Raw genomic sequence first — 116,910 nt, 5'->3', positions numbered from 1 at the left:
CCAGCCCGTGTCCCCCGCCGCGGCCTCAGGGCTTGTCCCCGGGTCGTCGTCCGCCCGCCCTGGAGGCCCTGCCCCGACGAGGCGGCCCCGGCACCAGGCGGACCCCCACCTCCGCTGACCGCCCCCGCCCTGAGCGCCCTCGGCCCGCGGCGCCGCCTCGCGCTGTCACTACACGCGTGTGCCCGAGCGCGCGCCGCGCCCAGACGCCCAGATGCCCAGACGCCCGCCTCCCCGGGGAGCCCCAGCGCGGCCGGGGGCGGGGCACAGACGGGAGACAGGCCAGGCCTTGTCTCCCAGCACCTCCCAGCACCCGCACCTGCGTGACCCTGTCACGTGACGAGGGTGGGCCCGGGCAGGAGGTCGGGCTCCCAGGGCAGACGGGCTCCCAGGGCAGACGGCGACGTGCCGCAGGTCGCGGAGCGGATGGCGACGGTGGGGCACGAGGGGCGCCGGGGCCCAGGGCGTGACCCCGGGTCCCGGGATCGAGTCCTGCGTGGGGCGCCTGCAGGGGCCTGCCTCTCGCCCGGCCTGGGCCTCTGGGTCTCTCTGTCTCTCACGAATGAGTAAGTCAAGCCTTAAACCCACCTAGAGCAGAGCCCGGCTCCCGGCCGAGCCCCAGGACGGGCGAACCCCGAGGCCCTCCCTGAGGCGACGGCGCGCCCGCTGCTTCCTGGTGAGCAGGTGGGCCAGAGGCGCTGGCCCCGCTGACCCCGCCGACCCCGCTGACCCCGCGGCCCGGCCGCCGCCCTGCGGCTCGGGCTTCTCCGGGGTCGTGACCTGGCCCGACGCCGCCCGGACCCGCGAGAACCCGCGAGGACGGAGGCGATGCCGCAGCCTCGACGCCGCCCACCGGCCAGGCCCTTGGGCTTCCCCTGCCGCCGGCGCCTGACTCGGCCTGAGCGCCGTTTCCTGCCCCGCGTGGGGCCGCGTGGGGGTCACAGGGCCCCGAGCCCCTCCCTCCCGGCTCCGCTGTCCCGTCTGCAGGCCGCTGCGCGGCGACCCCTCAGGCCTTCACAGTCAGGCGCGCGTCCCGGATGCCCCGCAGCTGACGTGGGCGCAGACCTTCTTCTCGCAGCGCCTTGTGCCCCGCCGCGGCTGAGCCTCCCGCGAGCCTCCCGGCCCGAGGTGCAGCCATGGCCCCCGCAGGCCTTGCGACACCTGCCCCCGACTCCCAGCTGGGGACGCTGACCTCGGCCGCCTCCTCCCGGGGGCCCTGGTGGGTGGGCGGTGCGGGGCGCTGAGGCGGGGGGCCCGGTTCCGAAGGAGCCGCCAAGACGCCCGGGGAAGACGTGCGGCCCGGCCGCAGCCCGGACGACCGAGTCCAGAGACCCGAGAGCGGCAGGCCCTGGAGCCCACGGAGCCGACGTCCCCGCTCTGCGCCCCTTTTTGTTCCAGGGAGCAGCACCCTCCGGCCGGAGTCGGGATCTGGTCTGCACCTGGCTGCCTCCTGCGGCCTTCGCAAAGCCGGTCCCAGGAGCCCACGGCCTCCGCACGGCCTCCCCACGGCCTCCCCACGCCGCGGGCCTGCGAGCTGCGACGCCTCGGGAGGCTGAGGGCGCCCCTGGGCCTTGGCGGAGGTGCGGGCAGGTGCCAGGTCCTGGAGAGTCCCCGCACCCCTCGCAGCGTCTGGGGGCCTGGGGGGCCTCAGGCTTGGGCCTGATGAATCCTGAGGCTGCTCCGCCCGCAGCAGCCCGGGCTCTGCGTCAGGTCGCGCCACGGGCCCTTGGCGGTGCAGTGACCAGGGCAAGGGCCCCGTGTGGATGACTGAACGTGCCCCCTCGCACCGCGCCGCCCCGCGCCCGAGTTAGTGGCAGGGGCTCGGGGCCTTCCCTGTCGCGGCCCCGCCCTGCCCTCGGCACCCCCACCGCCCTCCCCACGCGGCGGTGCCCCGCGGCCACACAACAGGAAGCGGGTAAATGAGGGTCAGCGTTATGACCCCTGGTGGCCCGCGGGGAAGTGGCTGGTCCCGAGCCCTCCTCCCCTGCGGGCACGAGCCAGGGAGAGCCAGTTCCCAGAGCTGCAGACTCCTCCAGCGCCCAGAGGCCGCCAGCCAGGACCCTGGGGGCAGTGACGGCCCAAACTGTCACTCTCTGCCTCCTGCACTTCAGGCCCTGAGGCTCCGGCCACGCCCGGCCCCAGGTGGCCAGGCGGCCCCCATCTGGGCAGCTCCTGACCCTGACTGTGGCTCTGCCCCTGAGGGCTGGCGACCTCCCCGCACGGTTGTCCCCGGCGTGAGTGGCCCACGGCACTGGGTGCTCGGCCATTCCCTCCACAGCGGGGACGACAGTCCCTAAGAAACCAGCCTTCAGAAGCGGAGCTCTGCTGGGGGCAGCATCTCCAGCTGGGAAACTGAGGCAGAGAGCAGGTGCAGCCACGCGGCATCTTCCCCCAGGGCTCTCCTCCCCAACCCGGGTCTCCCCCGGGGGAGTCCAGGGTGGTGCTGAGCATCTGCGGCTGGGTCTCCACGACCTGTGGGGAGCCGGGGTGCGGGGCTCAGCAAGGGGGCACCGCTGGGTCATCAGGCCGCCGGGCCTCCACCCACCCACCCAGCCGTGTCCCGTGTGCCCTACACGCCTGCTGGCCCCAGCCCTGGCGCCCCCCTGCTGCATCTGACCCCCGGCAAGTCCCCCGAACCCCACGTAGCCCCTGACCTTCCATCTGCGGGGAGGGGCTGGAACCCCCGCCCCCGGGATGGCTGTGGCCCAGAGCGGCTGGCCTCCTGGGGGTCGGGCCCTCTGCCCCCGGCTGCACGCTCAGCGCTGTCACCCTGAGCCCGGGACATCCTGCCCCATTGTGACCACACTGGGAGAGGCCGGGCACTGACGGCTCCAGCTGCGGCGACGGGAGCCACCGAGGTGGAAACTGGACATGGGGTCATGCACGGGACATGGGGCTCCGGCTCATCAGCCGGCGAGGACGGGCCGGGGGGCAGCGGCTGCCCCGGGCCCCCGCAAGGTCGAGGCGGACGGAGAGAGGACGGCCAGGATGCCCCCCTGCTCCCGGCCGCTGACGCCGGCCGGAAAGAAGGGCCTGCACCCCACGCCCACGCAGCCCCAAGTCCCACGGGCGGGCCCTGGCTCGCCGCCGAGGTGCAGCCGTGGGCAAGGAAGGCGCCTTCCGAGCCCGCTCAGTGGGAAGAGCCGGCGCTGTGGGGGCCTCCCCCTTGGGAGCCTCGGAGCCGCTGCAGCCGGGGACCGGGCCTACCTGGTGGCCTCTCACCGGGCCGGGCCGCCCCCCATGCAGAAGAGTGACTGTGGCCTCCTCACCCGGGCCCCCGATCACAAAGGAAAACCTCCGCCACCCAGAAGTTTCAGTGCAGTCGGTTTTATTATTAAAGCCAAGATTGCAAAATGGCTGTCTCCCCCCATGAGCCGCCCACCCCAGAGTCATCCCCTGTGTCCTGTGAACGTGAAAACCCCATTTGTCTGGGAAAGCCCCAGAAGTGCTCATGCCAAAGGAGAGAATGAGGGCAGGGGGAAGAGGCTCGGTGGTGTCTGTGCTCCGCGTGGCTCCACCCGGGGTCCGGGGTCCGGGAGGCCGACCTGGGGGTGGGGCTGGCCCACCCCGCTCACAGTGCTGTTCCCAGGGGCCGGGGGCCGGGAACAAAGGCAACGGAAGAGGCTGCGCTGGCCCCCGCTCCACCCTGCTGAGGCTGGGCCACAGGCTGGTTTTTGTAAAAATGGTTTAAAAAGACCCCAGCCGCGAGCACCACCCCCTGAGCAGGGCCAGGGGAGACGCCTGCTCTGGGCCTTGAGGTCTGAGGCATGTGGCCTCCCCCGGTGACACCGCCCTGGGGGCAGCAGCACCCCGAGGGGGGCTGGGCGGGCTCCGGGGCCCTGCGTGGGGGCCCCGCGCCATCTGGGACCCAGGAGAGCACCCACGCGGCTGCGCCCTCCTCCCACCCAGCCCACCTGGAGCTCTAGGCTTCGGGGACCCTGTGCAACTTCTGCTCTTTGGATTCCAAAGACCTGAACTTGTCCTCCAGCGCGGGGGCAGCGGGCTGGAAGTGGACGATGGGCTTGATCTGAAAGACGGCAAAGCCCTCCTGGTTCTTCTGGTTGAAGAGACTTAGCCTGCGCTCCAGCTCGGGGCTGCTCGGGGCTGAGCCTGCTGGGCCGGGCCGGGACACGGGGGCTAGGTCCAAGGCCCTCTGGGGCGGACAGGGGCCCTCCGACGGGGAGGACAGCAGGTCCTGCGCCGTGGCCTCTGCCCTCCGCTGCAGGGGCGGCCGGGGCCTGGGGCCGGGCTCTGAGGCCGGCTCCTCCTCCTCCTCCTCCTCCTCCTCCTCCTCCTCCTCCTCCCCCCGGGCGGTGCTGCAGTCTGTGCACGAGCCCAGCATCCGGCTGCTGTGGCTCTGGGCCTGGGGGATGGAGCTGTGCGTGGAGCGGGAGGCACCGTCGGAGGTGGCGCTGGCACAGGTGCCATTGCTGCTGAGCTGCAGGGGCGCGTCGCCTGAGAAGAGGTCGGAGGAGATGTTGGGCTGGTGGACGTCGATGGCAGCGGTGGTGACTACGCACGCGGCGGGCTCTGGGACACCGCTGTCTGCAAGAAAGGACAGGACGCCGGTCACTCCCCATCCTCTGCTACTCCTCTGGGGACCCTGACTAGGGCGGCCGTGGCCGGCTGCTCCGCCCGCTCGGCACTGCAGGACAGGGGGCTCCCCGAGGGCTGCATCCCGGGCGGGCCGGCTGTGGGCCTCGGCGGGCACGTGGGGTGACTTGCCACGGAGCATAGCGTAGCTCACCCTGGCCCAGGAAGCATGAGGTGCCAGGACAGGGGCTCCGAGCCTGAGGGCCCAGCAGTCATTCAAGGCCTTGACTGGGGCCAACAGGGGGTGACACGATCAGCGCTGTGCCCCCCAGAAGATGGTCCCTGTAGGGGGCATGCAGGGCGAGGCCCAGGACTGCTGAGGAGGTCCAAGGGCTGTTACAGGGGGTGCAGAGGGGGCAGGGGCTCCCCGAGAGCCCGAGGAGAGCGCAGGGGGAGCTGCTCTCGGAAGTCCGCACATCACATGAAGCTTTGAGAGAGGAACACAGACGACCGCTCAGGGGCAAAGCCGGAGAGGAGCCCGCCGCCCACCACGTGGCACGTCCCCTGGGTGACTCCGGCCTCACGGCGTGGCACGTCCTGAATGCAAGGACTCGGGAGAGCCGGCTGCAGACCGCGAGCCTCCACACACTGGCCGAGACCTGGGGATTCTGTTAAAATCTACTATTTCCCATAAATGAAAAGCACCGGGTTCCCCGAGGCTCCTTCCGAGAGCAAGAATGCAGCAAGTGGAGCAAGGGCACAGCCCACGCCTGGTGTTCTCGAGCCCCAGCTGCTGCCTCGCCCCCCGCGTGGTCTTGCCGAGAGGCGCTCGGGGTGCGGGGCCCGGCCACGCAGGGGCGTAGAGCGCAGCCCCTTCCCTACGCGGCCCTGGCTGCTGCCCACGGACACTACAGCGCAGGACGGTGCCGGCGGGGAGGCTGCGGTCATGCCGCCCAGGCCCTGGAGGAGGGGGGACGCCAGGCCCAGCTGCCCCTTTCACCCCATAGGGATGCGTGGGCCGACCCCGGACTCACCACTGCTGGGCCCGTTGTAGTACTGGTTCCCGTAGCTGTTCACGCTGTCCCCAGGCGCGGCACCTGCACAGCGGGACGGAGAAGGGGGTGTGGGCCACGGCCAGGTCGTGACCCCCCTTCGGTACCCCCTCCTGTCACTGCGGAGGAGGCCTTTGCGGCTTCCCAGTCCTAAGTGGGATCTGCCCTGGGGCTGGGCCACACCACGGTCCCCATGGAGCATCTGGCTGGACGTGGGACGTGGGCAGGAGCCTTGCCCTCTCTGTCCTCAGTTTCCCCATCTCTGAGAGGAGGCCTATGGGAGTGGCTCACCCCCAAGGCTGTGGGGAGAGGCACTCCCAACGGGCCAGCTTCCAGCAGGAATGTCCGGGTGAGGCTGATGCATCCCGAGGGGGTGGGGGCAACCCCGACGCACAGAGGGAGGCATCAGGGCCAACGGGTGGTGTGGGGGACCCTGGCAGGCTCCAGAGCATGCGATGGTGAGGACCCTTGCCTCCGTTTGGGGTTGCTGCCCGGCCCTTGGGTTCCAAAAGGGCCCCAGCCTCAGATCCGCCTTTGGACGCCAGCGCCACTGCATTAGAGCGAGGCGGCCATCCGACGTCTGTCCCCTTCCTCATTAAGGGGGGCCAGCGAGCTAGCGGAGGTCAGGAGGTCTCCAGGGTCCTCCGCACACGCAGGCCTGGTCCCGCGTCTCCCGTGGGCTCCTGGGGGCAGCATGTGGCCCGGCGCGGCCTGTGCTTCCCGGCGCCCCGACATCCGCAGCAGCCCGGGGCTGGGCGCACGCACGCCCAGCTGTACGAGCTGTCTTGGCCGCCTCAGATCTGTCCGTGCCTGCAGCGCCAGGTGTGTTTGCATTCCTGCCGGGTCGGGCAGGGGCCTCAGGCCTGCTCGGGGCCTGGTCCAGGACGCTGTGCGCGCCTCGTCATACACTGTGGCTGCTGTCCTGCCCTGCGGCCCGGCCCTGGGAGGCAGGTGGAGGCTGCAGTGGCTGCCCCGGCAAGCAGGGTGAGTGCCCCCTGCGGCCTGGCCCAGCCAGGAGGTTCTGGTCACTTCCCTCGTGTGATCCTTGGGCCTTGGCTGCAGGGGCCTCACGGCGCAGGCAGAGCTATGGGCCCAGCTGATGTGTCCACAGACTTGTGACAATTCATCCTAAGGGAGCTGCTCACAGAAGGTGGCCTGGGGTGAATAAGAAAAACCCAGGCCCTAGAAAACTGCATGAAAGACCTGAGACCAGAAACGCCTAGGAGGGCGCATGGGCTGCAATCCCCGGGCTTGGCGGTGGTAACGTTTTTCTAGAAATGTCTCCTAAGGCAAGGGAAACAGACAAAGGCATAAACTACTGGGACTAGACCAAACTAAAACGCATCTGCGCAGCAGAGGAGAGCATCCACAAGGTGACAAGGCCACCTACCGAATGGGGGGAGATACTGGCAAATCATATTTGAGAAGGGGCCAATATCCAAAATGCTTTTAAAAACTCATACGACTCAACAGCAAAAAAAACCTCAAACTGATTAAAACGTGAGCAGTGGACCAGCAAAGGCATCTCTCCAAAGAGGACACCCAGATGGCCAAGACCCGCGAGAAGATGCTCAACATCCCTCAGCATCAGGGGAACAGACGGAAACCACAAGGAGACGTCAGCTCACAGCCGGCAGAATGGCTAAAACCAACAGCACGGGAAGCAGCAGGTGCTGGCGAGGACGGGGAGTGAGGGAGCCCCCACGAGCTGCTGGTGGGAACACCAACTGCCATGGCCACTAGAAACCAGGCTCAAAAAATTAAAAAAAAAAAACGAAAAAATAAAATAAAATAAAACGGGGATCCCCGGGTGGCTCAACGGTTTAGCGCCTGCCTTTGGCCCAGGGCGTGATCCTAGGGTCCCGGGTTGAGTCCCTCATCGGGCTCCCTGCATGGAGCCTGCTTCTCACTCTGCCTATGTCTCTGCCTCCCTCTCTGTGTCTATCATAAATAAATAAATAAATAAATAAATAAATAAATAAATAAATAAATCTTTAAAAAAAATGGAAAAAAAAAAAGAGCCACCCACAATTCCATCACTGGGTATTTACCCAGAAAAAAATGAGAACACGAATTTGAAGATAGATGCACCCCTGTGTCGGCTGCCGCACTATTTACAACAGGCACAAGGTAGAAGCAGCGTGAGGGCCACGGACGGGAGCGGGTAAAGATGTGCGCGCCCACACGCACACATTTAAGAAGCAAAAACAAAAAAGTGCAGGCCCCAGTTGCGCCCTGTATCGGCTGCTGCGCCCTGTGGAGGCAGTGTGCCCGAGCCCGTGCGGGGGCGGAGGCCAGGACTCCCCGCCTCCACGGAGGACCCCGCCCCCGCGCGCACTCAGGCCTCAAAGCCCAGAGGGAAGCCCTAATGCTTGGCTCAGGGCTCCGGTTCCCCAACCTGTTCCAATTTGCTGCTGCGCGACCTGGGGGCGCTCGCAGAATGGGGTGCTGCTGGGTGCCCTGCGTGAGAGCTGCACCCGACACTGAAATCCCATTTTTCTCAGAGAAGACGTGTTTCGGCTATTAGTCTTATTTTGGAAAAACTGGGGCCCGGAGACAGGACCAGCAGCATAACTGTGGGGCCCCTTGTCCAAAAAGTATGAGGGTCCAGAAATAAAGCCACACATATGGCCAACGAATGACAAAGGAGCCAAGAACACAGAACTGGATAAGGACAGTCCCTTCGATAGTGGTGAGACTCAATAACGTGAGACCCGAAACTGTGAAACTCCTAGAAGGAAACCCAGGTGGTCAGCCCCGTGACATCAGTCCTGGCAGGGACTTGCTGGATTTGACACCAAACGCAAAGGGAATAAAAGTCAACATAAACCATCGAGATTGTGTCAAACTCACAAACTTCTGCAGAGCAAAGGAGACCGTCCCGGAAACCCAAAGGCAAGGCAGCGGATGGGAGGGCAGGTGCGGCTCCTCCCAGGGGAAGGGCCACCGCGCACATGCATCAAGGACGCGAACCGCTCAACAGCACAAAAAACCGAACCGATTAAAAAATGGGCCGAGGATCTGAATAGACTGTTCCGAGGGCGACATCCACGCGGCCAAGGGACACCGAGGAGACGCTGCACGTCACCCCCACCCACCCCACCCCCGTCGGGGAAACTGACCAAAGTCACCTCCCGTGGTCAGAAGGATGAAGTGAAAACACAAGAAGCCACAAGCGCCGGTGACGACGTGGAGGAAACGGTCACTCGGCTGCCGCAGCCGCCACAGAAAACGGAGGCGAGCGTCCTCAGACGGTTAAGGATAGAATTTCCACCCAATTCCACTTTGGGGCATTTATCCCAAGTAAATGAAAACACTAACTTGGAAGGTGCCCCCCGCGTTCCTCCCAGCACTGCCCGGCGTCCCACGAGGCGTCCCGCGGGGTGTCCCATGGGGTGTCCCGCGGTGTGTCCCACAGTGACGGCCCGAGAGGGGCCGAATGTCCGCCCCACATGCACCTCGCACTGGCAGCCTGGGGGTGGGGGCATCACGCTAAGACCTGGGCGCCCACAGGCGCAGGAGCACCCCAGTAGCAGCTAGGTGGGGGGGTGTCGTAGAATAAACAGGCTATGGGGATGCAACGGGGCGCCAGGCGACCGCCCTTAGCAGTGACGTACAGCGCATTTCAACAGTCGCCACCTGGGTAAATCTGAAGGGTTCTCCTCACCAGAAAAACCCTTAGGGAGTATGTCCGGCGACCGATGGTAACTGGGTGATCGCCCTGCGGGACGTGCAGTTATTGTATCGTGCACCCGAGGGGGACAGGCGGCATGTCCATCACACATCACTTAGGAATTTGGGGACAGGGCCGCCCGGGGGGCTCAGCAGTGGAGCATCTGCCTTGGGCTCAGGGCATGACCCCGGGGTCCTGGGATCGAGTCCCGCATCGGGCTTCCTGTGTGTGGAGCCTGCTTCTCCCTCCGCCTGTGTGTCTGCCTCTCTCTGTGTCTCTCATGGATAAATACAATCTTAAAAAAAGAATTCCAAGAGGGCGACAGTGGGGCCGAGAGCCGTGTGACCACAGGGTCACCCAGCCACGGAGGCGGTCCTGCTCGGCGGGGTAAGGCCAGCCCGTCAGGATTGCCCGGGCCCTGTGCCCCGACTGCCACAGGCTTCGGGGAGGATGTCCAGGCCTGGCAGTTCAGCCGGCAGCCACCCTGGCCCCTCCGAGCGCCCCCAGCAGCGCCGCCCCGAGGCCCGACCCCGCCCGCCACCGTCCTGGCCCCTGCAGGCCGTGGTGGGGCCGTTTCATGGGACGCTCTCCGGGGCCCGAGACTGTGCGTCGGGAGCAGGGCCCGTGGCCTGGACGCCGCCTCCCGGGAGCTGCAGGCCGAGCGGGGTGCCCGGTGCCCGGTGGCCGCGCTGCAGCCAAGCCGCACAGGCAACACATTTGGGGGGTGTTCAGGGCGACACGGGGCACCGGGAACTGGCCGCCCAGACTTTAGGGGTGATGGCGGCCCGGCTGGGTACCCAGAAGCCGGCCTGCGGGCAGCCGTGGAGCCGCAGCGACCCCTGGGCAGCTTGTCCCCCCCAGCCCTGTCCTCCCCGCCTGGGCGCTGGGTCAGCAGCCGACACCCCTGCCCCCCGTGCTGGCCCAGGACACTGGCTTGGCCACACCTGGTGTCTAAGGGCAGGATGGGCACCACGCAGTTGCCCCCCAGCTCCCGCCCTCTGCCCGGGCACTGGCTCCGCTGTCCCTGCTCCAGAGGCTGGCGTGGCGTCCAGAGAGGCAGGAGGCAGAGGATGTCACTGGGGGTATGGGGGACAGGACTGGACGGCCCGGGAGGCCCGAGCACCTCGGGCAGACACCCGTCGCCGCAGGAGGGCCAGCACCCCCCCGCCCCGCACGGCAGCCGGGCAGCTGGTCACATCCACCCTGCGTGGCCCTCCTTGCCCTCGGGGTTCCTCCTGCGGGGGCAGCGGGCGGAGGGAGCCAGGGAGGCAGGGACTCGGAGAACGTGCGGGGCTGTCTCACGAGCTGTGTCTGCAGACTCTCCAGTCCCATATCTCGACTCCCTGTGAGCTCAGCCGTGGCGCCAGGGAAGGAAGGCGCTGCATCACGGCCCACGGGGCTGGAGGTCAGGACGCTTCCGAGGGGCGCAGGACCCCCCAGCATGCTGAGCCTTCGAGCCTCACTTTGCTCGTGAGCAGCTATGGGCCCGCGGGGAGCCTGCCGAGCGCCAGGTGCGGGACCTGCAGACTGGAGGGTCTCGGCGGGTCAGCGGGGACACAGCCAGGATGGGCCCCGTCCCCCGGGAGTCCCCGGAGGGTCTCGAGGGGCGAGGGCGCGGGTCCTAGGCGGAGGGCGTCGGGCCGCCTGTGGGCAGCGAGTGGAGAAGCTCCAGGACGTCACCGCCGCACAGCCCACAGCTGGAAGTTTCACTGGCCTCAGCGAGGGCGCAGGGCTTGGGGGCCGGGGCAGCGAGGTCACGGGCCCATGCGGCACCTGCACGGGGCTCATCCCTCAAATGGATCCGTCGCCCTGACCCCAGGCCCTCAGGACGGAGTCCCGCTGGGAAAGAGGCTGTAGCCGAAGTCGCGGGGTAGGCGGAGGTCCCGGTGGAGCAGGGCGGCCGCGGGCTCAGCGTGAGAGGGGTCTTCGTGGAAACCAAAGGAAACGGGAACACGGACACGCATGGAGAATGCCCGCGAAGGGGAAGCCAGGCCAACGTCACCGGCCACCTCCACAGTGAGTACAGAGGCCCCGGCCCTGGGGAGGCCGACCCTGGCGGGACCTGGACCTCCAGCCTCCGGAGCCTGGAGCTGGAAGGTCAACTTAAGAAGCCCCCCCGCCCCAGGTCGGGGCAGCCTCCAGCCCAGGTGCGAGGCCAGGCACGTGGAGGTGCAGCTGCTGCCGAGGGGTGGATGGTGCGGCCCTGGGGACATGTGGGGCTGGGCCGGCCGTGGGCTCGGGCTGGCCGGACGCACCTAAGGGCTTGGAACAGCAAGGACAGCAAGGCAGGGGTGGCCTCTGGCGCCCGCGACGGCCCTGCGGCTGCCCCCAAACTGCGTTTTGTCCCGGATGCCGCTGCAAGAGGAACCCAACGCTGGAATTCAGGGAGGAACAATGTAGCAGGAGCCTGGGCGCCGCAGGTTGGGGACGGGCAGGAACGCAGGGACATTCCCGGGAGGAGGGAACCCCTCGAGGCCGCCCCTGAGGCCCCGGCCCTAAGGTGACACTGCAGCCAAGGCGGAGGGAGGGGGCCGGAGAATTTCCTTTTCAAGAGATTTCACTTATTTGAGGGACAGAGAGTGTGAGTGGGTGGGTGCATGGGTGTGGGGGGAGGGGACAGGGGCCCCTGGGGGGTCCTCCATCCCAGGGCTCCCCCAATACAGGTGGCAGGGCTGGGTAGCTCTCCATCCAGGCCGCGTGGGGCCAGCACAGTCACGGTTGCCCCTCCCAGCCCCAAACTATCGTCTGGGATCTGAGGGTCTCTCAAAACAGGACAGTGGTGGCCCTGCTCCATGACACCCTCCGGGGCTCTCGCACACCCATGGGCTCCTCCCGCCTCCTGCCTCCTGCCAGGCACCTGCAGGGCACCTGGCTCCGCGGGTGAAGGGGGCCCTGGGTCCCACCGCGCTGGCTCTAGGCCCGGCTCCAGGCCCCGCGCCGCAGGCCTCAGCGTGTGACCCTGTGTGACCCTGTGAAGGTCCCCTGACCCGGGTGGAGCTCCGGCTCCATCAGGAGGAGGGGCCAGGGGCGACCAGCTCTCTACCGGCCCACGGCCTCAGTCCCCCCTGCGGCGGAGCACCTGGACTCGCAGGGTCGGGGCGCCGGGGCGCCGGCCCCCGGGACCTCCGGGTGTGAAGAAACCCGCCCCCCCGGGTGAGTAAAACCAGGCCTGACCCGGAGACAGCCCATCCAGGCACCTTCTTGGAATCTAACATTGTTTTTCCGAGATAAGAAACCCCCACACACACATCCTGACTAGAAAGTCCCTGAACATGTTTGCGCTGACCTTCAAAGGGATCAATCATGTCATAAAACCCAAATGCTATGCGACTCCCGCGTTTTTCTTTACCTTTAAAAGATGCCTGTAATTGCTAATCGGGGCTCTTTTCCTCCTCAGAGGCGGAGAGCCCGTTTGCGCAAACGTCCAATAAACCCTCTTGCTAGTTGCATCTGCCTGTCTGGGGTCTGAGTCTCTGGGGCGTCCACCGGGACACGTTGGCACCCGTGAGCCAGGGTCCAACAGCGTGAGGGAGGTGACCCCTTGCCCCGCAACTCAACTCGGGATGGCGCGCTCGGGGCAGGAGGACACGAAGGCAACTGCGCAGGAGCAGGTGCCTGGCGGGGTCCCTGGGCCCGGCGAGGGTGCGGGTCTGACCCCTGGGAACCTGCCTCCCCAAGCCCGCACGGCCCGCCTGGCCCCGGGTCAGCGGGAGGGCGCCTCCCCCATCGGAACCGCGGCCGGAGGGCGCCCGAGGCACCTGCGCCCAGCGCCCCCCGCCCCCCACACCCCTCCGCTCCCTCCCCGCCTCGCCCCGCCCTTGCAGTCCCTCCCCGCCCCGCCCCTGCAGTCCCCCCTGCCCGCCGCCCGCCCCTGCGCTCCTGCCCCGCCCCTGCGTTCCCTCCCCGCCCCGCCCCTGCGCTCCCTCCTCTCCCCGCCCCGCCCCTGCGTTCCCTCCCCTGCGTTCCCTCCCCGCCCCGCCCCTGCGCCCCCTCCCCGCCCCGCCCCTGCGCCCCTCCCCACCCCTGCGTTCCCTCCCCGTCCCGCCCCTGCGCCCCCTCCCCGCCCCGCCCCTGCGCTCCCTCCTCGCCCCGCCCCGCCCCGCCCCGCCCCAGCGCTCCCTCCCCTGCTGGCCCCTAGCCGGAGCCGGAGCCCGGGGGCGGGAGCGCGGTCCGCGGGCGGCTCACCTGGCGACGGGGGCAGCTCCTCCTCGACGCCTGCCGGCCTCTTCCGCCCACCTGCCGGCCTCCAGCACCTCGTAGCGGCCCCGCGGGCGGCTGAGCACGTGGGGGGCCCGCAGCGCCGCCTCCCGCTCGGCCGCCAGGTCCAGGTCCTGCTGCGCCAGGTGCGCGCGCAGCTGCCGGATCTCGAACTGCGGGGGGAGGAGGGGAGGGTGGTGGGTGCGGGCGACGCCCCGGGACCTGCAGCAGTGCCCGTGCCCGAGGCACCGCCGGTGCCCGCGCGCCCCGCCCTGGGGGAGGGTTGAGGAGGGGGCGGGGAGGCGGGAGGCCCGGGGGGAGGGGCACGACGGCCCTCCGCTCCCTTGGGCCAATCTGCCCCAAGTGCAGCCGCACGTCCAGCTACTGCCCTGACCCCCCCTGCACCCCTGCACCCCTGCCTCCCGCAGCTGCAGCCGCCGCAGCCTCGCACCCGAGGGCTTCTCACGCACCTGCGGGGCCGGGGCCGCCCGGGAAGGCCAGTCCACAGGTGCACGGCCACACAGCAGGTGCACGGCCTGGCCCCGCCTGGCTCACACCTGCGCCCCACGGACGCGCCCCCCGGACTCGGCCGCACCTGCCCGTTTGAATTCTCTGCACCGTCCTTACCACCTTGATGTCTTAAAATCCTTTTTTAATGTTTTATTACTTTTCTTTTGGCGTCGGTGAAACGCACAGTTAAAGGCTTCAGTGACATCAGGACCGACCCTGGGGCACCTCCCAGGGTCAGAGTCACAGATTTTTCTCTGGGACCACTCGGTTTCCCGAGAGCTCACAGCTGGGGGCAGGGCCGGGGTGGGCAGAGGGTCCCACCACTACTGGGGAGGATTTTCACGGAGTCCTTGGTTCCAGGCTGCACCTCTCCCCAGGCCCCGGCCCCCCAGGGCCCACCTGCCACACCCTTGGATCAGTTCCCAGAGGACAAACCTCTGATTCTTGTAGGGGGTATGTGTGTGTGGGGTCTCTTGGGGCCTAGGCACCCACACACTGGGTGTGCAACCCCTCCCCTGGCTCAGCTCCTCATTCGCCCCTTTCCTCCCCGGCTCTTGGGGGCCTGGGGGGATAATCAGCCCACTTCCCTCGCCATCCTCTACAGGCACTTCAATTCTAGATTCTCCACTCGGGGGGATGGGTTACCCCTTTCTTGTCCACTGTCCAATTCCTCAAATCCACTGAAATCTCCATCCTCTTTGTCCTTATGGACAGGCCCTACCTAAAGAGACACTTTCTTAATTCTTATGTGTTTGTGGCTTTTTAATTATCATTTTAGTGGACTTTGGGAAAGGAGATCGGATAAATATGTGTGGTCACTTCATTTTCTTTAAGGTCTGCCTATTGGTTTTGCTTCTCTCACCACAGAGAGTTTTTGCTGGTTAAGAAAAAAAAAAAAAAGGCCCAATGTGTAGTTCACGCCAATGTCTGTGGTCTAAGTACTCCAGCGTGGCCAATCTCAAACTACCCACACAACGTCACGGAGAATTGGGAAGGAGCGTGCCCACCTGGCTGCCCCACACACACTGCGGCCCTTCACCTCGTAACGGAATATCGTCTCCGTGGAGCAGGGAGCCGGTCTGTGTGGTTGCTGGGCACAGTGAAGGCACCCAGTAAATGTCGTTGATAAATGAATGAATGAAGCCAATCAGCTTTGCTCAATTCTGTAGTTTCAGACTGAGCCCCAGCCCTAGCCCGAGGCTGAGACAAAGTCTGAGCCTTGATGCTGAGCCCTGACCTTGCTCATGCACTACGCTCTGACCACGGTCACGAGCTGAGCCCCACCATAGTTACACGGTAAGCCCTACACCCGCTCGCACGCCGAGTCCCGAGCCCGATCACACACTGGGCCCTAACTCTGCTCTTGGTGTAGGCGCTGGCTCTGGACCTCAACAAGCCAGAGGCTGAGGAGTGAGGCTGGTGTTATGGGGTGGCCTTCGGTGCAGGGAGAGCGGGCTCAAGCCTCCCTTCTGGCAGCAAGTCCTCAGAGTCACGCAGGGCCCCTGAGGCAACCCTCCTGCAGCCCGTGGGGCTGGAGCGCCGCCTGTGCAGGCTGAGGGGCACCTCCCACGGGCATCCTAGCCCGCCTTCTGCAAGGCTGCTCCCCAGGCCCATAGGGCAGCAAACGGCCTCCTGGGCCACTCTGGATGGTGCATTACTGATAACTTGTCATCGATACAGAACTGCCCATGAGCGTCCCGCTGGAATTCAGGCCAGGCAGCCGGAGGCCCGGGCTTGCCCAGCCCAAGGCCACATGTGCAGAGATCGGCACAAACATTAAAACAAGTCTTAGGCTCGAGACACGAACCCCCAGAGTATGGGAGTTGTCCCAGGCAAGCCTGCGTTCATTCACTCACTCGGGCGAAAACTCTGGTATGTGCTTTGGAATGAAAACGCCTCTCCCGGCTTGGACGTGAGTACTCGGTGGCCCCAAGTGGGCGGAGGGGAGGAAGTGTCTGGGGCACAGCCGAGAACCTCCCAGGACAGCCTCAAAGGCGGACACGGGGTGGCCCTCGTGGCAGGCCAGGCCTGATGTGTCCAAGAGACATAGGGCCCGGGGGAGACGGGCTGGGTGTCCGCGGGGCCACGGCAGGTGGAGCCCGTCAGCCACAGCTAGATGTTGCAAGGACATCAGCCTTCCATCCTCTGAGCAGCAGACAGGGCACAGGAGCGGATAGGATCATTGAGCCTGAGGACGGATCTTCAGAAAAATATCGAAACTTATGCCCCTTACCCCCCCCCCCAAAAAAAAAAACAGGAGAGCGAGTGAAGAGAAGCGGGTCTACGAGATGTGAGACACGACCCAGGGGCCTGGCATGTGCAAGCAGGACTCCAGGAGGATGGAAGGACGAAACAGAAGCAGTCAATGAAGAAATCGTGGTCAAGGACTTTCCGGGTCCGATGAAAACCAGCGATACACAGACTCAAGATGCCTGGCAGGTCACCAGAGCAGGGCCGATCCTGGGAGGCCCTCAGCCCCTTTATGGTGCGGGCTTTTAGCGCCGGCCTCGGGGGGGGGGGGGGGCTGACCCCCGGAGCCCACTTGGGAGGCCTGGGCCTTGACCGGCGCGCGCTCTGGCCGTTCGCAACCGTCTCTAACGCCCTGGCAGCGACTCCACCCGATCCGTGCTGCCCGCGGCTGGCCCTGGCCCACTGTCGGGGTGGCGGCCGGTGTTTACTGCCGTCGGTTTCGCCGTTTTTCGTAACAATAAAAATCAGGAGACGGTCGCAAAGTAATGATTTAGGAGCCAGGGAAGCTGAATCCGACCTTGACCCCCTTCCATCCGTCGTGAGGATGATTGGTCGTCGGCCATAAATTTAAATTATGGCAAAAGGATCACATAAGTCATTTGTCTGATGGCTAATTGTGTCAGCTGAATCGGCCTGTCACTAGAGCTCTCGGCGGCTTTTCAGATCGTGTCCCCAGCTGAGGAACACGTGCACGAGCTTCCCTCCCGAATAATCCAGGTGACAAAGGCCATTGTGCGGAGCTGCGGCCTCGGGGCCTCTGCAGGAAAAGCAGGGCCTCTCTGGGATGGGCAGCTTGGAGCAGCACCCCAGAACCAGGGTGGGCCCCATTCCCCGCGGCTTGCAGGCTCCTGACAGCCAGGGGAGGGGGCGGCCCAGCCTCAAAGGTGAGGATGCCCCAGGGGCCTGGGGCAGCGCCCACCCCCCACCCCCGACGGGGGCTACGGCCCCGCAGGCCCCCGGTGCGAGGCCCCCCACCCCGCACATGTCACGTCTGCCAGGTGCCTGTTGCTTGGTGCCAAGGCTGTAGTCCTGCATCTCCCGGGAAAGGGCCGGGGAGACTTGCCTCAGCCACCGGGACCACTCGGGGGCGGGGGAGCCCCTGGGTGAGAAAAGGGCAGAGAACGTGGGAGCCCGAGGGCTCATTCCAGCGGCCTGTGTCCTCCTCGGGCCCCTCTGGTGCCCTGAGCGTGACTGTGTATCTGGGTCCCACCTGCAATACGGGGCCAGCAGCGCGGTCCCGGCCCCCCACCTCTGCTCCTGCTGCTGATGGAGGGAGGCCAGAGGGGCCGTGGGCGCGGTGGGAGCGACAGACCCCGGGGGCCAGGCCGCTGCGGTTTCTGCATTTGTTTGATGTGGTGGCTTGTGTTACTCCCCACTACGGTGACCGCCCAGGCCCCCCATGTCTGGGCAGGCTAATGGCCAGTGGCCCCGCGTTCCAGCCCCGGAACCACAGGCTTTGTATCCTGGGAAACAGGCCCGTCTCAGCCCTTGTCTGTCCGGCTTTAAAGGGGTTAATGCCCAGCCCAGCGCTCGAGCTTCCAGGTCCTTCCAGGTCCTTCCAGATCCGTCTAGATCCCTCCAGGTCCCTCCAGGTCCCTCCAGGCCCTTCCAGGTCCCTCCAGGTCCTTCCAGGTCCTTCCAGGTCCCTCCAGATCCGTCTAGATCCCTCCAGGTCCCTCCAGTTCCCTCCAGTTCCCTCCAGGTCCTTCCAGGTCCCTCCAAGTCCTTCCAGGTCCCTCCAGTTCCCTCCAGGTCCTTCCAGCTTCCTCCAGGTCCCTCCAGGTTCCTCCAGGTCCATCCAGGCCCTTCGAGGTCCCTCCAGGTCCCTCCAGTTCCCTCCAGGTCCTTCCAGGTTCTTCCAGGTCTCTCCAGTTCCCTCCAGGTCCTTCCATGTTCCTCCAGGTCCCTCCAGGTCCTTCCAGGCTCCTCCAGGTCCTTCCAGGTCCCTCCAGATCCGTCTAGATCCCGCCAGGTCCCTCCAGTTCCCTCCAGGGTCCCTCCAGTTCCCTCCAGGCCCTTCCAGGTCCCTCCAGGTCCCTCCAGGTCCCTCCAGGTCCCTCCAGGCCCTTCCACGTCCCTCCAGGTCCCTCCAGGTCCCTCCAGTTCCCTCCAGGTCCTTCCAGGTTCCTCCAGGTCCATCTAGGCCTTTCCAGGTCCCTCCAGGTCCTTCCATGTTCCTCCAGGTCCCTCCAGGTCCTTCCAGGTCCCTCCAGGTCCTTCCAGGCTCCTCCAGGTCCTTCCAGGTCCCTCCAGGTTCCTCCAGGTCCCTCCAGGTTCCTCCAGGTCCCTCCAGGTCCGGGAGCTGCAGGCAGCCTATTCGCTAGTGGGCCCTTGCGCAAATGACGTGCTCTAGCTTTTCTCTCCGTCTCCGTCTCCGCCTTCACTGAAAGACTCCGGAGGACCAGGCTTTCGGGTGTCGCTTGAGTTAGCGCGATCCCTACCACAGCCTGCGACATAAACCTTGTTGCCTCCATTTTCCCAAGGAGCCCGAGGCCCAGGGCTTACGGGGGAGACTGGGCAGCGGGTGGGCATCTGGCTGGCCGTGCGCCTGCAGGCCGCGCCTCAGGGGCCGCCTCGGTCAGGGTCCTGAGGGGCTCGGGAGCTGCCCAGGCCTCCATGCGGGCAGGGTTTCTCGTCATCTGAGCCCCCGCGTGTTGCTGACGGTCTCGGGGTGAAGGTACTGAGGGAACAGAAGGGACCTTCCATCCGCGGTCCCACCCGTGCTCCCATAGCGGAGGAAAGAGGTCGGTTTTGGGGGCGAGCCGGGAGGGACCCTAGTAACTCGGCCAGAGGCCAAGCTCGCAGGGCAAGGGGCAGGTGCCTTGGGGACTGCGGGACGGGTCTCGGGCCGAGAGCAGGATCCTGACGCAGCCACACGTGAAGCCTGGGCAGCAGTTCCTTGGACCAGCGGAGGACGTCGTTGCACGGGCCTCCCCCGGCGTCGGACGAGGCTGGGGCTTGTGAGGCCGAAGCGCGGAGACAAGGGACACACGGCAGTGTGTCACCTCGGAGGCTGCCTGTGCAGCAGCGACGTCGATGCCCACCAAGCCCCCGGCCGGGATCCGGACCAAGAGCCACGTACGGGTGAGCATGGGGAGGGGGGCGGGGACCCACGAGCAGAGGCTCTGCTCTGCCCCCGCCACGGGTGGGCTGCGTGGAAGCAGGTGCCAGAGGCCGGGCAGGGGAGGGACAGGGGAGACTGCCCAACGCAGCGCCCCCTCCTCCGCGGGCCCCAGGTTTCCAGCAGGAATCGGTTAAGGGTGGGTGAGCCCCGCAGCCAGAAGAGGTGACGGGGAGGAGGGAAGCACCGCATCCCGTGGGCCTGCCCCGAGCCGCCCAGGGCAAGCCCCGAGACACCAGCGCTCCCGTCCCAGTGTCCCCACCACCGCCGTGTGATGGGGGCGCATTCGCCCCTCCTCTGTGCCTCGCACCGCCTCCCCCTGCAAGTCTGGGTTGGGCCCGATGCCCTCGAAGGACCCTTCCCTTTACCACAGGGTGGTTCCGGGCCGCGGTAGGAACCGGGCCGCCTCCTGGCGCCGAAGGGGCGACCTACAGGGTGGTCCCCGAGGAAGCCAGCAAACCACGTCGCCAGGGAGGTTCTGCAGGGCCACGCAGACACGCAAGTCAGGCTCCCGGAGGAAGGGGGGACGGATAGAGCAGTAGCCTCTCCGGCAAGTGGCAGCCGGCGGCAGGGCCTCCGACCTCCGGCCTCCGACCTCGGGCTAGGCCGTGCCAACAGCAGGCGGCGGGATGTGAGCTGACCGTCGTCCCCCAGCCCCAGCCCCAGGCTGGGCGTGAGTAGAGCCTCAGAGGAGCCCCGGCCACGGGAAGCTCGTGAATTCCCGGCTAGTAGCCCAGGCCCAGCATCAGCCAATGCAGCGGAGGCCTGAGGAATGTCTATGGGCAGGAGGAGCCGAGGGACACACGATGGCCACGTGCGTGGGCCCCAGACCCCGACGCGGCCTCGGGTCGGAGCCTGTGCACGACCTGGGGGGCAGGGAGCTGGGGCGCTCGGGACTCGTGGTGCTGGCGGGCAGCGCGTGGTCGCCGAGCTCGGAGGAGGGATGTGGGCGGGAGGATGACATGGATGCGACCCTCGGGGACGGCTGGGAACGTGCCTGGCCCCCGCACCCTTAGCTGGGCAGCCACAGCTGCTCGCCTGCCTGACCTGCGGGGTGAGGGGCGGGTGCGGGCAGGGGGGACACAGGCCGGGTCGGGGGACCAAGGGCCACACGGGTCCCGGCGCTGCCCCAAGTCGGCCGAACTGTCCCCGGGCCTGGGCCCTCACGCCGAGCATCCCCGGCCCGTTGTGAGGCAGCACTGCTCCCCCGAGGCCCTGTGCCCTGGCCCCCCGACGGCTGAGAGGTGCCGTCCACCCAGCTTGGGGGAGCAGCACTCCGGCTGCCCCGCGCCCACATCCCCCCGTGGCCCCAGGCTTCCAGGCCAGCCCAGATGACAGCCCTCGGGCGTTTTTTAGATTAGGGAGGCGCCTCTTGTCTCCTTTCCAGATGTCACACCTACAGATCAGCTCCTCCCTGCGCAGACCCCCAGGGCGTCTCCCCGGGGCTGGATCAGAGGCCCCCCGCGGCCTGGCTGGGGGCTGGGGGGTCACCCTGAGCGCTCCCGGCCCCGTGGCCCAAGTCACCGTGGGCCAGCTCCTTCTCCATGGGCTGGAGGCTTGTGAGACGTGGCAGCAGCGGCCGTGCACCCGGTGGACGCAGCCGCCCTGCCCAGGCTCCAGCAGGGCCGGTGCACGGCGCATCCCCCTGGCCTCTGTCTGCCCCCCGCCCAGGCCTCTGTCCCCAGTGGCCCCGCTCCAGCCCGTCCTTGCACCTGCACCTGCGCCCACCCCCCTCCTCCGACGGCAGCCGGACTGGCCCCTCAGAAGCTCCAACCTGACTGTCCCAACAGCCTGGCCCGCACCCCGGGTCAGCCACCACCCAGGCCTGCCTCCGGGTCCTCCTACGGCCTGAGCTCGCCTGGCGCCAGGTGCCCTAGCGCCTCACCTGCCCCCTCCACCCTGCCGCCCCCTCCAGGTGGCCTGCCGCCCGTCACTCCGGCCCCCATGACCCTGCCAGGCGCACGTGCACCAGGCTGCACTGGGTCTTGGGGGCTCCCATCCTCAAGTCACTCGGGGCTCCATGGGGGTGGGGACCTCCCCACGGTCGTGGCAGTGCTGGCGGCCGGATGCCTGGTGACCAGGGGGCCGAGGCCTGTGGTCGCCTCAGTCCACACCCGGGACCCATGGATGCTGTGCCGCTTGGGGCTGCTCCCCTGAGGTCTCCTGTCACACATCTTGTGCGGAGACCAAGGCCGTGGTGTCCCCAGAGTAGACACAGGCTCGGCTCCCTGACAGTCGGAGGAGATGACCTTAAAGGCCGTGTGTGAGTTCCTGTGGGACGTCCCTAGGGATCGCGTGTGCTGACGTCGCACACGTGTCCCAGCCGCCCCAGAGCCAGGGCTGGGCTGCGGGTGAGGCCGCCAGGAAGCATCCTGCTCAGTGGGGGGAGCAGGCTGGGGGCACCGAGCGGGCCCGGGGCTGCAGGATGGGATGGCTTACGGCCTGTCAGGACGGCCAGCAACCCCATCCGACCTCATGGTCCCTGGCGGGGACCCACGCCCGGGCCTCAGCTTCCCCGTGTGTCCCCGGGGACCCCACAGCCCCGGCCCCCAGCCCGGGACAGAATGGGAAGAGGCTGAGCGTTACCCCTTGCTCCTGACAGATCTGCGTCAGCCTCTCCAGCTGCTCATCTTGGATGACCTTGGCCTTCTCGTACTGCTGGATGACCATCTCCATCTCCACCTTCACAGGCAGGACGTAAGCTGGAAGACACGGACGGTGCTGTCAGGAGCGGGCAGGCTGGGCCGGGAGCTGTTCCCGGGGGTGCAGGGGTGCGGGGATACAGGGGTGCAGGGGTGCAAGGGCGCGGGCAGGGCTGGGCCGGGAGCTGTTCCCGGGGGTGCAGGGGTGCAGGGGTGCAAGGGTGTGGGCAGGGCTGGGCCGGGAGCTGTTCCCGGGGGTGCGGGGTGCAGGGGTGTAGGCTGGGCACCCCACACCCGAGGCTACGAGAGGGCTGGCCCCGAGCCGCGGTGGCAGGGCGGCCTGCTGTCCTCGCCCCTTGCAGGGGCAGCCTGGGTTCTGGCCCGGAGCCCGGGCGGTGCCTCCGAGGGGCCCGGGCCCTGTGGAAGGCAGCGGGCGCGCCCAGAGGTGGCGGAGCACAGGGCAGCCACAGGGCCGGACAGTCCCTGCCTGGGCTCCCAAGAGCATTGGCAACACCCCCCACGCAGCAGCTCGCCCGTGGGTGTTCACGGCGGCCCAGAGTGGACGTGAACGAACGTCCAGCCTCTGACGGGCGGGTGAAGGGAACATGGCCCCTGCGCTAAGGGGCCCAGCGCTGCGAGAGAACGGAGTGAGGTCAGACACGAGCTGCCCGGGGAGCCCAGCGGACACGGCTGCTCAGGGAAAGGCCGCAGACCCCGCGGGACACGGGCGCGTGGTCCCCCGTGAGGGGCGCCCAGAGGCGGAGGCAGGAGGTGCCGGGCTGCGGGGGTAGCGAGCAGCATGGCTGAGCCCCCACGGCCCCCACCCTGCAGGGCTCTCCGGCCGCACGGATCCCGCAGGGAGGACAGCGCAGACTTGCTGTTTCCTCTGACCTTGAGGGCGGCCCATGCGGCTGCACACCTGCCTCGGGGCTCCCCGGTCTCTGCCGACGCCCTCACACCCGGGCCAGGGAAGCAAAGGGCCGCCTGCCTGCCCGCCCGCCCGCATGGCGGGCCCTGTCCCGAGGCTCCCAGCGGCCCTGCAGCGCCCGTTGGGGACGTGGGAGCCGCTGCTCAGCCTTCCCATGGCGCTGGCGGGCGTGATGTGAGGGGCCGGCGGAGGGAAGCGGGGCCTCGCCTCTGCAGGGGGCGGTTCTCGTGGACGGGCCTGGAGCAGGGCCTGGGCAGCTGGGCCGGGTGGACGGGTCAGGAGCCTGCTGGGTGCTTGCGGCTGCTCTGCTGCGTGACCCCATCCGTCCTGGCCTCAGTGACCCCACCTGTCAAATGTTGGGAGGGGACTGGACGGCTTCTCAGAGCCTTCCCAGCCTGGGCCTCCCGGGCTTGGGCCAGTCACACTGCAGCCTGATGAGGATTCCGGGTCAGCAGCTGCCCCCCGACAAGGCCCCACAGCCCACGGGGCCTTGGGTGGGCGCGGGGGAGGGACGGGGGCCGGCGCTCCGCCAGGGTTGAGCGGGCACGGGGCTGGTCTTCCGGCCTCGTACCCCCACAGCCACAGCTCTGACATTCGTGACCAAGGTCCAGGGCCAGAGTGACCGTCGAGTCTATACCAGGCAGTCTGCTCTTCGCGGCCCAACCCCGGCGCCTGCACCTGCTCCGGGAAGGTCCCCAGCCACGCCGCTGGGAGGGAGACGGGGAGGGCTGCTAGCTGCAGCGGGTTCTGCACCACAAGGGCTTCGCTGCGTGAAACCAGGTCAGCAGTCGTCATCCGCACAACCTCAGTGGCACCTCGTCCCTTCACGCGGCCACCGGCCTTGGCGGGCAGCACAGGCCCACGTCCCAGAGGCTCCCGCAGCGGCTGTGCTGCTCTGGCTGAGGGCGGCGGCAGGTCCGAGGACGCCCCTGGAGCCCAGACTCGGCCCCTGGCTTCCCCGTCCCCAGGCCCTCCATCCCTGTCCCCAGGCTCCTCCCTTCCCCGTCCCCGGGACCCCCTTCCCTGTCCCCAGACCCCCCCATCTTCCCCGTCGCCAGGCCCCTCTTCCCCATCCCGAGGACCCCTGTCTTCCCCGTCCCACAGGGACCAGGTGCCAGTCTTCTCTCACCCAGGCCCCTCCTCCGGGGGACACACCCTGGTCTGCCAGCACTTCCTGGAAGTAGAGGCAGCACCCAGGTGGGGACAGGGCTCTCCAGGTGAGGCTCAGCGGGGAGGGCGGCCCCTGTGTCTGAGGGCGCGGACCCGGAGGTGGAGACCCTAAAGCTGACTGCAGCGCCCGCCAAGCCCCGATCCAAGCCAGCGCCTCCCACAGAAACAGGCTCGGATGGCGTCCCCGCCGCTGGACACGGGGAGGTGGGCCTGCAAGGGGTGGCGCCTCCACGAGCAAGCAACCGGGGCAGAGCAGGTGTCAGCCCATGGCGGGGGGGCGGGCAGTGGCAGGCATGCGTCCCAACGGGGTTCCCAGCATGGGCGGCCCTGCTTCGTTCTAGCGTGACGTGCGGGCCATCCAGACACGAATGTTTGCACGTGACACGTGGGCCTGGTCCCTGAGCTCCCGCACAGAGTGAGCAGGACACGCTTGGTCTGTCGTCCCGCAATCCCGGAGGCCGCCCCTGCCTCCTGTCCTGTATCACCCCATCTGTCTCCTCTCTGGGCTGGCCGGTCCAGGGTCTGTAGCAGCCACCTGCTGCCTGCCACTTGCCACCTACCACCTGCCACCGGCTGCCTGCCGCCTGCCACCTGTCACCTACCACAAGCCACTTGCAGCCTGCTGCCTGCCACTTGCCACCTACCACCTGACGCCGGCTGCCTGCTGCCTGCCACCTGGCACCTGCCGCCTGCTGCCTGGCACCTGCCACCTGCCACTGGCCACCAGCTGCCTGCGGGGTCTGCTGAGCCCTGTGGACCACTCACCGTCGATGACCCTCTTCACCCGCCAGATCCGGAGCATGATAATGAGGCTGATGGCATCCCAGGGGCTCCTGGGCCCGTTGGCCACGGTGGACGCCACCATTGGGGCCAAGGACAGGATGATGACAGCCCCGTCGAACACCTGTGAGAGAAAGTGGACTTGAGTGGCTTGGGCCACCTCCCGGACGTCCCGGAAGCCTCAGGCGAAGCAGCCTCTCCAGGAGCTCTGTCCCCACGGCAGGCCTGGCCTCCCCGATCCCGGGCCACCTCTTCAGAGCCCCTCGCCCCCAGCCCGCGGGCACCAGACCCTTCACGGGAGGCTGAGCGACGCCTGGTGCCTTCCCGCCCGGCCCCTGACCACGAGGCCCTTTCGCATGGACTAAGTTGATTTAAAGCGTTTCTGAATGATTCAAGAATAACTTAGAATCGTGTAGAATTTCAAGCAGTATCTTGAGGTCCCTTTGCCAGGAACTTGGTCGGCCTGTGCCCCACGCCCTAGCCCCCGCCTGCCTCCCTGGCACCTGCTGCCGGGCGCCTGCACGGGGCGGGGGGAGGCCTTTGTGATGCCCCCCCCTGGGCATTTCCAGCTGCCCCGCCGGCCCCAGGCCCCCCGGCCTTTACCTCGATCTTATTTTCGATGTAGTCCCAGATGCCCAGCACCACGATCCGCAGCACGGTCTGAGGAAAGAGGAGAGATGCGCCGAGGTTACCACTCTCCAGCGCCTGCCGTCCCCCAGCAGGGAAGATTCTGGAGCTCAGGACGCCCGTCTTCCCCGGCCCGCTCCCGGCCCGCGTGGCCTCCCGTGTGACCTCGGCGCCTGGGTTGCGTGACGTCTGTGCCCCCAGCCCCCCGTCCCCGGCCGCCCCACGGTCATCCTCCCGCCACCCCAGCAGCGTGCGAGGGCCTTGCTGGGTGGCCTCTGCTCAGGTGTCACCCCCGGGAAGGTCCCCACGCCCCCCAGGCTCAGGGCCTCCTTCCTTGGCGTTCCTGTGGGACCTGGACCATCCATCACTCCCCGCCGCCCTGCACCACGTCGTGGCGACCACCCCCCAACCCCCACCAGGGCCCACGGGACACCCACCGCTCTCCGTCACCCCTAATCCCGACACACAGCAGACCGGGAACGGTGGTGCGGTGCGAGTGGGCAAGCGGACGGGTGCGTCACCGATTCCCTAAAACCCTCCGGGATCGACTGTGTGGTGGCTGCCCCCTTGGTGGGTTTCCCCGCTGACCATGCACCTTCCCCCAAAGCCGGCACCTGGAGGCTGCTCAGGGGACCAGGCGCCTTTGTCCGCGGGCCCTTCCCCAAACCCAGGTGACGGTTCGCAGGGGCTCACACCGGATGGTGTCCCTTCTCCCGCACGTGACACCTACGGCCGCCGAAGCCCCAGAGCTGCGGAGGCTGTGCAGGTTGCCGGGCCCCTGAACCCCACCTGGGCCCCCGGCCCCCTCGAGCCTGCGTCTGGTCAGCCGCGTGGGGGCCCCACACGGTCGCTGCCTTCTCGGCTGCTGCTCAATCCCGACGCGAGGTGTGGAGTCTGTGTCGGAGGCGGGGCCGCGTCCACTGTCCACTCCGAAGGCCCGGCGGGGGCTCCCGGGGCAGAAGCACAGGCCAGGAAGGAGGGACGGGCGTGGGAAGGGACGGGCGCCTCCTGCTGCTTCTCCCTCTTCCTCTTTTAAGATTGTGGTAATGATCCACAGAAACGCGAATTTTACCACTTCAGCCATTTCTCGAAGCGTCCTGGGGTGCAGGGTCCAGCCCCTGCCCTGCAAGCACCGCACCGCCAGGCTCCACAGGGTCCCCGTCTCGCTCGCCGAGCATCCCCCCGCCCCCCGCCGCCCGCCTTCCACCTCCCAGAACCTCCCGGGAAAGGGATCCTCTCACTTCACAAGCAGGACAGCTTGGGGGCGAGGACGGGCCAGCGGGGCAGGAGACGCAGCCAGCAGCGCCCACGCGGGGAGGGGGCCTCGGCGCCGGGAAGGCTCGGCCACCCGGAGCCTGGTGCCAGAGCGCGGGCCGCCTGCCCTGTCCTTGCCGGCCACCCTTGGGGTGCAGCCCCTGGGGCCCGCTGGGGTCGCTGCCCCCCCCACCCCCACTCAGCCTGGGCCTCCGAACACAGCCCGTGGAAGCGGAGCAGCCTGGGAGCGCGTCCTGGTCCTGCCTCCCACCCGGCAGGGACATGGGAGGCCCCTCTGACCCCAGTGCTTGAGTCCGAGCTGCGGGGGGAAGCCGGCTCCAGGACACCCCACCTGGTGGTGTCCTTCACCAAGCCCCCGGGTCTGCGGGGACAGGGGTCCTGGCCACACCGCCCTGCCCCAGGCCCATGGAGCCGGGCGGCCGTGCTTCTCAACGTGCAGGCGAGGCCCCGGCTGGGACATAGAGGATCTGCCTGAAGCATGGACTCCTGGGCCCCGGGGGGGCTCCGATGTCAGAACCTCGGGGCCCAGCCGCCTGCACGACTTCCCTAGGGTGCCCACTGGAGGCACAGGGACGTGTCCTGTGAGAATGTCCCCAGGGACCGCAGCAGGGGGGGAGGCCCGGGTAGCGGCCCGGCTCTGAGCCTCCCCTGGCTCTGTCCCTGCCGGGCACGTGCCGTAGGTGGGACCCCTGGGCCAGCGCCCACGCCGCCCGCCCGCCATGGGGAAGACGGGAGCAGGGCCAGGGCTGCCGTAGCCCTGCTCCCCCCTCCGCCCCTCGGCCCGCCCTGGGAGCTGCGAGGGCTTGCAAGGGGCCAAGGGAACTGAACTGCTGGTCCCTGCGGCCTCTTCCCCCCCGGGACTGCGGCTTTCAGCCCCTCAGGAGACGGGGTGCTCGGGCACCCAAGACGGCCGAGACCTCGGCGGAACCTCATGGCAGCGGCACCTGGTGTTTACCGTAAGCCCGGCTCTTGTGTTGTCTTGCAGGTGCGGAAACAGGCCCAGGGACAGACGGGAGCACCCTCTGGTCCTCAGGCCACGCATCCTTCCCGCCACAGGCACCCCCACCTTTTCCCCCAGGAAGCCCACCTCCTGGAAGGTCCCCTTCGCTTTCTCCCCAGAGAAGGGATTCAGGCTCCAGGAAGTCACGGGGGGGGGGGGGGGGGGGGGGGGGGTTGTGGGGGGGAGGCCCTTGCTCCAGGTGTGAGTCACCAGGTGCCCCGCCCCTAACTGGCTGAGGCCGAGCCCCACCTTCTCTCTGGGACGGGGTTGGATGAGCTCCTAGGGCTTGGGAACCTCGGGGGTCCCAGCAAAAGCACCTGCTAAGCTACAAGATGCCTTGATGCAAATTCTAGAGGGTTCCCCTTTTCCAGGCAGCGGAAGCCCCCCTGCTCCCTGCAGAGCCAACCGCAGACCCTCCAGGGGAAGGAGGGAGCAGCTGCCGCCTGGGCCGGAGCATGTCTGCAGCGCTGCAGCTGGGTGGGGGGCTGGAGGCTGGCCAAGCCGGGGCGCCTTCCTTCACCCCCCACCCGGCCCCAGGCAGGGGGAGGAGACGTGGAGTCCAGGACCCGGAAACAGGGCAGAAATGTGAGGCACCTTTGTGGGGCCGGAAGCCACCGGGCTGGTGCCGGAGGGAGGCTCTGGGGCATGAGGCACACGTCGGGGACAGCAGAGCGCACGGCGGTGCCTCCCGGGTGGTGCACCCACCAAACAGGAGGGGGGGACTCCCTCTCCATCCCTTACCCTCAGAGTCTGGGCCGCGGCACTGCCCCCAGGGCCTCCGTGTGACCCTTGTGACCACATGTGGCAGCCGGAGACGCCCGGGGCCTCCCCACTGCCTTTGGAGCAAGGCCCCCACTCCTGAGCAGGACGTGAGGCGCCCTTGAGACCTGGTCATGCCTGGTCCCCAGCTCGTGTTCCCCCCCGACAGCCGGCCCTGCAGGCAGCAGGTGCTCGTCCCTGCACCTGGTCCTCCCCGGCGCCCCCGACGCCCCGTCCGCAGGCAGCTCCCCCACAACCAGGTCTTCCACGAAGGCCTCACTTGAGTTCCAGCTCCCTTCCCGGGTCCCCGGCGCCGGGCCCGCTGAGCCCACCAGGTTCTTCACGGCCCAGAACCGCGGCCGGCGAGGCTGGAGCCCAGGGACTCCCGCGGTGCTGGGACGGGGTGGGGACGTGGGCCACGGGCTCGGGATGGAGCCTTCTGAACCCAGCGCGACCCCCAAGAAGCCCCGTGCTCTGGCTCTGGCCGCTCTGTCCTTTTGGATCTCGGGAAGGCATTTCCACGCGCGTCAGGCCCTCCCCTCGAGCGCTGGGGCAACCGCTGTTCACGTGATGGACACGAGGGCGGCCGTGGGAGGATGCGCAGGGGCTCCCACCTGGGGGGGGGCAAGGCCCGGCCCGACCCTTGGAGTGGGAGCCAGGCGGGACAGACGAGCCGCCCTGACCCCCTGGCCGGTGGGGAAACAACACGCGGCCCCTCGCCCAAGGACTCATGTTCAGACGGATCGAGGAATGATGCAGGCACCCGAGCCGCAGCCTGCAGAAGCTTGAAAACGACACTGATGCCCACGATCGCGTGGCCCGAGACTGCACTCGGGTGAGACGTCCCGGCTGGGCTGCCACCCCCGAACGGGTGAGCAGTCGGTGGGGCGGGTGGGGGGCGTCCCGGGCACGAGGAGTGTCAAGGACAGGGTGGGGCCTGCACAGCCGCCCGACCCCTGTGCCACCCGCCGACCCCGGGCGACCTGCCCGCGCCTCTCCAGGCCTCGGTGCCCGACTCCTACGGTGTCGCACTCCCGTCCCGCGTGGTCCTAACGCCTGGTTGGGGTACCGGGTAGGACATGGCTCAGGAATGACCCCCACCTCGGCCTCCCAAGGAAACGGGGTGACGTCACTTCCACACTGGCCAGGAGCCGTGTCCGTCACGCTGGGCCTGGGGTCACAGGCACTGTGGGGTGCACGTCCCCCACCCCCGGCTCTGGGCCCTGCCCCAGGTTCTCGGTGCCCCACCTGCTGGCACCGAGCGCAGAGGCCGCACTGCTGGGGGGCCCGAGGGAGGCGCAGAGGCCCAGACCTGGTTCTGCCTTTGGACGGCCGGGCTGCTGTCCCCGTGGCCTAGGAAGGCCGCTGCTGGCGTCGTCGGGGCCAACACGCACCCCGATGTGCTGCTTGGGGCCTCTGGCTTCCCTGGGCCCTCCCACCGCAGGCACCTGGGTCACCGTGAGAGCAGGCCCTCTGGGACGGGGCAGCAGCAGGTGGGTGCGGGGGTGGGGGTGGGCGCTCTGCTCCAGGGTTCCGGGCAGCAGGGGGCAGGGGTGGGGGGCAGGGGAGGCTCTGCTCCAGGGCTCGGGGGCAGCAGGGGGCGGGGGGGCGGGGGGGCTCTGCTCCGGGGCTCGGGGCTCCGAGGCACCTGGGCAGCGGGCTCCGTGAGCTGCTTGGGACACCCCGCAGCAGGGGCTCTGGGCCCAGGCCTGCCTGCGAACCCCAGGGGCTGCGGGACTTGAGGCCTGTGCCCCGACGCAGCGCCCCACACCCAGACTCAGGACGACGGCGATCCCTGGTGTTTGAAGGGTCCTGAGGGCCACCGCCAGACACCGCGGCCCGGGAGCGACCCTGGGGCTCTGGACTCCGGGTGCCCTGATGGTGCCTCCAAATACTCTGTGCCCTCGTACTCCGCGCGCGTTCTCGCCCAGCGTCCTTCTCGCACCCCAGGCAGTGCTGTGCCCTGGACCCAGCGTGAGCCATGTGCACGCTCGTGTGCAAGGCCCTCCGCCTCGCCCCCACGTCGTCCCCCGAAGGCGCCCAGGCTCTGTGCAGCTGACCCGGGCTGCGGCTGTCGGGAGGGCACGCGGCCGGAGGACAGTGGCCGCAGCGTCCCGCTGGTCCTGCACTCTGCTGGGGAGATCGGGGCCTCGGCACAGGGACTCGCCTCGGCCCACGGCGTGAAGCACGGCCCTCCAGGAGGCCCAGGCCCGGGGGCAGGCCTGGGAACCACTCGCCCGCGTAGGCAGGGCAGCATGCTGGGACCCGGCGTCCCCACGGTTCAGTCCCGTACTGGGCACCCGGCTCGCAGGGAACCCGGGCGGGGGTGGGGCGCCCAGGAGTCGCCAGGGGCTTGGTCCCCTTACTTCCCACACGGAGACTGTGACCTGGCGTCCCTGGCTGGCCCAGGAGCGGCACTGGGGTCCCGAGCCCCGGCCCCCCTCGCGCCCGGCCCCCTTCACTGCCTCTCCCTGTGTGCACCCTGGAGGGCCCGCGGGGACGCTGGCGATCGCCCAGGGCAGGCGTTGCCTCAAGGGGTCGCAGGGCCCAGGCTTTACCTACCTCTGAGAAGAACACAGAGAGAATGACCAGACTGATCCAGTGAATTATGCCGGCAAACTGGAATGCGCTGGAAACTGCAACAAACACAATAACGGGCCAACTTTAGGAGCGAGGAGTCAGGTGCCCTGGTGGAGGGCCTTCGCCGCGTGTGCAGCACACTGGGAGCCCAGGACCACCCGGCCAACACCTAGATCTGGGCACCATCAGGCCAGAGAACATGAGGGCAGCGCATAACGAACGGTGTCCGCGGCGGAGGGCGGAGGCAGCAGGGGGATGGAAGGCCCTGCTGCTCCCTCCTCTGCGTGAGAGGCCACCCCTCGTTATTCCCGCTCAGTGCCCCCAGCCTTGGTGGGCTACACCTACAGCCTCGCCCCGGAGAGGAGCCCACCACCGGGGGTTCAGAAAGACAGGCGCGGCCTTTGGAGCCGGGTGGGCAGCTTAGTCAAGTCTGGACGGGCATTCAGGACCCCTGCCCCAAGTCACATCCAAGGCTCCAGGCAGTTAGCGGGACTCCAGGCAAGCTTTGCAGTGTGAAAACTCTGAGCGTTGAGAGGGCCGTGTGGGCCGGGGTGCTTGGTAGGGGTGGGGGCGGGAGGTGAGGCTGGAGCAAAGCCTGGAGGAGGGAACCAGGGCTGGTAGGGGGCATGTCCCCTCCTGAACGGGGCAGTGCAAGCGGCTGGGGTTGCTCCAGTCGCCCTCCAGATGCCAGCATGCAGCGGGGAGAGCCACCAGCCCTCGAGAGCCTGCACCCCACCTGCACCAGACCGTCCTCGGAGTGACCGCCCTACCTCTGAAAGACCCTTTTCAAATACGGGTGCCGCGACCAGCTTCCGAGCCCAAGCAGGGCTGGGTTTATCAGGCAGGGAGGCCGCGAGTGGGGTGCTGGGGCCCGGGATAAGGGTTGGGTGGGCTCTGATGGGTGGCGGGGATGCTTCCCAGAAGGCAGACCTGGAGACGCACAGCAGGGCAGCTGGGGGGAGGGGGAGTGAAGCAGGGTGCAGGAATGGTGCTGGAACGCACATATGCTGCTTCTCTCTGGGGCCTGGGCGAGGCCCGCTTAGCATGCAGCTCAGAATCCCCCTGGGGGCTAAAGGAAACCCCCTGAGGCGTCAGTGGGGAGGGCTGGCCTGAAACAAAAGAGCTGAGATCAGCAGACCCTGGGGGTGGGCAGTGTCAGGCCCCGGAGCACGTCTGTGGGGAAAGGCTGCAGGGCCAGGTTCCAGGTGGGGGACCTCAGGGTCTGTCCGGCCAGTGTGACCCCTAGAGGACGAGGCCTGGGGGCGCTGGGGTTGTTTCCATCCTAGGCCACATGAGGCCGAGTGGGAAGTGAGCGTCTGAGGCCTGTGTGACTCTGAAAAGACCTCCAGATGATGCTGAAAACATAAAATCTCTCCCCATTATTTCTCAAATGAATTCCTCTGCCTTTTTTACGGTTTGCTTTAGAAGAGCAATAAATCTCTGTGCTTTTTATGGAATTTAAGATGCCTTTTACGAGCCGCTATTGGGTCTCCCAGCAAAATCAATCTCCTGGATACTTAATTTTAAGCAAAATTCCAGTATCGGCCGGGTTCTCAGTTCTACTCAATGCCTCGTCACAACCTGAGCCGCCGAGGGCCCCAAGCATAATCTACGACAGGGAAAGAAAGACTCTGTGGTGGCCAAGACCTCATAAAAAGCAGACCTAAGGATGAGCAGGAGGGAAAGGATGCAGCATGGTTTAATTCAAGACAGGTTGAGTGTAAAGCCAGCGCTGGTCACTTTATGCCGGAAGAGATTTTGATTGGAACCAATGGGCCACCAGCTGCACAAAATCCAACGAGGCCTATCAGACGAAAGCAATTCTGTGCTCCCTGTCGTCCTCCCCTGGAGTCGGGAAGGCCAATGGGGCGTGGAAAGACCCTGGATGCAGAGGCTCCAGGACAGGGCTGGGGGCGCAAGTCTACGACAACTCCATGGGCTCGGGGCTGTTGGGTCTGTAGTCCTTGCTCTTGCCAGTAATTGAATCTTGGGCACCAGTACTTTCGTCTCTTTTTTATTTGCACTTGAATAATCCACCTTCTGAATCGGAGAAATATGGGGATCCAGGAGCTCTACCAGAAAGGACTCACTCATCCGAAGCCCGGAGCAAAGACTCCTGGCTCTCCCCACCTGGGGCACTAAGTCGGGGCCTGCACAAGTGAGGGCAGGAAGTGCCCCGCGCGGCCACAGGACATCCAGCAGGACAGGAGAGAAGCAGACGACCATCGGCTGCCGTGCACATCAGGCTGCCAGCAACACAAGCCTAGAACCAAAGCCAAGAGACCTGTGGTGGGAGGAAAACTGGCCGGGCCATCAAGTGGCCTGGTGGCTTGAAGTCCTTTCCCCAGCAGAAGTCTCGAAGTTTCTCCAAATCCTAACTCCCTTGCCTATAAGACGAGATAAAATCCGTCACGTCCACCTTACAGGGTTGCCGCTAGGGCCAGACGTATGGAAGACGCTTTCAAAATCATCACGACCATAAGGGACCTGCCAGCTTCCAGCTGGGAATGAAATACAAGCAACCTTCTGGCCACTGTGGTCTGTGGTTGCTGTGATTATCAGGGACCACAAGGTGATCGCCTCCACACCCGACAACTTTCTTTAACCTACAGAAAAGGCCAACCTGGAAAATTCCAAATGGGAACAATTAAAAAAAAAAAAAAGTGCACACAGGGGTCCCCAACGTTTTTGATTTCATCAGTTTGTGATCGTGGAGTGCTGGGGAGGAGGACCGCGGAGGCCACAGGGATGGACGGGGCAACGGACAGTGGGCGTGACGGAGAGAGGAGCAGCCAGGGCTCCTCCCTGGGTGGGCATCCCCAGGAGCCGTGGGCTGTGCACCACAGTGGCCCCGGGCTGGGGGCAGAGGGCACTGCTGGTTGGGGACCCCTGGTGGATGCACATGGAATATTGACATCATAGGTATTTGCACATGTATCTCTCTTGCTACTCACACTGGAGAAGCTTTATATCTATTAGAAGTTCCAGAGTCAGGAGAATCACCACCAATATTACACAGGCTACCAGGAAACTGTTGAGACTCGCACTGAGCAAAAATACCTGCCACACGGCTGCTCTCTTCCCACAGCACGGCTTCAGCCAGGTGGACCTGTGGGGACAAAAGCAGGAAGGGGGCGGGGAGGGGGTCAGATCCCCGCACAGTTCTGGCCTCGGCTCCACCCTCCCTACTCCTTCCAGGCTCTACCTCCCAGCAAAGTGCAACCCCCTCCACTGGGTAGGATCTCAGAGAGCAAACCCAGCTCACAGGAGATGGAGCCCCATACAGTCCCCAGACGGGGTCACAGAGGTCAGCAGGGGCCCGGCGAGCTGTCGTTGCTGCACGTCCGTGTGGTCTCGGAGCCTAGCACGACGGGCTCTGCATTTAGGAGGCTCTCAGCTCACCTCTGGTAAAACCTCAGTAGTTGATGAGTGGGTTTCCAGTGCTTTCCGGCTACAGAGGAAGAATGAGCTAAATCCCTATTTCTCAAGTGGGTTGCACGGAATCCTACTTCCACCGAATGTCAAGGGTTGCCATCCGATACCCTCGATGGTTGGATAGGCTTTGGAAAATTGGGGTCCAAGTCAAACAGAGATTTTTCTGGGCAGACACGTTGGTGCCTCTACTAGGTTATTAGGCACCATCCAGCCCCAAGGGGTCCCAGGAGCAGTGCCTTCCACTCTCGCTCGACCCGGCAACCTCCTGTCACTGAGCCTCTGGTGGGACTCATGCTTCATGGACAATCTTTTGGGAAATCCCGACAGGAGAGATAAAGCCACCAAGGATGGGGTCTTCCCTGAGCAGGATGGGGAGTGTGGAGGGCGTGCGGAGCCTCAGGGCCGGGGGGGGGGGTGTCCCCGAGGGCATTTGGTGTATTCCCTTCAGGAACACAGGATCCCGGGGAAGAGGGGCGCCTCGCGGGGGTGCTGAGGCCAAAGCTCACCGCCTCGCCGAGGAAGGAGCGGGATCCCGAAGGGGCAGACAGTGCCAGGCAGCGAGCCCCCGCTCTGGCTCCGCCTTCGGACACCCGGGACTGCGGGATGGCATCTCTGCATTCTGGGCCTCAGTCTCCCGTTTGTCAAACCCCTTAATTCCCAGGGTCACGGACGCTAAATGAGGGAATGTCTCTGACTAGAAGCCCCGTGTGGCTGCAAAGGGTGAGGAAGGTGTTGATGTTGGTGGGTTATCCGGTGGCCCAGCCCTGGGCTGTTGCCCTCCTCTCCATCAGGGGAGTGTGCTGAGGGCGCCGGGGCCCACACCTCCCGAGGTCCCGAGGGTGACCCCCCCCCCCCCCGGTGTCGTTGGAAGAGGGAATCCTGAGGTGCTCCCCTCCCCGCAGAGGAACACCGAGTGCTCCAGGGGGCTTCTTCCTCAGAATCCATCTAGGGAAGCTGGAAGGGTCCCCAGCTGACGGGACGTGGTACGAGCTCGTAGCTCTCCAAGAAACCTGGCGGCAAACAGATTAGTCAAGTCTTTCTGGATAGTTTCCAAAACCTGCGGGAAAGGGAGGTGCCACCCTTGGCCCCCCGGGAAGACAAAGGCTGGGAGCTCCGTGTCCGGCCTCGGGGAGCTGGGCCACAAGGATGCTGGGGGGGACTTCAGCAGGTGACGGAGGAGAAGCAAAAACCAAACCAGTATTCATTGTTCATCTGAAATTCAACTTAAACTGGGAATCCTGTATTCAGAGCAGGGGGTGCGGAGGGGCCCGGTGAGGGGCTGGGGCCTGGTTGGAGGGGTGCGTGAGATCCGGAGTTATAGGTGAGAAGCCAGAGCCGGTGAAGCCGAGGCGGGAAAGGCCCCACAGGCAGGGCTGGTGTGTCTGTCGGGGCGGCAGAGGGGGACCTGGGGGCTGACGTCCCCCCTCCCCGGCTCAGGGCCCAGCAGATGGGGGCACTCAGGGGCTGACGTCTCAGGGCTGTGTGGCTTCTGCATACGAAGACCCTCTGGTTTATAAGATCTCTTGGGCCTCCCTTCCTCAGCCGACCGCTCCTGCCTGCGCAGCGCACCTGCGGCCCTTCTTCCCACGCGTGACCCTCCTGCGCCCACCCGCCCCGTCTCTGTCCTCCACTCCGGCTGCCTCTGCCCCCCGTGTCACCCTCTCCCGCCATCTCTCTCGCTCTCAAATCAATAAATAATTTTTTTTTTTTTTTAAAGAAAACCCAGTCCTTTATCTGTGGCCCTAAAAGTGATGTCGCTTCCCTAACGCCTGCCACCTGGGGCCGGGCCGAGCACTGGGGTTCGGGGTGCCTGAGTCCGTGCCCGCCACCCCGGGAGCGCGGGAAGCCGGGGGACCAAGCCGTCTGCTCCTCTCCAAGCAGGAGGCTCCACGGCGGGTGGATCTGCCTCCGTGGGAGGGAAGGGCCCGGGAGCTGCCGCCTTGGCCACCCACAGCCCCCCTTATCTCCTCGCTTAGGGAAGCTGCCCGGGGCCAGGGGCTGCCGCCTGGGGAGCGGGAGGTGCGGGGGGGCCCGAGGCCAGGCCCAGGGTCTGTCCAGGGCACAGGCGCGGGATCCGGAAGCGAGGCCGCCGGACGCCGACGGCCCCGGGGAAGGGCCCACGACAGATGGGAGCGTGGCGGGTCACAGGCTGCGGGAGGAGCCAGGGCTGTGGGGACGGTCAGGGTGGGTGGCCTGCGGGTGACGTGAGGAGCCGAGGGGGACCGGCCTGTGTGGCGGCGGCCACTCGAGGCAGGAGTCTGTTTGGGCACAAAGGGCCGCGACACAAGCAACCGGAGACCGGGCCGTGGCAGTTGGGCCGCAAGGACACGGGGCTTCCCATTCAGGGCGGAGCGCGGGTGACCAAGGCCCACCCTCCCCCCGGGCATCCCCACGGCCGGGGTTGGGGTCAGGGCCTGGGTTGGGGTTGGGGTCAGGTTGGGGTGGTTGGAGCTGGGGGTCAGGGTTGGGGTGGGGTTGGGGTTGGGGCTGGGGTCAGGGTCAGAGTCGGGTCAGAGTCAGCGCCAGGGTCAGGGCCGGGGTTGGTTCGGGGTCAGGCCGGGTTCGGGTCAGGGCTGGGGCTGGGTCGGGGCCGGGGTCGGGCCGGGGTCAGGGTCATGGTAGGGGTCAGTTCAGGGTCGGGGCCAGGGTCAGGTCGGGGTCAGGGTTGGGTCAGGGTCAGGGCCGGGCCCAGCTGGTGGGGGCAGCGCCTGCCACCCCCCAGCCAGATGGCTCGGCCTGGAGGCGGGCGGTCCTCGGACAGCGACCTCCACTAGCCCTGAGGCCTCGGGATGGCCTGCGGCGGGCAGGGTAGGCGGCTGGTGGCTTCACTGCTCCTGTGATGATTCTTAGGGTCTTGATAAAAGCTTGACAGAAGAGCTTCTAGAAAATGACGATGGGCTTTGGCCAGCGTCCGTCCGTGTTTCAGGGGCGGGGGGCGGGGAGGCCCGCGGCAACCCTCCGGGCTTTGGGCCCCTGTGCAGGCCGCAGCCGGGGCGAGCGCGGGGGGGCGGAGGAGGTCGCTGCTCCCGGGCAGGCGGGAGTCCCGGGGCCGTCGGGCGTCCTGGCTGCCAGGCTGGCGCGGCTGGGACACGCACGGCCGGGGAAGGGGCAGTGGCCGGTTTGTGGAAGGTGGAGACCTCGGAGCTGCCCCGAAAGGTGCCCCCGGCGGAGGGGAGCCCGGCGTCCTGGAGGCTGGACTCCAGAGCAGCCCCCGACGGCCTGTGGGGCCTGCACCGCGGTTCCCTCCCACCAAGCCCAGGAGAGGAGCTGAGGGCGGGGGCGGAGTGAGTGGGAAGCCTGCCTAGAGCGGGGCTGGAACTAAGGCCCGAGCGCTGCCCTTGGGGGCACCAGAGCCTGAGGCCTGCTGGCTGGGTGGCCTGTGTGGCCGGAGAAGGCACAAAGCCACACCACCACGCACAACACTCTGAGGGTGCACGGCCTTGGGAACGGCACGGAGGGGTCACTGAACGACACCTGGGCTCCAGGTGCAAACTCCAGGAGGCGGCAGCCTGAGGCCTTGTGGCCCCGGTGCTCCAATTCCGTGATGCTCAACACCGTGGCCTGGATCCTGCACACTTGGGGGGGGGGGTGTCAACAGCCAGCAGAACAGCCCATGGCCTCGCTTTGCTTTTCTTTACTGCGTTTGTCCCAGATGGTTAAAACGCCGCGAGCGAAAGCCACGAGGCTGACTTCAATCCAACTCCGGCATTGATCTAAGCTTTATTTTCATTGATTTAACAAACACTTATACGGCACTTATGATCAAACAGAGGAGTTTCCTGAGCAATTTACAAATGTTCACTCATCTAGTTGTTTTAAAAGGCAGTTCCTTCTTTCTTTTTTTTAATAATAAATTTATTTTTTATTGGTGTTCAATTTGGCAACATACAGAATAACACCCAGTGTTCATCCCGTCCAGTAAGGTAGTTCCTTCTATTATTTTTTTTTTTTCCTCTGTTTACGAAGGCTGGGGAAAGCCAGACTTTTCCATCCGGTTGGGCTCGGGCGGCAACTAGAGTCTGCAAATCACACTCCCATGGCTGACTGAGCTCTGAGTATAATCTTTGAGCCTAATTTCCTAATCTCCAAAATAGGGGTATTATCCACCTCTGCAGGGTCGTCTTTCTGAAATATGGAAAGTAACACAGGTAACATAGTGCGTACTGCAGGCCCCATACCGTCTACACGAAGACGAGTTAGGTATGTGGGTGCTAGAAAATGGAGTAATGATCTAAATACGAGAAGTCTCAACTTTCGTTCCATTCCAGCCACAGTTATTCTGTGGCTGCTAAATGCCAGGCACTGTATTAGGTGATGAGCAGACAGAGTGCCCAGGGCCTCCATCCTCACGGAGCCTGAGCTCTTGTAAATGAACTCTGAGCCAGCAGTGAGCTCCTAGTCCAGGCCACTCTGAAAGCAAAACAAATCAGAAAAAAAAAAAAAAAAAAAAAAAGCAGGAATGGGAAACGAGCTCACATGCACGGGAGTTCTCCAAAGAGGCAAATATCTCCTCGTGGGAACCACGGGCCGTCCTTTTGCTAAATACGTAAAAGGGTTGGCGGGGCTTCTTCCTCTGCCGGGGAGAACCAGAGGCACAGGGAAAGCGCGGTGGGGCGGCCTCCTGGTCCCTGCACCGAGCCCCAGGAGGCAGGCCAGGCAGTGCAGACCCAGAAATACCAGCACAGCAATCCACTTCGCAAAGCGGCAACCCTCAGTTCGGAGGGGCGGGACGACCCTGGCAGCCACTCGGGGGATCCGAAGAAGCTGGTTTCCACACTGGCAGCTTTGGGGCTGCAGTCAGAGCCACAGGTCGGCCCTACTGCCCGAGGGAGGGGGGAGCATCAGTGAGCCTCCCACCAGCTTGTCCCAGCACCTCCGGCCTCTTGCATCCTGGGGAATGTCAACTGTGGGGAACACGCGGGGTGTGCGGGCGGACCACCAGGCAAGTCCCCTTCCCCGGGGGGCACAAGGGCAGACACAGCGTGGACGGGCCGCTCCTGTGCTGGGCCGAGGCGGGGGTGGGCATCGGCATGGGCAACACAAGAGCCACCTGATATGGGGGACAGTGCCTTGGGCCATGGCTGCGAGGCCAAGGCCCACCTCATGGGTCCTCCACTGTCAGGATGGCTGCGGAACTGAAACCCCTGGCACCTGCTGTGCGAGCCCCCCACCCCCACACCTGCCAGGCGAGCTCCCCGCACCTGCCACGTGAACCCCTTGCACCTCCCGCACGAGCACACCTGCTGGGCGAGCCCCTGGCACCTGCTGCACCCCGGGTGCACGAGCCAACCTCTTGCACCTGCCCTGCAAGCCCCCTCGCAGCTGCCGCACGAACCCCTTGCACCTGCCTCGTGAACCCCGCACACTTGCTGCATGAGCCCCCCTGCACCTGCCGCGCCCCGGGATGCCTGGCGAAGGTGCGTCCCCTCACCTGTAACAGCCAGCGTCGCCCAGCTCCCGGGCTGTGGGCCTGCCAGTCCTGGGAGCCTGGGCACAGACCCCCCCCGCCCCCGATTCCACCCACTGCCTACACAGGGCTCACCCCTTGCGTTCGGGCTGCGCCCCAGGGAGGGGGGCGGCTATTGGGCTAAGAAAGAATGAATCCATGAACTTACTTTTTTACCCACAGGAAAGATCTTTGAGATTCTCGGGCTACAGGGAAGAAATCAACCTGTGCTTCCCAGGAAATTTCTTTTGTCTTAATGAAAGCCGTACTGCCTGGCTGGCGCACCCAGAGCCCGCCGGGAGGGTCCCCGGGACAGGGAGCTGTGGGTGCAGCCGGGGGCCAGGGGAGGGCCGTTCTAGGGCAGACGATCGTACTGACACCAGGAAAGCGGGTGAATGATGCCCCTTTTGAATGTTCCTCTCTTGGGGAAAAAACAACGCAAAAGACTGCCAGCCAAGCGAAGACCAGAACTGCTAGGCCGCACTCGCATGGGTGTGGCAGGGATGCACCTGCCTTTTAACCTGAACCCCAAAAGGCTTTTCTTTCTTCTCAAAGGACACTGAGATTGAAGCTGGCATGTTCTGAGGCAAATCTGATTTATTTTGGGGGGGATGGCTTCGTGGAGGAGGGAGACGTGGAATTAGCAGGGGTGCTTGGAGGTGAGCCAGCTACAAACCGCGGCCTCGTTCCCTGAGAGCAACCTGGTCCCTCCCTGTGGCTCATCCAGTTCTCCCCAAACAGAATGGGCCTCCCCTTCTCCTCACCCTTAACACAGTCCCGTCCGTCTGTCCGTCCGTCCGTCCACTCAGCTCCTTCCTCGCCTGCACCAGCGCCCTCTCTGTTCCAGGCTCAAGGGACCCTTCAGGCCTGAGGACGCGCTCCATCTGGAACCGCAAGCCGACTGGTGAGCAGAGGACTCGAACTCGGGGTCACGAGTGCTGAGATCAAGGCGGTGTGTGGAAGTGAGGCTTTACCCAGGCCAGGGGGGCGGCACACAACACTTTCTGGAGGAGGTGGCCCTTGAGCTACACGGTGGAGGGAGGGGCTTTGCTTTAAGGTGCCTCCCGTCCCCCTTCTCTGCCTCCAGCATTTGCTGGTGCATCTAAAATCAGCGTAGTCCTCTCCTCACGTAAAGATATTGCTATATTGGACCTGTCCCTGCGGCCTGACCTCTAAATACCCATTCTTGGGCTCCTATCACACCTTTTTCCTCTGACTGTGAAGTTCTGGCAGAAATGTGCTGCCGGCACCATCTTTAAGCAGCGACCTCCCGTCCTTCCTCCAAGCTTCTGTCGTCCCGCGGCCCGGCCCTGACCTCGCAGGTTCGACCTTTCAGAACCCAAAAAGCATAATTACAAAAGGCTGGATATCTTTCATTTCTTTATTTTTATATTTTTTGACAAAGACCATCCCACCGGGACCCTCTCTGTCCCCCTCTTTCTACCAAAAAGATGGGGAACACTTTCTTTGTGGCCACGGAGTCTCCTCTGTAAGAAGGGGGTGAATGACTCCCGCCTTGGGTTGCCTTCCTCAACACTGTCACCATGATCGCCCCAGGGTGGAGGCTCCCGACTTCTCGGAATTTCCTCTTGTGGCCCTTGGTCCAGCACAGACGCTGCAGCCCGACCAGGCCTTCAGTGCAATGGAGCTGGTTAGGAGAGGTGCAAGCTCCGGGCCGCGCCACGAGCCCCCCAACACTCGTTCCCTCCTCCAAGGATGGACGGTTGGCTCGCTGGGCAGCAGCTCTGGGCCTCACTTCCCCACCGCTGGACGGGATGACGTCCAATGCCCGACGACGAGAACCAGGCAGAAGGGGCTCTGGTCACGTGCAAACACACGGCACCGCCCCCCAGGACGGCCAGGGAAGTCGGACTGCATCGGAGTCAAAGAATCGAGCGGAACAGCCGGTGGGACCAGCCGTGGAGGGAGGCGGCGTGTTCCTAGATCATCCCCACGTGGTGACAAGGACAGCGGCAGAGAAGACCTAATTCTGGAGGAAAGGTCACGAAGGAGGGAGACCGGGCTCCCGTGAAGATGCGGGCCTGGGGGTGACTCCCCAGCCGCCCCCCCGGGGAAGAGCTGCGGGTCTGATCTGTCTCCAAATCCCTTGGGACCCGGTCCCAGCCAAGGTCCAAGCCAATGGAGAGAGCAGGTGAAGGCTTCCGGGAAGCTTCTCTGTTGCTTGTAAAAGGGACTAATGGGGAGTCATTCTCCATGACCGACATGGGTGAGGCGGGCGACCCCCTCTCAGCCGGAAGGAAACTTCATGTGCATCCAGCGCGAGGGTGAGGCCGACGCTGTCACGGGCGTGGGCAGGGGGGAGCGGTGTGCTCCTTGCTCGCGACGTTTACCCTCTCGGCCCCCCTGGAAACCGCTGGGTCTGTGCTCCACGTTGCACGGGCGAAGCGGGTCCTCGTTACGAGGTCTGGGCGGGGCATGTCGCACGGCAGTCCTCACCCTCTGTGACGAGGGTGGAAGAGAGAGATGTCAAGGCAGCGGGAGGTTCCGGGGCTTGGGAGACAGCGAGCCTGAGGGGGGAGAGCAGAGGAACGGCCCGTCCCTCGGGTCATCGCGGGGCCGCCCCGGCCGGGGCGCAGACACTCCGCTTCCCCTTCTTCCTGTCCCCGGACGGTCCACGGTCGTGCGAGCGTTCAGGGTCTGGGCGTTCGCGTTTGTGGACAGACGTGCAGGACTATGCGGTGTCCCTGCTTCAGGGCCAAGGGTGGTGACAGCAGTGGCGTGAGCTGCAGGGCAGATGCCGGGCGGCCGGGACCCCCGGGGGTGGAGGGAGGGCCAGACGCAGATGGGACCGGGGCCGTGGCCTGAAGCACAGCCACTTCGGGGCTCGCTGACGGGCAGTACGGCCTGCAGACGGGTGCGGAGGCGCGGAGCCTACCCTGCACGGGTGCCCGCGGCCTCGTGCTTCCTGAAGGCTGGGCTGGGTGCAAGCATTTCCATGACGGGCAGCGGGCATGGATGGGAAGGGGCCAGAGCGGGGGCAGGAGGGACGCCATCCCGGTGCAGACCCCGCCTGATGGGCGGCTCCATGGAGCTCGGGGCCCCAGAAGCCAGCGGCTCCTCTCGGGGCAGCGAGCAGGCTCAGGGTCCTTGTAAATGAGCCACAGCACGGCGCGTCTCATCCAGGGGTAACGGGTCGGGAAGGCCAGGCCGCTGCGTACAGGCCCACTGACGGGAGCTACAGAAATCCCTCTGGGGGAATAGACAGCTCAGCTTCAGGTTTGGTTTTGAGACAGAGCTTCTGGAGGCCTCGCGGCGGCTGCTCAGCTGGGCCTGAGCTGTCACCATTTGTAGCGACGACCCGCAGGGAGACGAGACAAATAAGCCGCCAGCGCAGGGGAGGATCAGGTTACTCCATCGGATTCTTGCCAGGGCTCTGAGTGTTTGGGGTCCCTGCGAGGGGTCAGGGTAGCTGGATAAGAGCTGGCGGCCCCGGAGAGTTGGGGGGGCGCAGTATGGGGGCCACAGTGTGTGCACTTGCTCCATGGCACTCGGAGGGGGACCCTCGGGGTCTGGCCACATGGAGGGGACGGGCGGGCAGTGACGGGGACGCACAGCCGGGGAAAGTCCCATGAGGATGGAACTGCAGAGCCACATTCATCCCGCAGAAGGTGGGAGGGCCGGGGTCGGGGCTCGGGCCGGGCGCCCCAGAAGGAGCGGGGTGGGCACAGCCCCACGGGGCAGCTTCTACTTTCTGAGGAAGGAGGGAGGAGGTCATTGTTGAAGGCAACGGGGACTTGAGGGCAACGGAAGCAATCGGAGACGGCCAGCCAGGGCCCCGAGGGATGCCGTCGGGCCGAGCCGAGAGGCGAGCGGAGAGCAGAGACCTTGGGTCTGGGGACGGGCTGCCAGGGGTCGAATGTGTCCCCTCCCCGCCAGTCTTACGAGGAAGCCCTAACCCCTCAACGTGTTGTATGACGGTGGGGCTTCTGGGGGTGATTAGGGTCTGGTGAGGTCAGGGTGCGGCCCCACAGGAGGAGGAAGAGTCCTGAGCGCACGTTCTCCTCTACCTACACGGAATGAGGAGAGGCCACCCATCACCCAGTCCTCGCCAGCCACCAAGCCCGCCGGCACCGTGAGGATGGACTCTGCGTCCCAGAGCCGTGGGGTGGCTAAGGCACCAGCCAGGGGGCTCCTGCTGCAGCGGTGAGCTGACAAGGCTGCCGGTCGGCACAGGGGCTGACTGTCCCACCTAAGCCTCCGCAGCCTGGGTGCAGCCTGGGTGCAGCCGGGCAGCGGAGAGCTCAGTCTGGGCTCTGCACACGGGCCGACGAAGGGCCCTCGGGAAGGTCAGGGAGCCTGATGGAGACGGGCCTCTTCCCCACGCCCGGGGGCTCACGCACATCCCCACGCCGGCCCCTTCTTCACAGGGCAAAAGGGAAGGCGGACTGAGGAGCACCCTGACACGTTGCAGGCACCCGACGGCGTAGCCCGCATGTGAGGCACGCAGCCGCGGTCACAGCCGTGCACGAGCAGCAAGCCCGTGTCCCAGTCGGCTCCGGGAGCTGGGAGGGCAGGCTCGGCTCCACGCTGCTGCCGTGTGACCCGGGCAGGCTGCTCGCGCCCTCTGGGCTCTGCAGTGCCGGAACACCCGGAACAGACGCTTTCTACGGCCCCTTCCGCTCTAGCATCTTCAGGTCCTGGGTGATGTGAACGCACTGGACTAGCACGGAGTTCGAGAGACATGAGCGGCCACGTGAGGGCCCAGCGGGGGGCCCTGAGGCCTCTTCACTTCCTACAGACCAGACCTCCCGTCTCTGCAGGACATCTCCTTGCGCCGTTTTGAGAAACCGGTACCAAGCCCCCGATGGAGTCACCTTTGCAGGCCCCATGGGCAATGAGGCCCAAGAGCCCGGGTGATGGCCCCTGGCCGGTCAGTGTGAGCCCCCGCCTGGCCAGCACCCGCCGGGTGACCCCACGGAGGGCAGGCGACCCTCCCTGAGCAGTCGGCACTTGCCCCATCAGCTTTCTCCACCCGCCTCCGCTTCCCTCGAACACCCTCCTCTTGCACAGCTCCCCAGAGCTCCTCGCCGCCTGCGGGGTGGGAGCCACTCGCCTCGTGAACCGGGAACCGCCGAGCAGTGCCGATTGGAGCTTCCCGGTTACTCAGCTGAGTTCTGTTAACAGTGCAACGCGGGGTTCCGGGAGGTTCCGGGAGGGGGGACACGCGTGTCATACCTGAGGCTGACCCGACCTGCACGTGGTGCTGTTTTGCGGCGTTTCAGCAAAGGCCAGTTCGGAAATTCTGGGAAAACCCCAGGAAATGCATGCAGCAAGAGCCGAGGAGCCTTGTGAAGAGAGGCCTGTTCCCCTCCTCAGCGTGCTTTCGTTTCGCTTCCTCTTCCTCCAGGAAGCCCTCTGGCCTCCACCCGAGCTCCTGAGCGAGAGCTCTGGCAGCCAGGCCGATCCCCTCCCTGGCTGCTCCCTATTTACGCAACAGGAGCAGCCATCCAGGGCACACCTGGAGACTCCAATCAAACCAAGAGCTTCTCTGCCTTGCAGGCGCCTCATCTGTATTCTCCTTAATCAGAAGAAAGCTTGCAGGGCTCTAATCAGGAGCAAGCCAAACGATGAAGCAGGCCTCCCTCTGCCCCTGCGGAGCCGGAGGGCGGCGGGGGGGCGGGGGTGAAGCCGGCCCTGGCCTGGGGCCTCCAGGATCCGGGGATCAGAGGCCGCCCTGCAGGTCCCCTTGGCGCCCAGGTCCGCGTCCTCCCCGCCCTGCAGCCCTTCGCTCCCTCCCAGCTGCTTACCCGTCCTTTCCCCACGGTGCCTTCCTGCTGACTCGACTACGAGCCCGATGCCTAGAGAATGTCTCATTTCCAGCGAAAGCCTCTTGGGTGCGGTTTTGGCAAAAGCTGTGGGGTGTCACAATTGCTGGGAAGTTTCCCCCCGGGAAGCGGGAGGGCCCCTTCGGGAAACAAGCACAGGAAATCCGAGCTCTGCAAAATCTAACTGTAGCTGAGCCTGCTCATCTGCTTCTAAGGTAACCCAACGAGCCTTCGTTTTTACACTCAAAGCAGCCAGCACGTTCCAAAATCCACGCATACAACCTGAGAAAGGAGAGTGGCCCAGACGGGGCTCCGAGGGTCCCGGCCGATGTTCATGATTCTCTAAGAGCAATGGGCGGGGGCGGGGGGTGCACCGACTCTCCGGTGCACAGAGAGGAGGCTGGAAGGGCCACTAAGGAGCAATGCGGTCCTAAAACCATTTCATGAATCCCTGAGTCCCAAGCAAATGTCACGTCAGAGGCTGTCTAGCGGCACCAGCAGTGCCCGGAGTGTTTTCCCGGGGAAGCGACGCCCGGGTGGCTGCTGTGAGCTCCTGGTCTGCAATCCCCATGCCGCCTCCCTGGAGGTGCCCACGGAAACCCCGGCGGTGACGCAAAGGCCTTCTCGGCTACTCAACTGTCCTGGCACCTACCCTTCTCTTTGGTAATCCTCGTCCAGATTTGACAGGAGCTGCGAGCCCGCCGTGGAGAGGTCGACGGCAGCCAAGGGCAGGTCACGAGAGGCAAAGTTCAGCAGCTGCACGGGAGCAATGCTCTTGGTGTCCTCGTCTACTTGTTGGGAGATGATCTCGACCTCGGAAATTCCTCCTTCTATGGCAGGCCTGAGTTGGGGACGAGGACCACAGGGCAGTCAATCCCCAGGGACAAAGCAGGTCTCTATGCCCCGAGGGAGGAAGGGGCATCAGGATCTGTGCTGCGCAGGCGGGGGACACGGGGAGCCCTAGGGGCTGGCCTACAGCAGATCTGCAAACAGGGTGGGATCCTTATGAGGCGGGTGGAAGACTCGGGTGGAAATACCCTGTAGGATTGGGGCCCCTAGACTTTATATTGGAGTAATATATTCTTTTTTTTTTTTTTTTTTTAAGGATTGGCTTATTTATTTTAGAGCAAGTGAGCATGGGAGAGGGCAGAGGGGAGGGGAAGCCAACTGCCGCTGAGCAGGAGCTCCAAGCAGGGCTCGACTCCAGGACCCTGACACCATGACCTGAGCTGAGCCCCAAGAGTCAGACGCTTAACTGACCGAGCCGGGTGCTACTTGCTTCCTACGTGAGCTGGTCCTACTACATCTCCCCGCCTTTAAGGGCTGCCAGTAGGGGATGGGGGCACTTGGTGAAACTTCTGCAGTTTTCGGTCTCCTCCTTTGTCACTGGGGCACAGGGACACAGAGAAGCCTCAGTTTCTCCAGTTGAAACATGAGGAGGTGAAACGAGGCTCCGTCGGGGCCACCCATTGTCACCCTATCATCTGATATGGGTGGGAGACACGGTGCTGGAGGAGCTCGGCCTGAGAAGAAGGTGGTTTCACGGGGCCGGGCGGAGTTTCTGAGACTAAGAGGATGCGGCTCTGGGCGCGGGGACACGTCCTTCTGCCTTCCTGCCTTCCGTGCTGTTTCCCCCCCAAGGTCACAGCAGCCCAGCACCACCTCCGGTTGTGTGGTCATCTTGGCAGGAGGACACGAGGGCCCCCTCCGGGGGCATGGAGGCCCCGTTCTCCGCCCCCCTCTGCCCCGTGACCCTGCAGAGCTCCTTCTGTCAGAGGGGAGAGTAGGACCCTCCAGCCTCGCTTCTGGGTTCAGTTCTGGGGTTTGTTGGGATCAAGGGGATCAGTTCCTTCTGTAGGTCCGCGGGCCTCACCTGGGGCAGGGCGAGGGTGCGGGGCAGAGGGCAGGTGCCTCGAGGGCAGCCGCTGGGGGCAGGGGGAGTGGGTCGGGCCGGAGGGCAGCAGCGGGACGTGGCCTGGCATGTGCGGCGGGAGGAAGCCGTCCACAGGACTGTGGGTTTGGGCACCCACAGGGCTCCTCCCTTGAGACCCCCGTCCCTGCTCTCAGAAACCCTCCCGTGATTCCTAAATCTCCTTGCGATTCCCACTTTGTGGAATCACCGGAGCGCATCCTAGCCGCGACTAGACATTTGCTCTGGAAGTTTCCTGGCCTCCCGCGGCCCCTCGCTGAAGGAGGAGGGTGGCGTGGCTGCCCGAGTGGGAAGACCCTCGTCTTGGGGAGGAGTCACAGCAACGGTTCTGGGCCGGAGAGCTCCCGCGCTGTCATGAACCGAAACATGAGATGAGCCCAGTGGTCAAGTCGGAGAGAGGGCAGGTGCGACAGGCCCAGGGACAAAGTGGCCTGGAGCCCCACGGGGCCGGGCGGGGGCCGCTGGTCGCACCCGAGACTCGGAGGGGCCGAGAGGAGCCCCGGTGATACTCACTGCGGCCCGGTCATGGTGGGAGGCGCAGCCAGAGCCATGGGTCCTTGGGCATCTACTGGGGCGCAGCGGTCTTGGGGCCCGCTGTTGGCATTTCTAAGCGCGAGTTCTTAACAACATGCACGACATGGTACCTTGAAAACAAATAATTGCATGGAAGCGATTTATTACCCTCGGATGTCAAGCCAAAGTCCTCCCAAACTCATCTGAGGACCCAAGTCCTTAGAATGTTCTTCGGTACAGCGCTTTGCCTTCCAAGTTAGGTCTGAACAAAGACAGTGTTGAACAGATGCCTACAACCACCCGCTGTGGGTAAGAGGCGGGACTTCTCTGCTTTTCAGGGATGAGTAAATCGGCCCAGGGTGACGAGACAACTTCGCTGGTCACACGAAATAACAGGAGAGCCAGACCGGCTGCGGGCTTTCGGACTGTTCGTCTACAACCGTTTTACTAAAGGGCCACGCGGCAGCGAGCCCAGCGATTTCCTGCCCCGGCGCCTGCATCCCAGGAACCGTGGGGGCCCCCGCAGCCCGGCTCCCCGTCAGCCTTGCCACCCCGGGCTCGTTACTTCGCTCCTTTGTCCCCGGTTTCTCCACCTGCGAGAGAAGATGGGACTCAACGTTGATGCACGGGAGACACTTAGGATAGTGCCTGTCACGTGGTATCAACTTTTAGTATCACGAGTATTTTATGGATTTAAATCGCACTGTCCGTGGCACCTGAGCACGTTCCAAGGCATTTGGATGTGGCTTTGCAAGATTTCCTCTTAAAATCTGGACTAGGTAAAAAAAAAAAAAAAAAAAAAAAATCTGGATTAGGTAAACGGAGCATCCTTTTCCATGAACCAGGGCTATGGCACCACCTGGAGGTCTCCTAAGACGCAGAAACAAGCTGGCAGAAAGGACACAGACGCGGAGCTGGGTTCCGAGATTTCCTACAAGTTCCGTGGGAGGTTCCCCCGAGGGGTGGTCCCTGCAGAGGCTGCGTTGTTCTGCTGCAAACTGCCTTTCCTGGGAAACCTCAATCCCAAGCTCGGCAAGCAGAAGCACTTGAAATGCAGAGACAAGGGCGTTGGCACGTCACGTGAAAGGAGCAAAGCACTCCCAGGGCAAGAGGTGTCTGATGGATGGCGGCCCTGCAAACCGGGGAAGCTCCTTAAAGGTCTGTGCAATTAAGAAGCGACAGCTGAAGCTAAAGGTCCTTGAGGAAATCTTGGAAAAGTCTTAGAGCAACTGGAAGAGAGATGGAGGACTTTGTAAAATTAGAAGGGCTCGGGACGCCCGGGGTGGGGGTGGGGGGGGCGGCTCAGAGGTCGGTGGAGCGTCTGCCTCCGGCCCAGGGCGTGACCCCGGGTCCCAGAATCTAGTCCTGCATCGGGCTCCCTGCGTGGAGCCTGCTTTGCCCTCCGCCTGTGTCTCTGCCTCTCTCTCTGTGTCTCTCATGAATAAATAAATAAAATCTTTAAAAAAACAAAACAAAACAAAAAACTGGTCAGTGTGTAAGTAATAAACACGAACCATTGCACTAATAATATAGGATCGCCAATATAAAACAAAAACAGAAACGAAAATTATTTTTTAAAAATTCTTTGACTTTTTGGGAAGGGAAATTTCAAATATATAGAATTACAGAGAATCATAAAATGAATTTCTAGTTATCCATCTCCCAACTGGAACAGTTGCCAACTCACGGATGGTCTTGTTTTCTCTATGTCCCTGCCCACCCCTCACCCCTCATGATGATGTCATTCATCTGCAAAGGTTCCAATATGTACCTGAAAGGATAAGGATACCCTTTAAGAGATCTAACCACAGTATTTTAACATCATTAAATACCCAGGCATTGTTCAAATTTTCCCAATTATCCTGTAATTTTTTTTTAAGGTTTGTTGAATCAGGCACCAAGTGAGGACGACATGTTATGATTAGCTATTATGATTCTTAGGTCTCAATGAATCTATAGGTTTCCCCCTCTATCTTATTTTCCCCAAGCAATTTATTGGAAAACCTGGGTCAGTGGTCCCAGAAAGTTTCCCAGCCTGGATTATGGTAACTGTGTCCCTTTCATGCCTGCCCAGTTCCTGTTCTCTACCTTTCCTGCAATTTTTAGTTATCTATAGACTTTAATCAGATTCGTTTTTTTTAAAGATTTTATTTATTTATTTATTTAGTTTGTTTGTTTATTTATTTATTTAATTTATGAGAGACACACAGAGAGAGGCAGAGACACAGGCAGAGGGAGAAGCAGGCTCTATGCAGGGAGCCCGACATGGGACTCGATCCCAGGACCCCGGGGTCATGCCCTGAGTTGAAGGCAGACACTCAACCGCTGAGCCACCCAGATGTCCCATGTTTTCTTTTTTTTTTCAAGACTATACAGGCAATGTTGTGACTTTCATCAGGAGATACATAACGTCTTATTCTTTTTGTAGCATTAACAGCCATTGACAACCACTTCCTGGACCCATAAATCCATTAGAATTTACAACAGGGGCATACGATTTTATCATTCTTTCTCCATTTATCAGCTTCTATGAAGACACACTCCTCTTCCTCAACTATTTGATTACCCCAAGGTACAGTTCGCATAGGAAAGGGAGGATAAGTGCTTACCCCTTCCTTTTATTCACTGATTTTCAAAATTTAATTAATCGGGATCCTGTTATCTTCTAAACTCGATCAATGGGGTATTTTCCACAGCATCATAGGTTTTAATTCACTCAGAGAGAGCTGAGCAACGGAGCGGAAGTGATTGCCACCTCCAGGACAAGGCAGAGACGAGGCAGGAGAGAGGGTAAATCGGCCGAGAACGGACCGTGAGAAGCTGCTTCCGTCAGTAGTTTTGATCCCTAACAAGCAAGCTCTCTGAAGATGTTATTTAAAAATAATATTCTCCAAGTAAAATAACCCCCAAAGCACAAGCCTGGCACAAAGCAGGTGTAGTCTAGCACTCTATAAATGAACATTTGACGTGCAAACCTGATGTCTCAAAAACCTGGTAACAGCAGAAGAGAAAACCTGTTTTGCATTTATGGGGACTGGCTGTGGGGGGTAGAGGCAACTTTTTTGACGTTAGTAAAATTCCAGGTTCTTCTACTTGTTGCTCATTAGTCTTTGTAATCACCAATTTCAGTTGCTCCAGCCGCATCAGAATTCAGGCTGGTATCCTAGGAATTTTAAGTCTGAAAAAGGCTTTTAAGATCAATCACTCGCCAGGTGAAAACATCCCTAATGCGGTTCCCCTGGGCCCAGAGGTGCCCACAGCAACTCCTCACCTCTTACTTGCATGACGGCCCCTTTGCACGGCGACCCGCTTTCACACGCATCCCCCGGCTTCAAGCCTGGCCTGCTCAGAATCACCTGGACCTTTCGGGACGTACACATTCGTAGGCTATACTGCAGGACTGCTAAATCAGATCTCCACACGGGGAGCTTGATAATCTTTTCTTATTTTTTTTTATTTTTATTCTTAATTTTTTAAAAGATTTATTTATTTATGATAGACACACAGAGAGAGAGAGGCAGAGACACAGGCAGAGGGAGAAGCAGGCTCCATGCAGGGACCCCGACGCAGGACTCGATCCCAGGACCCCGGGGTCACGCCCTGGGCCGAAGGCAGGCGCCAAACCGCTGAGCCACCCAGGGGTCCCTGAGAATCCTTTTTTAAATTCCCCAAGTATTTTTTTTTTCTGACCTGCAACCACTCCTTTTGACTCTATTATACCAACGGTCCTCAAACTTTCCATCGCACCAGAATCACCTGGAAAACTACGCGGCTCCCTCCGCAACCTGTGCAACTCAGTGTGTCTGAGGTGGGAGCCTGAGAATCCATAGTTTGAACAAATTCCCCGGGGATACTGGTTTGCTGATCCTCAAACCACATTCTGATCTTCTGAGCCAGAACCTACTTGAGGTAAAGACGGCATTTTATCCCTATTTCGAGGCGGACTGGCTGCAAAGCTGCTGTGGTGGGGCTGTCAGCCAAATGCACCCCAGCCAGGCTGGAGGAGTCGGCATATCCGTTGGGAATACTTTCCTTTGCACGTAACAGAATATCTGACTAGCAGCGACTTGGGCAGTGAAGACTTTTATTAACTGTCTTCTGCAGGGGCAGCCCGGTGGCTCAGCAGTTTAGTGCCGCCTTTAGCCCGGGGCATGATCCTGGAGACCCAGGATTGAGGCCCACGTTGGGCTCCCTGCTTGGAGCCTGCTCCTCCCTCTGCCTGTGTCTCTGTATCTCTCATGAATAAATAAATAAAATCTTAAAAAAAAAAATCTTCTGCAGCAAGAAGCCTGGGGGCAGGGGCTCTAGGATATTACCAAGGACTCCAGCTGGTTTCATACTTTCCCAGTCGTCCACGTGATGCACTCACACTCACTGCTCTGGTTGCAGAATGGCTGCTGCAGCCCCGGCTTGCACACCAGCTCCCAAACAAGAAGAAAGAACCAACGTCCTTCTCCTCACAACGCTCTGATCTTTGATTCTGCAGGAATTATCTTTTCTTTCCAAGTCCTCTAGCCAACCTCTCCTTGGGCGGAGCTGTTCCCGTGGGCACGTGGTGGCAGAGAAGCCTGGGACGGTGGGCACCAGGCCCAAAGAGTAAGGAGGGATGTGAGAGCCTCGTCCGTCATGACTCGTCCCTCGGGGCTGCGCATATTGTTTCCAGAAGCAAGTCTCCGTGCTCTCGGCAAGTAAGAAGCGGGAAGGAGCTGCTGCAGGTGTGACCAGCTGTACGCCGAGCCCGGCTCGGGCGCCTCTAAGGGGTTCTGAGGCTCGGCTCACTATGTTCCCTGGATCTCCAGGGCTCCTTTACTTAGAAAGCACTGCATGCGGGAGGTTCCGTCTTGACGTCATCAAGCTCGCTGTAGGGCCTGTTGCTGGCGAGGAGCCACTGACACCGGCCTCCCTGTGGACATGGTACTCCACGCCCGCAGCACAAGAAGGTCGGTCCTTGTGCTGCAGGAGCAAGGTTCTGGGGAGCAACCCAGGATCATCCTTGTTGCCTTGACCTGCTAACGCCCTGCTCCCCTAACGAGCAACTAAAATGCAGACAATCAGTCACATACCCAGGCCTTCTCCCGCTCCAACCTCTGGCCTACGACTAAATTCTAAGCTACAAAATGACGGGCAGGGCCCCGGCTCTCCCTCTCGGTGTCCACGGCGTCCTCTGGATGCCTCTGAGCCTCTGACGGTCTACTGTTTGCTCCTCTCCGCTGAGTCACGCAGCCCAGCAATTACCATCAGTGCCCTCGAGAATGGAGAACGGCAAGTAAGATGACACAAAACTAGACCTAATCATCCCAAATCACTTGGGTAGTCCGAGAGGGGAATCAAGAGGACCATCATCACAGTCTTATCATTCACCCTCAGTATTTTTTTTTTTTTTTGAACAAGCTTTCCTTTGAATTGAACGAGCCATGTCGCTGCTGGGACAAAGGATCCACCCACGGCCTCCTCACTCCTGGCTGGCCTGGATGGGAAGCGGAATACCTAGCAGGCACTCCGCACCCCGGCATGATGCCGTTTCCCCCTGGAATTCTGCAGAGCTTCTGGGAAACTCTATTATCTAAGATTTTGGGAGGTGCCGACAGAGCTGGGGCTGTAATGCCTGTCCCCTCACCCCCTACCTTCCCTGCCTCTGGGATCCAGCTAATTTTTTTTTAAAAGATTTTATTTATTTATTCATGAGAGAGAGGCAGAGACACAGGCAGACGGAGAAGCAGGCTCCACGCAGGGAGCCTGACGTGGGACTCCATCCCGGGAGTCCCATCTCCAGGATCATGCCCTGGGCTGCAGGCAGGCGCCGGGATCGAGCTAATCTTAAGCACACGCACCACGCTTTGCACATCTCCAAAACGATATTTTGATTTATGTGATGTTGACTAAAATATGTTAAGAACTCAGATGTAAATTAATTTTGCCGCCGAACTCAACAGGACACCAGGCCAGTGACCCTTCTTAGGTAAATGGAGAGGAGAAGTCCCCTCTCTTCAATACTTTTATTTATACCATAAATGGTGTGACGTAGAAGTGACCCCCCATTCCTTACCCTCCCCATGCCAGTGCCCCCTCTGTTACAGGCTGAATGTTCTTGTTCCACCTCAAGAGTCCCTGTTTCTGGGTATGTCTCTGAAGGTGTTTTGTTTTTTAAAGATTTTATTTATTTTAGAGAGAGAGAGTGGGGGGAAGGGGCAGAGGGAGAGGAAAAGAACCTGTGCCCAGCAGGGAGCCCAACACAGGGCTCAGTCCTATGACCCCAAGACCACTACCTGAGCGGAAACCAAGGTCCCCAGGTGCCCCTGTGAAGGGGTTTTTGGATGAGATTAACATTTGTAAAGTAGGTAGCCCTCCCGATGTGGGTGGGCCGCGTCCAATCCGTTGATGATTCGAAGGCCTGAATAAAATACAAGGTTGAGTAAGAAAGGATTCTTTCTCTCTGCCTCGCTGTCTTTGAGCTGGGACATCAGTCTGCAGCCCTCAGGGTTAGACTCAGCCCTACACCACCGGCTCTCCGGCTAGACTTTGCAGCTTCCGTAATCACGAGTCAATTCCTTAAGAGAAATCACTTTATTGAGCTTTTTTTTTTTTTAAAGATTTTATTTATTTATTCATGAGAGACACAGAGAGAGAGGCAGAGACACAGGCAGAGGGAGAAGCAGGCTCCACGCAGGGAGCCCAACGTGGGACCCGATGCTGAGACCCCAGGATCATGCCATGAGCCAAAAGGCAGGCGCTCAACCTGTCGAGCCACCCAGGCATCCCATATTGAGCTTCATATATATATATATATATATCCTATTGGTTCTGTTTCTCTGCTGTACCCTAATATATCAGCAAGCATGAGGTGTGCTCACGGGGAGCAGCAGCTCATGGCCCCCTTTCTCGCACATCACTATGACGACAGACACCCGGGCTGGCCCGCCGCCGGGTGCCCAGTCGCCCCAGTCGGGGCCAGTCAACAGCCAGCCGCCCCCCAGTCTGTGAGTGAGCTCCGTCAAGACCAGAAGAACCACCCAGCGGTATCTAGCCTAAAGCACCAACCCAGAGTCATGAGCTAAATTAAAAAAAAAAATCATTATTCAGTTCTCTAATAACATCTTCCAAGTTCCAAGAACAATATTAAGCATTGACATTATCATGATGAATAAATGAGACGCAGTCATAGCACTCAAGACATTTGGGGGCTACTGATAGGACAGATGCAGAGGCCGAAATTAAAATTCAAAAAGGTGAGAATAGGGCAGCCCCGGTGGTGCAGCGGTTTAGCGCCGCCTGCAGCCTGGGGTGTGATCCTGGAGTCCCGGGATGGAGTCCCGCAACGGGCTCCCTGCATGGAGCCTGCTTCTCCCTCTGCCTGTCTGTCTGTCTGTCTCTCTCTGTCTCTATGAATAAATAAATAAATAAATAAATAAATAAATAAATAAATAAATATCTTTAAAAAATAAGGTGAGAATAATGAAACATTACAAGAGTGTTTTGAGAGCTGTAAACCTCTTTATAAATATTACTAATGATTCTTCGCACTGGCAGGCACCATCCCCTCTTCCTTCAGCCATGAAAGGTTTAGTTTTTTTTCAGCCCACCGAGTTTTCAGGGTAGTTTATTCTGTGATACTATGTGGCAACAGATCACCAATAGAGACAAATGTCCACTGCAACAAGTAAAAATGCAAAATGTATGTTTTTAAAGCACGAAATTTCCCTCCATCCTCCCTCTTAAGCTTTCACTTCTCAGCTGAGGTCCCTATGTTAACACCTTGCTGTAGAAATTCTTGCTCAGGATCCTGCAAGCATGTACTCACATCTATAGGCTAATTTTTGAGGGTTTGTGTTTAGCAAAGTAAAACCAACTCTGCAATTTGCTTGTATTGCTTATCAATATACGATGGGCATCTTTTCTGGTCAGTAGATAAAGAGATAACGATTTATACGTTTTTCTGATTTCTTAATTTGTATATTTACACGCATGCACCTGTATGACTTTGCATAAATTGCTTGTCATGAAATCCAAGTTTTTAGTGGTGCCTGTTCCCCCTCATTCCCTGCCTTACTGCTGTCCTCCCCCAACAGATGCTTGTGCACATACACAACCCATTAAACCCCTATGTATCTTTCCTTACTGTTCTTTGTGTTTATATAATTATACAAATAGTTGTTTTATTTAAAACTATATCATCAAAAAATAAAACTATATACCATTCATACTTACCTACTTTTTGCTTTTCCCACTCAATACCTGGTAGAGAAACCCCTTCTCCCAAGTCAACCAGAAAACTCAAATTCATTCCTTAATTAATGGCTGCACAAAAAAAAAAAATTAACGGCTGCACAATATTGCATGGTGTAGATGTGCCATAATTTAGTTAACAATTTGCTCACTGATGGGCAGTTTCTGATTTTTTTTTTTTTAGGCCACTGCAAAAAATGCTACAGTAAATATCCTCTCATGCATTTCAATTTGTATTTATTTTCAATCGCATGGGACGGATTCTCAGTAGTGACATTAGTGGGCTGAAGAGTGTATCTTCAAAAATTTCAATAGTTAGAACGAGATTGCTTTCCCAAGGACATCATAATTCACACTCCACCACAACTCTTTGAGGGAAGGGTCTTAATCATTCACGAGCTGTCGAGGGCGGCGGTGAACCAGGTAAGTCCAAAAACTTGCTTAATTAAACCGTCTTCCCCAAGGAGCATTGGAGTGAGAACAGGAGACAAGGGTGAGAGCAAACCTACTAATACGTATCTTTATGCCCCAACATAGTTGACTTAGGGACCATCCTGTGACAGCGTTCCTACGTGTCATTTTAGTAACGGTCAATCCCCCGAGAACCCCACTTTCCTCTTTGTGCCATAAACCCTAACCATCCGAAGCAAGCCAATCAAATGACTGGTTCTCGGTTCCCTCGGGGGCCCACCCCCTGCTTCTGCTTACAAGCTGGCCGAGGATGGGTTAAAACATGGCAAGCTTAAGGTAGATACAGGAGACCAACTAAGTGCATTATCAAAGGAGAAAAATTTAAGGAAGAACCACTCTCTTTTTCACAACTTAAGTGTATCAGTATAGAGGATATGGCCCACTTTTTTCTCCTTTCCCCTTTATTCCCTTAAAAAAAATGAGTGGGAAATATCAGAAAGGGAGACAGAACATGGAAGACTCCTAACTCTGGGAAACAAACTAGGGGTGGTGGAAGGGGAGGAGGGCGGGGGGTGGGGGTGACTGGGTGGCGGGCCCTGAGGGGGGCACTTGACGGGATGAGCACTGGGTGTTATTCTGTATGTTGGCAAATTGAATTCCAATAAAAAATAAATTTATTATTAAAAAAAAAAAAGACGATACGGCCCAAAGTATTACCAGAGACTGTCAGAAGGTGGCACCGGAACCTCCTCAAGTTGTCCCCTCTGCAGTCTGTGCCCTCCTGTCCTCACTCCTAGGGAGGTCAGGTCTCCTTTCACAAATCACAGTTCTTTGCATAATGACGGTGGTTAAAATGTGGGCCGGTGTCCCATTCGAACACCACCCCCGTGGCACGGTGCTCACTAGCACTAAGCCGGGGCTCTGGTTTAGGTCAGGACTCGGCGGGAAGTGATAGCTCACTTTGGAGGTCTTTCTGGAAGCCTCCCAACTTCCAGCTATCGCTCCGTATGACGCCGCTCTGCAGAGGTGCTCCACGTACATCTCCTGGGATGCTGGGAAGATCTCACTTCCCTCTAAACAACACTATTTTATTTTATTTTATTTTATTTTATATTAAAAAACAAATTTTATTTATTTATTCATGAGAGACCCACAGAGAGGGAGGCAGAGACACAGGCAGAGGGAGAAGCAGGCCCCATGCAGGGAGCCCGACGCAGGACTTGATCCCGGGTCCCCAGGATCACGCCCCGGGCCCAAGGCGGCGCTAACCCGCTGAGCCACAGGGGCTGCCCAACACTGTTATTTTAAAAGGGTAGAGACTTTTAGGCAAGGCGACTCCATGCCTTTACATAGTCAGATAACAGGCATCTGTGGAGATCCCGAGAGTCTGAAGCTTGGTACCCGGTGCTGGGATGCGGCACGGTCTCGGCCGTCCACGCTCTCAGTGTCCAATCTTACCGGATCACAGGTTCCAGGGCAGCAGCACATGGATGACGACTGGAGGCGACAGGTGCCGGGCGGCATTGAGCGAAGGTGTGGCCAGAGTAGGGCAGGGGGAAGGTGGCGTGGGCTGCACACTGAAGGGGCGGCGGTTCTCCACGTGGAAGCTGCGGCCTGCCCTGCCGGACGCCGACCTCGCCCGTGGCGGGAGTCCGGAGAGAGCGGCAGCCTCCGGCCGAGGCCAGTGGTGTCCACTGGGGGCCGTGGCTGCCTCGGGCCGGAGAACCACCCGAAGAGCTTGTCTGAAAGGCTGATTCCTGGGCCACTCAGGCGATCCCGAGCGGGGAAGCCAGGACCTGGAGTGGCGCTGCCGTCCGGGTGACAGTCCACCTGCGAAAGCCCGGCCTAAGCAGCTTTCCCAGCCCCTCTTGGCTTTACTTTTACGTCCCTCCTTCAAGAACCACAGTCGGGGTCTCCCTAATTACAAGCACCCCTAGGCCTCCGGCCGTTCCAGTCCCTTCTCTCCCGCCGGTTCTCTGTGCACCGACCGCCACCCCAGCTTGTCTGCGCTCGGAAAATCCTCCGTCACCTCCAGAGGCTCCGAGCAGGCTGCAGGGACAGGGACAGGGAACCTGGAAATTCCCTTAGTCGGAGCTGAGAGCCCAGTGTCGCCCCTGGGGAGGACGCGGCTGGCCCAGCTCAGGCGCTGTCACGGGGTGTCACTTGGCCCTGGTACGTGACCAAGCAGTACAGCCCGCGAGGAGTGTTTGCCGTGTCCTCCACACGCCGGTGTGTAAGCGCCATCAACGGAAGGAAGGAAGGAAGGAAGGAAGGAAGGAAGGAAGGAAGGACGGAAGGAAGGACGGAAGGAAGGAAGGAAGGACGGAAGGAAGGAAGGACGGAAGGAAGGAAGGAAGGACGGAAGGAAGGAAGGACGGAAGGACGGAAGGAAGGAAGGACGGAAGGAAGGAAGGACGGAAGGAAGGAAGGACGGAAGGACGGAAGGAAGGAAGGAAGGACAGAAGGACGGAAGGAAGGAAGGAACGCAGTCAGCGGCACCAGAGCTCATCGATGGAAAAGGCTGCACAGTGCCACGCTGCGTCCCTGCACCGACTCCGAGGCCCTGCGGGTCTCGCCACCCGGAACTGTTAGCCGAGCGCGAGCCCCGAAGACGGGGCCGGGGCGTTACTGTTAATGCGGAACATTTAAGCCATAAGAGGACAAACATGAATGGAAGCTAAGGGTCGGGCTGTCTGGGGAAGAAGGAGCCCAGAGCGCCTTGCACGGTCACGCCTCTGCCCCTGAATGCCTGGAAGAGCAAAGGGGAGGGAGAGGGAGCTCAGACGCCCGAGTCCCGAAGGGGCGAAGGGGCGAAGGGGCGATCGCACCCGGAGGGAGCCCGAGGATCACGACCAGCCACCCCGGGTCTCCCGGAAGGGTGACGGACGCCGTCGGGGGCCAGGAGGCCTCTCAGGGACGCCACCCAGGGCCGTGCAATCTCCTCCTTATGGGCCAGTGTCCCCGGCTGAGCGGGCCTCGGCTGTCCCGCAGTGTTCCTCGGGCCCAGGTCCTCAATGCTGTCGCCCCGCTTGGGCGTCCCCGCAGGCCCGGGCCACCCTTGAGGGTCCTCCTCCAGAGGGGCTCCTCGCGGGGAGCGGCAGCACCAGGGACCGAGGGTGTCCCCTGTCCACCTTCCAGGAATGGTGACGGAGCAGGTGCAAAGGCCATTCGCGTGCAGTTTTGACAGGATGGTCAAGTCTGCAAGTTGCTGAAGGGCCACGCAGTAATAGGTACAATCATCCCAACACGCACGTCTCAGCCCAGCAGCTGCACTTGCAGGAGATTGGCTGTGGGGGCATAAGCTACGAAATATACACACTTGCCTACGTAAGTCCCCGCATGTAGCAGACGCTCCCAAGATATTTGATACAGGAATCAGGAAAACCAGAAGCTGAAATGTAAACGTGTGTCACGAGGAGCCTGGTTAAATAAACAAAATCCTGAAAATGATGGATGTGGCCTGGAGCTGAGCGCGGGGAGGGGCCGCTCACCGAGGCATGAGGCATGCGAGGGACCTCGGGATAATGGAGACATTCCAGACTTTGATTTTGGTCGCAGGGTGCATTCAAGACGAGTGCTTTTTATTGTTTGCAAATTATACACTCAACAAAATGGCTCTTTTTTTTTTTTTTTTTAATGGATGAACTCTAGGGGATCCCTGGGTGGCTCAGCAGTTTAGCGCCGGCCTTCGGCCCAGGGTGTGATCCTGAAGTCCTGGGATCAAGTCCCGTGTCGGGCTCCCAGCATGGAGCCTGCTTCTCCCTCTGCCTGTGTCTCTGTTCCTCTTTCTCTCTCCCTATGTCTATCATAAATAAATAAATAAATAAATAAATAAATAAATAATCTTTAAAAAAATACATAAATGGATGAACTCTGGAAACCAATGAAAACTAATACAGAAAGTTGTTTGCCATTAACATTAATGGCATTAAACTAATAACATTAAATAAGAAAAGTGGGTTATAAAATAATATACATGATAATCCCCATTTATGAAAAATACGCAGAAAATATGTATGTGACAGAGTGGGGAATGAATGGGACTTTCCTATGGTCCTGGAGTTCCGTAGATAGATGCCCTAAAGTTAAGGACAAACATGGTAGATGCTCACATTTTCTAAAGATGCCAGACCATCAATTGGGAACATACTAACAGATGGTCAAGCTGGTCCAGTATGAGCTCCCAACAGCCTGTAGCAGGGAAGGCTAGAAAAATTCATGCCAGACTCCCAGGGTGGCTGAGGCAGTGGGAGATGGGCAGGTGAGGACAAGGGCAGTGATGGGAGCAGCCTGTCCTCCACCACCAGGTAAGCAACGAGGTGGCACCAAGGTTCTTAGCGAAAATTAAACTCGATGGTTTAAGCAGAGCACAGATATTTATTTATTTATTTATTTATTTATTGGATTTTTAAAGGATACTTAATCCTGGCTAGGCCAGAGAGCAAGCGTCGAAACTACGTGGTCGGGATCACCGACCTGCCCCTGGTGCTGCTCCCAGGTATCCCTGATGCCATGGCACCACCCAAACATCCTGTCCTGCTGTCCAATCCTCGGGCTCCCAGCCCCATCTCTGGCAGAGACGGCTCATACAGCTGCCTCCTGGCTCCGAGGGAGGCTACTACCTCGAATGGTGGGCTTAATTTGGGGTTTTCCCCAAATCTGGAAAGGCCATTCAAAGGACATGGGATGGTCACAGGTATGGAAAGTACCCTCTATTGTTATAGGTCTCCTATGGGCATGTCGGCCTAGAAGCCACCTAGGAAGGCTGCCCAGGGGCATAGTGCCAAAGCGGGGGCTGGGAGCAGCCCCGAGAAGCTGGGCAGCATGTCCAGGGGAGGGTGCGTGCGACACCCCCCGCCCCGGTCCCGTAGGCAAGACCCGGGGGCCTTCGGAGAGCAGCCCGGGAGGAGGCTGGTCTGCAGGTGAGCCTGTGTTGCGGGTCCAGCTCTGGCGACTGGATGAGAGATTGCAGCTTTGATCTAGATGCACTGTTTCCACATCTGGAAAATGTGCCTGTCCTAAATCCTAGAGTGGTTAGAGAATCTGAGGCATCTTCCAACATTCACGACGGGTGATGAGAAGGGGAGACAACAGAATATGCTGGATAAGGGCATAAACAGATCATTTCCTATCAACTGCCACTCACCTAAGAGGTCCGGGGAGCTGTATTCCCAATTACTTCCCAATTACTGCTGCCAGTTAGACCTGGGGCGACAGGGAAGCAGTATTCTTGGGGAGAGTTCTCAAGTCTCAGTGCTTTTTGTTCATAAGCATCTTTTATTTTTAAAAATGGACATTTCCATTAAAAAATAAAAATCTAGATACGCTAGAACTTGAAAACATTCTGCTAAGTGAAAGCCAGCTACAAAAGGCCATGTAGTGTATGATTCCATTTATAGGAAATATCCAGAACAGATAAATCTCTGTTTATTAGTGGCTTTATTAGCAAATTATTATTTGCTTTAGAAATCAAATTAGTAAAAATAAATAAATAAATAAATAAATAAATAAATAAATAAATAAATAGAAAAAGAAAGCAAATTAGTGGTTGCCAGGGGCTGGAGGGACAGAAGAATGGCGAGTGACTGCTTGATGGGTACGGGGTTTCCTTTCGGCTTATGAAATATTCTAGAACCAAACAGTAATGGTTGCACGGCGGGGTAATTGTACTGAATGCCAAATGATGGTAAATTTCATGTTCTGCGTGTACTTCTTAATTTTAAAAACTGGTAAAATGAAAACAAAAACCACTGGCAACAAACATGTAGATATAGTGACTGACAGGGAAACATGTCCACCATAAATTAGAAAAAGCAGGTTTTAAAACTATGCCCAGGGCAGCCCGGGTGGCTCAGCGGTTTAGTGCCACCTTTGGCCCAGGGTGTGGTCCTGGAGTCCTGGGATCGAGTCCCGTGTCAGGATCCCTGCATGGAGCCTGCTTCTCCCTCTGCTTATATTTCTGCCTCTCTCTCTCTCTCTCTCTCTGTCTCTCTATCATAAATAATAATAAAAAAAGTCAAAAAAATAAAATAAATAAAACGATGCCCAATGTAAGAAACCCAACGTGTGGCTTATCTGTAAGGCAGTCTGAAGGGACAGATGCTGGGCTGGTAAGAGTCATTATTTCTGGGTAGTGAGACCACTGTTAGCTGTTGATGTTTCTATGTTGTCTACTTTTCTTTCATAATGAGCTAAATCTACTATTTAAAAAATGTACGTGAGGGACTCTAGGAGTCCAGTGGGAGAAGCCACGGCTCTGTCCTCCGCCCTCCCTTCGGGTTCGCTCTTCTTCACGAGCCCCGGTCTCACCCGGCGACCCCCAACCTCGCCTAGACCCCTAGTCACTGCTCCCACTTGAGGACGGTGGGGCCGAGCTCTGGTTCTCCCGCGGCCCCAGCACGGGCCTGCTCCCGGTGGACGCCCGCGGGCCGCGCTCTAGCCAGCAGCTCCTTCAAGGTCACGGTTCACAGGCAGCAAATTAAAACAAAAAACATCTCTCGGGCACATGTCTATGCGCCAGGTCTAGTCAGTGGCTCCTGTAAAGACAAAAAAAAAAAACAAAAAACACGGGGCTCTTGGCTAGCCCCACGAGTGTGCTTCCCGTGTTCTAGAACTACTCCTCAATGGTCCTTCAAACCCGGGGACCGTTGTCCGCGTGTCAAGCGTGTCAATGCAGTGCTGAGGCTTCCTGCGCAGCTGTCACCCGCGGAGAGCTTGCAAGGCCCTTTTTGTACCTAGGGGAAACTCAGCTGAGCTGTTATCCAGCAGCTGACCTTCCTCCAGAATTCAGGAGCACGTTAAAAAAATTAATAGACTATTATTTCAGAGCAGTCTTCGGCTTACAGGGAAATTGAGCAGAAAGTACAGCGTTCCCACGTGCCCCCCCCGCCATGGTTTCAGCCTCATGAACATGCTGTGTTTATGGTGATGAACCAATACCGAGGTGTCATGAACCTCGCAGTCTATGTTAGGGTTCACGGTGTTTTACATTCTGTGGGTTTTGACAGATTCATGACGTCATGTATCCTACAGGATAGTTTCACAGCCCCCAAATCCCCTCTGTTCCATCCCCCTAAATATCTGATATCTTTACTGATCTTTTTACTGTGTCTATAGTTTGGCCTGTTCTAGAATGTTCAGGTGCAATCATGCAGCACGTAGCCTTTTCAAATTGGCTCCTTTCCCTTAGCAATGTGCATTTATTTTATTTTTTAAATATTTTATTTATTTATTCATGAGAGACACAGAGAGAGAGGCAGAGACACAGGCAGAGGGAGAAGCAAGCTCCATGCAGGGAGCCTGACGTGGGACTCGATCCCAGGACCCCGGGGTCACAACCTGAGCCAAAGGCAGATGCTCAATCTCTGAGCCACCCAGGTGCCCCAGCAATGTGCATTTAAACTTGTTCCCTGTCTTTCCATGGCCAGGTAGCTCATGTCTTTTAATTGCTGTTTAAACTTCATAGTCTGCATGTGCTACAGTTTGCTAATCCATTCACCCATGGAGCACCTTGGTTTCTTCCAGTTTTCAGCAATCATGACTAAAACTGTTAGAGACATTTGTGTGGACTTTTTTGTGTGGACTCCAGCTTTGGGTGACTATCCGGCCGGATCTGGGAAGGGTGTGTTCAGTTTTGTGTGAAACTGTCACACTGGGTTGCAAAGCAGCGGACTATACCATTCTGCATTCCCACAGGCAAAGAGTGAGAATTCCTGCTGCTCTGCATCCTCACCCCGGTTTGGTGTTGTCAGTTTTCTGGGATTTTTCCATTCTCTTAGGTGTGTAGTGGTGTCTCATTATTTTGTGATTTCTTCATGACATTATGACGTGTAGCAGTTTTTTTTTTTTTTCCATAGCGTCTTCTCATATGCTTATTTGACATCTGTGTGACTCCTTTGGTGAGATATTTGCCCACTTTTTAATTGGGTTGTTTTCTTATTATTGCATTTTTAAGACAATAATTTGTATGATTATTATTATAATTATTAAGACAATCTTTAGGGGATCCCTGGGTGGCACAGCGGTTTAGCGCCTGCCTTTGGCCCAGGGTGCAATCCTGGAGACCTGGGATCGAATCCCACGTCGGGCTCCTGGTGCATGGAGCCTGTTTCTCCCTCTGCCTATGTCTCTGCCTCTCTCTCTCTCTCTATCATAAATAAATAAAAAAAAATTTTTAAAAAGTACTTCGTTAAAAAAAAAGACAATCTTTATATAATCGTCTTTCAAATTGTATAATTTGAACACAAGCCCTCTATCAGATATGTGTTTTGCAATATCTTGCTTCTTGAGGACAGTGGGGAGTTTGCGGCTTATCTTTTCATTATGTTTTTTTTTTTTTTTTTTTTTTTTACCTTTGGGAAGATAAGCACCACAGCCGACAGACACACTGGGCCATCTGAGACCTCCAGCATTTACTGGGCAAGTCTGTTTGGCACCCAGGCCTGTGGGCTTATGCTTGGCTCTGTGTGTGTGCTCAACTCACTGGCTTCAAATGAGTAACTGATTTTCAAATCAAAATAGAAAAACTTGATATTGCCACTTCTGAAGTGTGCCAGGAAGTGTGTAATCACTGTTAAGCAAGTGGAGTCTTTCAATTCGTTTAATTATTACTGCCGTGTCTTTTTTGACCTTCATTCGTGCATTTGTTCAACAAATGTTAGAGCCCTTGGAGGAATTCGGTGCTGGGCACGGCTCCTTGCTTGCAAAGCAGCCTCACTGTCTCTGCCACCCGCCCTGGGCCCACATAAGGACAGGAGCCCACGGCCTTCTCTCTCACCCATGGACTGAGTGCAGGATGACTCAACGTGACCCGAGGGACTCACTGCCACTCCCACACTACAGCTTTCCCACCCCCATCCTCCCCTTGCCCTTCAGGTCTGCTACCTGATGAGATCTTTTAGTTCCAGCTTGGGGTCTACCCCACTCTGCCTCTGCTCCCAGGAGCCCCTGGTGCAAAGACCCTCCCGGGCTGGCCCAGCCCCAGGTAAATGTGCTTCCCGCAGCTCTGGTGGCCCTCAGGTGGGACTCCGAGGGAGACACACAGAAGACTAAGACATAGTCTTGCTTCCAACAGTCTACTTGGAGGAGGATGTTAACAGAGAGAATCTGCGGTGAGTGCCCCAGAATTCGGCAGGTAGCGAATACAGCCGGTCAGTAGAGTTACTGTCTCGGACGGAGACTCGTCTTGCGATTTTAATTGTGATCCGTCCCCCTTATAGCTTCCTCGCCTACAGCAAAGGCCTCTACATATCGGGATGGATTAGATCTGTTCCTCCCAGCATGTGATCCCTGGACCAGGCGCAGCGTTGGTACCACCTGAGGGCTTATGAGGAATGCAGATTCTCACCTTGTCCCAGACCTGATGAATCAGAGATCCGTATCTTAAGCTTCCCAGGAGATCCGTAGGACACCACAGTTTGAAAAGTGTTGGGATGCATGATCTTTACATTCCCTTTCGGTTCTAAGCTTCTCAATCTGTTTCATTTTCTGACTGTGCCAGGAGGGCGGCTGCTGGGAGTTGCCTGGGAAGGTGGCGACTGGCTGGGCCAGCAGAGGACTTTGGTTTCTTTGGGCTGATCACTTCCACAACAGAAGGACACGAAACAGGAGTTACGCAGTGGAAACTAGCAATGCAGGTTCTAGTCTCGACTTCCTTTTTTTTTTTAAGATTTTATTTATTTATTTGAGAGAGAGAGAGAGAGAGAGAGAGAGAGAGAGAGAGGAGCAGGAGAGGCAAAGGTAGAAGGAGAGAGAGAATCTCAAGATGACTCCACGCCGAGCATGGAGCCCAAGGTGAGGCTCGATCCCAGGACCCTGAGATCATGACCTGAGCTGAAACCAAGGATTGGAGATTTAACTGACTGCACCACCCAGGGGCCCTTCCTCCTTAACTCTCCTCTTTTAAGGGATTTGAAGAGTCTTTTTTTTATTCATTTATGATAGTCACAGAGAGAGAGAGAGAGAGAGAGAGAGAGAGAGGCAGAGACACAGGCAGAGGGAGAAGCAGGCTCCATGTACCAGGAGCCCGACATGGGACTCGATCCCGGGTCTCCAGGATCACGCCCTGGGCCAAAGGCAGGCCCCAAACCGCTGCGCCACCCAGGGATCCCCGGATTTGAAGAGTCTTTTAAAGAAACTTCCAGCTCAGGGATCCCTGGGTGGCTCAGCGGTTTGGCACCTGCCTTTGGCCCAGGGCATGACACTGGAGACCCGGGATCAAGTCCCGCATCGGGCTCCTGGCATGGAGCCTGCTTCTCCCTCCTCCTGTGTCTCTGCCTCTCTCTCTCTCTATGTCTATCATAAATAAATAAATAAATCTTTAAAAAAAAAAAAACTTCCAGCTCAAATATTCTATTTTAAAGAAGGGCTTTGGACTCCGACCTAGGTTCAAACTTGAGCTTTGCAGCATACCAGCTGGGCACAGGCAACCTCTTCAGTCTCAGTTTCCTCACCTAGGAAATGGGGGTAACAGGCTGCCACGAGGACTAGCCCTGCTTCAGCAGGAGGACGCAGCGCAGGTCCCTCAGACATTCTCCATGCACCCCGCGTGAGCTGCAGACTCCAGGGCGCGGGCCTCTGGTCACATGTCGCTAGGAAAGGGTACGCTAGACGTTGAAAACCAACTACGAGTAAACTAATTATTTATATTACCGGTTGAAATAATATTCTAGATATTACTGGTTAAATAAAATATGTTAAAATCAGTCCCATCAGTTTCTCTTTTACGTTTCTAACTGTGCTCCTAGAAATTTTAAGTCACATACATGGCTGATACTTTGCACAGGGTGACCTCGAAGAGACAAAAGTGGGCTCCACCGTCCTTGCTAGTTTACGCTGCGGTCAGGAGAATCACAACCACAGGGAACCCCCCTGGGGGAGAACTGCAGCCCTATGAAGAAGGGGAAAGAAGGGGGGAGTCACATGGGTTGGGGTGGTCAAGGAAAGCTTTAAGGGGGAGGTCACTCTGGGTGCGGCATGGCCCGGCAGGGGGATGCACAGACTGTGCTTCGGTAATGGGAGGGTTTCTAATTGTCCCATCGTGCCCTGTACACGGCAGGTCCCTGATGATTATTCTCACCTGTGGGGGTTCGGGGCAGGGGGGCGACACAGGGTCAGTATAAATACAGGCAGACACAGAGGGCCTGTGGTCAAGAGGCTGGTCCCACTGGGCCGGGCCTGAGTGTTTAGACGGGTGGATGCTCAGCTCGGGTGAGGCCACCTCGATCTCCCTGAGCACCCAGGGCTCATGCCTCCCTGGTGTGACCAGCAAGACCAGCTGCTGACAAATACGTGAGAAGCATCTGTGCTGTCCGCACCTTGGCTATAGGGATAATGGGGACGCGTCTCCTTGAGCAGGGGTTGTAAACGAAGGCCTGTGGGCCAAATCCAGCCACTGACTGTTTTTGTAAATGGAATTTTATTAGACCGTGGCCGGGCTTACTTTCCTATGTGCCGTCCGGCTGCCTTTGTGCCACAGTGGCACATGGGTGTGCCACGGGCACCGTATGGCCCGTGAAGCCTAGAATGTTTCCTCCCTGGTCTTTTACAGCAAGTGTCTGCTGACCCCAGCCTTAGAGCAACAGTCCTGCAAGCAAATAGTGACAAGGTGACATGATCGGGTTCTAGGAGAGGGCTGAGAAGAACGGGAGAGGGGTGCCGGAGGGGATTCCCAGGCGCCCTATTTGCAAGCAAATAGTGACAAGGTGACATGATCGGGTTCTAGGAGAGGGCTGAGAAGTACGGGAGAGAGGTGCCGGAGGGGATTCCCAGGCCCTGCTTTGTAGGACCATGGGTTCATTGGGAAGGTGAGCCCGTAGGGAGTGGAGAGGACCCTCCAAGAAGGAACAACTGCACCTGCGACCACACAGAGGCCAACAGGGTTAACCCTAAGAGCTGGGTCCGCCAAGAACAAAAGGCTCCTAGCAGATGCTTGGGGCGGCCCAGCAACCCCACTTCCAGCCCTAATCCCATCGCCCTCTTTCCCAGGTGACTGCTTGACGCCTTTTCCTCTCTCCTCACCAGCCCCCTCCCCATGCCTCCCGTCCTAAAAACATCCCTTACCACCGCTGGCCTCTCCTGAATACTTTTTTTGGTTCCTTCCCAGCACATTCATTTGAAAATATGTGCAGGTGTGCGGCCTCTAATTCCGTCCTTCTCATTCTCTTTTAAATCTACTTCACTTTCCCTCCACTTCCTCAAAAACGGCTCTCGCTGAGTTCATCAACGCCCTCCTTAGCAAACCCCCCCCTCCCCCGCTACTTCTCAGGCCTCAGCCTCCTGGGCACCTGGTGAACCCCCCCCCCCCCGCCCCCCGGCACACTTTCCATCCTCGTAGGTGGGAATCCGCTCCCTCCTGGATTTGCAGACTGCTCTCCCCATCTAATAAATGCACTCTTTGGGGTCCATGCCTCTGGGAATTTCACCCAATCTTGAGGCCTGTAAGCCCGGTCAACGGCACTTCCTGTGACAACGGCAGCGTACTGTCTGCTGTCCTCTGTCGCGGCCCCGGCCACGTCTCGCCACTCGTAATGTGGATCGTGTGACTCCATGCTGGTGGCTTCTAGGTCGGACAGGGCAGGTCGACTCGCCAGTGACCCACAAATACATCTTCATCCTCAAGCACTTGCCTTAATTCCAGACTCGTGGGCCCGACTGCATCCCAGACCTCTCCATCCCCCTCACGTCTCACCTGCCCCACCTCCGCCTTTCTCTTCTGGGATATTGACCCTTCCATCCTTCCAGCTGCTCAGGCCAAAAAGCCTTAGAGTCGTCCTAGACCCCCTACAGGCCCACACCCAGCTCTGCCCTCCAGGCACACCCCTGACTTCCCATCACCTCTCCCATCCTGGACCGAGCGCTGGTCCTCGCTCCGCTGGGCTGCCCCTGTCCCCCACCTGCCTCCACCTGCCTCCACCTGCCCCCCACCTGCCCTCCACACAGCAGCCGCAGCCCTGTCCTCCCCCTGCCTCCACCTCCCCTCCCCCTGCCCCCCACCTGCCTCCCCCTGCCTCCACCTGCCCCCCAACTGCCTCCCACCTGCCTCTACCTGACCTCCACTTCCCCTCCCCCTGCCTCCACCTGCCTCCACCTGCCCCCGACCTGCCCTCCACACAGCAGCTGCAGCCCTGTCCTCCCCCTGCCCCCTACCTGCCTCTCCCTGCCTCCACCTGCCCCCTACCTGCCTCCCCCTGCCCTCCACCTCCCCTGCCCCCCACCTGCCTCCCCCTGCCCTCCACCTGCCTCCTCTGCCCCCCACCTGCCCTCCACACAGCAGACGCGGCCCTCCCTGCTCACTGCCTTCCGGGCCTTTCCATCGCAGCCTGGGGCCGATGGCGTTGGAGGCTCTATACTCTGCCTCCTGCTGCCTCCCGCTTCCACCCCCCAGGCCACACCGACTTGGTTCTTCCAACACCGCAAGCACATTCCCACCTCTGGGCCTTTCCTGAGCGGGGGGCGCTCGTGCCTCAGGTGTCCCATGGCTTGTCCCCTCACATCAGGCCTGCTCGGCCGCCAACTCATTGGCAAGGTATCCCTGACCATGGGGAGCACACTCCTTCAAGAGCACACTCTGCCCACATTCCTCTCCTGTCTGCTTTACCCGTCTTCACGGTACGTCCCGCCCTCTGTGCAGTAGAGATGGTTACTGATTAAGTATCTCCTCCATTAGAAGGGAGAGCTCCCCGGCAGCGGGGTGTGTGCTCATTTACTACTGAATCCCCAGCACCCAGAACAGGGGATGCTCAGGGAGCATTTGCTGAATGAATGAATTTTAAGTGGAGGAGCTGGGAAGGTGAAGAGGCTAAGGGGCAGGTGGCTCACGGAGAGGCAAGGGACGCGATGCCAGGGTGTAGACACAGGTGGGGGTCACTGCAGGCCGCCCACTCACCTTGTGCCCCTGCCCAGGTGGTTTCTTCATCCTCCGGGTACTGCTGATGTCCCAACAGCCCCGTCCTCAGGCAGAGGGAGGAAGGCACCTCCCTGCTTCCATTTCAAGAGGCTGGACCTTTGTTTTGCCTCCAGGCTTTCTTTCTGGGCCGCCGGGGGGCTCAGCGGTTGAGCATCTGCCTTTGGCCCAGGGTGTGACCCCGAGGTCCCGGGATCGAGTCCCGCGTCGGGCTCTCTGTGTGGAGCCTGCTTCTCCCTCGGCCTGTCTGTGCCTCTCTCTCTCTCTCTCTCTCTCTCTCTCTCTCTCTCTATGTCTCTAATGAATAAATAAATACATTTTTTTAAAAAGTCTTTCTCTTTCCCTTCCTTCCTATAATCTCAGCCCATGTGGGCCTTGAACTCACAGCCCCGGATCAAGAGCCACGTGTCCCTCCAAACGAACCAGCCGGCACCCCGGCAGCCGGGTGTTTGCTGTGCCAGTGGCCAGGTAGTTCCCGAGTCTGCATCTGCAGAGGGTGAGGATGGTCCGGCCCCGCCGTCCGCCGTCTGTGCCACCGCGGTGGGCAGCTGCTGGGGACGGGGTGGGGGGGCACCTGCCCCCGGATGCTCCCCTCCCGCCGGCGGCCGCAGGTGAGCAGAGTCCGGGGCAGTGAACAGGTGCACAAGGGCGGTCTCCTCCGGGGGCGGTGAGGCCACCTCCCCGAGCAGCAGGACCTGCCTCTCCAGGATGCGAAGGAGCTACTGCGCAGATGCGCTGGGCAACTGCACGCCGGAGGAGCCGCTGGACGTCATCGGGGACCGGTCTGACCATTTGGCTTCTTAGGTGGAGAAAACGACGCTCAGGGGGTGGGGACCTGCCCACGGTCACCTCAGGAGTCTGCGCCTGAGCCGGGACTAGAATGTGGTCTGTCCGCTGCATCTGTCCCCAGCGTGGGGCCGCCTGGGTCAACAGTGCCCCCTGGGCCCACCTGTCTTGGCCCCGCTTTTGGACCAGGCCCGGGGCACAGGCTGCACTGCCTCAGCCTGGGGAGGGGCTTCTTCCCAGGACCTTAACCTCTGCGGCCCCTGCAGGGGCCTCACCCTGATCCTTGCACGGACAGACGCTGGAAATTAGAGGCCGCAACACAGTTGTCATGGCACCTCTGAAGGGCTTTTGCAGCAGGCGCTCCACTGCGGGGCATCCCTCAGCGAGGCACTTTGCTAAGTCTCCCAACGAGCAGCCACCAGCCACCCAGCCACGCCGTCCCGGGAAAGCCACTAACCCCCCCGCCTAGCTAGCCACCCGCACGTTAGTCACGGACGTCCAAAAAAGAACCTGCGCCAGCTTGCAGCATTGCATCCAAAGTATGGCCACTAAAGGAAAAATAGAAGCTCAAAACCATGTTCAGATAAAAATGCAGGAAGATTATAGGGGGAAAAAACTCCAAGCTAAGCGCTGAACATGTATTGCTTTGGTAATTAGAAAAAAAACCAAACAAACCCACAACAACAACAACCTAAGACTCTAAGCCGATACAGTTATTGCAATTTAGTTGTGGGTTTTCAAGTCCTTCCCACTCCCTGGCCTCAGTTTCCTTCTCTGTATAATGATAGGGCTGAACTTAGTGGTCTAGGTCTGCGTCACCACTGTTGTTCTGTGATTTGGGTCTTTCTGGAGGGACGGGACGGTGTCCACCCCGCACTCTCCTCTCTTCCCATCCCGTTTCCCTGGCAGCAAACGACGACGGACACGTGGACATGCGTCAGCTACATGTCCCAAGTTCCCTGAGTTCAAGGGGACAGACACAGTCTGGCATCAGCAGAAACCACTCTGCTTGTTTATCCAACATCCGAATATCCAGTTTATTCAACATTTATTGAGCACATACCATGGGCAGGGCACGGTGCCAAGGCTGTGGAAATAAGCCAGTGACGTATGACAGAGAGGCTGTCCTCAAGACATTTTCAGAGGCAACTGTAGCAAAGCCTCGTAGTAGGTTCTAAAGAGGGAAGGGACAAAGCCCCGTGGGAGCTCAGAGGATGGAGAGGCCATTTATAATGAAAGAGTTTGGGATGCTTTACGGGGAAACTCATATGGCCTCGAAATAGGGGTAGGATTTTTATTTTTATTTTTATTTTTTTTCAAGATTTTATTCACTTAGAAAGAGGCAGAGACACAGGCAGAGGGAGAAGCAGGCTCCATGCAGGGAGCCCGATGTGGGACTCGATCCCGAGTCTCCAGGATCACGCCCTAGGCCGAAGACAGACACCCAACCACTGAGCCACCCGGGCGTCCTAGGGGTAGGATTTTTAAATGATGAAAGCAACTCACACACATAAGCAAGAACAATTCAAATGGTTCAAAGGTATATAAAATGACAGAAAGTCAAGGTTTTCCCACTGGCCTCCCACCCTAGTCCTAATCTACAGAGGCAACCACCCCAGGTTATTATTTTATTTTATTTTATTTATTTTATTATTTTATTTATTTATTTATTTATTTATTTATTTATTTATTTATTTATTTATTTATTTCACCCCAGGTTATTTTAAAGAATACACCTCCACATCCTGCCTGTTGCCTCAGCGTGGGTTGGCACACCGTGCCCCTCGGGATGTGTGGTGAGGCCCTGGCACCGGGGCACTTCCGTCTGCCGCTCCCAGGGAGGCAGAGCCATGGGAGGCAGACGCAGGCCCTGGGCAGAGCTGCGGGTACCAACCTCGGCACTTCTGCTTTGTAGCTGCCCGAATTTGGGCAGGTCAACCCACACACACCCTCCCCCGCACTTAAGTGTCCTTATCTGGAAAATGTGCATTAAAATAGCACCTACCTGGAAGAGGTGGCATTGGTATGGATTCAATAACCTACAAAAAGCCTTAGGATGGGGACTGGGGCGTGACCGGGATTCCGTAAACAGCAGCTCCCATATCGTTCACATCCTTCCCAACAAGCCAACTTTGGTCGGCTGTACCAATACTTTTTTTTTTTTTTTAACACGTCAAGGTTTAAATACTTTAGATTCTGTTCTGAAGCTATGGGAAGCTTTGCATGCTTTGCAGATTGCTCATAAATTGAATTTGAAACTTCAAAAGACCAATAAGCGGCATGTATGTTTGTGCTTCCATCGACTATATATTCTATAGAATCAGGCAGTGTGAATAAATCATGGCAGATTTCATTAAACCCAGATTGCTGGATGGCAATGTTCAAGTATATGAAAGTATATATTCTTTCTTTTCTTTTCTTTTCTTTTCTTTTCTTTTCTTTTCTTTTCTTTTCTTTTTTTCTTTTCTTTTCTTTTCTTTTTTAATACTCCAATTGCTCAAAATCATGCTATATTTCGATTTGCTTCATATTTGCTCTAGACTCCTTCCATAGGTTTTTCTTTATCCTTCAGAAGTTTCTCATTGCATTTTTTTTTCTTACAGGAAGTAGAGATATATGTTCTCTTTATCCCATGGTAACTGCAACCAGATAGCTAATTTTCCTGTTAAACGGTCAATTTGGGACACATCACTCTGTGGAGCTGCTGCAGGACTGTCATTCTGGCTTGGCTACATTTCATGCTCTCCTGTCCCATGTCTGCTACTTTGTTTCATCCCTTTTATTTTTGCTGGAGCATGTCCTCAAGTAATTTTCTCAATAAAATTGTGTGGAAAGGAAACTTATTGAGTCTTTACTTGTCCGAATGTGAGATTATCTTACATTATCCTTTCTCTAGAAATTCCCCTCCTGCTTCAACACAGTGGTCCTGAAGAACCCCCCCCCCCCCCCCACGAGTGGGACAAGGCCTAACCCTGAGGCAGCTCATCCAGGCGCCTCCCATGAATTCAAGTAACAAAAACATTCTGTTTTTCCGAGATAAGAAAACTATCCCTCCCTCGCCCTGACTGGGAAAGTCCCTGAACATGGTCGTGTTGACCTTCAAAGAAATCAATCATGTCATAACCCGAATGCTATGCTACTCCCACGGTTTTTTGCCTTTAAAAGATGCCTGTAATTGCTAATCGGGGCTCTGCCACCTCGGAGAGCCCGTTTGCGCAAACGTCCAATAAACCCTCTTGCTTGTTGCATCTGCCTGTCTGGGGTCTGAGTCTCTGGGGCGTCCACCGGGACGCGTTGGCACCCGTGAGCCAGGGTCCAACATTTGGGGGCTCGTCCGGGATCCGAGACGCCCCCAGGCTCAGTCCTAAAACAGGTAGGAGGTAAGACCGAGCTCGCTAAATGTCATATCTGTCTCTCGCTAAATGTCATATCTGTCTCGTCCGTCTGTCTGACTGGCCGGGTCTGTGCCGGGTCTGTATTGTGCCTGCAGGACGCTGTACTCTGTATTTGGACCAGCGGGGGAGGCAGACGTGCCCTGAGACCCCTGGTTCCCCTCCAGAGTCGGACTCCGGAGTGGTCTGGAAGGGGAACGGAGCCCCGGCACTCCCTCCTCTTCGGGGACGGTCGTTGTTCGCGACCGCTCCCATCTGAATCTGCCGCGCCAGTCCTGACATTCGTGTGTGTCTGTTTGTTCTGTGTCTTTCTGGTCCTGCTCTGGAGTCGGACTCCGGAGTGGTCTGGAAGAGGGAGGGAGCCCGGCACTCCCTCCTCTTCAGGGAGGGTCGTTGTTCGCGACCGCTCCCATCTGAATCCGCCGTGCCGGTCCTGTCATCTGTGTGCGTCTGTCTGTTCTGTGTCTTTCTCTCTGTCCTCTTCCTCACCGCTCACCTCTTCTCTACACCCATGGGACAGACTGTAACCACCCCTTTAAGCCTCACTCTAGATCACTGGAAAGAAGTCGCCGGCCGGGCACACAACCTTTCGGTCGAAGTCAGAAGACAAAAATGGGTCACCTTCTGCTCCTCAGAGTGGCCGACTCTCAACGTCGGGTGGCCCAGGGACGGAACTTTTAACATTGGTGTTATCTTGCAGGTGAAGGCCCTGGTCTTTCAGCCAGGACCCAATGGGCACCTCGATCAGGTGCCGTACATCATAGTTTGGGAAGATCTCGCTAAAAACCCACCCCCCTGGATAAAATGCTTCACCCCTTCTCAGGGGGGATCGGGCCGAGACCCCCACCCCCTCCCTGCATCACTCCCCTTATTCCCTGCCCTACCTCTCCCTCCGCTCCCTCAGCCCCGACCCCGACTCTACTGGGGTAAAGAGGCGACCCCTCGCTTCACCCCCGCTCGCCAGTCGCCTCCGCTTTCGAGGAGAGCGCGGGGGGGAGTCGGAAGACGTCCGGACCTCCCGGGCACTTCCCCTCCGATCAGTGGGCGGCCAGATGCAATCCTGGCCGTTCTCTGCCTCTGACCTTTACAACTGGAAAACTCATAACCCCACTTTCTCCCGAGACCCCCAGGCGCTAACCGAGTTAATTGAGTCAATTCTGTTGACCCACCAGCCGACCTGGGATGCCTGCCAACAGCTCCTGCAGACTCTCCTCACCACGGAGGAGACAGCGCGTCTACCTTGAAGCACGGAAAAGCATCCCGGGGGCGGATGGGAGGCCGACCCAGCTGCCTAACGAAATCGAGGATGTTTTCCCCTTGGTTCGCCCGACCTGGGACTACGACACGGCTGCTGGTAGGGAGCGGCTCCGTCTCTATCGCCAGGTACTCCTAGCGGGTCTCAGAGGGGCAGGGCGTCGCCCCACCAATTTGGCAAAGGTACGTGCTATAGTGCAGGGAAAAGATGAGGCGCCGGCAGGTTTTCTGGAAAGATTAATAGAGGGCTACCGTATGTATACTTAAAGAGAGAAAGTGAAAGTGAAAGAAGAAAGAGAAAGAGAGACAGAGAAAAAGAAAGAAAGAAAGAGAGAGAAAGACACCCCAGAGGAAAGGGAGGAAAGGATCCGTAAAGAGCAAGAGGAATGAGGGAATAAAAGAGATAAAAGAAACGCAATAAAGAACTGACTGGGATACTGGCCACCATAGTACAGGGCTCAGGGCAGAGTAAGTCAGGACAGAGTAAGGACCTGGGAGACAAAAGAAAACCACAGGTTGAACGAGACCAGTGTGCCTACTGCAAGGAAAAAGGACATTGGGTTAAAGATTGTCCAAAGAAGGGCCAGCCAGTGACCTTCTTGGTTGATACGGGAGCTCAACATTCAGTTTTAACTGAGGCAAAAGGACCCTTGAGCTCTGAAACGTCTTGGGTTCAGGGAGCAACTGAGGCAAGTTATATCGATGGACAACCGAATGGAAGGTCCACCTGAGCACTGGGCAAGTAACACATTCCTTCCTACTGGTCCCAGACTGCCCCTACCCCCTCCTAGGCAAAGACCTTCTTTCAAAAGTAGGGGCTCAGATCTATTTTCATCAGAAAGGGGCCACCATTACTGGCGCAGAAGGGCAGCCCCTCCAGGTATTGACCTTGCGCCCAGAGGATGAACACCGGCTGCACGAGGACTCTCCACTGTCCATGCAGCCCCTAAATTCTGAATGGCTCACTAACTACCCTCAGGCCTGGGTGGAAACGGCCGGAATGGGGCTAGCTGTTAATCAGCCACCCATAATTATAAACCTAAAATCCTCGGCCACCCCCATATCGATCCGGCAATATTCAATGAGCAAAGAGGCCAAAGAGGGCATTCGGCCACATATACAGAGACTATTACAATTGGGCATCTTAATACCTTGTCAGTCGCCCTGGAACACTCCTCTGTTGCCTGTAAAAAAAAAACCCGGCACAGGAGATTACCGGCCAGGTACAAGATTTACGGGAAGTTAACCGAAGGGCAGAGGACATACACCCCACGGTGCCGAATCCCTACAACTTACTCAGCACCTTGCCCCCGAGCCATGTCTGGTATACGTTTTGGATCTAAAAGATGCATTCTTTTGCATAAGATTAAGCTCTCAAAGCCAGCCTACTTTTGCTTTTGAATGGAAAGATCCTGAGATGGGATTCTCAGGACAACTCACTTGGACAAGGCTGCCACAGGGATTCAAAAACTCCCCCACCTTGTTCCACGAAGCCTTGCATCAGGACTTGGCAGACTTCCAAGTTGGCCATCCGGACCTCATCCTCCTGCAGTACGTGGATGATTTGCTCCTAGCGGCTAAGACAGAACAGGATTGTGTAAAAGGTACGGGGGCCCTGCTCGAGAGACTGGGAGGACTGGGGTATAGGGCCTCTGCCAAAAAGGCCCAAATAGGCCAGAGACGAGTGACCTATCTGGGATATCTCCTGGAAGGAGGCCAGAGGTGGCTGACGGAGGGCCGCAAAAAGGCTGTAGCCCTGATCCCAGCACCCACTAATGCCAGAGGACTACGAGAGTTCCTTGGCAGTGCCGGGTTCTGCCGCCTCTGGATACCCGGGTTTGCAGAGCTGGCGGCTCCCCTATATCCTCTCACGAAATCCAACACCCCCTACCACTGGGGAAAGGAGCAACAATTGGCTTTTGACAAAATAAAAAGGGCCTTATTGACTGCCCCTGCCCTGAGCCTCCCAGATGTAACCAAGCCATTTGCGCTATATGCTGATGAATGCCGAGGAATAGCCACAGGGGTCCTAACTCAGAAACTGGGACCCTGAAAAATGCCCGTGGCATACTTTTCAAAAAAATTAGACAGCGTGGCTGCAGGATGGCCCCCATGTCTCCGAATTATAGCGGCTGTGGCAGTCCTGGTTAAAGACTCAGACAAGTTGACTTTTGGCCAACCCCTCACGGTGGTGGCCCCCCACACCATAGAGACAGTTATCCGCCAGCCCCCTGATCGATGGCTCTCAAACGCTCGGGTGACCCATTATCAGGCCATGCTACTGAATTCCGAGTGGATACGGTTTGAAACGGTTACATCCCTAAATCCAGCCACCTTGCTTCCGGAAACCGAGTCCCCGTCCCTGGTAATGCATGACTGCCACCAGATCCTGGCTGAGGTACATGGCACCAGAGGGGACTTGACGGACCAGCCTTTGCCAGATGCTGAAGCAACCTGGTACACTGATGGAAGCAGCTTTCTACGAAATGGTGAGCGCAAAGCCGGGGCGGCGGTGGTAGATGGGAAAACTGTCATCTGGGCCGGTGCCCTAAAGCCTGGAACTTCGGTTCAAAGGGCGGAGCTCATAGCCCTAACTCAGGCCCTAAAAAAGGCTAAGGACAAGAAGGTCAACATTTATACTGATAGTAGGTACGCTTTTGCAACTGCCCATGTTCATGGAGAAGTATACCGAAGAAGGGGTCTCCTGACCTCTGCAGGAAAAAACATCAAGAACAGGGAAGAAATACAAGAACTTCTCCATTCCCTTTTTCTGCCGAGAAAATTAAGTATAATTTACTGTCCTGGGCATCAGCGAGGCAGCGACCCAGTAGCTGAGGGGAACAGGATGGCCGATGAAACAGCACGGGCCGCTGCTCTAGGCCCACAGGCCCTCTCCCTACAAGTACCAGAGGCTGTCCAGACACCAGGGCAACTCTCTCTCGAATACTCAGACAGCGACCTGGATATTGTCCAGCAAATAGGGGCAGAATATGATGAACAAATGAAGGTCTGGAAACACCAAGGAAAGACTGTCCTACCTCAGCAAAGGGCCAAAGAACTGGTAACTCACCTCCACCGGTGGACTCACCTCGGACACAAAAAAATTAAAAACACTCCTCCAGAGAGAGGATCAGACCTATTACATTCCCAAACTCCCCTCCCTGATCCAACAGGTAACCGGCGCTTGTGTACCCTGTGCTAAGGTAAATGCCAAACACCTCAAGATGCCTGAGGGAACTAGAATAAGGGGAGACAGACCCGGAACTAATTGGGAAGTAGACTTCACTGAAATCAAGCCAGGTAAATATGGTAACAAGTACCTTCTAGTGTTTATAGATACCTTTTCAGGATGGACAGAAGCCTTCCCCACCAAACAAGAAACTGCCCAGGTGGTTGTCAAGAAAATCTTAGAAGAAATTTTCCCCCGGTTTGGACTGCCCAAGGTAATAGGGTCGGATAACGGCCCTGCCTTCGTCTCCCAGGTAAGTCAGTTGGTGGCCAGATTACTGGGGATAAATTGGAAATTACATTGTGCATACAGACCCCAGAGCTCAGGGCAGGTAGAAAGAATGAATAGAACAATTAAAGAGACCCTAACTAAATTGACATTGGAGACTGGCACTAGAGACTGGGTCCAACTCCTCCCCTTGGTCCTGTTCCGAGTCCGGAACACTCCCACATGTCATGGACTAACTCCTTATGAGATTCTCTATGGAACTCCCCCACCAGTAACGGACTTACTAGATTCTGCTATTGACCCTCTTGCTAACACTCCCGGTCTACAGGACAGGCTAAAGGCGCTCCAGATTATCCAGCACCAGATCTGGAGACCCCTGGCAGCTGTCTACCACCCCGGAGATGCAACCGACCCACACCCGTTCCAGATCGGTGACTCCGTCCACGTCAGGAGACATCAGTCCAGGACCCTTGAGTCCCGCTGGAAGGGCCCGTACATCGTACTACTAACCACCCCAACCGCCCTAAAAGTAGACGGTGTTGCTGCTTGGGTCCATGCCTCACACGTCAAGTGCGCCCCATCAATGAGCACCGCTGATGCCAGCCAGGACGGACCAGGCGAGCCACTCCAATGAAAGCTCCACCGCACCCAAAACCCATTCAAGATAAGACTTTCAAAAATTGTTCAATGACAATTGTTATATTCCTACCACTCCTAGCGCTTTTCACCCCCACCAAAGGTAACCGTCATGCCCCCAAAAAAAGTTAACCTGGCAGGTATTAACGTCTGGGGGGGACAAGGTCAGGTCAATAACAAAAACTACTCCCATGGGAACCTGGTGGCCCAACCTATATCCTGACTTATGTAAATTAACCATAGGGGCCCCCAGCCCATGGGGCCTAGAGAGGTATTCCGACACCTCTAAAGCCCCCCCGGACGAAAAGGATTAGACCCCTGGGGAGGATGTGGGACGCCTAAGGAGGGCCATGTTACGCACCCTCCCCTTCTATGTCTGTCCCGAGTACCACAGAGATTGCAGGCTAAATCCCACCTGTGGAGGGGGGGGGAATACTTCTATTGTATAAATTGGGGGTGCGAGACTATGGAAGACACAGGATGGGAGGCCCTCCTCCTCCTGGGATTACATCACCGTCAAGGCTAACTATACTCACCCGGGTTACCAGGAACTCTGCAATATTGCCGCCCTGATTTTAGGGACTGACTCTTACCTGGTGCCCCACCCGGGAACTTGGTGGGCATGCAACAAAGGCCTCACTCCCTGTGTATCGGCTGAGATTCTAAATAACTCAAACGACTTCTGTGTCATGGTGCAGATCATGCCCAGGGTGTTTTATCACCCCGCCGAAACTCTAGAAAATCAATATGACAGACATCCCACCCGTTTTCGGCGCGAGCCTGTTTCCCTAACCTTAGCCGTTATGCTGGGACTAGGGGTCGCAACTGGGGTGAGCACTGGTGCAGCCGCCCTGATCCAGGGCTCACAACGTTATTTAGAACTCCAAGCCGCTGTAGATGAGGATCTTTGGACACTGGAGCAGTCCGTTTCTAAGTTAGAACAGTCCCTCACCTCACTTTCAGAAGTAGTACTTCAAAACAGAAGAGGCTTGGATTTATTATTCCTAAAAGAGGGAGGACTGTGTGCGGCCCTGGGAGAAGAATGCTGTTTCTATGCAGACCACTCTGGAGTCATTAGGGACTCCATGGCCAAACTCAGAGATAGACTAAGTAAAAGACAAAGGGACCGAGAGGCCCAGCAGGGTTGGTTTGAAGGCTGGTTTAACCGGTCTCCCTGGATGACCACCCTAATCTCTACCATTATGGGCCCTCTAGTTATCCTGCTCCTGCTGCTAACTTTCGGCCCCTGCATCCTCAACCGGCTGCTCCAGTTCATCCGAGACAGATTGTCCATTACCCAAGCTCTGGTACTAACTCAACAATATCGGGCCCTTCAAACTGAAGAAATAAAAGTTCCCTAAGATTTTAAGGTTAAAATCAGTCCAAACAAAGAGGAGGGAATGAGGAACACCGCCCCCCCCCCCCCCCCCCCCCCCCCCCCCGCGAGTGGGACAAGGCCTAACCCTGAGGCAGCTCATCCAGGCGCCTCCCATGAATTCAAGTAACAAAAACATTCTGTTTTTCCGAGATAAGAAAACTATCCCCCCCTCGCCCTGACTGGGAAAGTCCCTGAACATGGTCGTGTTGACCTTCAAAGAAATCAATCATGTCATAACCCGAATGCTATGCTACTCCCGTGAGCCAGGGTCCAACATTTGGGGGCTCGTCCGGGATCCGAGACGCCCCCAGGCTCAGTCCTAAAACAGGTAGGAGGTAAGACCGAGCTCGCTAAATGTCATATCTGTCTCTCGCTAAATGTCATATCTGTCTCGTCCGTCTGTCTGACTGGCCGGGTCTGTGCCGGGTCTGTATTGTGCCTGCAGGACGCTGTACTCTGTATTTGGACCAGCGGGGGAGGCAGACGTGCCCTGAGACCCCTGGTTCCCCTCCAGAGTCGGACTCCGGAGTGGTCTGGAAGGGGAACGGAGCCCCGGCACTCCCTCCTCTTCGGGGACGGTCGTTGTTCGCGACCGCTCCCATCTGAATCTGCCGCGCCAGTCCTGACATTCGTGTGTGTCTGTTTGTTCTGTGTCTTTCTGGTCCTGCTCTGGAGTCGGACTCCGGAGTGGTCTGGAAGAGGGAGGGAGCCCGGCACTCCCTCCTCTTCAGGGAGGGTCGTTGTTCGCGACCGCTCCCATCTGAATCCGCCGTGCCGGTCCTGTCATCTGTGTGCGTCTGTCTGTTCTGTGTCTTTCTCTCTGTCCTCTTCCTCACCGCTCACCTCTTCTCTACACCCATGGGACAGACTGTAACCACCCCTTTAAGCCTCACTCTAGATCACTGGAAAGAAGTCGCCGGCCGGGCACACAACCTTTCGGTCGAAGTCAGAAGACAAAAATGGGTCACCTTCTGCTCCTCAGAGTGGCCGACTCTCAACGTCGGGTGGCCCAGGGACGGAATTTTTAACATATGTGTTATCTTGCAGGTGAAGGCCCTGGTCTTTCAGCCAGGACCCAATGGGCACCTCGATCAGGTGCCGTACATCATAGTTTGGGAAGATCTCGCTAAAAACCCACCCCCCTGGATAAAATGCTTCACCCCTTCTCAGGGGGGATCGGGCCGAGACCCCCACCCCCTCCCTGCGTCACTCCCCTTATTCCCCGCCCTACCTCTCCCTCTGCTCCCTCAGCCCGGTCCCCCGACTCTACTGGGGTAAAGAGGCGACCCCTCGCTTCACCCCCGCTCGCCAGTCGCCTCCGCTTTCGAGGAGAGCGCGGGGGGGAGTCGGAAGACGTCCGGACCTCCCGGGCACTTCCCCTCCGATCAGTGGGCGGCCAGATGCAATCCTGGCCGTTCTCTGCCTCTGACCTTTACAACTGGAAAACTCATAACCCCACTTTCTCCCGAGACCCCCAGGCGCTAACCGAGTTAATTGAGTCAATTCTGTTGACCCACCAGCCGACCTGGGATGCCTGCCAACAGCTCCTGCAGACTCTCCTCACCACGGAGGAGACAGCGCGTCTACCTTGAAGCACGGAAAAGCATCCCGGGGGCGGATGGGAGGCCGACCCAGCTGCCTAACGAAATCGAGGATGTTTTCCCCTTGGTTCGCCCGACCTGGGACTACGACACGGCTGCTGGTAGGGAGCGGCTCCGTCTCTATCGCCAGGTACTCCTAGCGGGTCTCAGAGGGGCAGGGCGTCGCCCCACCAATTTGGCAAAGGTACGTGCTATAGTGCAGGGAAAAGATGAGGCGCCGGCAGGTTTTCTGGAAAGATTAATAGAGGGCTACCGTATGTATACTTAAAGAGAGAAAGTGAAAGTGAAAGAAGAAAGAGAAAGAGAGACAGAGAAAAAGAAAGAAAGAAAGAGAGAGAAAGACACCCCAGAGGAAAGGGAGGAAAGGATCCGTAAAGAGCAAGAGGAATGAGGGAATAAAAGAGATAAAAGAAACGCAATAAAGAACTGACTGGGATACTGGCCACCATAGTACAGGGCTCAGGGCAGAGTAAGTCAGGACAGAGTAAGGACCTGGGAGACAAAAGAAAACCACGGGTCGAACGAGACCAGTGTGCCTACTGCAAGGAAAAAGGACATTGGGTTAAAGATTGTCCAAAGAAGGGCCAGCCAGTGACTTCTTGGTTGATACGGGAGCTCAACATTCAGTTTTAACTGAGGCAAAAGGACCCTTGAGCTCTGAAACGTCTTGGGTTCAGGGAGCAACTGAGGCAAGTTATATCGATGGACAACCGAATGGAAGGTCCACCTGAGCACTGGGCAAGTAACACATTCCTTCCTACTGGTCCCAGACTGCCCCTACCCCCTCCTAGGCAAAGACCTTCTTTCAAAAGTAGGGGCTCAGATCTATTTTCATCAGAAAGGGGCCACCATTACTGGCGCAGAAGGGCAGCCCCTCCAGGTATTGACCTTGCGCCCAGAGGATGAACACCGGCTGCACGAGGACTCTCCACTGTCCATGCAGCCCCTAAATTCTGAATGGCTCACTAACTACCCTCAGGCCTGGGTGGAAATGGCCGGAATGGGGCTAGCTGTTAATCAGCCACCCATAATTATAAACCTAAAATCCTCGGCCACCCCCATATCAATCCGGCAATATTCAATGAGCAAAGAGGCCAAAGAGGGCATTCGGCCACATATACAGAGACTATTACAATTGGGCATCTTAATACCTTGTCAGTCGCCCTGGAACACTCCTCTGTTGCCTGTAAAAAAAAAACCCGGCACAGGAGATTACCGGCCGGTACAAGATTTACGGGAAGTTAACCGAAGGGCAGAGGACATACACCCCACGGTGCCGAATCCCTACAACTTACTCAGCACCTTGCCCCCGAGCCATGTCTGGTATACGTTTTGGATCTAAAAGATGCATTCTTTTGCATAAGATTAAGCTCTCAAAGCCAGCCTACTTTTGCTTTTGAATGGAAAGATCCTGAGATGGGATTCTCAGGACAACTCACTTGGACAAGGCTGCCACAGGGATTCAAAAACTCCCCCACCTTGTTCCACGAAGCCTTGCATCAGGACTTGGCAGACTTCCAAGTTGGCCATCCGGACCTCATCCTCCTGCAGTACGTGGATGATTTGCTCCTAGCGGCTAAGACAGAACAGGATTGTGTAAAAGGTACGGGGGCCCTGCTCGAGAGACTGGGAGGACTGGGGTATAGGGCCTCTGCCAAAAAGGCCCAAATAGGCCAGAGACGAGTGACCTATCTGGGATATCTCCTGGAAGGAGGCCAGAGGTGGCTGACGGAGGGCCGCAAAAAGGCTGTAGCCCTGATCCCAGCACCCACTAATGCCAGAGGACTACGAGAGTTCCTTGGCAGTGCCGGGTTCTGCCGCCTCTGGATACCCGGGTTTGCAGAGCTGGCGGCTCCCCTATATCCTCTCACGAAATCCAACACCCCCTACCACTGGGGAAAGGAGCAACAATTGGCTTTTGACAAAATAAAAAGGGCCTTATTGACTGCCCCTGCCCTGAGCCTCCCAGATGTAACCAAGCCATTTGCGCTATATGCTGATGAATGCCGAGGAATAGCCACAGGGGTCCTAACTCAGAAACTGGGACCCTGAAAAATGCCCGTGGCATACTTTTCAAAAAAATTAGACAGCGTGGCTGCAGGATGGCCCCCATGTCTCCGAATTATAGCGGCTGTGGCAGTCCTGGTTAAAGACTCAGACAAGTTGACTTTTGGCCAACCCCTCACGGTGGTGGCCCCCCACACCATAGAGACAGTTATCCGCCAGCCCCCTGATCGATGGCTCTCAAACGCTCGGGTGACCCATTATCAGGCCATGCTACTGAATTCCGAGTGGATACGGTTTGAAACGGTTACATCCCTAAATCCAGCCACCTTGCTTCCGGAAACCGAGTCCCCGTCCCTGGTAATGCATGACTGCCACCAGATCCTGGCTGAGGTACATGGCACCAGAGGGGACTTGACGGACCAGCCTTTGCCAGATGCTGAAGCAACCTGGTACACTGATGGAAGCAGCTTTCTACGAAATGGTGAGCGCAAAGCCGGGGCGGCGGTGGTAGATGGGAAAACTGTCATCTGGGCCGGTGCCCTAAAGCCTGGAACTTCGGTTCAAAGGGCGGAGCTCATAGCCCTAACTCAGGCCCTAAAAAAGGCTAAGGACAAGAAGGTCAACATTTATACTGATAGTAGGTACGCTTTTGCAACTGCCCATGTTCATGGAGAAGTATACCGAAGAAGGGGTCTCCTGACCTCTGCAGGAAAAAACATCAAGAACAGGGAAGAAATACAAGAACTTCTCCATTCCCTTTTTCTGCCGAGAAAATTAAGTATAATTTACTGTCCTGGGCATCAGCGAGGCAGCGACCCAGTAGCTGAGGGGAACAGGATGGCCGATGAAACAGCACGGGCCGCTGCTCTAGGCCCACAGGCCCTCTCCCTACAAGTACCAGAGGCTGTCCAGACACCAGGGCAACTCTCTCTCGAATACTCAGACAGCGACCTGGATATTGTCCAGCAAATAGGGGCAGAATATGATGAACAAATGAAGGTCTGGAAACACCAAGGAAAGACTGTCCTACCTCAGCAAAGGGCCAAAGAACTGGTAACTCACCTCCACCGGTGGACTCACCTCGGACACAAAAAAATTAAAAACACTCCTCCAGAGAGAGGATCAGACCTATTACATTCCCAAACTCCCCTCCCTGATCCAACAGGTAACCGGCGCTTGTGTACCCTGTGCTAAGGTAAATGCCAAACACCTCAAGATGCCTGAGGGAACTAGAATAAGGGGAGACAGACCCGGAACTAATTGGGAAGTAGACTTCACTGAAATCAAGCCAGGTAAATATGGTAACAAGTACCTTCTAGTGTTTATAGATACCTTTTCAGGATGGACAGAAGCCTTCCCCACCAAACGAGAAACTGCCCAGGTGGTTGTCAAGAAAATCTTAGAAGAAATTTCCCCCCGGTTTGGACTGCCCAAGGTAATAGGGTCGGATAACGGCCCTGCCTTCGTCTCCCAGGTAAGTCAGTTGATGGCCAGATTACTGGGGATAAATTGGAAATTACATTGTGCATACAGACCCCAGAGCTCAGGGCAGGTAGAAAGAATGAATAGAACAATTAAAGAGACCCTAACTAAATTGACATTGGAGACTGGCACTAGAGACTGGGTCCAACTCCTCCCCTTGGTCCTGTTCCGAGTCCGGAACACTCCCACATGTCATGGACTAACTCCTTATGAGATTCTCTATGGAACTCCCCCACCAGTAACGGACTTACTAGATTCTGCTATTGACCCTCTTGCTAACACTCCCGGTCTACAGGACAGGCTAAAGGCGCTCCAGATTATCCAGCACCAGATCTGGAGACCCCTGGCAGCTGTCTACCACCCCGGAGATGCAACCGACCCACACCCGTTCCAGATCGGTGACTCCGTCCACGTCAGGAGACATCAGTCCAGGACCCTTGAGTCCCGCTGGAAGGGCCCGTACATCGTACTACTAACCACCCCAACCGCCCTAAAAGTAGACGGTGTTGCTGCTTGGGTCCATGCCTCACACGTCAAGTGCGCCCCATCAATGAGCACCGCTGATGCCAGCCAGGACGGACCAGGCGAGCCACTCCAATGAAAGCTCCACCGCACCCAAAACCCATTCAAGATAAGACTTTCAAAAATTGTTCAATGACAATTGTTATATTCCTACCACTCCTAGCGCTTTTCACCCCCACCAAAGGTAACCGTCATGCCCCCAAAAAAAGTTAACCTGGCAGGTATTAACGTCTGGGGGGGACAAGGTCAGGTCAATAACAAAAACTACTCCCATGGGAACCTGGTGGCCCAACCTATATCCTGACTTATGTAAATTAACCATAGGGGCCCCCAGCCCATGGGGCCTAGAGAGGTATTCCGACACCTCTAAAGCCCCCCGGACGAAAAGGATTAGACCCCTGGGGAGGATGTGGGTCGCCTAAGGAGGGCCATGTTACGCACCCTCCCCTTCTATGTCTGTCCCGAGTACCACAGAGATTGCAGGCTAAATCCCACCTGTGGAGGAGGGGGGGAATACTTCTATTGTATAAATTGGGGGTGCGAGACTATGGAAGACACAGGATGGGAGGCCCTCCTCCTCCTGGGATTACATCACCGTCAAGGCTAACTATACTCACCCGGGTTACCAGGAACTCTGCAATATTGCCGCCCTGATTTTAGGGACTGACTCTTACCTGGTGCCCCACCCGGGAACTTGGTGGGCATGCAACAAAGGCCTCACTCCCTGTGTATCGGCTGAGATTCTAAATAACTCAAACGACTTCTGTGTCATGGTGCAGATCATGCCCAGGGTGTTTTATCACCCCGCCGAAACTCTAGAAAATCAATATGACAGACATCCCACCCGTTTTCGGCGCGAGCCTGTTTCCCTAACCTTAGCCGTTATGCTGGGACTAGGGGTCGCAACTGGGGTGAGCACTGGTGCAGCCGCCCTGATCCAGGGCTCACAACGTTATTTAGAACTCCAAGCCGCTGTAGATGAGGATCTTTGGACACTGGAGCAGTCCGTTTCTAAGTTAGAACAGTCCCTCACCTCACTTTCAGAAGTAGTACTTCAAAACAGAAGAGGCTTGGATTTATTATTCCTAAAAGAGGGAGGACTGTGTGCGGCCCTGGGAGAAGAATGCTGTTTCTATGCAGACCACTCTGGAGTCATTAGGGACTCCATGGCCAAACTCAGAGATAGACTAAGTAAAAGACAAAGGGACCGAGAGGCCCAGCAGGGTTGGTTTGAAGGCTGGTTTAACCGGTCTCCCTGGATGACCACCCTAATCTCTACCATTATGGGCCCTCTAGTTATCCTGCTCCTGCTGCTAACTTTCGGCCCCTGCATCCTCAACCGGCTGCTCCAGTTCATCCGAGACAGATTGTCCATTACCCAAGCTCTGGTACTAACTCAACAATATCGGGCCCTTCAAACTGAAGAAATAAAAGTTCCCTAAGATTTTAAGGTTAAAATCAGTCCAAACAAAGAGGAGGGAATGAGAACACCGCCCCCCCCCCCCCCCCCCCCCCCCCCCCCGCGAGTGGGACAAGGCCTAACCCTGAGGCAGCTCATCCAGGCGCCTCCCATGAATTCAAGTAACAAAAACATTCTGTTTTTCCGAGATAAGAAAACTATCCCCCCCTCGCCCTGACTGGGAAAGTCCCTGAACATGGTCGTGTTGACCTTCAAAGAAATCAATCATGTCATAACCCGAATGCTATGCTACTCCCACGGTTTTTTGCCTTTAAAAGATGCCTGTAATTGCTAATCGGGGCTCTGCCACCTCGGAGAGCCTGTTTGCGCAAACGTCCAATAAACCCTCTTGCTTGTTGCATCTGCCTGTCTGGGGTCTGAGTCTCTGGGGCGTCCACCGGGACGCGTTGGCACCCGTGAGCCAGGGTCCAACAGTCCCCACCTTTGGCCTCCACTAGAGTGGTTTTGCCATTAGCCAGTGACCTCCCACTCACCACGGACACTTTTAACCCTACGCCTTTCTGTAGAATTTGAAATTGCTGATGACCGTCTGGTTCTTAGAGTTCTATGTTCTTTTGCTTTTGGGGATACTATGTATTCTTTATTTTTTCCCCTCTCTTTCTCCTTTTATTTCCTTTTTTTAAAATAATAAATTTATTTTTTATTGGTGTTCAATTTACCAACATACAGAGTAACACCCAGTGCTCATCCCGTCAAGTGCCCCTCTTTCTCCTTTTATTTCCTTGGAGGTTTTTTTCCTCCTCTTCATAACCCTTCAAAACTGATATTTTTTTGGTGTCCCATCTCTGCCCACTGATGGTCTTTCTCTGCATGAGCTTTCTGAAACAGCTCATCTAACACTAGGGCTTCAGCCACCATCTGTGTGTTGAAACAGAGCTCTAGCGAAATGTTGCATAAGAATTTCAAAATTAGTATGTCCAAATCTTAATTCATTATCTTACCTCCATCCAAAGGCTGTTTCTGCTCTTATGGTTTTAATTTTGGTTCATGGAGTCACCATCCACCCAAATCTCCTTATTTAAAAACTGTGGAGTCATCCTCAACCTTTCCCTCTTTCTCATCTCCCAACCAGGTGCCAAGTCTTCCCAAGTCTATTATCAGAAATGTCCCTGGGATTTTCTCTGTTCTCACTGCTACCTTAGTCAAATCCTATTTCTCACTTGGATTCCTGAAACAGCCTCCTAACTGGCCTCTCTGCTCCCACCTGATCCCCAATCTCTCTAACCTTCATACACCTAATTATCTTCCCCGTTAAAATTGTTTTTTGTTCTTGTTGTTATCATCCCTTTCCCTGTTTAAGACCCCACCTGTCCCTGTACTGCACATACAGCAAAGCTTAAAATCCAGAGTCACACATAATACTTTGCAACCTACCTCTCTACATTTATTTACATTTTCAACCCCCTCTTACCCTTCAGCCAGAGATTTCTGAGGATCCCATCCCTCTTGTGCACTGTTCCCCTTACAGCTTTCTTACTGTTTTGTTCCTAAGTGCTTCAAGCCCATTTGCTCCCTCCCAGAGTGTCCTCCTAGTAACTTCTGGACTTACAATACTGTTGATATCTATTTCCATCTTCCTCTGTAGCTCTGCGGTCTGGTTCTGGGGCACCAGGCCTATGCTACTCCCTGGGATCATCAGCACCCAGCATGGGTCTAGCCACTAGAAAATGCTGCAATTTAGGGGAACCCCTGGGTGGCTCAGCGGTTTGGCGCCTGCCTTTGGCCCAGGGCGCGTTCCTGGAGTCCCAGGATTGAGTCCCGTGTCGGGCTCCCGGCATGGAGCCTGCTTCTCCCTCTGCCTATGTCTCTGCCTCTCTCTCTCTTTCTCTCTATCATGAATGAAATAAAATTTAAAAAATCTAAAAAAAAAAAAGAAAGAAAATGCTGCAATTTGATGTTAGGGGAAGAAAATAAGTACATTTTTTTTTCTCTTACACGTAAACCTTGGGGAATGATTATGTTCAGAAGCAGGAAGAGGAGCCAGGGTGAGGGTCACGTGAGGCTAAAACCCTGCAGAGTAGTAAAGGACTAGGGGAGAGAAGTCCAAGGACGGGGAGATGGTCAGCAATGTCCAATGCTGCAGGGAGGTTGCAGATGAGGCTGGGAAACAGGTCACCACATCTGGAGACTGGCGGCCTCTGGCCAACCTCAGGAAAAACATTGCAGTAGCATGAGAAACGGGTCGGGATTTCAAGGGCTTATGGCTTAGGTGAGAGGGTGTGGTGAGGAAGCAGAGCTTCTCCGACCTGACTGCCATAGCACTGGACATCCACCCTTCCTTTATCAAATCACTTTCCCCTTTTTTGGCTTCTGTGATGCAACATTTTAACATCACCTCAGATTCCTTCAAGGGCTCCTCTATCACCCTCTAAATGTCAAGGATTGAAGGGTTCTGTTTTTAGCTCTTGTCTTTGCTTACTGGATAAACCCTCCTATTCGTGGCGAGTTCAATGATGCCTACCTCTTGGCAACCCCACAGCCTTATCTCCAGCCTCGGAGTCTCCCTAGGCTTCAGGCTCATATTCATTCATTCATTCATTTAAAAAATATTTTATCTCTCTATCTATCTATCTATCTATCTATCTATCTATCTATCTATTGAGAGTGCAAGAGCACGAGAGCACATGCATGAGCAGAGGGGGAGAGAGAAAGCCCCAAGCAGACTTGGCCTGAGCTCAGAGCCTGATGCAGGACCTGATCTCATGACCCTGAGATCATGATGAGCTGAAACCAAGAGTCGGACACTTAACAGACTGAGCCACCCGGGGGCCCTAAGATCCATATTTAGTTCTGTCCGTTGGTGGTATAGATGTCCCAGAGGCACAAAAACCTCACATTTCTGAAACAACTCATTTCCTGCAACCAAAACTCTCCCCCAAAAACCTACTTTACAATTTCCACCAATCATAACTCTACCACCAAAGGTTATAGCTCTGCTACCACTGCTTATATCCCGGCCCTAAAATTCCTTAGCTGTATTATTACAATCTCACAATAAATTACAATTACAATACATGCAATTTTACAATTATTACAATCTCTCCAGGACAAGCCTTAATCTCTTCTAGAATTCTCCGCCTACTTCCAAAGACACTTTTTTCCCCTCTAACACATAAAAAAAAAAAATCGATGCATAATTACACACAATAAGACACACACATTAAAAGCGTAGAGTCTGATGGGTTTGAACAGAACTATCATCCCAATCGAGATACAGAATATTTCCATCTTCCCAGGAAGTTCCCTGGTGCCTCTTTGCAGTCGAACCCCTGACACCCAGAGGCAGCTACTGTCCTAATTCCTAGTGCCAGAGACTGGTTTGGCCCTATTCTTAAACTGTATGTAAATGGAATCATGTGGCATGGATTATTTTGTGTTTTATTTTTTAGTTCTCTGAGATTCATCTAGGTTGTTGCATTTATCAGTACTTTGCTCTTTTATATTGCTGAGTGGTATCTAACTGCATGGATATACCACAATTTATGTTTCCGGCCAGGGGCTGCGCACAGGATGATACAAGCCACCCAAGGTCAGGCTTTCGAAGGGCTTAGGGGAGAGCGGCCGGGACAGCCCAGCAGCCACACTCATGGGTGCAAAATCGGAAGCGGAGCTAAACGTTCTGCGCAAAAGGAAGGACGAGTATCTGGGTCTGTCCTAAGTGGCTCGAGGAGGGGGATGAAGGGAGGGTTTCCCTGGGGAAGTGACGCTTGCGCTGGGATGGAGGAGGCACCTGGCGAGCAGGGGAGGTGTGTTCCCTCCGTGTGGCGGGGGAGAACCGGGGGCTGTTGAGGGAACCTGGAGCTAAGCGGGTGAGGACAGAGTGGGGCTGGTGGCCCCACAGGAGGGAAGAAGGCAGGGCCAGCGGGGGCGGGAACCGCCGAGGACGCGGTCGCGATCCCGAGGGAGGCTGAGGAGCAGGGACCAGAGCCCGGGCCTGGCCCTGCCTGACGTCACGATGCACTGCCGCGGAGCTGCCCTGCGCCACGGCCTGGGGGTCGCCCGGGGTCTGTCACCTGCTCCGGAGCGTGGCCCAGACGGACCCCCGGGAATACACTTTCAGTGTTGACGCTGACAGCTCGAGGAAGCCGACTCCACGCACCGAGTGGGCTGCGGCCCGAAGGAAGAGTGGGGTTTTTTCCTTAAAGATTTTACCTATTTATTCATGAGAGATACAGAGACAGGCAGAGACGCAGGCAGAGGGAGCAGCAGGCCCCACGCAGGAGCCCGACGTGGGACTCGATCCCAGGACCCCGGGGTCACAGCCTGGGCCAAGGGCAGGCGCCAAACCGCTGAGCCCCAGCAGCCCGAAGGGAGAGGGTTTTGCAGCAAAGGCACAAGTGAAGATTCGGGGAGGGAGGGGGTGCGGCCAACAGGGCCCGGGCTGGGGCAGGCGCAGCTTGGGCTGGCAGGGATTGGCCGGAACCCCAGCACGACCAGCTTGGGGACAGAAGAAGAACCATGCTTCCCTTGAGGCCAGAGGGAGGGCAGGGAAGTGGGCAAAGCTCCAGAGCAGGAGCACCGCCGGGAGCACCGCCAGGAGCACCGCTGGGCTGCGTGGCCACCTCACCCGAGTCCCCGTGAGCGGCCGCCTTCCTCGGCCTGGCCGGGGTCTGGCCCACGATCAGAGGCAGGTCTATGCAGCTGCGGCCGCCCGGCCGTGAGGTGCAGGAGGCGCTCACCGGCCCTCCCTTCTCAGCACACGTCCACGTGGCCTCTGCGAGCACAGAGATTGAGGCCCGAGTCACAGATCCTGACGGAACCTCCGTTCAGGGAGGTAGAGAGGCCTGCCCGGGTCTACACGGTCGGGGGCGGCTGACCTGGAGCTGGAACCCGAGTCTACCCGCTCCGCCGCAGGCCACAGTGACCTGGGAGCCGGGTCACTACTCCCTTCCCGCCGGCTCCCGCGCTCGGCTCCTCGGGGGGCCTAAGTGGGGTACCAGCGGGGTGCAGGGTGGCAGAGGCGGTTCTGCCTACACAACGGGTCCAGTTTGCATGATGGGACTCCCAGAGTTTCAATGAATGAATGAGGAATAAAAAGGAAGCTAAAATACGATATTCTGACACAAAACTCATTATTCTCTCACCGAGATGAGAGGGACCAGAAGCACCAACACTGGAACGTTAGGGACTCAAGATGGGACAACAACCCCTCCGCATCGCCGGTCACGGCAGGAGGACACTGTGGAGGTGCGTCTCCCCGCACTTGTGAGCTCAGCACACAAACGCCACCGCAGGGATGACTCAGGTGGTGACTAGAGGGAGTGCAGGTGAGGCGGCCCGAAGGGAACCTGTCCCACGGAGGGCTATGCCGTGAGGCACCCGGGCCAGGAGACAGGCGGCCACAGCAGCAGAGAACATGAGGGGACCAGCCCCGTTTGTGGGGAACAGCCCTGCTGCAGGGACCTCAGTTAGAGGAGGGCAGGAGGGCTGGTTAGGGACGGTGCTCCCAGGGATCGTAACAGGAGACACGAGTGTATCACTGCTGCCACCAGACAGGGCGGCCTCTTGATCATTCCGAGCTTCTCTAGGGTATCCTAGAGTCCTCACGCTTACAAGCTGGGGCCTACTTAGTCTGTTCCTGTAGTCGACTCACATTTATTTAGCAGAACCTGAGACTCATTCAAGCCTTGGCATCTTTTCTAGCCTTAGGAGCTGTAGTGGATTGAACAGTGTCTGCTCCCCCCCAACCCCAAATTCATGTCTACTCAGAACCACAGGACATGACTTTTTTTTTTTAAGATTTTATTTATTTATTCGTGAGAGACACAGAGAGTGGGGGGGTGCAGAGACACAGGCAGAGGGAGAAGCAGGCTCCCTGCCGGGAGCCCGACGCGGGACTTGATCCCGGGACCCCAGGATCACAATCTGAGCCAAAGGCAGATGCTCAACCACTGAGTCGCCCAGATGCCCAAGACATGATTTTATTTAGAAATAGTTCGTAATTAGTTCAAATGAGGTCATACCGGGTTAGGGTGATCCCTTAGTCCAAGGCTGGGCGCCAGGTCATGGAGGAGAAGGCTGTGTGAAGACAAAGGCAGAGACAGCCACAAACCAAGGAACACCTGGGGCCACCAGAAGAGGCAAGAGGAGATTCCCCCCACCCCCCCAGCTAGAGCCTTTGGGGGGAGTATGGCTTTGCCAACATCTGGATCTTAGGTTTCTGGCTTCTGCAACCCTAAGAAAATAAATTCCTGTTATTTTATTTTTTTATTTTTATTTATTTATATATTTATTTTTAATTCCTGTTATTTTAAGCCACCTACTTTGTGCTATTTGTTATGGTGGCCCTAGGAAACGAACTCATGAGCTGAGGTTGTTCTTCCTGCAGGGACATGTCAAGGGGCTCTCTAGCCCCCAGCAGCCCCTTGGGATACCCTCATATGTAGAAGGGCCAGGAAAAAAACGTCTTCCAGGTTTTGAATTGAGGGAAAAGCGTGTTCTCTCCCGAGGTAGCACGGAGGGCTCAATGACAACAGCAGACAGTATCCGCAAGACCCAAAGGCTCTATCAAAAGGCCTTATTGTGTGGCGTCAGCTTTGGCAAATTTACTAAGAGTCAGGTGGTGGCCTCCAGCTTCGTTAATCTCAAGGTTGAGTTGGCTCAAGTATGATTAGCCAGATCATGCTCATCAAATTCACAAGAAATAAAAATTAGGCTGGAAATGCATTCATCTGTACGTGCGTGAGAAAAAGAGAGGCTTCTCTTGCAGCATCCAAAACGCTCAGGCTCACAACCAGGAGCCCAGAGTCAGCGCGGCTGGAAGCTGAGGAGTGGCTGCCAGCTGCATGGAGTCAAAGCAAGGAAGCCGAGAACACCCAGCAAGCAAAGAGGAGGGGACTCCGCCCCGGGGGGGGGGGGTGCGGGGGTGAAGGAGCCCAGCTTTCCTCTAAATAAGGTGTTAAATAATTAAGTGTAAACTTGCTAAATTATACTTAATGTTCTGAACTTGCCTCCCTAATCCACAAATCAGGTCACCTCAACTAATGTATTGGGCTCTTCCAAATTCACATCCGCAATGTGGTTAGCCCCCCAATAGCTAACACCGCCTGTAGGAATCTCCTCTGGCTTCTATCAAAAATTACCACCAGCTGGGTGGCCTCAAAGAACAGTGATTTATTCTCACAGCTCCGGAGGCCCAAGGTCCAAAATCAATGTGTCTGTAGAGCCGTGGTCCTCCCTGGGGGACAATCTGTTCCTTGCTTCTCCCAGCTTCTGGTCGCTCCAGGTGTTCCTTGGCTTGAATCCCCATCACACTCCTCCGTCTTTATGGTCACACTGCCACGTCCTCCTCTTCTCTGTGTCGCGTTTCTTTCTTGCCTCTCTCTTATGAGGACATCCTTGATAGTATTTTTCCAACCACTGATAATCCAGAATTAACTCCTCATTTCAAAATCCTTCACTTAACCGCATCTGTAAAGGCCCCTTTCTTTCCAAATAAGGCAACATTCACAGGCTCCAGGATTGGATGTGGGTATCTTTCGGCATTTTAGGGCCCATCGCGTCACCATCTGTGGATTCTGAAGACTGCGGCCCGTCTTGGTCTCTCCTCAGTGTCTCACACACAAATGCACTGAATAGGCAAAGTAAAGCAATCTCATCTCCAAATTCTGAGGTGCCTCGCTATCACTAAATACTGTCAACATCCATCTAAAAGATAATCCAGAACTTTTATACCAAAGGCTTCTCAAATGACAGGATTTCACGCATACGTGATTCAATGCGGGATTATTTCTGACAACGAATCCATTCCTTTAGGCCAATCTGTCAGGATAAACGTAATCCCAGCCAGCATCATCTTTGTGATATCAACGATCTTACCTATTAAGTGTCTTTCGTGATTACCTTCTGTCCTCCCTGTTCACATCCTTTCTACCTTTTGAGGCCCAGCGAATGAATGACCCCCCTTCCTGGGAATTCCCCAGGATACTTTCTTTCCCTCCCGCACCTCATGATCCTGTCTTCCTCTGAGTTCTTTCTGCCCTGCCCTGAGGGATCGTATCTGCCTGGCACTTGGTAAACTCTTCCTGAGTGGGATTTTCTTTCTCAAATAAGGCTCAATGCATATGATATAGCTTATTGTTGGAGTTTTGTGAAAAAATTGTTGGTTGATGAATGTAAAAGGGACTACTGATTGTTAGGGTGCAGGTTAGAGTCCATAACAAAATAAGACTGTTCTATGCTGAGCCAGAAAAAAACCAAAAACCAAAACAAAAAACAAACAAACGAACAAAAACAGTTTTCTTGGAGGGCCCAAGAGAAGACATAATATTTGTTTTGGGTCAACTGATGTAGAAAATTAGGTGACTGTCTCTTGGAGGATGAGATGGTTTTAACCTTCAACTAGAAGGGAAATTCCTTAAAAAAAAAAAAAAAATTAAAAAAATTAAAAATAAATAAATTAATTAATTTGAAAAATAAATAAAAAGAAGGGAAATTTCTCTCACATAACTGATAAGACGGGAAATAAGAGAGGTGATTTTCTAGCAAGACTGGTGGGAACCATTGTCTTTCAGTAATTCACCAAAATGACCAACACAAATAGAGGAGGAGAGGGACCCACTACTAGTTCTCTAGACCTTTTAGAGAACATGGAGTTGTTCCTTTGGCCAACCACGCAAATCTGTGAGAAAGAGGGTATTGTGGACATCAAGGAAATGGGCAGTGTTCAGAAGGGACCACATCACAAACATCACGGTGGCTAAACTGGAAGAGTCTACAGCGCTACCCGGCATGGAGCTGGCACTGTTGTAAACAAACAAGGGCAAGACTCTCGCCAAGAGAATTAATATACGTATTGAGCATATTAAGTGATTTAAGAGCGGAGATAGTTTCCCGAAGTGCGTGAAGGCAAATGATGAGAAAAAAGAAGGAAGCCAAACAGAAAGGTGCTTGAGTTCAACTGAAGTGCCAGCCTGGGGGATCCCTGGGTGGCGCAGCGGTTTGGCGCCTGCCTTTGGCCCAGGGCGCGATCCTGGAGACCCGGAATCGAGTCCCACGTTGGGCTCCCGGTGCATGGAGCCTGCTTCTCCCTCTGCCTGTGTCTCTGCCTCTCTCTCTCTCTGTGACTATCATAAATAAAAATTAAAAAAAAAAAGAAGTGCCAGCCTGTTTCAACCAGAGAAATACCCCTTGTGAGAACCAATGGAAAGGAGCCCGAGCAACTGGAACCCATTCTCTATGAATTCATGGAGAAGCGTAAAAACAAAACAAAACACCCCAAAAACTAAAACGATCTCAAGACTGGAAAAAAAAGAAAGAGGACCCTGGTGACTGGAGTCCCATTTCAACTACAAGCCATGATCTTCATACTGTAAACACAACCCTCAACCATTTGACACAAACAGACACAACTGATCACTCGCTCATCCTTCTTCACTCTGTTCTCCCCACTTCCAGGAGACCCTACCATCTGGTTTTCCCCTTTCCTCACGGGATGCTTTTTCACTCAGTTTTCTTTGCGAGGTCCTCTTCCTCCTCCACGTGACCTCTAAATGTTGATAAGCCCCAGGGCTCTTTATCAGACCTTTTATCTCACCCATCTGTCCCCTCTGCCAGGGCTTAAAATGTCATCCACACATGCTGTCTTCAAAATTTTTATCTCCAGCCCCATTCTTTCCCCTGAAACCCAGATTTGCACATCCAACTGCCTACCTGAATCTTCACTTAGACGTCTTGTGGACTGTAAAAATGAAAGCCAAAACGCAATCCTTTATTTCCACCCACCTAAAATCTACTCCTTCCCCCCACCCAAAATCTACCTAAAAAAAATGGCTTCTATATTCTATATAGAATATGTATATATTCTATATATATTAAATATAATAATTCTATTATTCTATTATAATTCTATTATAATTATATAGAATTATATAGAATTATATATATTATATTTAATATAGAATAACTTTTAAATAATATATATTTAATTCCATATAACTCTATATTATATTATATATTATGTTATAATTATATTATATTATAATTCTATTAGAATAATAATTCTAAAAAAAGAATAATAATTCTATTATTCTATTATTCTATTATAATTCTATTATAATTCTATAGAATTATATATATAATATATTTAATATAGAATAACTTTTTTTAAAATTGTTTATTTATTTATGATAGTCACACACACAGAGAGAGAGAGAGAGAGAGGCAGAGACACAGGCAGAGGGAGAAGCAGGCTCCATGCACCAGGAGCCCGACGCGGGACTCCATCCCGGGTCTCCAGGATCGCGCCCTGGGCCAAAGGCAGGCGCCAAACCGCTGCGCCACCCAGGGATCCCTAGAATAACTTTTTTAATAATAAATTTATTTTTTATTGGTGTTCAATTTGCCAACATACAGAATAACACCCAGTGCTCATCCTGTCAAGTGCCCCCCTGAGTGCCCGTCCCCCAGTCCCCTCGTTCCCCCCCCACCTCCCGTCCCACCCCTTGTTCGTTTCCCAGAGTTAGGAGTCTTCCGTGTTCTGTCTCCCTTTCTGATATTTCCTACCCATTTCTTCTCCCTTCCCCTCTATTCCCTTTCACTATTATTTATATTCCCCAAATGAATGAGACCATATAACTTCTATATTAAACTGCAGATACCCTAAAATATAAAATATATAATATGGTATAAAGAGGAAATATGTGACGCCAATAACATAAATTGCGTGTGGGTGGAGATGTAACAAGTGGAATTTTTGTGTTTAGTGGGTACAAAGTTTTAGTTTTGTGAGATGACAAGACTTTTGGAGATGGGCAAAACTGATGGTAGCATAACTGCGAATGAATTTGAGGTCACTTAGCTATGTACTTAAAGACAGTTAAAATGGTAAATTTTGTTATATGTATGTAACCATAATTAAAATTATAAAAAATCATGCAGGGCAGCCTGGGTGGCTCAGCGGTTTAGCGCCGCCTTCAGCCCAGGGCGTGATCCTGGGGTCCTGGGATGGAGTCCTGCATCGGGCTCCCTGCATGGAGCCTGCTTCTCCCTCTGCCTGTGCTTCTGCCTCTCTCTCTGTGTCTCCTCTCTGTGTTTCTCATGAATAAATAAATAAAATCTTTTAAAAAAAATCATGCATATGTCTCAAAGGATAGGCAAAAAGGTAAATGATAACTACAGTAGGATTTTTTATTTTTTAATTTTTATTATTTATTATTTATTTTATTTTTTATTTTTTTTGTAGGATTTTTTTCCTTATTGCTAAAGCTGTTTGCAATTTATGTATTACTTATGTGTGATTTTTATGTACTTCTATAATAGAAATACATACAAAGCTGTGTGTAAAACTTACACCTAAAACTTACATAACTTACACAAACGCAGGAATAGACTCATATAGAGAATAAACTGGTGGTTGCCAGAGGGGTGTGTGTGGGGGGGTGGGCAAAATAGATGAAGTGGGGAAAAAGCATTATACCTAGTATAGTATTTAACTACATAAAAAATCTGGAAATAAATCACATGTGTCACTAGCTATGGACCCCAAACTCCCCACTTAGTGTCATCAATTTTAGTGGACTCACTTCCAAAGGAATTGGACAGGAGGCCTTTAATCTAAATATAGGTGTGCTCAGATTTGCACATGCAGACTGTGGAGGCTACCTGCCACAGGCCGATCGTGCTACAGATGAACAAGCTGTTGCAAAAGCTCTGAACGTCCCTACACGGTGTCATTTAATAATGTGGTGTCTTTTGACAGAGACCAAGCCACAGAGCTGCCTACGGTGTATAATTAAGGGTTTCAGATGCCAAATGCCATTCATCTACGCTTGACTCTTCCAGCAACTATAACCGAAGAATAATTTGTAAAGTAAGATCACTGTGTGAATTATTTCTGTCCCGCTGTTTTAAGGCACTGCATAGTTCAGAGTAATTATTCCGGGATCCCTAAACCGCAAGTAGCCTAATCCCATCATTTGACAGGAAAAGATGGCAGGACTCAGAAGAGCGAAATGACTTGTCCAGTTACACTTCTAGTACATGCTATAGAGTATGGGCTGGGCGCCAGAAATTCTTATGCCTTAATATGATGCTTTTTTTTTTTTTTTAGATTTTATTTATTTATTCATGAGAGTGACACAGGCAGAGAGAGAAGCAGGTTCCATGCAGGGAGCCCGACGTGGGACTCAATCCCGGGACTCCAGGATCACACCCTGGGCCGAAGGCGGAGCTAAACCGCTGCACCACCGGGGCTGCCCTAATCTGATGCTTCTTACAAAAATTAGAATGTTACCTTTGGAAAAGGAAAGCAACAACAGTTTCAATGTGGTTACAACTAGAAAGGACTTTATTTTTTTTTAATTTTTGTCTGTAGACTTCATAGCCTTCTGGTTATTTTTTTCCTCATTTCAGGAATTAAGACTAATTTTCTGGTGCTAAAAGAAAACACAATTTTCAAAGGCAGATAGATTCCTGATAATGGGGCAAAATCTGAGTTGAGTGTGATACTTAACACTTGTAAAATATTCTGTTTAGAAACTCTTTTCTTGTACCATCTGACCAATCCTCACAACATCCCTGAGATAAACAGGGCAGGTATAAGGACCCTGATGCCTACAGACGAGGTGAGCCATAGGTTTTACAGATAATGAACAGGAGCCTATATGACCTGAGTGGACTAGGAGTCAGGAAAGCTAGGTTCTGTGTTCTAATTCTACCACTAACCAGTAATTTGACTTTGGGCAAGTCATTTGCCTCCCTGGGTCCCGTTTCCTCATCTGTGTAATGAGGGTGCAGCATGTAGTGGCCGGGTCTGCAAAGACAAACACATATACTGAATGGCTTAAACAACAAAAAATGTATTTTCTCACAGTTCTGGAGGCTAGAAACCAAAGGTAAGGGTACCAGCATGGTCAGATTCTGGTGAGAACCCTCCTCCTGGCTTGGAGATGGCCACCTCCTCACGGTGTCCTCAAAGGGTAAAGAGAATGAAAGAGAAATCTTTCTTTGTCTTCTTATTCCTCTTTTTTTTTTTTTTAAAGGTTTATTATCTTTTAGTAATCTCTATACCCAACATGGGGCTTGAACTCACGACCCTGAAATCAAAAGTTGCATGCTCTTCTCACTGAGCCGGCCAGGCGCACCTCTTTTCCTCTTCTTCAAAGGCTACTATGGGGTTAGGATCTCTTCCTCAATGACCTCATTTAACCTTTTTTTTTAAAGCATTATTTTAAAATATTTTATTTATTTATTCATGAGAGATACAGAGAGAAAGGCAGAGACACAGGCAGAGGGAGAAGCTGTCTCCATGCGAAGAGCCCGATGCGGGACTTGATTTCGGGACCGCGGGCTCACACCCTGGGCCGAAGGCAGGCGCTAAACCACTGAGCCACCCGGGCTGCCCTGACCTCATTTAACCTTAAGTACCTTCTGAAGACTTCATCCCCAGTCGTGTTGGGGGTTAGGGCTTCAACAGAGGCACTTTAGCAGGGGACACGATTCAGTCCATCCTGGTGTCTGGGGTTCCGTAGCACACACAAGTCTGGCACAGATGTTCACAGATGTGTGGCATGAGTACTTCTGCCCTGCCTCCCAGGTTCAAGAAACTGCACAAGGCCTATTTCTAGACTATTGGTGAGTGATCATCCTGAAGGCCTTCCACGCAGGCTTTTTTCCCTTTTCGAAGGCAAATTACAAGCCTGGCTACAGCAGGTCTCTCCCAAGGCTGGCGCCTTAATGCACTTTCAGAAAGTAGGATGTTTAACTGTTACGCCTGGCCTTTGGGTGTGACATGCATTTCGTGCTACTGCACTGGGTGGCTCAGCGGTTTCGCGCCTGCCTTTGGCCCAGGGCGCGATCCTGGAGTCCCGGGATTGAGTCCCACGTCGGGCTCCTGGCATGGAGCCTGCTTCTCCCTCTGCCTGTCTCTGTCTCTCTGTCTCTCTATGTCTATCATAAATAAATAAAAGTAAATCTTTAAAAAAAAAAAGAAAGAAAGAACCTGGTGGTGAATGTCAACTGGAGGTGGGTTTTATTTTTATTTATTTAAAAAGATTTTATTTATTTGAAAGGGAGAGAATGAGCAGTGGGAGGGGCTGAGGGGGAGAGGAGAGGATAAGAGAGAGAGAGAGAGAAAGAGAGAGAGAGAGGAGCAGACCATCTACTGAGCAGGGAGCCCGATGCAGGGCTCCATCCCGGGACTCAGAATCACAACCCCAGCTAAATGCAGATGCTTAACCGACTGAGCCACCCAGGTGCCCCTAGGGGTGGGTTTTATTTACTCTATTTATTTATGTATAAAGATTTCATCTATTTATTCATGAGAGACACACAGAGAGAGAGGCAGAGACACAGGCAGATGGTGAAGCAGGCTCCCTGCAGGGAGCCTGATGCCGATGCTGGGACTCAATCCCGGACCCCGGGGTCACACCCTGGATCACACCCTGAGCCAGAAGGCAGACACATAACCCACTGAGCCTTCCAGGCGCTCCTGGAGGCGGGCATTAAATCAGAAATCTACAGCTGAATTTTCTAACAACCACGAAGCTTACCGAGCAAGCGTGGCCCTCCACCAAAGCACGCGGTACCCTGTCATTCCGCGTCACCCGAGCACCAGAAAATGCTTCTCAGCGTAGCTTTGAGGTCAGAAGCAGCCTCTGGTGGAGAGCCAGCTTACCTGGGTCCGACCTAATTCCCTCCGAAGGTAACCAACTGGGAGTTCCCGAGTCATTATTTTTTGGCTTAATACACTTATTGTCCAGAGTATAAATGTATTTTGGGCACTTAAATACAATTCCAACTAGAATATTCCAGGCTGATGGGAGCATTGCATCGGAGTTGTTATATTCAGACCCGATATCCTTAGGAGTATGATGGTCTGAATTTCTGCAATCACTTTATTGGTTTCCTTCTCCTTATTCATGACGTGATCCGTACCTGCCTATATGGAGGCCCCCCCCATTTTAAGGGCTCACCCTATGATCTTTTGATCTCCCGGTGGTGCAAAGGCGGGAGGCATTCCGTGGAATCACACTGAATCTGAATCTGGATCTTCTCCCAGGCTGGCGATCTGCAGGCTATTTCCTGCTGCTGGGCAGCCGCAGCGAGTGGCAGCTCCGGGTCAGCACGAGACCGCCAGGATCAACAGCGGGTACGTTTACAACCGCCCTGTACCAGACGGCAGCCACTCTTCCCGCTTTCAGGAAGGTAGTCAGTAAATTACATGAGCTAGTCAACGCTTTATTGTAGAACAGGCTCTGCATTAGATGATCTTACCCAACCGGAGGCTAACGGAAGTGCCTGGAGCACGTTGGGGTGGGCTCCACGAAGCGACGTGTCCACAGCACGCAAGCTGCATTACATGCATTTTCCACTTATAACGGGGTTTTGTACCATGGATACGTAGATACTAACTTTACTCTGTTAGTAACTTCAAGCCCAAATGTATCTTTTGTATCTATTATACTTTTCATCTTTTTTTAAAATCCAAACTGTCCAAATCTGATATTCTGTGAATTGGGAACATAATGAGCTTTCTGGATTGATCCTATAGAGCAGTGGTTCTCAAAAGGGGAGAATTTCCTACACTTGGGGACACTTGGCAATGTCTGGAGACATTTTTGACTGGGGTGGGGGGGTTAGTGCAACTGGACTAGTGCTCATTTTCCTTGGGAAGGGATGTTATGAGGACAGAAAAAAGGCCCCAAACACTTTATTAAATCCTAACAGTCTCACAAGTCGGGAGAATTTCAAACTCCTTCCAAAAAGAATTAATTACTCCCTGTGCTTCCATTATTTTAGTAATTTCCACATATCCCTCCTCGTTCCAAAAGGGTCTGTGGTGTTGACCCAATTTTCCCATATAAGGCTTACAAGGGGTTTAGGACTGAACAATACATGTTTATTTCAGTTTAGGAGGAAAAACGATTTTGGAAGGACCAAGAAAAACGATCATGTTTTGGCAGTTAGAGGACGGGAGTTACATTCCCCGTGTGTGTAGTGCTAAATGCTGAGAAGGATATTTTTATAAAGGATAAATCGCAGATGGTGTCCCGAAGTAGTTTACGATTCGCTTGACAGAGACAGGCTCAGCGCCGAGGGAGGAGGCCTCCCTTCCCGGGGCCTGTCCTCCCGCGGCCTCGGGGTGGGTGCAGCTCTCAGGCGCCCCTCCTGGGGGGGCAGGAAGGGGAACTGTGGCCCTCAGGTGGGGACCACGGGGCAAGGCCTGGAAGGGGGCGCCCGGCAGGCCGGGCTGGGGCGGTGAGTAAGCTAGTTCAGAGCTTGCGGGAAGGGGGGACTGATGCCCCGGGCAGGGCCCTGGAAGGGGCCAAGCTGCGTCTACCACCAGCCTGCCCTCTCCTGGCGCATCCCTGCTCCTCTTCCTGTCACAGACAAGAACTCTGAGACTGGGTGCGTGTGTGTGTGTGTGTGTGTGTGTGTGTGTGTGTGTGTGTGAATGAGTCGCCCAGATCACAACGTTCGCAAGGCCGGAGCGGCCGCCTGGTCACCACGCACCCCTCCAGGCTGCCTCTCCCTTTGGGGCCGAGAATAACGGAATAAATGGCCAGACCATTGCGGGGAAGGGGGGCTGCACAGGGCGGGTCAGGGGGGTCAGGGGGTCGAAGTCAGTGGGGCCAGGGCTGCTGAGCCGTCCGGGCTGAGACCTGAGACAGGCGGCGGGTCTGTGACTCGGCAGTCGCGGTGACCTTCGGGTGCCCTCGGCAGCTCCTGCGGGACGGTGGCAAGAGGGACAGCAGGGGGACAGCAGGGGGGCCCAGGCCAGAGGACGGGGCAGAGGACGGGGCAGAGGGGACAGACATGTTCAACCTTTTCTTTGGACACTGGGACACTGTCCCCCAGCAGTGGAGCACTTGCCCTATTTGAGGGACCATGACCCCCCCCAAAGGACAAGCTAACGCAGCTCAGAAGCGCTGTCCAAGAAGCAGTGGGCATCACACAACCCGTCGCATGGAACTGAGGTGCAACACAGGATTTGGCTGCGGCAGGGCCCTCCAAGGGGACCGTCTGCTTGGCCTCGTTCACTCACTGCTGGGCCTGACGGCAGCGGGTGACTGAGGCAGGGGACCGAGGCAATGACCGCCCAGGAGCTCATCTCAGACCCGCTTGGAGCTGCGGGCAGCAGGAAGCAAAGCGCCTGCCCGGCTCTGGAAGGGAGGCCAGGGAACAGCCCCCGCGGTCCACGGTCCGCACTTGCACACCTGGGCTGCGGGGGCGGAGCACAACTGACACGTCTCAAGGAGCTGTGGGGACTTCCCGGCCCCTGTCCCAGCTGCACGGTGGGTTTTATGACAAATCAAAGGCTGTCTTTTTCTCAAAGGGTAATTCCCTTCCTAGGGCAGCATTAAAGCCTGGAGAGGAAGGGGGAGGAGGAGGGGGAGGAGGGAAGAGAAGGGAGGAGGAGGGAGGAGGGGAGGGGGGAGGAGGAGGGGGAGGGGGAGCAAGGAGAGGAGGAGACAGAGGGAAGAGGAGGAAGGAGGAGGAGGAGGAAGGAGGAGGGGGAGGAGGGACAGGTGGAGGAGGAGGCGGTCCCATGGCTGAGGAGCAGTTTGGCCGACTTTATCCCATAACCATGACCTCCCTCCAATATCCCTGTGTCAATTCTAAAGTGTTCTAAGGCTTAATTATTCCCCCAAACACCCATGATGTTGCTCAGATCCGAGAACTACCGCAGACCATAGATGTAGGAAAGGAAATCAGGAGCCTGAGACACCTCGGGGCCCAAAGAATCCCCCCCGGGGGGCTCAGCAGGTGAGCACCTGCCTTTGGCCCAGGGTGTGATCCCGTGATCCAGGGTCCCAGAATCAAGTCCCACGTCGGGCTCCCTGCATGGAGCCTGCTCCTCCCTCTGCCTGGGTCTCTGTGTCTCTGTCTCTCATGAATAAATAAAATCTTAAAAAAAAAAAAGAAAAGAATCTCAGGCTGGGATACTGCTGGTACATGCTTCCTGCCAAAACTCAGACGTGCGAGCTAAGTGCTTTGGCAATGAACTCTCACACTCTGGCTTAAGCAGGGAAGATACCAACAGGTATTTAATCTTTAAAAAATGCAACAGTTTGATGCTGGTGGGGCAGTGATTAACCTGCCTGCGTGAGTGTCCACAGATTTTTTTTCCTTTGTGTAACTCAGGCCACTAGGAAAGTTGGTGGCATCTGGTCTCCGTCTTTGGAAGTCTTCAAAAAACATGACGTATGGGCTGCCCGGGGGGCTCAGCAGTTGAGCATCTGCCTTGGGCCCAGGGTGTGACCCTGGAGACCCAGGATTGAGTCCCACATCGGGCTCCCTGCATGGAGCCTGCTTCTCCCTCTGCCTGAGTCTCTGCCTCTCTCTCTGGGTCTCTCATGAAGAAATAAATAAAATCTTTAAAAAAAAAAAAACATGCCGTATGCCAAATAGAGGGGAACCCGAGCGGCTCCTCTGCATCCGGGCCATCTCCCCACGTACTTTGCACAGCCTTGTCACCCGTCTCAGCCCTCAGCTGACTTTCCATCTTCCCTTGTCTACCTGGGAGGTTTCTCTTGCCCTGACATCCTCTTGAGACCTCTCCTGGTTCTCCTCTGCTGTTCCCTCAAACACACACATAGAGCCTTCGCATTTAGGAGATGGCCAAGGCTGAGGACTAACAAGGACAGGGCCATGTCCACTGGACAGTTCCTTCCCACAACACCGGGGTTGGGGAGTGAGCGAGACAGACAAAGCCTGGCGCTGGAGCACTCCCTCCCTCGGGAGGTGGACAATAAACAAAACCTCCAACTTACAGGGAATACTAGGACGGGCTATGGAGGAAAACAAGGCCGGGAGGAGGCCAGGAGTGCTTATGGGAGAGAACTTTTATTTTTTTTAATTTTTAAAGATTTTATTTATTCATTCCTAGAGACAGAGAGAGAGAGAGAGAGAGAGAGAGAGGGGCAGAGACCCAGGCAGAGGGAGAAGCTGGCTCCGTGCAGGGAGCCCGACGTGGGACTCGATCCCGGGTCTCCAGGGTCACGCCCCGGGCTGCAGGCGGCCCTAAACCGCTGCACCACCCGGGCTGCCCAGAACTTCGTTTTAAAGGCATAGTCGTACTTTGGGCAAAGCCAAAAAGATGTGAGAGCACAAACCCAGCAGATGTCATCGGGGAAGGGCATTCCCAGAGAGCACCACCAGGGCCGGGGCTCCGAGGCCACGAGCCAGCCGGTGCGGACGGGCAGAGGCCGAGTGCCTTCCTGGACCCCGAGCCACACTCACCTGGGCCTGGGCCTCAGCCTGGCTCCATAAACCTCCGGGGCCTCAGACTGGTCTCTCATTTATACATAGTTAGCCACCAAGGGTAACTGCAAAGGGGTAAAAGAGATACAGAAAGGAAAAGTATCCATCACAGGCCCTGGATCATGCCCAGCTTCCTCCCCAGCACGCAGGGGCCCCTTGCCTCTCCCTCGGTGAAGGGGCTCCTTTCCTCTAACTCCCGTTGAGGCCGAATAAAATGCGTCCAGAAGTATTGCCGTTCAAGGGCCTCTGTGAGTGAGACATTACCCGGTGGAAGAAAAAAAAAAAAAAGCCCCTGCAAGTGATATGCATCTATGTATAGTATTGTTGGCAAACAGTAACATTTCACTATCCACGTTGCAAAATCCAGAATTCACAGCAAACTATTAATGTTGACTATCGATCGCCAAGGGGAAAGACTACTAAAGACTCTAGCCATTGAGCTTCTACCTTCCACATGCACGTAGCGCGTCAGCACCTCACGATGAGCACGTGCTGCTCTCATGAGCAGAAATCGCAGCACAGGCTAGTGCTGGCGCAGGAGAAGTGATTTCCTGGCCTCTCCGACATCAGTATCCAGGAGCCACTATTCCACCTTGCTCACCAAGGGAGGCCTGCAGGGGGGGCCCCGACCTTAGGAACCCTTACTCCTTCTCAGAGAGGATAGTGGGTGCACATAAGGCCAAAGGGAACTACAGGGTTCACAGATAAAGGTCCTACAGGGGGGCCACGTAAGGCCAAAGGGAGCTACAAGGTCCTACAGGGGGGCGCCTGGCTGGCAAGTGAATTATGTGCACCCTTTTGGGAAGGGGATGCATTAACTCGTGGATTGTGAGTCACTTTCTTAGCAAAATTAAAACTCTTGCAAAGGCTGCCACCAGGGAGAGAAAAAGAGACGGTGAAAATAAAGTATCTTAAAGTAAGCTGACTGTGAACTTCTTTTATGATTCAAGAATGTTGACACTGAAAAAAAATATTTGAAAGAATAGTAAAAATACTATAACAACAAAAAAAAACCCCACACATTTCACAACTAAGTAGCTCAACAAGGTCAAAGAAAGACAAGCCAGTTCCCAGTGTTTTAGTCAATGATGCATTAAAATATGCATTACAATCAGTCACTGCAACGCATGCTACCTTGAGCTTGGAAAAATTTTAGTTGCTCTCCTCACCTCCAAAAAAACCCCAAAACACACTTGGTGAGAGGAAAAAATAACGCGTAAGCATCTGTAGCTGATCATACGGCTTTTCCCAGTTCAGATATATGATTCGAGAAAAAAAAAAATGTAGTCCAGAAACATTTTTACATTCCTCAGATGACCACTGCACCCAAAAGGATGCTCAGCTCTGCATTAAATAAAATCTGCTTGAATGGTAGAGAGCAGACTTCTTCTACTTCTTGGATGCTTTTTAATTATGAGATTTCTGACTGAAGAAAACAGTGATGCTCTACATCAGAAAACCCATTTCCTCTCCAGAAAGCAAGCAACACTGCTCTTTGCTTTTTTGCTGCTTCTCCAGTAACATCAGGACTCCTCTTGAGTTTATCTGATCATAAACTGGAAATCCTCAGGGCGGAAAGACTCCAACTCAGCATTTCCATAAGTACTAGGGAATGTGCTCTTCTAAAACCCAGGGTTTTCCATGAGGCAAAATTGCTATGCAAATTGCTTTACTGTCAACACAGTATAATGAAAAAAGTAAGATCATGTTCTACAACCAGTCATATTGCCTGAGGAGGAAAAACAGAGCTTATGGAATTTGTAAGAGAGTCTTGTATTTCCTAGTATCAGCCCTAAATTTATAATTAAAAGCTGTACCTTCCACGGGATATAATTTTCAAATAACCCCTCATACTTACCTCTATCTTTCTCACCACCATCTTAAATACGTGACTTGAATGTAAAAGCGCGTAGCCCCACCGAGTGGGTTTTCCATGGATGCAACTATAGAAATGTCTAAGTCTATGAGAACTACTAGGAATGTGTAGCGAAAGTCCATTACTTGCATTATCATAATTCAGTTGCAAAAAAAAAAAGTCAGTATGTATCCATAGCTGAATGCACAGATTCTAAGATTATTCAAGTGAATACGTGCCGCCACTGTAGAGAGACTGGTGCACAACCGGTGTGGATTCCTTCACCCCCTTAAGGAATTCATGTGCTGGTGTGATAGACAATGTTGTTCTCATGACTGGCACTGAGACCACAAGTGAGTGTGCAGGGTGGCAGGAAGACTGGAGTGGGATGCGATAATGAAAAGCATGAGTGATTCATTCTATTTGATGCGCATACGTTTTATAGATTTAAATCTGAAGGAAAACAACTTTTTTGAACTTAAATGCTTGCTTGAGAGCGCTAAGTGGAAGCACATCTAGGATACCATTTCTTGCAGGCTCAGTGCCACCTCAAAAAATTCCACACAGACCCATCCTGAAACAACGATTTCTCCTACTGGAAAGCCACTAAGGTTGATATGGAATCTGTGAAAGGGGAATCAGGTCCAAGTAGGTTCGCTCATGCACAAGCCTGACCTTAACTAAAGCACAGAGGCAGCGACAGCACCAAGGTTAAAGGTTCCTCCCCGTGCCCATCGACCCCCCGCAATCAGACGCACGTGAGTTTGCATCTTTATCCTCGCCACGTCCTGACTGTGTGACCTTGGGCACGTTAGCTAAGCTTTCTTCATCTTCCATATAGAGAGAATGGGTTCCTTGTGAGGATTAAGTGATAGCATGCACAAGCACCCCTTAGCTCGATACCTGGCACATATGCACACTTAAGAACATGTCCTCATGATTAGATGGGGCACACTGACTGCATTTTACAAGCACTGAGTTCTGCGGCCATAGCCCAATGGCTGGTGATACTCATTTTCTTTCTTTCTTTTAAACAGAGCTGCTTTTTTTTTTTTTTTTTTTTTTTAAAAGACTTAGTTACTTATTCATGAGAGACACAGAGAGAGGCAGAGACACAGGCAGAGGGAGAAGCAGGCTCCCTGCAGGGAGCCGGATGCAGGACTTGATCCTGGACCCTGGGGTCATGCCCTGGGCTGAAGGCAGGTGCCCCACCGCTGAGCCACCCAGGCGTCCTGTGATGCTCACTTTCATTTTATGCTTCTAGTTTTTACTATTCCTTTTACCACAGTATGCGGGGAGAGGTAGAGAAAGGTCATCAGTTCTACGTATACCACTTTTTGGACCTGCTGCTCCAAGCAAGGGGGAGCTCGGAAATCGGTAACGTGGACACTGAAGCGAAATTCAGTCATCAGGACATGTTGTAAGTGCGGGGAATAGAAACAATTCATGTAATTTATAACATACGGAGCATCAAATCACGGGTTTTATTTTAAAAGAGCAAAAGCCAAGCAATATTCAAGAAGGCGGGAAAAACCAGTGTGGGCCTGTCGCTGGTGTTAGTGACCGAAGCAGGGATTGGTGGGTCTGACTTCCAACAGGTGGCAAGATCCAGTCATCCTCGGATGCAAAGTCCTGATGAGTTTGGTATGGGAGCCCGAGGGGGCCCCAGGGGTCCTGAACACCCGGTTCAAGGCCTCGCTGCTGCCATCAGCGGACAGCCTGCTGCCTCTCAGCCTCGTTGGCAAGTTGGCAGACACCCGCTTGCCCTGGGCTGTGCCTGCCTGCGACGGGACCGGCCTGCCTGCGAGGCTACCCCCTGTGTCCCGACCCTGCCGGGGATGCTGCCCCCGGCGCCCCGACCCTGCCGGGGATGCTGCCCCCGGCGCCCCGACCCTGCCGGGGGTGCTGCCCCCCATGCCCCGACCCTGCCGGGGATGCTGCCCTCCGTGCCCCGACCCTGCCGGGGATGCTGCCCTCCGCGCCCCGACCCTGCCGGGGGTGCTGTTCTCCGCGCCCCGACCCTGCCGGTGGTGCTGCCCTCCGCGCCCCGACCCTGCCGGGGATGCTGCCCCCCGCGCCCCGACCCTGCCGGGGATGCTGCCCTCCGCGCCCCGACCCTGCCGGGGATGCTGCCCTCCGCGCCCCGACCCTGCCGGGGATGCTGCCCTCCGTGCCCCGACCCTGCCGGGGATGCTGCCCTCCGTGCCCCGACCCTGCAGGGGGTGCTGTTCTCCGCGCCCCGACCCTGCCGGTGGTGCTGCCCTCTGCGCCCCGACCCTGCCGGGGATGCTGCCCTCCGTGCCCCGACCCTGCCGGTGGTGCTGCCCTCTGCGCCCCGACCCTGCCGGGGATGCTGCCCTCCGCGCCCCGACCCTGCCGTGGATGCTGCCCTCCGCGCCCCGACCCTGCCGGGGATGCTGCCCTCTGCGCCCCGACCCTGCCGGGGATGCTGCCCTCCGTGCCCCGACCCTGCCGTGGATGCTGCCCTCCGCGCCCCGACCCTGCCGGGGATGCTGCCCTCCGTGCCCCGACCCTGCAGGGGGTGCTGTTCTCCGCGCCCCGACCCTGCCGGTGGTGCTGCCCTCTGCGCCCCGACCCTGCCGGGGATGCTGCCCTCCGTGCCCCGACCCTGCCGGTGGTGCTGCCCTCTGCGCCCCGACCCTGCCGGGGATGCTGCCCTCCGTGCCCCGACCCTGCCGGTGGTGCTGCCCTCTGCGCCCCGACCCTGCCGGGGATGCTGCCCTCCGCGCCCCGATCCTGCCAGTGATGCTGCCCCCGCGCCCCGACGGAGCCCCTCGCAGGCGGCCGCGGCGGAGCACAGGCGCCGGGCAGAGTCTGCGCCCCCACAGCAGCCCCCGACCCGGACCCGCAGGGCCCCCCTCAGCGGCCCCCGCAGCGCAGCCCGCGCGGTTCCCGGCTGCAGGGCGGATGCGGGCGAAGCGCGGGAGGGAAGAGCGTCCGCGGCGGCCGAGCCCAGCAGCCCCAGCCCGGAGGAGCCGAGGGCCCCGCACGGCCGCCGCCCCCGCGAGCCGGGATGAAGGTCAGCGCCGGGTCCCCCCGCCCCCCGCCCCGGCCGGGCCCCACCGCGGCTCCGGGACGCGGGCTCCGGGGAGGAGGCCCCGCCACGCGCCGACATACCTGCTGCCTGGGCCGGGATCCGCTCGGCTCTGCGGCGGCGCGGCTCGCGCTCCCGGGCTCCCGGGCTCCGGCTCCGGGCCGCGGCCTCGGCCTCGGCTCCTCCGCCCCCCGCGCTCGGGGCGCGCGCGGCCTCGTCCTCCGGCTCCCGGGCCCGCGCCTGCGCCCTCGCTCCGCCGCCCGCGCCCCGCTACTCCGCGCGCACGCGCCCCGGCGGCCGTCCCGGAGCCCGCGGGGGGGGAGGGGAAGGCGGGAGGGGGAGGGGGTGGACGAGGGGGGGTGGGGCGGGGGGAGGGGGAAGGGGAGGGGGCGGGCGCGCCCCGTGCACCCGGCACAGCTCCCGCAGGTGTTGGCTCCGTCCCGCTGTGCCCCGGGGCGGGCGGGCGGCGGGTTGAGGCCGTGCGGGCGTAGACGCCGCCGTGCGGCCCGGGGCGGGGCCTCTGACCCCCGGTGCCCGTGTCGGGGCCCGCCTGCCGGGCCTCGGCCGTGACCCCGGACCACCGCGCTCCTTAGCCCTCCGCGGCCGTCCTCCACGAAAGCTTTTTAGACGCGCTGCTCGCCCTCGTCCGCGACATTCCGACACGGCTGTGAAGGGGCCGGGGTGCGCACCGCAGGCGTGGGTGGGCCGTGTCCGGGGGCGGGGGGCTGTGCCCTCCACGGGAGGGCCGCGGGGCTGGGGGCGTGGCCGGCGTGGTCAGGGCGTGGTCGGGGCGTGGCCGGGCCTGGGGGCGTGGCCGGCGTGGTCAGGGCGTGGCCGGGGGCGGGGCGGGGCGGCGGGACCGGCGCGCAGCAGGTGTCCCGCGCCCCCGACGACAGTCCTTGTCCGTGCCGGTGTCTACCCTCTGACGTCTGCGAGCGCTTCCTGGGCAGCCGCCGGACTCAGGCTCCGTGTCCTCAGTTCTTGCCAAAAATACAGCCACGGGGCCCTGACACTTCTGTCGAAACACTTGAATGGTCTGGGAACCGTGGTTTACGCACGCGGCCCCGGGGATTGGCCCCGCCCCCCGCGACGTCGCCCCGCCCCCTCGACGTCGCCCCGCCCCCGCCCCGCCCCTCCGTCGCGGCCCCGCCCCGTCGCCCCGCCCTGACCACGCCCATGCCCCCGCCCCCCGCCCCGCCCCACCAATCCCCCGCCCCCTCTGCTCCGCGGGCCGCAAGGTGGAGGCGGGGCGTGGAGCGACCTCGCCCCGGCCACGGGGTTCCGCGGAGGCTGGGTCCCCGGCCTGGAGCGGGGAGTCCGTGGGAGGAGCGGGGCTCCCGCGGGCGAGCTGGGCCGGGGCTCCGCGTGCTGCTCGCACTGACGGGTTCGGAGGGAGCTGGCCTGCAGGTGACGCGGGGAGCTCCTTGCGCGGCCCCGGCTTGTCCGTGACCCGGGGGGGGGGCGGGGCGGGCCAGGCCGCGGGGTGACCCTGGGCGCCCCGAGGGCGTAGCACCCACACGCTGCCCGGCACCCCGACTCGCAGGGTCGCCGGCTGCCGGAGTCCGCAGCCCGAGGCGGTTTGCGGTTCGGGGTGCGACCCCCTTGGAGGAGTCCCTGGCCCGCGCCTCCCAGGGGGCACCCGACCCTGTTCCGGTAGCCGCAGCTCCAGGACGCGCAGGGCCACCACCGCGGACGGGGAAGGTGAAGAAAACCCCCAAACCCGTATAAGGTGCCGGCTCTACGCCGCCCCCTGGTGGGCACCTGGACGTCCGCGCTCCCGCGAGGTCGTTCTCGGGGTTTGAACCGGGTGGCCCAGGTGCACTGGGTGGACCAGGTGGACCAGGTGCACCGGGTAGATCAGGTGGACCAGGTGGACCAGGTGGCCTTGGGTTCTCTCCAAACTCGCCCTCTCACTTTCAGATTCTGCCCCAACCCAGAGGAGGACAGCTCTGGCCGGCCTCTTCGCTTTAGCTTGTTCTTAAACACCCCTGTGAGGCTCACTTGGGGTTTCCTGTTCAAAACCAGATTCTGGGGATCCCTGCGGGGCTCAGTGGTGGAGCACCTGCCCTCAGCCCAGGGCGCGACCCCGGGGTCCCGGGATGGAGTCCCCCGTCGGGCTCCCTGCATGGAGCCTGCTTCTCCCTCTGCCTGTGTCTCTGCCTCTCTCTGTGTGTGTCTCTCGTGAATAAATAAATACAAATCTTAAACAAGCAAACCCAAAACGGATTCTGGAGCCTTACCTCAAATCCATTAAATTGTCACCTACAGGAGAATAGCACCGGAGGGAACCTTCTGGGTGAGGGAGTTCCGCAGTGGAAGAGCTTCACTGGGTTAAGTCTTGTGTGTCGCTTTCCTGTCAGACATGCGGCTCCTGGTGTGGCGGCCACTGGCACCGTAGCCCACTGCAAAATGCCTTTTGAGGGAAGTCAGATGTTTCTTTTTAAATGAGTTCTACACCCAATGTGGGGTTGAACCCATGACCCCAAGGTCGTGAATCACATGCTCTGCCAACTGGGCACCCCAGGACTTCTCTGGGTTAAAAAGACTCTTTTCAAGAGTATCAGCATGTGGAGGCCGAGAAAATCAAGGCCATTCCACCTCAAGTTCAGCGTTAACACAAGTACAGGCATCTCAGGGCCCTGGGAATAAGAGCTGAACTGTACAGGAAACCACAATACCCTTGACAGAGAGTCCCATAACAGAATGGGAACAGAGCTTAATGCCCTTGACAGAAAATCCCACATCAGAATGAAAGCAGAGCTCAGAACGCCCTGGACAGAGACAGAAAGTCCCATATTGGAATGAAAACACAGTTTAAGAAATTCCTCCCCCCTTCTGAAAATCCCCTAGACCAGCCCATAAAAACCCAGCTGGAAGCCCCCTCAGGGTCCAAGTCCCTGCTCCGCTGTGGCTGTGTCGGTTGCACTTGGACCCAAGCTCAAGCTTGTGAATAAACCCTCGTGTGTCTGCATCGGTGTCGGCTCCTCGGTGGTTTCTTGGATTCACAATCTTGGGCACAACAAGCATCACATAATCAGAAAGTGTGCGCGCGTGTGTAGCTACGGAGTTACAGCGGGGTGGGTTAGACGTCACAAGACGGTGGTCTTGTGAATGTGTGCAAAAGACTGATGGCAGTTACAATTTGTTCTCTTGTAGTTGCTCCTAAGAATAGAATGTATGCATCTGATGCCACGTGATTGTGAAAGTTAATACCAATTCAATCTTAAATTGTTACTGTTCAGGTGTCTGTTAATACTTTAAAACCTTTTCTGGTATCGATTTATAGTGCAACCTCATGTATTTGGGACATGCAGGGAGAAGGCCAATCGGAGTTAATGAGAATCCTGAAAACCGGAGTATGTGTGACTTCAATACGTATAGACTCATCTGTATGGGTATTTTCCCAAGTAAATGTATACAAATGCAGAGTAAGGGGATCCCTGGGTGGCCCAGTGGTTTGGCACCTGCCTTTGGCCCAGGGCATGATCCTGGGGTCTTGGGATCGAGTCCCACGTCGGGCTCCCTGCATGGAGCCTGCTTCTCCCTCTGCCTGTGTCTCTGCCTCTCTCTCTCTCTCTCTCATGAATAAATAAATAAATAAATCTTAAAAAAAAAAAAAAAGAAATGCAGAGTAATCCAGAGCTTTGGGCACAGTTCATGTCCTCCTTTGGTCCATATCTCTCATTTAAATAATTCTTAATTGTTAAACAGAGGTAGCACTACAATTGTAAGGATGAAGAAACCGAACCTGATTGCTTCAGTGTCATTATTTCATGTGACCAGTTAGGGTTTTCATTTGTGTGGAAAATTTAAGAGTGAAACAAAGTACAAACTTTGAGGTATAATATTTCTGGTTGGTAAGTACAAATTTTAGTTCATATGTGAAATTATTCTTTTAAATAATTGAATGAAATATTTTTAGCTTTGAAATTTATTCTTTTTTTGTTAATGTTTACTAAAGAACAAGAGAATAGGAGATGTATTGTGTTTATTTAGTACTTCAACAGAGCAAAATGTAGAACTTTCTTCAAAAATGTTAATTGCAGTACTTTTTTTGGGGT

The 116,910-nt window shown here is 57.3% G+C and overlaps 3 protein-coding genes across 11 annotated transcripts; 2 read left to right on the top strand and 1 right to left on the bottom strand.

The window, feature by feature from the left end:
* Positions 1-3,314: 3,314 nt before the first annotated feature.
* TMEM266 (transmembrane protein 266) lies at positions 3,315-113,055 on the bottom strand. Its single transcript, XM_041742621.1, is given in 12 exon segments — positions 3,315-4,542; positions 5,565-5,627; positions 13,441-13,472; positions 13,474-13,625; positions 21,920-22,035; positions 24,839-24,977; positions 25,457-25,513; positions 31,077-31,150; positions 34,049-34,203; positions 46,414-46,602; positions 48,205-48,335; positions 112,933-113,055. Coding segments are annotated over 11 exon segments (1,638 nt in total). The 5' UTR covers positions 48,243-48,335; positions 112,933-113,055; the 3' UTR covers positions 3,315-3,919.
* Positions 74,838-80,779, top strand: LOC121484026. Of its 5 annotated transcripts, none has more exons than XR_005985917.1 (2): positions 74,838-74,900; positions 79,959-80,779. XR_005985917.1 is itself a non-coding variant. In XM_041742623.1 (2 exons), the coding sequence occupies exon 1, from the start codon at positions 78,230-78,232 to the stop codon at positions 79,373-79,375; it is 1,146 nt and encodes a 381-aa protein (XP_041598557.1). In that variant the 5' UTR covers positions 78,215-78,229; the 3' UTR covers positions 79,376-79,473; positions 79,959-80,779. The 5 variants fall into 5 exon arrangements, 1 of the variants encoding a protein (XP_041598557.1); XR_005985916.1 differs by having other exon boundaries at positions 74,847-74,907; XR_005985915.1 differs by lacking the exon at positions 74,838-74,900 and adding an exon at positions 76,214-76,273.
* On the top strand, positions 81,910-87,720 carry LOC121484027. Of its 5 annotated transcripts, none has more exons than XR_005985921.1 (2): positions 81,910-81,972; positions 87,030-87,720. XR_005985921.1 is itself a non-coding variant. In XM_041742624.1 (2 exons), exon 1 carries the CDS (start codon positions 85,301-85,303, stop codon positions 86,444-86,446), a length of 1,146 nt encoding a protein of 381 aa, XP_041598558.1. In that variant the 5' UTR covers positions 85,286-85,300; the 3' UTR covers positions 86,447-86,544; positions 87,030-87,720. The 5 variants fall into 5 exon arrangements, 1 of the variants encoding a protein (XP_041598558.1); XR_005985920.1 differs by having other exon boundaries at positions 81,919-81,979; XR_005985918.1 differs by lacking the exon at positions 81,910-81,972 and adding an exon at positions 83,287-83,346.
* Positions 113,056-116,910: the final 3,855 nt, after the last annotated feature.

This window comes from Vulpes lagopus, chromosome 2 (assembly GCF_018345385.1).
Source record: "Vulpes lagopus strain Blue_001 chromosome 2, ASM1834538v1, whole genome shotgun sequence".
NCBI lineage: Eukaryota > Metazoa > Chordata > Mammalia > Carnivora > Canidae > Vulpes > Vulpes lagopus.
The sequence above is the reverse complement of the archived record's forward strand: the minus strand, read 5'-3'. Positions and strand labels throughout refer to the sequence as shown.

Bases quoted from the DNA above. Each gene is read 5' to 3' on its own strand.
- LOC121484026 (XM_041742623.1), top strand. From the start codon at position 78,230: ATGCCCGTGGCATACTTTTCAAAAAAATTAGACAGCGTGGCTGCAGGA.
- LOC121484027 (XM_041742624.1), top strand. From the start codon at position 85,301: ATGCCCGTGGCATACTTTTCAAAAAAATTAGACAGCGTGGCTGCAGGA.